Source organism: Podarcis liolepis, assembly GCF_965112155.1.
Source record: "Podarcis liolepis genome assembly, chromosome: 13".
Taxonomy (NCBI): domain Eukaryota; kingdom Metazoa; phylum Chordata; class Lepidosauria; order Squamata; family Lacertidae; genus Podarcis; species Podarcis liolepis.
The window spans coordinates 46,807,466-46,950,133 of NC_139573.1; the positions used below are offsets into that span (position 1 = coordinate 46,807,466).

The 142,668-nt window shown below is 46.7% G+C and overlaps 4 protein-coding genes and 1 long non-coding RNA gene across 13 annotated transcripts; 4 read left to right on the forward strand and 1 right to left on the reverse strand.

Annotated features, from left to right (window-relative positions):
• Positions 1-1,754: 1,754 nt before the first annotated feature.
• On the reverse strand, positions 1,755-27,940 carry EZH1 (enhancer of zeste 1 polycomb repressive complex 2 subunit). 8 transcript variants are annotated; one of them, XR_014518721.1, is made up of 20 exons: positions 27,817-27,932; positions 23,558-23,678; positions 23,023-23,151; positions 21,599-21,718; positions 19,642-19,762; positions 18,947-19,120; positions 18,247-18,349; positions 16,948-17,111; positions 15,910-16,001; positions 14,398-14,575; positions 13,131-13,327; positions 12,922-13,013; positions 10,606-10,646; positions 10,059-10,184; positions 9,737-9,915; positions 8,527-8,622; positions 7,426-7,578; positions 7,138-7,218; positions 5,354-5,438; positions 1,755-5,253 (listed from the first exon to the last, which is right to left on the reverse strand). XR_014518721.1 is itself a non-coding variant. In XM_083473070.1 (20 exons), the coding sequence occupies exons 1-20, from the start codon at positions 27,825-27,827 to the stop codon at positions 5,193-5,195; spliced, it is 2,253 nt and encodes a 750-aa protein (XP_083329196.1). In that variant the 5' UTR covers positions 27,828-27,939; the 3' UTR covers positions 1,755-5,192. The 8 variants fall into 8 exon arrangements, 6 of the variants coding, with proteins under 6 accessions (XP_083329196.1, XP_083329195.1, XP_083329198.1 ...); XR_014518722.1 differs by having other exon boundaries at positions 27,846-27,919; XM_083473070.1 differs by having other exon boundaries at positions 7,426-7,507; positions 27,817-27,939.
• Positions 27,941-33,822: 5,882 nt separating this feature from the next.
• Positions 33,823-41,557, forward strand: LOC310690960. The gene is made up of 3 exons (XR_014518300.1): positions 33,823-33,935; positions 37,086-37,124; positions 41,530-41,557. It is a non-coding gene; the product is annotated as an uncharacterized lncRNA (long non-coding RNA).
• Positions 41,558-42,486: 929 nt separating this feature from the next.
• Positions 42,487-56,882, forward strand: LOC310691707 (uncharacterized protein; the record flags this gene model as incomplete). The annotated part of the gene is made up of 3 exons (XM_083471570.1): positions 42,487-42,697; positions 55,328-55,493; positions 56,444-56,882. The coding sequence occupies 3 exons, from the start codon at positions 42,487-42,489 to the stop codon at positions 56,787-56,789; spliced, it is 723 nt and encodes a 240-aa protein (XP_083327696.1). The 3' UTR covers positions 56,790-56,882.
• Positions 56,883-71,513: 14,631 nt separating this feature from the next.
• Positions 71,514-82,615, forward strand: RAMP2 (receptor activity modifying protein 2). 2 transcript variants are annotated; one of them, XM_083470496.1, is made up of 5 exons: positions 71,514-71,956; positions 77,118-77,240; positions 78,562-78,658; positions 80,657-81,803; positions 82,320-82,615. In XM_083470496.1, the coding sequence occupies exons 1-4, from the start codon at positions 71,908-71,910 to the stop codon at positions 80,907-80,909; spliced, it is 522 nt and encodes a 173-aa protein (XP_083326622.1). In that variant the 5' UTR covers positions 71,514-71,907; the 3' UTR covers positions 80,910-81,803; positions 82,320-82,615. The 2 variants fall into 2 exon arrangements, with proteins under 2 accessions (XP_083326622.1, XP_083326623.1); XM_083470497.1 differs by having other exon boundaries at positions 80,657-81,796.
• Positions 82,616-93,284: 10,669 nt separating this feature from the next.
• Positions 93,285-126,969, forward strand: LOC310691708 (uncharacterized protein). The gene is made up of 12 exons (XM_083471571.1): positions 93,285-93,434; positions 96,643-100,200; positions 102,897-103,010; positions 111,454-111,572; positions 111,717-111,775; positions 112,916-113,070; positions 113,998-114,054; positions 115,611-115,773; positions 116,792-116,953; positions 119,899-119,999; positions 122,909-122,970; positions 124,939-126,969. Exons 1-12 carry the CDS (start codon positions 93,368-93,370, stop codon positions 124,975-124,977), a joined length of 4,656 nt encoding a protein of 1,551 aa, XP_083327697.1. The 5' UTR covers positions 93,285-93,367; the 3' UTR covers positions 124,978-126,969.
• The last annotated feature ends 15,699 nt before the right edge of the window (positions 126,970-142,668 follow it).

A 142,668-nucleotide genomic window follows, 5' to 3' on the forward strand; every position in this document is an offset into this window, starting at 1 on the left:
GGTCCAGCTCTCACTTCCATACATCACTACTGGGAAAACCATAGCTTTAACTATACGGACCTTTGTCGGCAAGGTGATGTCTCTGCTTTTTAAGATGCTGTCTAGGTTTGTCATTGCTTTTCATTGCCATCTAGCCTAGGGAAATCAAAAGCTTGCACACCAGTTCATGACATTTCAGTCAGCTTAATAAAGGCACCGTCTTAATATGGGCTCCCCACCCCCTCTTATGAGCCTTTATTTGTAGGGTGACTGAGATGAAACATTCCTTTGGGTACCTCTGACTTCGTGAGGCAAACATTTTCAGAGACACAAACCACACGCGGGATACAAAACAAAGTAGAAAGCACACCACCACCCCCCCACACTTTTTTGTCTTTCCCCCTCTGCTGTGAGACTCTATATACCAGTGTTTCCCATACTTCGGTCTCCAGCTGTTTTTGGACTACAATTCCCATCATCCCTAGCTAGCAAGATGATTGGGGTGGTGGGAAGCGTAGTCTAAAAAACTGCTGAGACCCAAGTTTGGGGAACGCTGCCCTACGCAAATGTCACAGGGATGATTCTCAGGGTCCCTTCCAACTCAACAATTCTATGTGTGTGTATCTCAAGTTGTACAGTGGTGCCTCGCAAGACGAACGCCTCGCAAAATGAAAAACTCGCAAGACGAAAGAGTTTTCCATTTTTGAGTCGTTCCGCAAGACGAATTTCCCCATGGGCTTGCTTCTCAAGAAGAAAGCCCATAGGGAAATCTCTGGGGACCTCTTTTAAAATGCTGGCGGTCGGGAGCAAAGACTTTCGCCCACCGCCGGCCTTCAGAAGAGGTCCTGGACCTCTTCTGAAGGCCGGCGGGGGGCAAAAGTCTTTGCTCCCCCCCGCCTGCCTTCCTGGGACAGCGGAGACTTCTCCACTGTCCCGTGCGATCTTAAAATACTGGCGGGCGGCAGCGAAGCGTTCGCTGCCGCCCCCCAGCATTTTAAAATCGCCCCGGGACAGTGGAGGCTTCGCTGCCGCCCGCCAGCATTTTAAAATCGCCACGGGACAGTGGGGGCTTTTAAAATGCTGGCGGTCGGCAGCAAAGCCCTCCTGTCCCCGGAGCTTGCGGGGCGGGAGGTGGGGAGAAGGGCTTTTCTTCCCACCGCCAGCCTTCAGAACAGCCTTCTGAAGGCTGGCGGTGGGAAGAAAAGCCCTTGTTTTCCCCCCCCCCAGCCTTCAGAAGAGGTTGGGGGACAGACTGTCCCCGGACCTGGTCTGAAGGCGGTTTCCATAGGAACGCATTGATTGATTTTCAATGCATTCCTATGGGAAACCGTGCTTCACAAGATGAAAAACTCGCAAGAAGAAAAAACTTGTGGAACGAATTAATTTCGTCTTGCGAGGCACCGCTGTATATGCGTTACTCAGTTACAGTGCTGTCATCTTGAAACACGCATGTACGGTCCTGTCCCTCGGTCTCCTGAAGGTGTGGGAAGTGCCGGGGTGTGTGCACTTAGACCAGATCTCTCTTATTTGGGCCCCAAACATGCCTGCTCTTCGCCCTCCTCAAGTGTTTTTGCCTGCCCTTGGCCTGTGCTAACACTGCCTGCTTGCTTGGATGGGTGGAAAGGACACCATGTTGTGCAGAGAGGTAAGTATCCCAACAACTGCTCTATCAACTTCTGCCTGCAGGCTGAACAAAGGCCCCGACCCCCCGGGTCAGACAAACGGTCACTCCAGCTTACTGTCCCCAGGCAAGCTGGAAAAGAGGCAGACTTAACTCAGCAGTCACTACAACTTTATTAAGACAAAACTCTTACAAGCCATAATATATAAAGTGCACATAAGTTGCCAGCAGCAAAGCACAGAGACACAAGCAGCCAGAGGAGTTGGGAGGAAGAGGCCAAGACAAGAGTGGCTTTGAGAGATACTGCTCTGCCCCCCACCATTTCTCCAACACAAGAGCAGTTCCATTGAACTTCCTTTTGGTGTGTGTTGTGGGGCGGGGGGTGGAAGTAAGCATACAAGTCCACAATGCTAAACCTGCTCTTGTTACCACTCTATAAATGTTCTGGGAGGGGACTGGAGGCCTCTGCCCCGGCCAACCTCTGCGCCGTGCCTCGAAAGTGTCAAGCGATACGGGCTTGCATTATAAGAGGGAACAGAATGCACTATGGATGTGAGGTCCAAACAGCTGCACAAACAATGCCTTTTTATGGGTTAAGGTACTTTTGCAACGGAGATGAGCAGATGAAGCGCCTATTACTATAGGCCCAGCCAGCCCCTAGCAAAGTATTAAAACTTGCATCACCTTAAGACAGTGGCTGGTTCAGCACTGGATAGCTCCTTTCAGAAAGGCAGCAGCTCACTTTGGCACTTTAAGCCATTGGTCAAATCAGAGAGTTGCAGATCTTCCCACTGCAGTCTGCCCCAGGAACCATATTCTCCTTAATCTAAAGTTGGGTGCAGAGGTAGCTGAGGTGGGAAAGGGCATTTGCATCTATTTCATTTAGCTACAACCCCATGGCTAATCTCACACTCCAGTTCCACCTTCCCTGCTACCAAAAATGACTTGCTGCTATGCCGATAGCAATCTGAACGCTAGCCTCCTTCATGGCTTTAGGCAGCATTTAACACAGTGTTTCCCAAACCTGGCCCTCCAGCTGTTTTGGGACTACAATTCCCATCATCCCTGACCGCTGGTCCTGATAGCTAGGGATGATGGGAGTTGTAGTCCAAAAACAGCTGGAGACCCACGCTTGGGAAATCCTGATTTAATGCATCGAGGAGTTCTTTTATTAACTTCGGCATCCAGCGCGCACGCATGTAATCTTGGAAGCAGGCTGCTGCCCCAGAATGCTCCCATCACAATTAGTCAGTTTCTTCACATTTTTACAGATAAGGGCTGCTGTGGAGGGTCCTGTATGAGCAGCAGCCAGGGAGAAGAGGAGGACTGCAAGCTGGCAGCTACTGGATCTCCTTTTCTCACAACAGAATCAATATCCGTGTTGGGAAGCAGACTAAAATGGAGTGTATGAGCGACTATGTGTGTGATAGATGTCCTTGTTTCCCCACCACCATGAGTATTCAGGTGCTGGGGAAAGATGAGCAACAGGGAAAGGGGCGCAATCACTGCTGCTTAGTTCTTTCTGTGATTAATTTCCGAGAAAGATTTGGGAAGTCTAGGCTGTCCAGCAATCGCAGCCCCCCTGCCTGGAAAGCCCTGATCCCAGATGACAGAGGGAAGGTTATAGCTATACAGGAGAAAACGCACTCTACGCATGTTTAGACACTATCCATGGTATTACTCTACATGTCAAATGTAGGCCAAGGGACAGGCAGGGAAAGGGATTTGGCCAATGAACCCTTTCAAAGAGTGTTCTACTTGGGATAAATGCGGGAGCTTCTACAATTAGGCAGCTATCTTGATCTGAAATGGCTGAAAATCCTTCAGACTAGGCCAAAATGTTGCTCTCTGCCGGTAGTAAGAAACCGCTCCCTGATGACGCAGGAGATAATTCTGCAGAATTCAAAAGCTTTGCATACTACTAATACGAAACCCAGCCGCATAGTGTAAAACGTCTTTCGCCACCTCTAAATGGACAAGGCTGTCACACGCAGCAGCTGCTATGCCAAACTTTGAGAAGAACGTCTCTCGTCTTCTGCTGGTGCCTGCAAATAACCTCAACAGCAGGAAAAGCTGGCTATTATTACTGCCGGAGCTGATGAGGATCCAGCCCTTACAGTAATTCACGCCATCGACTCAGCTTTCCACCCTCGACAGCTCACGGAGAGCCCAGCTCTCCGCGGCCTACCCTTGGTGGAGCAAATTATTCTAAAGTGCATGCTAACTTGTTTGTTTTGTACATCGATAGGCGGGGGAAAATCCTGATTTCTGAGGGAGAGGAATTTGGTCAGGAACAGACTACACATCCCATCATCCCTGGTCACGCTGGAAGGGGCAGATGGGAGTTGTAGTCCCCACACCATCCCTGAAACAGCATTTCGTAAGGTTTCATTCTAGCTGGGACATGTACCCTCAAACATCCCTTGCATGAAACCTCCTGCAGCTTCAAAGGTGCTGATTTATTTATTCATTCACTTATTTATTTTAAAAAGCTTAAAGGGGTAGAGTCTGACCAAAAACGTGAACTCGGCAAATGTGGAGTGTTGCCAGCGCTGCAGGGCCTGAGATTCTGCTGGAGGGCTTGGGAGAGGACAGATGATGAATAAGCAACTTCCTTGCTTCAGAGGAGACGGGAGAATTGCTCACGAGACTCTGGGGGAATTAATCCTGCAGGATTGCAGCCACAGAGTCATTTCTCAAAAACAGCGGGTCTTGGGCAGCGCAGCTGCAGCACCATTCTGTGCAGTCGCTTTGCCACTACCAGCAGGGACTCTTGGTTCAGCCTCGCAGGACTGAAAACAACCGGGGCTGCCTCTGGACTCTGAGAACGCTTTGTACTTCCCGTCTCCCAATATCTAACACATACTGACGGGATGGAAGAGACCCAATTATAGCCAGGGAGGAGAAGCCCCATTACGCCCTAATGCAACCAACAGAAGGGGTCAAATCACCACCATGGGAGACCGAAACCAGAGCCGATGGCGTCTGCGCCCCGTCTCCCGTGCCATGACGCCTCCTACAACCCTCTGCCCCATCTTACTGAGCCACTTTACCTGCCCCAAACACTCCTCCTCACCTTTCTGCCCATATCTCTATGTGCCCATGCTCCTTGCTTCTATCTACAGCTCCTTAGCCTATACCAATTCCTTGCTCCAATGACCTCCTGTGCTTAGCACTTCACAGCCCATCCTTCCCTGCAGGTGGGGTTCTCGCTTGTGTTGCTCTTGCCTGCAGAGAAGGGAGGAGGCAGCCAGAGGAAAATAATACTTCCTTCAGCTCAAACCAGGCTTCCCCGCAAAAGACCAACAGAGCCCACAAAGCCCGGCGTCCCAACCCCAGGCTCATTCTGCACGGGGCAGGGCTCAAACGCCATTTCAGCACCTCTGAATTTTCCTCCGGCGGCAATTGAGAAGTGCTCCCCAGCTCAGGCCTTGGAAGTCAGCATCTCACTTCTGTAGGAAGTTTGTGGGCCTCTCCTTCTCCTCCTTTCCTTCTCTGAAGAGGGACCTGGATGGAATGAAGCGCTCACAACACACACAGCAACAAGGGAAGCAGCATGGATAGGGGGCGGCGATGCTTGCTGGGAGCACGGCTAGATTATTTCGCCTTCTCTTTCTATGCCAACGTATTTGAGCGCGTCTGCCTGGCTGTACCTGCGGAGAAGAGAGAGCAACGTGGACTTTCCTCCGCAACTTCTCAGAACCTCCCAGAGCTAAAAAGCTTGCGCGCCTTCCCTGTCGCACGCACTCTCACCTGTAATCGAAAAAGAGTTCTTCACCGGCCTGGATGGCTCTCTTGGCAAAGATCCCAATGCGGTGGTCTCCGTTCACCATGACCACTGAGTCAGAGCAAGAGAGGGAGCGTGTCAGTTGCAAGGCCACATCAATGTAGGACAATCGCTCCTCCCTCCCTCCCCCACCAGCTCCTCAGGGTCCCAGCCACCCACCAACCATCCACGTACGTGGTCCCGAGTTCAAGGTACTTGCTAAGACACAGCAAAACTTGGGATGAAGGTTCCAGATGGTATCTTCACAGCCAGAATCTACTTTTGCACATAAGCATCAAACTGGCATAGAGAAGTAACTGGTTAATCCACCCCCACCCCCATTTTATTTACGAAGAGTAGAAACCCAAAAGCTTTTACTGAATGCTAGGATCTATTTCTTAAATTCATTAGACAGCCAACAGCTATCATTATCTTTCTGCCATTCTGGATTTTGCAAGAGGCACTCAGTGAAGTGAGTCTGGCTTCCAGCAGTATCTGAATTAGGGCTTTCAGACACTGAGCCTTCATCCCATCTAAGCTTCTTGTTTCTCCCCCACAGCTGCAGGATGTTACTCCCTTTTTCCCCAGAATCCCTGATAAGGCCCTTGTATCTACAGGACCGCCTCTCCTGGTATGCCCCGCGGAGGACCTTAAGGTCCATGAACAACCATAGTTTAGAGGTCCCGGGCCCTAAGGAAGTCAGACTATCCTCCACCGGGGCCTTTTCAGTGATGGCTCTGACCTGATGGAATGCTATGTCCCATGAGACTAGGGCCCTTCAGGATTTAACCTCCTTCCGTCAGGTCTGTAAGACAGAGCTATTCCGCCTGGCCTTTAATTTGAATTCAGCCTGATCTTTTATTTCCCTTCCCTCCCCCTCCCCCTCCCCTTTTATGAAGATCACCCGCTCTGAGACCCCACAGCTAATTCTCCCCTGGCCTCCTCGCTGGCTCAAGTAGGACCAATTCAGCCAGCTAGCCCTGGGGATTATCTAATACTTATTTCCCCTAAATTGATTTTTGAATGTTATTGTTATTCATGTTTTTATACTGTATTTTATGTTGCTTTTATAATTAAGTGTTTTAAATTTGTTGTTAGCCGCCCTGAGCCCGGTTTTCAAACCGGAAAGGGCGGGGTATAAATAAAAATTTATTATTATTATTATCTGTGCTCAAAACCTCCCCTTTCAGGAAAACCGATTCTACTGAAGATTTCTACTTTCAAAAACCCGCAGCCACATTTCCGGGAGTTTTGACTACAGAACTGCTTCGCTGTGGTCATCTTTATCTGACCTGATTACAGTGGTGCCTCGCAAGACGAAAAGAATCCGTTCCGCGAGTCTCTTCGTCTTGCGGTTTTTTCATCTTGCGAAGCAAGCCCATTAGCGGCTTAGCGGCTTAGTGCTATTAGCGGCTTAGCGGATCAGCTGATAAGCGGTTTCGCGGCTTAGCGGATCAGCTGATAAGCGGCTTAGCGGCTTAGGAAAAAGGGGGGGGAGGAAAAAACCCCCGCAGGAACTCGCAAGACATTTTCGTCTTGCGAAGCAAGCCCATAGGAAATTCGTTTTGCGAAGCACCTCCAAAATGGAAAACCCTTTCGTCTAGCGGGTTTTCCGTCTTGCGAGGTATTCGTCTTGCGGGGCACCACTGTATTTAAAAATGCATTCCCTACCATGTCTGCTTTATTTATTTATGGGGGTGGGGGGGGATGAGAAAGACACCAAGGGGCTATTCTGCTCCCACAGAACAGTCGCTGAGCCCACCCATCTTACCTTTGGCGTAACAGTTGGGGTTGACAGAGTGGTTTGCAAACCGGATTTTGTTGCCTTTCCGGGTGGCGTCAACAACGAAATCTGTCCGGGGAAGAAAAGCAGAGCTAAAGAGACCGCAGACACTACTGGGCCCTATTGAAAAAGCTGAACTGCCTCCCTCCAAACCAAGCAGAGGGGCTGGATATTTTGGGGGGAGGGGTTCCCCCATCGCCACCACCATGCAAATTGCTTCCCCCCATCCCCTTCCTTTACTCAGGATTGTGTCACTGATCCGACGCGGTCAGTTACCGTTATTGAGGTTGAAGAGGAAGCTGGACATGTACTTGTCATAGACCTTCCCACGTCGGTCAGCCTCATCTTGAGAGATGAGCTGAAGCAAGCAAGGAAGGAAGGACAATAGATAAAAGCCAGTGAGTGGGCAAAAGGAGACCAAGTCAGATCCTGTCAAGCAAGCAGATAGGGTTGTTACAGGGATCAACCTCCCTCAAAGAACCCCTAGATCGGGCAGACAAGAGCCCCCCCAAAGCGGAAAAAGACCAGCATACATTCCCTGCAAGAAACAGCACAGCGGGGGAGCTAATACAGTCGTACCTTGGATCCCAAACGCCTTGCGAGTCAAACGTTTTGGCTCCCAAAAGCCGCAAACCTGGAAGTGAGTGTTCCGGTTTGCGAATGTTTTTCGGAAGTCGAGCGTCTGACTTGGCTGCAGGAGCTTCCTGCGGCCAATCGGAAGCTGCGCCTTGGTTCCCAAACGTTTTGGAAGTCAAAAGGATTCCGTTTGACTTCCAAGGTACCTTTGACTGTATAGTCATGAAGGAGAAGAGAGCACCTAAGCCTAGCTCAGCCTCACTTTCCCGTAGAACGGCAAAGACCACTACCTATGCGTTACAATGTCCCCCCTCCCCTAAGAGTTTGAGAGATTAGCATCATGACTGCCTGGAAAGTTTTCCCCAACCACAGCCCACGTCAGCTGGCCACAAATGATCACAAACACAGAGGCTGTCTGCCTGGATCTTCAAGCCCCAGGTGCCATTACTTAGAAGGACTGCTGACCCAGGAAGCGCCCCCAAAATCCAATGGTAGGCAATTTCCAGCTGCCTCATCTTAGCCTTTGGGCTATGGGGGGACGGCAAAACCAAAGCTAGCCACAAAACGCTCTTTGGCGAAGGATTTGACAATTGCACAGGTTTCCCATCCAACGCCAGACCTGATCAAAGAAAGCTGCGCTTCCTCCACCAAGTCCCTTTCCCGCCTTATGAGATCATGGAGGTAGGATGCCAAGAAATCTTTGATTTGCTGCCCCACCCCCTCCACCACCAACAGAGCAAAGGAAGGCCGCGCCAGAGAGGAATTTGGAGCTCCCATGCCACATCCTGCCTCCCAACTCACCTCCCCGCAGTACTCAGAGATAAATTCATTCTTCTGCACCGCCTCCTTGATGAAGGTTCCCCACCCGGCAACATCCGATGGGGCGAGCAGCAGGTGCTAAGAGGAGGAGAGATGGAAGGTGCCTCAGCCTGCCCTGCCGGGTCCCTGGGAAAGTGGCGGCAGACCACACTGACCCAGGGACTCAGAGGGCTGGGAGGGACCAAATAGGTGCTCCAGGCCCCCTTCAACACATCCGTTATCCACTACCCACATCCGTACTGGAAGACGCCTGTCCTTCAAAGACCCCCAATCTGTTGATGCTCTAACTCAGGCTTCCTCAGGCCCTCCAGATGTTTTGGACTACGATTCCCATCATCCCTAGCTAGCAGGGACGATGGGAACTGTAGTCTCAAAACTACAGTTGAGGAAGCCTGCTCTAACACAAAGCTCCCAATCCGTTGGTGCTCTGAGCCCGGAGCAGCAATGCTCAGAGGATCCCTTTCGGAAAAGCAAGCTGCTTAGCCCTTACGGCTGTGGAAATAAGCCCAGTGATGCTTGTCGAAGCTGTGCAACTTATTTAGCATTCCCATTAAAGAATGGCATTGGGGTTGAGCATTTCTCTTCTTTGTTTTTAAGTGGTTTTACAAATTCGTTCACGCTCAAAACCGCAAATAATAAGAATTACACAAGATTCCTCCGAATCTCAACACTTCCCTCCTCCCTTCTGTGGGTTCTGTAGTTAACTTTTTCAACTGCATTATTATAAATCCTCCTGTTTTTCCATTCCTCCATCGTATCCGAAGTCTATGTAACATTACAAGAGCTATTTAAGACCTGCCAAAGAGTTGAAGTGTTTACAGTGGTCTGTTTGCTTCCGCTTGCTCCTCCCCATGGCTAGCGGAAGCAAACGAGTTACGCAAAACACATCAGTCTGTGCAATTGATGTATTTTGCATAGCTCAGTTTGCTTCCGCTAGCCATGGGGAGGAGCGAGAAATAATGAGAAATGCTTGGGGTTGAGCATTGGTCATTACTTCCCGATGGCTAGCAGAAGCAAAAGGAGTTATGCAAAATACATCAGTTGCACAGAACTCCTATGCAGGCTTTCCCCGTTCCGCCCCCACCCCTTCCACAGCAAATTCAAATATCCACATCAAATGTCCACACCAACCCACAGCATGCAATCTCGACTAACCTTCTCTCTCCTCCCCACTCTCTGAACAGAGATATACCTTCTTAAGACCCCGCTGGATGCTGCAGTTCTTGCAAGAGACCACCTTGGATTCCCAGTGCTCCGAGGCGCCGCAGGTCAGGCAGAGGTCCGGGTCACACTCTCGGACCGCCAGGTAGCACGGGCACTGCTTGGTGTTGCACTGCGTTTTGCACCGGCAGCCTGGGAAACGGTTCTGGCCTTGCGGGAGGAAAGAACAGAGACACATTTCAAAGGGACTCGCGCGCCACGAGAAAGACAGAAAACAAACCCACGTGAGGCCGAGTGCCTGCCCACTCTTCCTGGAACGCCACGCGCCAGGATTTTCAAGCCTCGCCCCTTACAGTCGGGATTGCACTGGCAAAACTTCTCGCAGAAATTCTGGGTCACGATGCACGGGCAGGAGCTGTCGCAAGGGTGGTCCGGGTGGTCGCAGGGCTGGTAGTTGTACACCTGAGTGGAGGAACTGTCTGCACAGAGAGAAAGAGGGGGAAGCTGTGAGCTGAGCCCCGTGGAAGTTTGAGGGTCTGACAGACAGGAGACCCCCAACGGACAGTGTGCCCCACATGCAGAGGGCCACGCTCAGCTTCACCTAGCGCTAGAATAGGGCTTGAACGACAAGAGGCTACGCTTTTGAGACCTTGGCAACCATAACTTCCCCGTTAAGGGCTTTTCTTTAAAGAACACGAAGGGCAATGAGGGAATACCTGCTCTGACTTGAATGGCACTGCCTTAGGAGAAGCGACAAGGGGATTCTGTTCAAGATTCAAACAGGAAAGACGACAGGCATGGCAAAACTGGGTGCCTGTTGACATTCTGGACACCCCCCCCCAAATTTCCAGTTGGGCAGAAAATTGAACCGGGGCATTGTTGGGGAAGAATGCACAGTACCTTTTTTAAGTTGGATCTTCCGACAGTGAGCAGCCCAGAGCCTTTGTTGGAGACAGGGGCAGGGGGAGAGAGGAGAGAGAAAAGAATGCCCCAGTGTGACGTTACCATATGAAAGTGCTGGAGGTGAAATAGTTAAACAGGTTACCCTATCAGAACCCAGGGGGTGGAGCCAGAGGGACTATAAAACCAGCTCTGGGAGGGGCAAAGGGTGGTGTTCGTTGGGAGTTGGGTGGTTGGTTGGAGAGGGAGTGAATTGGGCTAGAGTTGTGGGTAGGCTGAGTTAGTGTAACAAAATAGGCTGAGTCAGGAACAGTTAGGGGCTAGGCAGACAAGTACCGTATTTTTCGCCCTATAAGACGCACTTTTCCCCCTGCAAAAATGAAGGGGAAATGTGGGTGCGTCTTATGGGGCGAATGCAGGCTTTCGCTGAAGCCTGGAGAGCGAGAGCGGTAGGTGCGCACCGACCCCTCTCGCTCTCCAGGCTTCGCGGACCTCTCCTGAAGCAGCGGGAACGCTCCCGCTGCTTGGGGAGAGTTGCCATCATCCCGAAGCCTGCGCGCGCTGATCTCAGCGCGTGCAGGCTTCGCGGATCTCTCCTCAAGCAGCGGGAACGGTCCCGCTGCTTGGGGAGAGTTGCAGGCATCCCGAAGCCTGCGCGCACTGATCCCAGCGCGTGCAGGCTTAGCGGATCTCTCCTCAAGCAGCGGGAACGGTCCCGCTGCTTGGGGAGAGTTGCAGGCATCCCGAAGCCTGCGCGCGCTGATCTCAGCGCCTGCAGGCTTCGCGGATCTCTCCTCAAGCAGCGGGAACGTTCCCGCTGCTTGGGGAGAGCTGCAGGCATCCCGAAGCCTGCGCGCGCTGATCTCAGCGCGTGCAGGCTTCGCGGATCTCTCCTCAAGCAGCGGGAACGTTCCCGCTGCTTGGGGAGAGTTGCAGGCATCCCGAAGCCTGCGCGCACTGATCCCAGCGTGTGCAGGCTTAGCGGATCTCTCCTCAAGCAGCGGGAACGGTCCCGCTGCTTGGGGAGAGTTGCAGGCATCCCGAAGCCTGCGCGCGCTGATCTCAGCGCCTGCAGGCTTCGCGGATCTCTCCTCAAGCAGCGGGAACGTTCCCACTGCTTGGGGAGAGTTGCAGGCATCCCGAAGCCTGCGCGCGCTGATCTCAGCGCGTGCAGGCTTCGCGGATCTCTCCTCAAGCAGCGGGAACGTTCCCGCTGCTTGGGGAGAGATACAGGCATCCCGAAGCCTGCGCGCGCTGATCTCAGCGCCTGCAGGCTTCGCGGATCTCTCCTCAAGCAGCGGGAACGGTCCCGCTGCTTGGGGAGAGTTGCAGGCACCCCGAAGCCTGTGCGCGCTGATCTCAGCGCCTGCAGGCTTCGCGGATCTCTCCTCAAGCAGCGGGAATGTTCCTGCTGCTTGGGGAGAGTTGCCTCCATGCCGAAGCCTGCGCGTGCTGATCTCAGCGCGTGTAGGCTTCGCGGACCTCTCTGCAAGCCGTGGGAGCCAGCGCTGGGCTCCCATGGCTTGCAGAGAGCTGCCTGTTTGGGGGCTGGGGTCGGGGGAAGCTCGGGCTGCCCCAGCCCCGCGCCTGGGGGAAAATAATTTCCCCCCCTTTATTTCCCCCCCAAAAAAACTAGGTGCGTCTTATGGGACGGTGCGTCCTATAGGGCGAAAAATACGGTAAATATAGGAAAGTTGGTTTAGTGAGTGACAGCAGGTAGTGGAAGTTATAGGTCTGGATAGGCACCCAATGAATGTAATTGACTGCTACCGTTTATGAAACCACACGCTTGTTAAACTGCAATAAATAAACAAAAGTTTATGTTCCAATTTAACCCCGACTGGACTCAGTATTGTACCAGGTAGGGCCTGGGTGGTGGCAGCAGGAAATAAAAGTGGTGGCACAGGGATCAATAGACAGTGAAACGTCCAGGGACCCTGTGTGATCGCCACACCCAGTTTTAATCCTGATGACACACAAGGCTCACTAGCTTCTATCCTGATCTTCCCTGACACATCCTTCCCCGAGGAACTGGCAGCTGGGGGAACAGCAATATGGGCGGGAGGGGGCTTTCCAGCCAAACAACACTCAGAGAGGGGTGTGGGCATGAAGCAGCCACATCTTAGATCTTTGACCCCTTTCCTCAATATGTGTGGAAAAGCAGAAACAACAGCTAGGGATTCATTTGTCCCGGGCAATCCCTGCCCCGCCATAGGCTTCATCAAGGGGCAACTATATTCTGTAGCCCAATGGAACTATTTTTATGTGGGACTTCCTCATGAGCCTCCTACTGGACAGGCTGTCCTGGCCACACACCTGTGCTTCCTCTTCTTCTTCTGGGAAGGATTCAAGAGCTCATTCATGGGCAGCTTCATGATCAAGGACTCCTTTACTGCAAACTGAAAGACCTGCCAGGAGAGAAATGCAGCTCGTTCAAAGGACTCTCAACGTCAGGAACTTTGCACATGCGATGCCTGGTGGTGCTGCCGGACTGCTCTTCCCAGCCACCCAGAGGTCCACCATACCTGCTTGCAGGTCTTGGTTCCCAGGAGCCGAGAGATTGAGCAGAAGTTGTTGAAGTAAGTCCCGTGGAAGACGCGGAAGAGGGACTCCTCGGCTCCGGTCCACTCGACAGGCTCCAGCGGCATGTCAGCCACGAAGGGCTGCGAAGAGGCAGGGCTCAGCTTCGGCTTGGTTGGGGTCTGGCAACGTGAGTTTGCCTCTAGGGCAACATGAGAACAAACACAAAAGGTTGGAAGAGAACTCGCCTAAAAAAGCAAGCTGCAAAGGAGCTACTGGTCCCTTTTGCCGCGGGACAATCCTCAAAAAAAAGTAGGCTTTTATCTGATGCTTTTATCTCTAACCCCACTCCAGGCTTGGACCTGGATGCAGAAAGCAGGTTCTGGGATTAATCTCTGTTTGGAAGTACTGTATTTTTCACTCTATAAGATGCACTTTCCCCCTCCTAAAAAGAAAGGGGAAGTGTGTGTGCATCTTATGGAGCGAATGCAGGCGGGAGGCTCTGCTCAGCACTCCCTTTAAAGAGCCGCGTGGAGGGTGTGTGCGGCTCTTGGGGGCTTTTCCCCGAGGAGGAAGAAGGGCAGCCCGGCAGTCCCTTCTCCCTCCTCGGGGAAAAGCCCCGAAGAGCCGCATACACGCTCCACGCAGTTCTTTAAAGGGAGAGCGGCTCTTGGGGGAGCCTTCATCCCGCTGCCCGGGGCTATCCCATAAGCCAGGACAGCTAGCTGCACAGCGATCCCGCTAGCTGTCCTGGCTTCTGGCTTAACACGCGGCTCTTGAGGGAGGTGGGGGAAGGGACAGAGTGCATGGCTCTGTCCCTTTCCCTACCTCCCAGAAAAGCCCCCAAGAGCTCCTTTTCACGAGCTGACGGGCTGCCCTTCTCCCTCCTCGGGGAAAAGCCCCCAAGAACCGCACACACGCTCCAGGCGACTCATGAAAGGGAGCACTGAGCAGAGCCTGGGATGCATATAGGCTCTGCTCTCCCTTTAAAGAATCTTTTCCCCCTTGCATTCCCCCTCTAAAAACTAGGTGCATCTTATGGTCAGGTGCATCTTATGGAGCGAAAAATACAGTGAATTCTGGAGGAACTCTGCCTTGAAAACAGCAGGCTACGCGTCTCCTTATATCTGTTTAACCAGAAACCCCAAGAAGCACAGGAAAATCTTGCTCAGCAGGAACTGTTGGGGGCCACGATTTCTGCAACTCCTGCACACACACACACACACACACACACACCCTTCCCACAGGGCAATGAGAAGATCTGTCAAGTACCAGAGGAACTGGAGGCCCAGTCATTGCCCGTGTCTCGGTCGCTATCGCCTTCTTTCGCTTCGTTGCTCGTGGAGGCGGAAGCGCTGGAAGTGTTACTGAGTGTGAGATGCCTGCGGCGACGTCGTCCAGAGCACTTGGAACGCGGATTGTGCAGCACCGCAAACTCCTTGGCTCCCTCCTATAAGCAAATCTTCATTAGAAGAGTCCACACAGAGACATGGGGATTCCCTAGTGCTGCGTATCTCAAATGTGGTCCCCCAGCTGTTGTTGGACTACAACTCCCATCATCCCTTGCTAGAAGGACCAGGCTAGCACCTGTCTTTGAAGTTTCTGTTGTTGAAGGAGAATGGTGGGTTTCAGGTCAGTATCAGAGTGCTGGGGGTGGGGAATTTGAAATGTTCTTCCATTAGCAATTATTTGCCAGTAATGCTTCTATATTCTACACACAGAACAGACAGGTCATTCTCAAAGTAAAATAATAAAAGGATGCCAATCTGAAATAAAAAGGGCTTGCTTACTGTGATTTTTGTAAGCCACATTGTGAGCCTTTTGTAGCTAAAGAACAGAGCTTTTAAATAAAAGTAAATAAAACAAACATTCGGAAACCACCTGGAGAACTTAACACTCTCCCAAGACATTCTAGTGCTGGCCTTACAAGTTGCCATTCTTCAACAAAAGAATAAGGGAGACTCTGGCATTACTTGGAACTGATCAGGAAATTTGATCCTATTCATTCAGGTCAGAATGGAGGCAACAGTTTCATTTCCCACTTACAGGTGTTAACCAGCACAACAAACCAAGGATGACTGTGTTATCATCACTTGTTAATGCTGTGAATGGCTGCTACACTTATCTTGTATACATTCAAGGTTTACACAAAAATTCTCACAGACTATCATTTGTCTCTCTCTGTCAATGTGTGTGTGCATAAGACAGAGAGAACGAATAGTGCTAACTCTAATGAGTGGATTGCGGTCCAATAAATGTGCTAGCCTTAAAAGGTGCTAAAGAATTCCCCTCTCTTTTTTTCCCCTCCAACATAAAGGTAAGGATAAAGGGACCCCTGACCATTAGGTCCAGTCGTGGCTGACTCTGGGGTTGCAGCGCTCATCTCACTTTATTGGCCGAGGGAGCCGGCATACAGCTTCCGGGTCATGTGGCCAGCATGACTAAGCCGTTTCTGGTGAACCAGAGCAGCGCACGGAAACGCTGTTTACCTTCCTGCCGGAGTGGTACCTAGTTATCTACTTGCACTATGACGTGCTTTCGAACTGCTAGGTTGGCAGGAGCAGGGACCGAGCAATGGGAGCTCACCCCGTCACAGGGATTCAAACCGCTGACCTTCTGATCAGCAAGTCCTAGGCTCTGTGGTTTAACCCACAGCGCCACCCGCGTCCCTTTGCTCCAACATATACCACCCTAGATTCTTCACTTCTAAGTGTTCTGAACAGAATATCTTCTTCCTAAGTGTACATCTCTCTCCCACCCTAACGTAACCTCTACCCAACATACCAACCACAGGAAGCACTCTGGCCCGCAAGGCTCCATTTCAATTTTGGTTTCTCTGTTCTTCCGCTTGTAAACGTTGGGAGTAGCGTGAAAAGCTAGAAGACAGAAGTCATTTTGTCTGGGTTACAATGAGAAGCTGACGAGATCACCTGTTGCTCTGATCCTCATCAGAAGTCCACCCTCCCCCTTCCTGTGAGAGCACCCCAAATCCAGCACTAAATAATAAAAGTTACTATTACAAGTTTGAGAGAACTTGGTAATAACCCCACCCATATCCAGCACACCAGTGTTAAGTATGCAAGAGTGGGGTGGATTAGGGGGCATTTAAGAAAGAAAATCTATCCTCCCAAAGAACTTGAGGAATTGCTCGTGTCTTTCACATGCTGCTAATTAATCTTGCAATGTTTCATTATGGATGAATAATCCCAATTGAGCCTGGCTGGCTGAGGTTACCACTAGTATTGCAAGAGCTAACCCAGGGTTTCCCAAACTTGTGTCTCCAGCTGTTTTTTTGGACTACAACTCCCATCATCCCTAGCTAGTGGGACCAGTGGTCAGGGACGATGGGAACTGTAGTCCAAAAAAACCCACAAAAACAAAAAACAGATGGAGACCCAAGTTTGGGAAACGCAGAGCTAACCAATAGGAATTTTAACTGAAATGTTCACCTGCAAATGAATTATGGTTTGTAATCACGACATGTGTTTTACAGATTTTGTTAAACCACTCTGGGGTAGACCGGTGGTTGAATGGATAAGCAGGGAAGTGGGGAATTTCTCTAGGGCAACTTTTTGCAGAGGCACATTCCAAATGGTGGGTATGGATACATTTACAGAGGAGAAGTTGGATCCTGCTAGGAACCAGGCAAGACAAGATTGGCTAAGATCTTTAGGGAACGTTTCCCATGTCATAGGGAGCATCGGGGCCAGCTCAAATACTTGGATGTAACCGCTTTGGAATAGCCAATGCTTCCCCCTGAATTTGAAAGCCGGAACAGAAAAGGTTGGGGTGAGAGAGGTGGGGATTGTGTCGGAAACTTACGATGGAGGAAGCAGTCATACTTGAAGCAGCGCCTGCAGAAGAGTGTGTGGAAAGAGTGCAAGGCCTGCTCACGCTGAACAGATTTGGCACACGGTCCATCGATGTTTGGCGTGCATTGGGGAGGGAGCACATTCGGGTCAGACTCTTTTGTCAGTTCTCTGTATCTGTGGAGGGAGTGGGGTGGATAGAAGAGTCACTCGAAGGCACTCAATAAGGTGCTCCAAATGATAGGATTGCTCAGAGCCAGCTGGGTGGACGGAGAGTTTGCATCGGTGACGGACTTAAAAACACCTGCCGTTTTCTAAAATTCTTCTTCTGCCATTTCAACCCTGCCATTTCAGGGTTGCCTTGTTAAGAGGCAGATGCCGCTTTTGGTGTTACTCAAGCACAAAGCACTATGCCCAGGAATACAACCGGACACCTTCAAGAGAGCTCCAGACATCTGGGCAATCTTCATTATGCTGCAGATTCTGGGATCACAGAGTCAGAGCAGGGCAGAGCCAAGAAGACGTCTAATCCAGCTCCTTTTATGAACCACATTCATCCGCTGCCCAGTGCCCAAAGATCAGCCCACCTGGTCCAGACCTTAGCACGCAGGAAGCCAAGTCCATGGCAGGGCATAGGCCTACAGAGCATATTGCTCAAAGGTTCATTGGACAAGCAAGTGGAGTCTCACACTGCAGTGGCGGGAGGCCAGAATAAGGCAGCACACACACCAGGATCATTTCCATGTAGTAATTAAGGGGAAAACCTTGGTTTAAATTGAGCATCTCTACCTACACTGCAAAGGGACGCGGGTGGCGCTGTGGGTAAAACCTCAGTGCCTAGGACTTGCCAATCGTATGGTCGGCGGTTCGAATCCTCGCGGCGGGGTGAGCTCCCGTCTTTCGGTCCCAGCTCCTGCCCACCTAGCAGTTCGAAAGCACCCTTAAGTGCAAGTAGATAAATAGGTACCGCTTTATAGCGGGAAGGTAAACGGCGTTTCCGTGTGCTGCGCTGGTGCTGGCTCGCCAGAGCAGCTTCGTCACGCTGGCCACGTGACCCGGAAGTTTCTCCGGACGGCGCTGGCCCCCGGCCTATTAAGTGAGATGGGCGCACAACCCTAGAGTTGGACACGACTGGCCCATACGGGCAGGGGTACCTTTTACCTACACTGCAAAGCAATGGGTGACACTCACAAGTTAAGCAGTGCAAACCATGTATTCCAGTTACTGATCCTGGGAATTTATAACTCCGCCTACTCTTATAACCCATGACTAGAAATGCCAAAAGACTGTGTCAAGAATAAAAAACGGCTACCTTTCCTTCATATCCTCAGGAAAGCCGTTCTCTGGGAACATTGACGAAAGAGCAGTGAAGATCATGTCATTTGGAAAGTGCTTCTTCAGACATTTCTTGTTGCCTGCATCACAGGGAAGGAGGGAAGGGGGGTGATTTCTGAATTAAAGCACTTTATTCCCCTCCTGGAAAGAGTCTTCCAAGATAGGAGTGGCCCAGAGCAGAGTTAGAAAAAACCCTGCTCATACAATGCTCATACAAGCATTAGATAATACGCCAAGTGTAAGATAGAGGAATCCCACAATTTTATTCTACAAAGCAAACAGGTTACATGGAATTATTGTACATAGTGTGCAGGTAGCCATTCAATGCTTCCCATGCAGCAAAATACACACCTTACGGCCTTGATCTGCATGTAAGTTGAAATTTAGTTCTTACAAGAAAAGGAACTTCCGCATACGAATTGTGGAGTGTTTGCAGCAGCCCTTAACCTGCTCCTTCTCAGATCAATAGCAGCAGCCTTGCTAGTGACAAAAAATGCTAGCAAATTTAGCGAAACTTCCATAAGGTGACATCATTTCTGGGGTGATACAAGAGCTGTGAATTTTAGCAGAAATGGACTCCGATCTGTATAACAAGCAAGGCTTGTATGGTTCTGACAGCATCATGGTGTGCCGTAATAGGAGGGGGGAGGGTGATGCTGGGAGGGTAACTGGTTTACCTTCCACGGAAAGCCACTTCCTCTTCCGGGTGACAGGCAGCTCGTCCTTCGCCGCTTCCTGTTTGCCTTCCACAGCATCGTGGCCTTCCTCTTCCTCCTCAGAGTACTGATTGAGCGCATCCACCAGCTCCAGGAACACAGCATCGCTGATCAGGACGGAGGTCGAGAGCATTTCTGGATGGGAGAATTGGGCGAAAGGTGGGATGGCATATACTCAAGCGTGGAAAAGATGCAGCTTCTCTGTCATCACAACGATGATGATAATGTCGACGATGGCACACAAATTCAGTACAGTGGTACCTCTGGTTACGTCCGTTTCATGTTACGTTCTTTCAGGTTACGTCCTGCGGAGACCCAGAAGTACTGGAAAGGGTTACTTCCGGGTTTCGCCACTTGCGCATGCGCAGATGTGCAAAATGGTGCCACGCGCATGCGCAGAAGTGGCGAATCGCGACCCGCGCATGCGCAGACGCACCGCTGCGGGTTGTGCTCTTTTCATGTTGCTTACGGGCCTCTGGAACGGGTCCCGTTCGCAACCAGAGGTACCACTGTACGTGCAAGCAGAGTAGTGTCCGTAAGGGTGATAGACTCTTCCAAAAATGAAATGCTAAGAACTCAAGGAATCTCCCCTCCTGTCCACCAGCCACCACCACATGGCCTCTTACATCCCTGTTGAAAACTATTGCCCTCGTTACCTTCCTCTCCGTGGACTTTGCCGTCATAGTTGTTAATGAGCTCCTCAATGAAGGTTTCATCCTCCTCTTTCACCTCGTCCCCCATGTAGGGGATGTTGCACAAAACGGTTTCATCCTCCACCTGCAAACGGAGTAGACACAGCAGGTGGTTGTCCCTTGTCCACTCACCAGGAGAGCCTGCAAATGGCAGATTGCACGGCTACCTTAACGAGATCCCAGAGGGGTATTTGGTGGTCTCGCTGCATAGCCCCTTTCTTAGCACCAGAGAGCAGATCTTCCTTCCTCAGTGGGAGAGGGGATCCTGAATGCATTATTCCCCTCTCCCACCCTCTGATGGCAAGGCCATGCACACCTGCTAGAGATTTATCCCTTCCTGTAGAACGTGGTTTCCCAAACTCGGGTCCTCAGCTGTTTTTGGACTACAACTCCCATCATCCCTCGCTAACTGGACCAGCGGTCAGGGATGATGGGAACTGTAGTCCAGAAACAGCTGGAGACCCAAGTTTGGGAAGCACTGATGTAGGATGTGGCGCACATGGTTCTGATCCTACCCACTTGGAAGCAGCAGGGCATTTTCAGAATTTCTGCTCCCTAATTATTTGTTGGTCTCCTGGATTAAATAGTTTTGAGGTGGGGAGACAGCTAGACAAAGTACTTCCCCATACACCAGCACACACTCGACCATTGCAAGGTGCACAACTCACTCTTCTGGCTATCAGGCAAAGAGAAGAGACAGCCTTGAGAGGTGCAGCGAGATGACGAGTGGGGGGCATTTTATAACCTTACCATCTCAACCCAGATGCAAGAAGGCAACAGGGGGAAAGAATGGAGGGGGCTCAACAGCTGGAATGGAACAGCTGGAATGGATTGTTTCCTGCTGCCTCTGCACCTGGGTTTTTTGCGAAAAGTTCCTTATAATGCGGGAATCTGAAGACAGGCACCTCTGCTAGCATGCCTTATCTATCTCTTCTCGCTCGGATCCTCTCTGTAGGTGGGCAGGGAAACAGCCTCACATTGGAGGAATAATAATAATAATAATAATTTTATTATTTATATCCCGCCCTCCCCAGCCGAAGCCGGGCTCAGAGCGGCTAACAACATTAAAATGATACAACATTCTAAAATCATTTCATTATAAAATCAGTTCAAATCAAATTAATGGCAACCATTGGGCTAGAGTTCTGTGAGGATTGCCAAAGGAGGGGGTCAGACTGTGCCTTGGCCAAAGGCCTGGTGGAACAGCTCTGTCTTGCAGGCCCTGCGGAAAGATGTCACGTCCTGCAGGGCCCTAGTCTCTTGTGACAGAGCGTTCCACCAGGCCGGGGCCACAGCTGAAAAAGCCCTGGCTTTGGTTGAGGCCAGCCTAACCTCTCTGTGGCCCAGGACCTCCAATATGTTTTTATTTGAAGACCGTAAGGTCCTCCGTGGAACATACCAGGAGAGGTGGTCCCATAGGTATGAGGGTCCTAGGCTGTACAGGGCTTTAAATGTTAAAACCAGCACCTTAAACCTGATCCTGTACTCCACCGGGAGCCAGTGCAGAAGGTATAGCACCGGGTTAATGTGATCTCGCAGCGAGGACCTTGTAAGGAATCTCGCCACAGCATTCTGCACCCGCTGGAGTTTCTGGGTCAGTCTCAGTGGCAGCCCCACATAGAGCGAGTTACAATAATACAGTGGAACTCAAGCTTCTACTGGCAGACCATTAATGGGACATTATTTTTATTCTGCAAATCACGCTGGACCTCCTCAGTCCCACATGGGGCAGAGTGTGAGAGATATACCACCCCTTGCAGCACCCCCACAATATAGCCGGGCAATATGCAAAGCAGTTCCATTTCCCCAACCAGACACTAAAGCCTGAATCAGGAACATTTGCTCAAAGTAAGAAGTCCTAACGCAAAACTGTTATTTGCAGCAAGAGATTCTGTATATATGGTGGTAGCTTGTCACCTACCATGAAATTCTGCTGAAGCGGGGACCAGGAATACATGATAGGCACCAAAGCCACAGTGTTCAGAGTCCGCATGAACAAGGTCTGGGTGGTCAGACTGGGGAAAATGCTCTCGACTGTGCACTGGAGTGGTGAGAAAAGATGTTACACAGCTGACAGGTAGCAATTTATTCAGTCATCCAATGCCCAGGTAACCTTAGCTCCACTGACTCTCAATGGTTGCTCAACCCAATTGAAGGTGCAGGTTCTTAAATGCCAAGGCCCATCTCCCAGAACATTGAAAAACACCAACATACTGTACTGTAGTCATTGTGTGTGGCTCCGCTGGTGCTTCTCTTTTGACCTATAAGACCCTGCTGATGATTCCTCTGCATTCAATCAGGCAACAAATTAAGATAATTCCATTCAGATGGGAATCTAGGATGGGCTGTGATCTGGAATTGTGCTGCTGTGTTAAAATGGGCTTGATCTTGTTTGCTGTCAAGCCATAACACTGGTACAAGAGTTGGTTGTGACTACGCAGAGAACCAAACCAGGCCCCTTAAATATGGTCAGGTGCACCTATTTGTATTCCTTGGAAGGGCATCAAGACATGATTCTGGGGAGAAGCCCTCACTCAGATTAAACCTGCTCAACCCACAAGCACAGTCTCACTACCTCTGTCCTAGAAAGGCAAGTCTCTAGCAAGAAGGGACAAGAGAACAACGCAGGCTGAACAGAAATTCTTGACATCTGTTGTTTTGTTCAACCTCCTCTATTCTCTAACAGAAATCTGTACACAAAATGGAACAATGGCAAGGAATGAGGGGCACATGGCAGGAGGTAACAGCATTCTAAAAACAATATTCCTCTTTTCATCCTCTAGGTCTCAAAGAGACTGTGGTAACTTCCTTTTGCATCATCACTGGGTACAGCTGAGCAGAAGGGACTGCAACTAGCCAGCAGGAGGAACTGGAGTACAACTAAGCAGGAAAGCCTTTATACTATTGAAAGCAAACCATTCTATCCAAACCCATTTCTGCATGTTTCCCTGGTTTTGTAAAGGTTAGCATTTTTTATTGAAAGTTCAGACTGGGATTCTCCATGGGACAATACTTTGCATGAGCTGGTCTATGCCACGCTACTTAAGCTTTTCAAAAGCGCTTCTCCAATTCATTATGAATAAATTGTGAACCTGAGATGTGGAACCTGTGGCCCTCCAGATGTTGGTCAGCTCCTGTCAGCACTGCCAATGGTCAGGGTTGATGAGGATTGGAAGCCAACATCTGGAAGGTCACAAACCCTGCTTTATAATATGGCATTGCAGAACACAAAAAAGCAGAGATACCTTGGTGTGTGGATACAAATCCTAGGGGAGGAGGCACAGAGGGTCACAACATGGCAGACTGGCACATCCACAAAACCCAACAGCTGCCTCCTCAGCATACCTGTTTGAGAAAAGGATTCCCTCCAACCAGCTTCATTGATTGAATAGGTTGAACTCTAAGCTTCTTCCAGTCTTCATTCAGAATGTTTATCTTCTCCTGAACCTTTGCGTAGTTAGACACAAACAGCGCCTAGAGAAAAAGAAGATGAATGATTGCCAACCTCGCCCTTAAGAAGTTTCCAAATCCTTTTGCCACTGGGGAAGAAGGTGCTCCATGGAGACTGCTTGAACTTAGCTAGCAGGAAGTTGCTGTTAAGCCTGCATCCCTGATAAAGGAACAAATAACGATCTTATGCAGGTTGGCAGAATTTCAAATCCACACAATTTTTATGCTGGTTCAGCGGAGAGCAATCTCTCCCACATAACAGCCTGTAATGACACCTGCTTGCCTTCAGTCTCAAATATGTCACCATATCTTTTCTATCAACCGGGAGACCTCCTTGCTCTCTCACACATTAATAAGTGAGTTCTGGTTTTCCTTAGTTAATAATTTTAAGATTTTAAAAAAGGCAGTCATTCCCCTCATGGCTCTTTACCTTGGCTCCCATGTTTGCTTGCAGTCTCTTGAGCTGCCTAAGGCGCATATATTCTGACTTCACCTTCCTTTTCCAGTAATGGATGCATTTGGACGTTGGTACGTCTGGAATCTCCATTTTCCTGGGGGGAAGACAAGAAGGAGCATATGAGCTACGTGAACAGTAAATGGAACCAGAGTTGTTGTTGTTGCTAATATTATCGGCAACAAATCTCTTTCTCAAGAAAAGCTGCATCCCTCTGTTCTGTATCATTCATGCAAATTGATATATTTACTTGTTCTACATAGCTATTAGTCCCGGCAAAGTAGGAAACCTATGGCAAAGGAAGCGGGAAATTCCGATCTGCTGATATTCCACTCGGAATTACCTCTGGTTCTTGTTATTTCACTAGGCATTGCTCCTACTTTGTGGCTTCTCTTCACACCTCTCCCTTTATAATAAAAGCTTGCATTCTCAAGTTGCTGAACTGCACCCATTAACAGCTTTTGTTTGGTGCAGATGCAAAGCTCTAATCACAAGGTGGATGGGCCCTTAGAAATTCAATTAATACAGCACCATCACTACCAACACTTCTGCAATAACTTAAGAACTGCAATGGCTGAAGTATGTGGGGATTTCAGGATGCAATCAAAAGGATATAATTAGAGTTTTGAAGGCAACGAGTGCTTGTGATTAACAACTAGTTGAAGAGGGTGGCATGACTCCTTCTCATACAGCTGAACTATGAATTGGGGAGGCAAGGACTCCAGACCCTCAAAGAATGCAGAAGCCACAGCAGAGAGCAAGCAGAAACTGCTATAGATCTAGACATAGTTCTCTACTACAGTGAAGAGCCAACCACGATCTCTTTTTCTTTTTTTCTTTCACTAGGAAGAACAGGGAAAATGCAAAAGACCCTTTCATCTCTCCTCATTCAACAGAACGGAGGAAACCTTGTAGAGCAGCTTTCTCCAACAGTGCTGGCTGGGGCTGGTCCAAAACACCTAGAGGGCACCACATTTGGGAAGGCTGTTGTACGCATACCTGGGCGTTTTCAGGTGCTTCCATCAGCACCATTTACGTCAGAAAGCACAGAAGCCTGCCTAGATCAAAACTTGAACAAGAGTCGAAAATAAAGGGGTGGAGGAAGAAGCAAAGAAGCTTCGCCTATTGCCCACAAATTCCTCACACAGCAGCCAGGAAACACACCACAGAAAAACAAAAAAATCTGAGCTTTCCACGCCCATTTCTTTTTCCACACATGCCTCTGCCGAAGAAGGCCAGGAAGCGGGGGAGAGAAGGCTGAAAAGCGCAAAGCTTTGGAAGCATTCACAGGCATGGGAGATGGAAAGGGCCCTCTCTCCCCACAACGGCCAGCCCCAATGAAACCCTGTCACCTTATGGAAAGATGTCCTGAAAACCCCCCACCTCATTTTTGACCCCCTTATGGGAAGATGTACCTGACACCCCCAGCCCAACCCCCACCCCTTCTTGCACCCCCTTATGGGAAGATGTCCCTGACACCCCTTCCTCCTTTTTGCACCCCCTTATGGGAAAATGTCCCTGACACCCCCAGCCCAACACCCACCCCTTCTTGCACCCCCTTATGGGAAGATGTCCCTGACACCCCTCAACCCTTTTTGCACCCCCTTATGGGAAAATGTCCCTGACACCCCTTCCTCCTTTTTGCACCCCCTTATAGGAAAATGTCCCTGACACCCCCACCCCTTCTTGCACCCCCTTATGGGAAGATGTCCCTGACACCCCTTCCTCCTTTTTGCACCCCCTTATGGGAAGATGTCCCTGACACCCCTTCCTCCTTTTTGCACCCCCTAATGGGAAAATGTCCCTGACACCCCTTCCTCCTTTTTGCACCCCCTAATGGGAAAATGACCCTGACACCCCTTCCTCCTTTTTGCACCCCCTAATGGTAAGATGACCCTGACACCCCTTCCTCCTTTTTGCACCCCCTAATGGGAAAATGTCCCTGACACCCCTTCCTTCTTTTTGCACCCCCTTATGGGAAAATGTCCCTGACACCCCTTCCTCCTTTTTGCACCCCCTTATGGGAAAATGTCCCTGACACCCCTTCCTCCTTTTTGCACCCCCTTATGGGAAGATGTCCCTGACACCCCGTCCTCCTTTTTGCACCCCCTTATGGGAAGATGTCCCTGACACCCCTTCCTCCATTTTGCACCCCCTAATGGGAAAATTTCCCTGACACCCCTTCCTCCATTTTGCACCCCCAATGGGAAAATTTCCCTGACACCCCTTCCTCCATTTTGCACCCCCTAATGGGAAAATGTCCCTGACACCCCTTCCTCCTTTTTGCACCCCCTTATGGGAAAATGTCCCTGACACCCCTTCCTCCTTTTTGCACCCCCTTATGGGAAAATGTCCCTGACACCCCTTTCTCCTTTTTGCACCCCCTTATGGGAAGATGTCTCTGACACCCCGTCCTCCTTTTTGCACCCCCTTATGGGAAGATGTCCCTGACACCCCTTCCTCCATTTTGCACCCCCTAATGGGAAAATTTCCCTGACACCCCTTCCTCCATTTTGCACCCCCAATGGGAAAATTTCCCTGACACCCCTTCCTCCATTTTGCACCCCCTAATGGGAAAATGTCCCTGACACCCCTTCCTCCTTTTTGCACCCCCTTATGGGAAAATGTCCCTGACACCCCTTTCTCCTTTTTGCACCCCCTTATGGGAAAATGTCCCTGACACCCCTTCCTCCTTTTTGCACCCCCTTATGGGAAGATGTCCCTGACACCCCGTCCTCCTTTTTGCACCCCCTTATGGGAAGATGTCCCTGACACCCCTTCCTCCATTTTGCACCCCCTAATGGGAAAATTTCCCTGACACCCCTTCCTCCATTTTGCACCCCCAATGGGAAAATTTCCCTGACACCCCTTCCTCCATTTTGCACCCCCTAATGGGAAAATGTCCCTGACACCCCTTCCTCCTTTTTGCACCCCCTTATGGGAAAATGTCCCTGACACCCCTTTCTCCTTTTTGCACCCCCTTATGGGAAAATGTCCCTGACACCCCCACCCCTTTTTGCACCCCCTAATGGGAAAATGTCCCTGACACCCCTTCCTCCTTTTTGCACCCCCAATGGGAAAATGTCCCTGACACCCCTTCCTCCTTTTTGCACCCCCTTATGGGAAAATGTCCCTGACACCCCTTCCTCCTTTTTGCACCCCCTAATGGGAAAATGTCCCTGACACCCCTCAACCCTTTTTGCACCCCCTTATGGGAAGATGTCCCTGACACCCCTTCCTCCTTTTTGCACCCCCTAATGGGAAAATGTCCCTGACACCCCTTCCTCCATTTTGCACCCCCTAATGGGAAAATGTCCCTGACACCCCTTCCTCCTTTTTGCACCCCCAATGGGAAAATGTCCCTGACACCCCTTCCTCCTTTTTGCACCCCCTTATGGGAAAATGTCCCTGACACCCCTTCCTCCATTTTGCACCCCCTAATGGGAAGATGTCCCTGACACCCCTTCCTCCTTTTTGCACCCCTTAATGGGAAAACGTCCCTGACACCCCTCAACCCTTTTTGCACCTCCTTATGGGAAGAATTCCCTGACACCCCCACCCCTTTTTGACCCCCTTATGGGAAGATGTCCCTGACACCCCTTCCTCCATTCTGCACCCCCTAATGGGAAAATGTCCCTGACACCCCTTCCTCCTTTTTGCACCCCCTAATGGGAAAATTTCCCTGACACCCCTTCCTCCTTTTTGCACCCCCTAATGTGAAAATGTCCCTGACACCCCTCAACCCTTTTTGCACCCCCTTATGGGAAAATGTCCCTGACACCCCTTCCTCCATTCTGCACCCCCTAATGGGAAAATGTCCCTGACACCCCTACCTCCTTTTTGCACCCCCTAATGGGAAAATTTCCCTGACACCCCTTCCTCCTTTTTGCACCCCCTAATGTGAAAATGTCCCTGACACCCCCACCCCTTTTTGACCCCCTTATGGGAAAATGTCCCTGACACCCCCAGCCCAACCCCCACCCCTTCATGAACCCCCTCCCCGCCACAAACACATATTTTCAGGGGGGTCCCTCTCCCCTCCGCCTCCTCCTACCCCGGAAAACCGTTTCCCCACACCCTTCCCCGCCATTTCTGAGGAAGGGGCTCCCCATGGCACCCCAAATTGCCAATGCTTCCCCCCTCCCTCAAAGGTCCTTACTGCATAGGCGTGGCGGACCCCCCTTTTATTCCTCAACCCACCCCAGAGCCCCCCCCGAGGCCCCCCCGTCACTCACTCCACAGACATCGCACTCAGGTGACCTACAGAGACCACAGAAGCAAACACCCCCCTCCTCCTCCGCCTTCCGATGCGCGCATGCGCGGGGAATCGCGTCACCGCTTCCTCCTCTCCGGCTCCCCGACGCGGCCCTCTTCCCGCAAAGCCACGCCCCCTTTGCCGCAGAGACCCATAGACTCTCAAGGGTAGAGGTGGCGCGTCGGGGGCGGATTCCGGGATCCGTAGTCGTTTCCTCTCCTGCGGTGAATTAAGTGGACATTGGCAATGGGGGGGGGGGCGATACGTCTGTCTGTCTGTCTGTTTTCAAAAGTTTTTAGCGGGGCTGAGTCTGGGTAGCAGGTATGCCCCCTCCCCCCCCAGTAAAAAAAACAGAGCAGCGAAGTAAGACATTTTTTAATGTGTGTATAATTTTTATTAATTATATTTATTAAATATTTATTAAATATTAAATATTATTCCGTTTTACGATTTAAAACATTCATTTACACAGCCTTAAAATGTCAATGACTTCCCTTCTTCCCTTTCCACGGTTCAATTTGCATATCATAAATCCTTGCATATTTTACATAAACTGTACCATTCAGTATTCCATTATTACACCCATCAAAACTTGTTTACGCTGTTGAATTTATCTGAATCCTGCCCATGTTTTCAAATATACACCCCCCATATATTCATTAAACGTTTTCCAATCTTCTCTAAACGCGTGTTCTTGTTCTCTTATTCTATATGTTAGGTATTATGTACTGAAGTTCTCACTCTGGGCCAGCAGGGGGATGCTATAGATAGTTTTCACTCAGGTCCACATATGCAAATAAGGGATCGAAAGTGACGTTCAGTGATTGCAGTTACAGATAGGTAGCCGTGTTGGTCTGCCATAGTCAAAATAAAAAAATTCCTTCCAGTAGCACCTTAAAGACCAACTAAATTAGTTCTTGGTATGAGCTTTCGTGTGCATGTGTATCTGAAGAAGTGTGCATGCACACGAAAGCTCATACCAAGAACTAAATTAGTTGGTCTTTAAGGTTCAGTGATTGGATAGTTACAGAAAATGGTTACTGTTGCGTTCTAGTGGAGCTCTATATAAGCAGGCTGGCTGAACCCTTCAGTTCAGTTCTGTTCTGGCCTGGCCTGTGAATAAACAAGAGCTGTTTGAAGAATCGCTGTGTCGTCTGATATGTTCACCCACAATTTAACATTAGGTGCGCAAGCTGCGCATATTGCATCAGTTTACAGTAGTTGGGAAGAAGTCAGACATTCTCATCTCCTCCTCTAATTTAAGGCATTATTTAGAGAGAGGATGGTTTTGAAAGAATTAAGGGTTTAAAAGGGCAACACCTCCGCATGCCACTCAATGTTTCTGTGTGCGACACGGTTTTTGAGCTGAATTGGTCTTAATATTTGCACCTCCACTTTTCCAACAGCGATTGAGCAGGAACAGTAATAATAAAAAAATGCAATCGCTATAATATCAAACGCAACAGCCTATGTAGCAAACAACATGAAGAAATCCATCAATACAATTCAACAAAGTCATAGTTAACTCATAGCATGGCCAGAATACTGTCTAATTTCAGCCAGAAGGAGGGGAATTCACAAGATGAGGAGTGTTTTACAGGAGGGATTTTCGACTGGAAAAAGCAAACCAGTCCACACTCCCAGCACTCTGCAATATTAGCAACAGAATGTATAGTGCAAGGTTGTTTTGCACAGCTCTGTAAACGATACCTAAGAGCGGTGGACTCGTAATCTGGTGAACTGGGTTCGATTCCCTGCTCCTCCACATGCAGCTGCTGGGTGACCTTGGGCCAGTCACACTTCTCTGAAGTCTCTCAGCCTCACTCACCTCACAGAGTGTTTGTTGTGGGGGAGGAAGGGAAAGGAGATAGCCACTTTGAGACTTCTTTGGGTAGTGATAAAGCGGGATATCAAATCCAAACTCTTCTTCTTCTTCTATTTTATTGTTTTTTAAGGCACACTACTCCATAAACAACAAATCACAAGAAATAAAATCCAAATTGGAAAGAGTATAAACAACCCTGCTGTTTTGTGTTTGGACGTGGAGACGCCGGTGATATGATAAAAGCCTGGATTTCTCCACCGATACCTATTGGCAGCTGCCAGTTCTTTCCTCCTTTTTCGACAGTTCTCAGTTATGCCTTAACATTTCTCTGATGAAAATAGGGACGTCCTATTCCATAATAGGGATATCCTATTCTACCACCACCACCACCATTTTATCATTTATACCCCACCCATCTAACCGGGTTGCCTCAGCCACTCTGAGCAGCTTCCAACATCTATAAAAACATAATAAAACATTGAACACTTAAAAAAACAAACAACCATTCCCTATACAGGGCTACCTTCAGGCCAGGTCTTCCTGTCATATACCTGCTGGGATTGACAAGGCATCTGACCCTCACCTGAATCTCATAGCTCTCCTGACGAGTGCTTTGGTCTGCCCACCAGATACCAGGCACTCTACTATTCAAATTAGGCCCCAGTGTTTTTGTTACAATCCCCTTCTCAATTAAGTAATCAATTTTAATCTAGAATTTAAATTCTCAAAGCTTTCTTATCAGATTATCAGATGTCTTCTAAAGGTTGTAGAGTTACTTATCTCCTTGGTTCGTGGGTTGCATAACTCCATACCCTCCAACATTTCTCTGATGAAGATATGGATAGCCTAAGGAAGAGTGATAGGAATATTTGCTTCTACACATTTGCCTCTGCACACGACTGTGGCATGATGGGAAGCTTGCTTCTAAGCTTTGCTTCTGTACATGATGTTGCATAAACCTTCTTAAGACATTCCCTTACCATCCCAGAATGTTCTGTTCAGTTCATATTGAGTTCATGACAATATTACACTTTGATCTGTTCTTAATGCATAGTTGACCACATCTATGGAACGCGATTATTATATCCTTTCATGTTATGATCAATCATTAGTAATTGTTTTAGTCATGCTATATCAATCATTAGTTATAATTTAATTAGGAGGTTTCATCCCTGTCTAGTTCTGTGCTCCCTTTCCCAGCCTTTAATCTATTGGTGATTAATGCTTATATGTAACCTTTGCTTAGTATTTGTGTTAACCAATCAGCAACAAGTTGCTTTGTGTTTGTGTAACCAATCAGCAACAAGCGCACCTGTGGCAATGTTGTAATATTCAATAAAAGAGTTTCCTCGGGGTTTGCTCGAGAGATGCCTCTCACATGACACCTGCTACTCGTCTGTCATTACTTCAACCCAACAGAAGAGCGGGACATTTTGGTATCAAATCAGAAACTGGTACAGCTTCTGTAAATCTGGGACTGTCCCTGGAAATTGGGGACACTTGGAGGGTCTGCCTTAGGGTTTAGCAGCTTCTGTGTCGGACTAGAATTGAGTAACTAACATCTGATAGGCAGCACAATTCCTCAGGTTGGAACTGGGAGTGGTGACAGTGGCATGGGCCTTGTGTTAATTGTGGGGGGGGGGGGGGGCTACCCCAGACTTTTCCGAGTGAGACATGTTCACAGTGCAGCAAGCTTTTGGGTTCCACAGAATCTTTCAGGCAGGAGTAGAGAGGGTGAAAAGAAGCAAGTCTAAAATATAAATACAGTGGTACCTCGGGTTAAGTACTTAATTTGTTCCGGAGGTCCGTACTTAACCTGAAACTGTTCTTAACCTGAAGCACCACTTTAGCTAATGGGGCCTCCTGATGCCGCGGCGCCGCCGGAGCCCGGTTTCTGTTCTTATCCTGAAGCAAAGTTCTTAACCTGAAGCACTATTTCTAGGTTAGTGGAATGTGTAACCTGAAGCGTATGTAACCTGAAGCGTATGTAACCCGAGGTACCACTGTACTGTGGGAAATGACTATATATAACCACTTTGCCTTATTCCCAGGAAATGGCTGTACTTGCAGACCTTACCTCTACACTGCCTCCAGAACTGATCTTTTGTGGTTGGACTCACCCTTGGAACATGAGGTGATCATAACATGAGGTCACCTTAGAACTTATACACAATATAGAACGGAATTTTCTATCCTAACGAAGGGGGGAGCGGTAAGGTGAATCATTCCCTTCTTATGAAGACCACCATGATTGGTTTTTGTTTTCCAAAAAAAATAAATTATTCAAAAGTTATAATACAGTTGAAATGCAATGCATTGAAAGACCACTATTGTTCTTTACCAAACTCGCATGGTTTCAAAATGTGCCTCTGGTGAGAGCAACGATATCACACATTGCTGCATACACATCCCAACAGGGAAAACTCTCACATAGTCTCTGACGCTTCAGAAACTTGAACCACCATTTGTTTTGGCACTGGGACTTGGCTATTTTGAGTTTTTGCTGGAAAACAGCCAAGCAACTCCCCTCTTGAAGTCTGTATATCTCGCATAGGGCTGAAGGGAAATCATTTGCCAATACCTCTCTCCCCTGTTTTGAGGAATGTTTATAGAATTGGTCTTATCTTACTGGCTTCAAAACTATGTTTTCCTTCTCATTGGTTCCATATACCTGAGCATAGGGGTAACTGATACATTTTCAGCATGCTGCTGGCTTCGTAGCTAGAGAGCAGGGCCATCTTAACTCGAGGTACCACTGTATTTGTTATGTATTGAAGTTCTCACCCTGGCCACCAGGAGTATTGTGTATGTAGTTTTCACTCAGGTCCACGTCAGTTATTTTAGGCAAGAAACCCTGGGTTGTTGTTGCTACAATGTTGACAGCCGGCTGCCTATAAAAGCAGGCCGGCTGAGCTGTTTGCTGTTCAGTTCTGTTCCAGCTTACAAAATAAAGAGCTGCTTTGGAGGAATCGCTGTGTCGTCAACTATGTCAACCCACAATTTAACACTGGCGACGAAGGTGGGATTGATGGACAACAGAGCACAGCCAGATGCGACCACCCCACTATTCAACAGTGTTGATTAATACGATCCTTCGTAACTTGCGCTAGCAAGTTTCTTCATATAGCAGAGTGCATCCCCCTATTAGACAGCAGGAAGTTGGTTGCAGACTCGTTAGAATCTCTTAAAACAATGAGCAATTCAATCTGGATTGCCCAGATTGGGATATGCTCCTGGGTAACACCCCTTGAATCCCTCTTAAAAGAATAAAGATACAACAGTCTTATTCATAAATAACAAAAACAAGTTGACTCATGATCAGGCAGAGCACGGTGTGATCCCTGAAGGCAGGCTTTAGGCTTAAAGTTACAAATACAGTGGTACCTCGGGTTACATACGCTTCAGGTTACATACGCTTCAGGTTACACACTCCGCTAACCCAAAAATAGTGCTTCAGGTTAAGAACTTTGCTTCAGGATGAGAACAGAAATCATGCTCCAGCGGCGCAGCAGCAGCAGAAAGCCCCATTAGCTAAAGTGGTGCTTCAGGTTAAGAACAGTTTCAGGTTAAGAACGGACCTCCAGAACGAATTACCGTATTTTTCGCTCTATAACACGCACCTGACCATAACACGCACATAGTTTTTAGAGGAGGAAAATCCGTAGGCATGCCACCCGTAGGCATTCCCTCCATAACACGCACAGACATTTCCCCTTACTTTTTAGGAGGAAAAAAGTGAGTGTTATGGTGCAAAAAATACGGTACTTAACCCGAGGTACCACTGTATGCTTAAGTATGCCTTACCTTGTGTTGGGATTAGATCCCTGCGTGTACCGGTAATTTTCCATTGTTCAGAAAACAAGTGTGCTGCCTACCTGTTCATTTTCTCAGCACAGCAGCATTAAGAATCAAGGATCTCCCTGGAATCTGTGAACAATGAGATTATCTTGGAGCATGTTTAGGATTCTCCAAAGCCAGCTCACCCATGGAACTATCACCTCCCGTTCATCAAACCTCAGGATATTCATGCCCCTTGCTTGATAGTTATCTATGATGAATGACTCTTTCTTTCAACAACTGACCCAGTTGCAAGAGGCCCACATGGGAGGGTTTCACAGCCAAACTCCCCAGTCGATGTGGGCCATAGGGGTCTCAGACAGCCATTTGATAAGAGAGGAGAAAGGCTGAGTTTCTCCCCAAGATGGTGATGAGAATGCCCCAACCTCTCTGGCGTTGTCTCCTGTATTCTATCCTGCTTCTGATTTTTTGCAGAGGTAAGTGTCCCCTTTCCCGTCCCATTAGAAAAAATATATAGTTGTCTTTCAGTGCTACATGGCGTGAAAAATACCACGATACTGGCAGTAGATTGGGCTTATGCGAGTATAATGCTATTGAGAGAAAAAACCAACCCTAAGTTTTGTCTGAATTGTATGGGGAAAAGACCAACCTGTATATGTAATTGAGCACAAAACTCCCATGGAAGTTAGAATTGCATCCAGTCTTTTATTGAGTATTTGTTCTGATTTGCTTGGAAACTCTACGAGTTTTAGCTACAGTGCAAGCCTAAGCACGCCTACTCAGAAGTAAATCCTATTCAATTCAGTGGGGCTAAGCTGTAGTTTCCAGTTTTGGAATACTGCAATACTGCATATTGATTTCCACAACCTGGCCAAATTTCTGGCTAGGACTCTGCAATAATTACGATGAATGAGGACTTTGACATTTGCAATCCCTTGGAGCTGCTCTCCTTCTCTTGGAAGAACGTACATTTCAAAAAAAACACAGTGGAAATTGTGTGATTTGGAAACCCACAAAACGACTTGCTTTGATTCCAGTTTAACAAACATTTGGAACAAATTACAACAAATTTGCCTTCCTTGGTGAGCCCCCCCCCCCTCTCCTGAATGTATGAGGCCAGCTTCTCCATAGAAGCTCTACCTCACGGTTTATAAAGCTATTGTATTTAACTTTGGGGGGTGGGCTGACATCTGTTGGTGTTTAGCTTGGATTATTTTAGTTGGCGGCAGCAAAGTTGCTTTTGATTTCCTATTCTTGGGCTCAGTTGCATTGTTCAAAAAAGGAACTAAGTCATCCTGGCTTTAGCATAATAACGCTGTGTTGGTGCACACCTGGAGGTGACTCCTTTGCAGGTGAACCTGAGGGACCTTGTTGTGGACCTGGGGTCACTTGTGGGGCAGAGAGAAGGGCAAGGAAGCTGCCTGCTGTGCTTAGAACTGGCTTCAAAGCAACCCAACCGAAGAGAAACAAGGGAGCCCCTCTCCATTTCCAGCAGCTGCACAAACATACAATATGCAGAAAAAGAGCAGCCAAAGCAGTTATTCTGAACTGACAAGGGTAGTCCAGGGAAGCCCCAGTTAGATTTCTCTTTTCCTACTGCCAGATTCTTTCCTCCTTCACCTCTTCCATCTGTTGCCCCGTGAGGTGCAGCTGTGGCCTCGACAACGAGAGCTTTACATACCCTCCAACATTTCGCCAGTGAAATGTTTTCAGAAGTCCTGAGTAACTGAGAGGGAGGGGCGCGGGTGGCGCTGTGGTCTAAACCACTGAGCCTAGGGCTTGCCGATCAGAAGGTCGGCGGTTCGAATCCCCGCAACAGGGTGAGCTCCCGTTGCTCGGTCCCTGCTCCTGCCAACCTAGCAGTTTGAAAGCACGTCAAAGTGCAAGTAGATAAATAGGTACCGCTCCGGCGGGAAGGTAAACGGCGTTTCCGTATGCTGCTCTGTTTCGCCAGAAGCAGCTTAGTCATGCTGGCCACATGACTCGGAAGCTGTACGCCGGCTCCCTCGGCCAGTAAAGTGAGATGAGCGCCGCAAACCCAGAGTCCGTCACGACTGGACCTAATGGTTAGGGGTCCCTTTACCTTTACCGAACTGAGAGGGAGGCAGCTTTTAGCGTTCTGCAAACTGAACAGAAACATCCTTGGGGTTATTTGCTTAAAAAACAGGTCTCTGTGTAAGGCCTTAAGGCTTAATCCCATCTACGTGGAAATGGACTGTGTCAGGCTGCTGTGCACATTGCGTTTTCTTCTGGGAGCAAGTACAGCACTTAGAATCATAGAATCATAGAATGATAGAGTTGGAAGAGACCACAAGGGCCATCGAGTCCAACCCCCTGCCAAGCAGGAAACACCATCAGAGCACTCCTGACATATGGTTGTCAAGCCTCTGCTTAAAGACCTCCAAAGAAGGAGACTCCACCACACTCCTAGGCAGCAAATTCCACCGTCGAACAGCTCTTACTGTTAGGAAGTTCTTCCTAATGTTTACTTTGCCCCCTCCTCTTCATGGTGGACACACAACCTAGATCTTGCCCTGAAAAGCACTCCTTGAGAAACTGGGGGGGGGGGTATGTGGAAACATATAATATCATTTATAATATAATTTGTTAATTGTGTTGTATTTACATATAGCAAAGGGAAGCCTAGAGCAATTAGATATATTTTAATTTAGGTAATCTAGGTAATAGGCTTATGTTAGAAAATGAATATGGATTTTGAATTTGATGTTTGTAAATTTTATTTATTTTTTGTTTTGAAAGAAAGAAAGAAAGAAAAAGAGAAACTGGTTTCATTTTGGGGAAAAAAAATTGTTGCAGAGTGATTTGGCATCCCCCCCCCCCCGTGTGTCCATTAGCCGGAAGGAAAAAATGTGAATCGCCTAATCAGAGGGAGGGTTTTCTAATGCGTATCAAGTAAACCCACATTCCCTTGTGGCAAACCAGGATCCCGGACCAATGTAGACCAAGCAGCAATGGCGCCCACTGGAGCCCACCAGAGGTGCTGGAACTGAGTTCCGGCTGAAAAAAAGCCATGGGGACGTCCTATTTCATGCCCTCCAACATTTCTCCAATGAAAATAGTGTGGGTGGCACTGTGGTATAAACTACTTAGCTTAGGGCTTGCCGATTGGAAGGTTGGCGGTTCGAATCCCCACGATGGGGTGAGCTCCCGTTGCTCAATCCCAGCTCCTGCCAACCTATCAGTTCGAAAGCACTGTCAAAGTGCAAGTAGATAAATAGGTTCCGCTCTGGCGGGAAGGTAAACGGCGTTTCTGTGCGCTGCTCTAGTTTCACCAGAAGCGGCTTAGTCATGCTGACCACGTGACCCAGAAAAACTGTCTGCAGACAAACATCAGCTCCCTTGGCCAGTAAAGTGAGATGAGCGCCGCAACCCCAGAGTTGTTCACGACTGGACTTAACTGTCAGGGGTCCTTTACCTTTACCTTTAAGGAAAAGTGGAACATTCCGGGATCAAATCAGAAACCAGGACAGCTTCTGTAAATCTGGGACTGTCCCTGGAAAATAGGGGCACTTGGAGGGTCTGGCTTTAAGGTGGGGCCGAGACAGAAGGGACTCCTGCAATTCTCCCTCTCTGACCTTTCTTTCTCTCTCTCTTTCCTCCTTCAGGATGCACAGCACTGACCTATGATGACTTTGAAGATGAAAGTAAGAGAGAAACAAGTATTTGTTCTCTGGGAACAAGGAGAGCAAACCAGTCCTTAGCACTGCCCTTTCCCATTTATCTTTCCGTTGCCATTTCCACACTTCTCATACAGAGGGTACTGGGCCGTTAAGAAATGGGGACACGGGAGGGCCTTTCCAGAGGCTGCACCCTAGATTTAGAAGACCCTCCCTAGGGACATCCACATAGCCCAGTGGTCCTCAAAGGGTGTGGTGTGCCACACTGGTGTGGCAGGAGAGGGTGGTGAGTGTGGTGGGAACATTCAAGGACAATCAATATTATATTCTGGGAAGGATTTGTGTTGTTACAGAGCCACAGTCTTTTATATAGTGGTTCCTTGGGTTACAGACACTTTAGGTTACAGACGCTTCAGGTTACAGACTCTGCTAACCCAGAAATACTACCTCGGGTTAAGAACTTTGCTTCAGGATGAGAACAGAAATCGCGTGGCAGCAGTGGGAGGCCCCATTAGCTAAAGTGGTACCCCAGGTTAAGAACAGTTTCAAGTTAAGAAACTGGACCTCCAGAACAAATTAAGATCTTAACCTGAGGTACCACTGTACTTTCTGGATATCTCACGATCATATGACAAAGTAGTTGTGTTCTGTGCTATAAATCAAGCACTGCTAGAAGTTGTTTTGCTTTCCAATGTACCATATTTTTTGCTCTGTAAGACTCACTTTTTCCTTCCTAAAAAGTAAGGGGAAATGTGTGTGCGTCTTATGGAGTGAATGCAGGCTGCGCAGCTATCCCAGAAGCCAGAACAGCAAGAGGGATTGCTGCTTTTGCTGCGCAGCGATCCCTCTTGCTGTTCTGGCTTCTGAGATTCAGAATATTTTTTTTCTTGTTTTCCTCCTCCAAAAACTAGGTGCGTCTTGCGGTCTGGTGCGTCTTATAGAGTGAAAAATACGGTATTTCTTATCGATAAAAAAATTGTTGTGGCGCGAGCAAATTTTTATTTTGGAAGTGTGGCCCAGAATCCAACATTTCTCCAATCAAAATAGGGTCGTCCCATTCCGTAATGATAATTTTACTATTTCTATCCCACACATCTGACTGGGTTGCCCCAGCCACTCTGGGCAGCTTCCAACATATATAAAAACATAATAAAACATTAAACATTTAAAAAAAAACTTCCCTATGCTGGATTGCCTTCAGATGGCTCGGGGATCAGATAACTCCATACCCTCCAACATTTCTCCAATGAAAATAGGGGTGTCCTAAGGAAAAGCGCGACATTCCGGGATCAAATCAGAAAATGGGACAGTTTCTCTAATTTAGGGACATCTCTGGGAAATAGGGACACTTGGAGGGTCTGGCGACCCAGAAAAAATGTTTGAGAACCACCGACTTAGCCCCTTTTCTTTCCACTGTCAGGAAAACACATTTTAAATGCATCTAAAATTGTTTTAATGTGACCACTGTTTGGTCCTAGTTTCTCTCTTTTTATATTTTTTTAAAGTGTTTTGATGTATTTTTAATGGTTGCTGTAAATCATCACCATCATAATTTTATTATTTGTACCTCGGCCATCTGACCAGGTTGCCCCAGTCACTCTGTGTGGCTTCCCACATATATAACCCACATATATAAAGACATCGTCATCATCATCATCATTTATTATTTATACCCCGCCCATCTGGCTGGGTTTCCTCAGCCACTCTGGGCAGCTCCCAACAAAATATTAAAATACAATAGTCTATTAAACATTAAAAGCTTCCCTAAACATAATGAAACATTACAAACTGATCGCCTTGGGTAATATATTGTAGAAAGGTTGGCCAATAAATTGAAAGAACGGCCAAACAAATTGTACGACAAGCCGTAGTTTGGCAGGTGAAGCGTTTCTGGTGTCTCTGCACATTGAGGAGGAAAGATTTCAGCTGCTGAATTTCTGCCTGCAATGACTGTGCTAAAGGCACACGAATTCTGCCAGAAAAAAATGTGGTAATCTCTTCCCAAGACAGTAACAGATTCCCTCCCTCTTTAATGGGGACATCAGGTTAGGGCAAGGGGGAACTTTTCATTTGTGCTTTCCTCCCCACTCCTCCCCAAACTGGAAGAGATCCCAGAACTACCTAATATTTTTGGATCGGGAATAGGGAGCCGCTGCCTTGGGAAGGAAGGCGTTCGGTGCTTTTTCACTTCTGAACAAGGAGGTTCTTGAGAGGAAACCATGGATGTTTATAAAAATTACTCGGAACAATGTGGAAGGAGCCGATAAGGCAGGGATTCCTTTTCTCTTTTTTTAATAGTAGCACTTAGGGTCAACCAGTGAATTTTTACAACACCAGCGCAGATAGACGTTAATATTGCATTGTGCAACATGTAATGTATCTATGGAACTCATTGTCCCTGGGTGTTCTGGTGGCATAGATGGCTTTCAAAAGAATTGTTTTTTCTCTCTTTTGCCTTCTTGGGGAATGTTCATTCATGTCCATTGACCATTGCAGCCAAGAATAAAAGATTTACTTTCGAAAGCAGGATGATGCCCAGTTGCCAGATATACTGGTTTGGATTGCAATGTTAATGTTATGTACTGAGTTGGATAGGATCCAAAATGCAGCAGTCTGATTGGTCCTAGAACAATATGATTTAGAATGCAGCAGTCTGATTGGTCCTAGAACAATAGGTTCCAGAATGCAGCAGTCTGATTGGTCCACAGGAGCCACCCAATCCAGCTCCAGGTGGAAGTGAATCCGCGACCTGATTGGCTAATTCCGGGATTCTCCTGTAGGCCAATCATGTGGGGCCCATTGTGTAAATAATGTATATAAAGCAGACATTCTGGGGGAACTTCCTTTCCTCCTCATCACTATGAGCTGAATAAAGAGCATGAAATCCACTCTCAACTCCAAGTATATTTCAGTTAAACAATAGTTTAAAACAGGGGTCAGCAAACCTTTTCAGCAGGGGGCTGGTCCACTGTCCCTCAGTCCTTGTGGGGGACCAGACTATATTTTTTGGGGGAGGGGAATGAACAAATTCCTATGCCCCGCAAATAACCCAGAGATGCATTTTAAATAAAAGGGCACATACTACTCATGTAAAAAGACACTGATTCCTGGACCGTCCGTGGGCTGGATTTAGAAGGCGATTGGGCTGGATCCAGCCCCACGGGCCTTAGTTTGCCTACCACGGTTTAAAATAAACTATAGCTTAATGTGCACAAGCACATCTCCTGCACAGCTGCTGCTCTTAACCTCGCCATGCAGAGGAGAAAACAAGCCCCAAGCAAGCTAGAGTGTGGCTTGTTGTGATGTGTGAAGCTGTGCTCATGGTTTGTTACCTTCAAATAAACCAAACGAGGTAAACTAAGGACATGGTTTGGTTGTAGGAAACAAACCATGGGTCTGGGTTCACACATCACAACATTGAGACTCTGGCTAGTTTCCTCCGTTGAATGGCACAGACGGGACTAACTTCAACTCCATCAGTTTCAGTGGGTCTACTCTGACTGTGATCAACTCAGATACAACGGATAGTTTGTCTTTTAACTACGGTTTAACGCGGCATTTGAACGCAGACATTGGGGCTTAAGGTTGCCTGGATGCCTTGCTTGCTGGTCACTTCAAAGTTCCTCATTCCTGATCTTTGTAGTTGTGACAGGAGGGAAAACCAACATGCACATCTTCAGAGGGGCACTCGTGAACTTAAGCAAGGTTCTGGGCTGAGCCTTTGTCCTCCTCCAGATGTTTGTCCCCCCAGCAGACATTTAATAATCTCCATTATCCCTCGCTTGGGAACCTCTGGGGTGGGGGAGGTCTCTGCTGGAGAGAAAAGTGCTCTGCCAAGATATATCTTTGATCTGATCTACAGAGCCCAGGACTTGCCGATCAGAAGGTCGGCGGTTCGAATCCCCGCAAGGGGGGGGGAAGCTCCCGTTGCTCAATCCCAGCTCCTGCCAACCTAGCAGTTTGAAAGCACATCAAAGTGCAAGTAGATAAATAGGTACCGCTCTGGCGGGAAGGTAAACAGTGTTTCCGTGCGCTGCTCTGGTTCGCCAGAAGCGGCTTAGTAGTCATGCTGGCCACATGATCCGGAAGCTGTACGCCGGCTCCCTCGGCCAGTAAAGCGAGATGAGTGCCGCAACCCCAGTCGGCCACAACTGGACCTAATGGTCAGGGGTCTCTTTACCTTTATGGATCAGTACTTGGGCTGATTCCATCTGTCTTCCTCTTAAGTTTGTGTCAGTTCTGGAGCCTAAAGCTGAAGGTGAAATTGTGTATACAGTACAGGGGAGATGAAACAAGCTTCGCAGGTTCCCCTTCTTTAGATAGATCTTTCTTGAGGAAGGTAATAGTTGAGCTAGCGAGTTCCCAGGCCTGCCCTATCACTGTTACTCATCCTACTGCTGATCCTAGACTAACATCTACCTTCTCCTTCCAGTCTCCTACCTGTATCCAGATGAAGAAGGTGAGCAATGATCTCTTCCTCCCATCTCCTCTGTTGCGAAACAGAAGTCCTCACTCTTCTTTTAGCCACAGGCTTCTGTTTTAATGAGATCTGTGTCCCAAAATGGTCTGTTTACCCAGTATCTCACCTTTTATTTTGTGACCTATGTTGGAAGTTTTCACATGTGACACACACTGCATAACAACAACAACAACAACAACAACAACAACAACAACTACAACAACTTATTATTTATACCCTGACCATATGGCAGGGTTATAGCGAACCAGGCAGAGGGTCTTCTTGGTAGTGGCACCCGCCCTGTGCAACACCCTCCCACCAGATGTCAAAGAGAAAAACAACTACCAGACTTTTAGGAGACATTTGAAGGCAGCCCTGTTTAGGAAAGCTTTTAATGTTTAACGGACTATTGTATTTTGTTGGAAGCCACCCAGAGTGGGCGGGGTATAAAATTATTATTATTGTTGTTGTTGTTGTTGTTATTTGCACAACTCTAGTTACATGCACCATTTGCCTGTTGGGTTGAATGTAAAAAGCTGGCTGGAATGTGATTTGATTCCTCTCCCAAATCAACACCATTTGCACACAGTGTAGATGGTACAACAGAATCAGGCATCCTTTCTGTTGCCTGCAATGTTTGATATGCTCTCTTCCCAGCGCCAAACGAGAAGTGATGTTTGTCAGGTAGTTTGCATTTGCATAGCTGATGTTTAATAAATGAATGGCTGGCAAGATGCCATGAACTGATTTTATAATGAAATGATTTTAGAATGTTGTATTATTTTACTGTTGTTAGCCGCTCTGAGTCCGGCTTTGGCTGAGGAGGGCGGTATAAATAAATTATTATTATTATTATTATTATTATTATTATTATTATTATTATTATTATTATTAGAGCATGGGGTGGAGGCACACACTGAGCTGGATGGGATGGGGCAGGGGATTTTTGCCTGCCACAGTCCCAGTCATAATTCTCTTCCAATCTCTCATTCTCGGCTAGGGCCTTTTGAAGAAGAGGACGACCAAGCCAGTGACTGTGGAGATACCTACTATGACTGGGTAGCGCTGTTTTGCTGGCCCAAGTTTCATGCCTCCGTCATGGCTGCAGCAGAGAGCAGGAGGTGCATCTGGGAAACAACTGGCAGGTATAGATTTCTGAGCTGCAGACCTGGTTCCTGGTACCTCAGGGGGGTTGGCTTCTTGATTTATTTTATATATAGGCCTCCCCCCCATTTATGTGGGGGTTACATTCTGGTGTGTTGTTCCTTCTATGGCAGAGACAATGCCTTCCAAGATTTCTCCAATGGAAACAGGGACTCCTACCACACTCTGCATCTTAAAAAGCAGAGACATCACCTTGCCAACAAAGGTCCGTATAGTTCAAGCTATGTTTTCCCCAGTAGTGATGTATGGAAGTGAGAGCTGGACCATAAAGAAGGCTGATCGCTGAAGAATTGATGCTTTTGAATTCTGGTGTTGAAGGAGACTCTTGAGAGTCCCATGGACTGCAAGAAGATCAAACCTCTCCATTCTTAAGGAAATCAGCCCTGAGTGCTCACTGGAAGGCCAGATCGTGAAGCTGAGGCTCCAATACTTTGGCCACCTCATGAGAAGAGCAGACTCCCTGGAAAAGACCCTGATGTTGGGAAAGATGGAGGGCACAAGGAGAAGGGGATGACAGAGGATGAGATGGTTGGACAGTGTTCTTGAAGCTACCAGCATGAGTCTGACCAAACTGCGGGAAGCAGTGGAAGACAGGAGTGCCTGGCGTGCTCTGGTCCATGGGGTCACAAAGAGTCGGACACGACTAAATGACTAAACAACAACAACAACAACCATACTCTCCAACACCTATACAGTGAAAATAGGGACGTTCTAAGGGAAAGCGGGACATTCCAGGATCAAGCCAGAAACCGGAACGGCTTCTGTAAATCTAGGACCGTCCCTAGAAAATAGGGACACTTGGAGGGTCTGAGAGATAATTGATCCTGAGTCTGAGCTCCTTGACAAATTGGTTGCCATGTTCTTGTTGATGGTGCAGTGAATACACTAGGCAGGGAGTAAAAGCAAGCTACCGCAGTGCTATAGGGACAAGGTTGCCTCTTTAAGGATTTTCACTCGTGGAGGTGGAGCTTGGGAAGGGGAGTCCATGCCTGGAAGGTTCCCCCCTCCAATGTATTTTTTATTTGCCCAGGAACCTCACCAAAATGCTAGAGATGATGCACCTCCACAGGCACATACCTCCACATTAGGGCGGTTCACAAAAAACTTTATTTTGAAAATGCCTGCTTCCATAAAGGGGAATTTGAAAACTTTGAAAACTTGGGAATTGAAAGGATATTTTGGTTAAATTAATCCAATTTAGTTTTGGTTGGTGAGTAAAATGTGTGTAAAATTGCACAGCAATCATTAAAAACGATTGCCAAGTACTTGCTGTTATATAATATTAATTTATTTATTAAACATTTATTAAACATTGCCAGATATTTTCAGACAGCAGAATTAAAACTCTTTGGCTTTCCAAAAGCACTTCATGCGCTTCTTCAACAAATGTTATTATTATTATTTATTAAATTTCTATACCACATCTCATCTGAAGATCAAGGGGCGGTTTACAATATGAAGTTGTCCAATCACAAAAATAAAAGCAGTTTTGATTCCCTCACACCAAAAAACTTATTTTTAAGACCCCCTCACGAAAGACATTTGCAAAAAGAGAGAGAGAGAGCATACACTTGTACCTTGGAAGTCGAACGGAATCCATTCTGGAAGTCCGTTTGACTTCCAAAACATTCGGAAACCAAAGCGCGGCTTCTGATTGGCTGCCGGAAGCTGCTGCTGTAGCACCCTGCTTGTGGTTAACGCTTAGCTGGAATGAAATATTCAACGCAGCAATAGAGAATTTAAAATAATTATTTATTTGTCAGACAAATAAATGAGAGGCACAGTGGTATATGGTTACCAAGCTCTGGCCTGGCCTCCTGCCATTATGGCCAGCACTTATATTCCCTTAATCCAGCCCCCTTTGCTCCTCCTTGGGCTGCCTCTGTCCAATCAGCCTGGTTGGATTTCCTATTGGCTGATTGCTATAACCAATCACAATAGATACACCCATTTCCTTCTGTCCTTATAAGGAACACAAACAGCTATATATTGTTACATCTATAAATGACAAATAAGTAGTAATATATCTTACATGTGTCTCAACAAGGAATCTTAATTACCAGCTCACCTCTTGCCCTCCCTGCCCTATTGCCTTCTAAAACAAATGGTTAATCTTAAATTTTTATCTTAAACATATGTCAAGGATCTTGAGTTTCACATCAACATTGAAAGATATCCTTCATTTGAAGGTTTCTAAACAAATCTCTGACAGCTAATATATCAGGGCAGCATTTGATGGCGTCTTCTTGTCTGGCAAGAGGCTGGACTGGTGGCTGACTTAATTTCAAGATAAATACAACTCTTCTAGCATTTGTTAAATCCTTTGCATAATTACATTTAAGCCAATATATTTAAGCTAATATATTTCATACATTATCATAGGTAACCTTTTAAAAGAATAAAGCTTCTTAAAGTAGAAAGGAAGGAACTCAGTAAAAAAACAGTTTTTAAAGAAGGCTCTTTAGTTTACATCTTCCCCCCCTTCTCCAGCCAGTTGCTTTGTTTCCATTAGCTCTTCCCAAACTCTCTCAGTTTAAGAAAGAAACAGTTTTAAAAAGACTTCCCCAAAAAGCCTCTCTTTCTCTGTCAGCTAGATGTTTTTTCTCCCATTTACCTCTGGCCTTAGAAAATACAGCTCAAGGTTTTAAGAGAGGCCCATGGTATCATTTTACTGGGAGGCACATTGGCATTTTACTATTTACTCATTCCTAATCATGTTTATCTCTGCCTTTGTTATCTTCTATAACATGTAGGGTCAATGTCATTACTCAGTCTGTAATTTCAGCTTTTACGACTTTGAGAATTGTTTTCTGCTATCAATCAAGTGGGGGCCCCTTGTCTTAGGAGAATGGCCAAGGTTTTCTCTGCCTGGCATGAAACGATTGAAAATCTACTTTTGAAAATCTAAGCCCTCTTTAATATACAAGTCCTAATCAAACATTAATAAAATGCAGGCTTATGCCTGATGCCTCATTCCCCCCTTTCAAGCTCAAGGACCTTCATCCCAAGTGTCCTTGATAGCTTGACCTTCATCATATTCCTGAGGTAAAGCTCTGTATAGGGCCATGATATGAGGTAGAGTTTCATTTGAAACCATCTTGCTAATTGTACTTCTAAAACATGAAATGATACATGGCATCATACATAAAACCATTACCACTACTGTCAAGAAAAACAAGCAAGACAATAGTATCCCTTTGAGTCCTGTGACATTAGGTAACCAATTGGTGAGCCATCCCATATCCCATCCTTCCCATGTTTGTACTGGGACATGTGCTATATTCTCCATCTTTGTGGCCAACACACGGATTGCCTCACCATTATCTGAAATGTTAAAGCAACAGGCATTCCCTGTCAAGTTCAAGACTCCACATAGGCCTCCCTGCTTGGCAAGTACATAATCCATTCCCATTTTCAGCTGCAAAATGGCGGCTCTACTTTCATCCAACTGTTGTGCAATAAGTCTCAAACTCCGGGCCGTTGCATTGGTTACAAGTTCCACTACTGCTTGCAATCGAATTATTCTGTTTAGATTATAAATAGGATCCCGTGCCCCTTGTATGAGCTCACCAGGATTCCAGGAGGCAGGATCATAATAGGCTATAATGCGCTCTGGTGGCCAATCATCAGTACCGCTCCAACTTTGGGTACTTCCTCCTGCTATATGAGAAATATCAGCGTTTCTTCGTGTACGCTTGGGCAAATTAGTAGGCATAATCCACATTGGTGGTAATACCCATCCCAGGAAACAAGTCCCACTCCATTTGGAGGGGAGTTTCTTGTATGCCCATTCTCCACATATCCACCACAACCATCGTGTCTGAGGTCTTTGGTACGTGGAGTACAGAAGGCGAAATAGCAAAAGAGGTAGAGAGTTCACAGTGCAGTATGTTAGATTGCCTTTTTCTGTCACAGTTATGTTCCATACCACTTTCCATGCATGAATAAAAGGAGGTGCACAGGGCAAGGCATCCCGAGTTCGATAGGTAGTATCGTGTGCCCAGGTATTCTTAATATTATCCCAAGTATAGTGACAATGAGAAGAGCCTATCATGGTGGAATCAGCTGCATCTGATGATTTATGTACACAGAATTCCCCTTGTACAGGTATAACTCGTAATGGTTTAGTTGAGTTCCATCCGGGAAAATTCTGTACTTCTGTCTGGTTTGGTATTTCGCTTACCATACCAATGGCATCTAATGGTATCGGTAATAAGGGCATACCTCCCTCTGAATCATCTGGCCCAAGAGAGCAAACAAGGCAATTGGTCCTATTTGCAACATTGGCTACCATTTCAGCTAAACCTACCCACATATTGTGGTCATGGTGGAATCCATATTTAGTCAATTTGGCCAGATTCAAGGACCCTTCCCCTTCCCAAGGGATCAGGATTAATAATAGAATCATGTTGATGTCTAGCATATGCATTCCTTCCACAAAAGATTACCTTATAGTGATAGCAAATAAATATTAGTCCCAATATAATTCCCCCAGTGACAGAAATGGGGAACCACCAAGACCAAAACATATATCCCGAGGATCCCCAATGAGTAATATCTCTGATAATTGTTCCACAAGGGGGTGGGCAGTCAATTAATTGTATAAGAGAATCTGTCCTTTCACAATCGCTGGTTCAGATGCTCCTCAAGCTTCAGGCGTGCGCAGGTCAGCCAGCTTCCAGGTTGTGGCTGCAGCAGGCCGGTCGTCTAATGTTGCCCGTGACCTAGCCCGTTCCCGGTAGGGCTAGATGCAGGGGTTTTTGGAGAGAGTCAGTTTTAAAGGATTAGAGGGGTCACCTTTGCACGTCCAACTGCCTTCGGACTTCTTCAAACGGGAGTGATGAATCCAGGGGGTCACCTCAGCTACCTTCACCGCTGTTGGAGTAGAGAGCAAGACGGTGTAAGGTCCACGCCACTTAGGTGCAAGTGGATCACGTTTCCACTCTTTCACCCATACGCTATCGCCAGCCTGGAACTGATGAATCGGCTCGGCAATGCTGCACGGCGTGCGCTCGAGGACCCACCTGTTAAGAGAAACAAAAACACGGGAGAGAGATTGCACTTGTCCCTGTGTCACATGGTCTCCTATTTGTTTAAGATCAGCTGGAATATCCTGAACAAAGGAGGGCGGTCTCCCATACAGGAGCTCAAAAGGTGACAACTTAAGTCTTTTTGTGGGTGCACACCGAACACGAAACAGTGTTATGGGTAACACATCTACCCATCCCAATCCCGTTTCCTGGGTTAATTTTGCCAATTGGGTTTTCAGAGTCCGATTCATTCTTTCAGTTTTCCCTGAACTCTGAGGCCTATAGGCTGCATGCAGTCTCCATTTCACTTGTAAGACTCGACATACTTCTTGTACTACTTGATCAATGAACGCTGGCCCATTGTCACTTCCAATGCATCTAGGTAATCCAAACCTCGGGATCAATTCAGTGAGGAGTCTCTTAGTTACCTCTCGTGCCTTTTCAGTTCGGGTGGGAAAAGCTTCAACCCATCCGGTAAGAGTATCTACAAACACAAGGAGATACTTGAATCCCTTAGAAGGGACCAGCTCTGTGAAGTCCACAATTAGGCTTTCCATGGGGACATATCCCACATGTTGGATTCCAGGAGGTTGTACCGGTCCCTGCCTGGGATTGTTTTTAGCACAAAGAACACATTTCTGTGAAATGCAAGTTGCTAATTGTGATAGGTTAATAATATACAACTTCCGACTGAGACTCTCTCTGGTTGCAGTACCGCCAAGGTGAGTAGACTCATGATAATTTCTTACAATTGTGCCTGCTAGATGATGAGGTACATAAATCCTATTATCTGGCAGGATCATCCAACCGTCCTTCACGACTGCTCCTTCCTGTTCAGCCCACTTCCTCTCTTCTGGGGTATAGTGAGGTTTAACTTCTTCTGGAGCTACCTCTGGTATGAGGGCTGCTATAAATCCTCCCACAGGCTTTTGGGCTGCCTCTCGAGCTGCTTTGTCAGCAGCATGATTTCCTCTGGTTATTGGATCCCTTCCTCGTCCATGACCTTTGCAGTGCATTACAGCAATCTGTTCTGGAGCCCATACTGCTTCTAACAGGATTTCTACTTCAGGTCCATATTTCAAGGCCTTCCCGTGGGCTCCTATTAGACCTCTTTCTTTCCATAGAGCACCATGTGCATGCAGGGTTAAGAAGGCATATTTAGAATCAGTATAGATGTTTGCCTTACATCCGGCTGCCAATTGCAGAGCTCTAGTTAAACCTATAAGTTCAGCTTTTTGTGCCGAGGTGCCAGCAGGCAAAGCTTCAGCTTCCACAACTTCCTCATTGGTGACCACAGCATATCCTGCTCGTCTGGCACCTTCATGCAGGTAACTGCTACCATCAGTATAATATACAACATCTGGATTTTTCAATGGTTCATCTTTCAGATCGGGTCTACTGGAATAAACTTCATCCATTATTTGGAGACAATCATGTGATTCTTCATCATCTACCTCTGGTAGGGGCAGCAAAGTCGCTGGATTGAGCATATTCACTACTCGTAGATGAATCCTGGGATTTTCACACAATAGGCCTTGGTACCTAGCCATCCTTGGGTTCGTTAGCCAATAACTACCCTTATATTCCATGAGTGTCAGAACAGCATGAGGTACATTCACATACATCGTCTGGCCGAAGGTAAATTTATCAGCTTCTTTGACAAGGCTTGCAGTGGCCGCTACTGCCCTTAGGCATGGAGGCCATCCTTTTGCTACTGAGTCCAATTGTTTTGACAAATAAGCTACTGGACGATTCCAACTTCCTAATCTCTGGGTCAGGACTGCCGCTGCAATCCCATTCTGTTCATGTACATACAGCTGAAAGGGTTTTTCCGAATTAGGCAGTCCAAGGGCTGGGGCCTCCATAAGTCGTTGTTTGATAACTAAAAAGGCTTGTTGCTGCTCAGGTCCCCATACAAATGGGTCCTTTTCTGCACCTCGAGTGCTTTCATGTAAGGGCTTGGCCAGACTGCTGAAATCAGGTATCCATAGTCTACAAAACCCTGCTGTTCCCAGGAATCCTCTGAGTTGTTTCCTTGTGGTAGGTTCCTTGATAAGGCAAATAGCTTCTTTCCTCTCTGGCCTCAATGCTCGTTGTTGGTGTGAGATGTCAAAGCCCAAATATTTGACCTTTTCTAAACATAACTGTGCCTTTTTCTGGGAAACTCGGTAGCCAGCTTGCCAGAGCAAGTGGAGCAGTTCCTCTGTACCTTCTTTACAGGTATCAAAATCCTTTGCTGCTAGTATAAGGTCATCTACATATTGCAGAACCACCTTTTCTCCAGGTATTGAGGGGTAACTTGTTAGATCCTTCGCCAAGGCAGTGCCAAATAAAGTTGGGGAATTTTTGAATCCCTGGGGCAATCTCGTCCAAGTTAGCTGGCCTTTTGTTCCTGTTAAAGGGTCTTCCCACTGGAAGGCAAATATAGGTTGGCTCTGTGGTGCCAGCCGGCAACAGAAGAATGCATCTTTCAAGTCCAATACAGTAAAAAATGTTGCTTCTGGTGGGATCAAACTCAGCAGGGTGTATGGGTTTGGTACATTTGGGTGCAAGGTCTCGATAGCCTGGTTTACGAGCCTCAAGTCCTGCACTGGCCTGTATTCATCTGTCCCAGGTTTTCGAACAGGCAAAAGGGGTGTGTTCCACTCTGATTGGCAGGGCTTAAGCAGACCATATTTTAATAGGCGGTCCAAATGTTTCTGGATGCCCTCTGCTGCTCGCCGGGGTAAAGGATATTGCTTTACAGATACAGGGGTAACCATAGGTTTTAAGGTTACCACAATTGGAGCTATATTCTTGGCCATTCCTGGTGGGCTATTTTCGGCCCATACTCCTGGTGGCACCTGTAGAGTTCGGAGGAGCTTGTTTAACTCTGTATCCAATGTGGGTTGGACTTGCAGGGCTGACATTAGGCGCCATGATTGTTCCTTAGGTACTGAGAGGGAAATTATTCCTGCTGCCTTTGATGGCAATTTCATTTCTGGACCTCGAGGAGTGAAGGTGATTTGGGCCTGCAATTTGGACAGCATATCTCTACCTAAGAGAGGTATTGGACACTCAGGTATATACAAAAACTGATGGGTTAAACGATGTCCCCCAATCTGGCATTCCAAAGGTTGGAGGAAAGACCTCTTAGCTGACTGACCAGTGGCACTTTTAATGACTACACTTTTGGATGCCTTTTTCTGCAATAGTTCTGGGAGTACTGAGTATTCAGCCCCAGTATCAATCATAAAGTCTATTAAATGGCTTCCTAATTGAATCGTGACCGTGGGCTCCTGGAAGCCTAACTTTATGGAGTCCGGTCTTTCCTAGTCTTGGGTAAAATCCTCCTCTGCCAGTCCAATGACATTGTCCCTACTCCGTCCTTGTCCAGGTCTCTGATATCTTCCATCTCGGATCATTCCCCGTCCCCGTCCCTGGTTTCTTGGGCCGGAGCCTGGGCCTGGGCCTGGGCCTGGGCGTACTTCTTCCAACCTCAGGGGTTCAGGACACTCCCGCTTCCAATGACCCTCCTTCTTGCAATTTGCACATTGATTCCTTCCCAGTGGTGGATTCCTTCCCCGCCCTCTTCCTCCATTTAAGGGGCGGTAGTCTTGCTTCACTGCTGTGGCTAGCATTACCATCTTTTCCTTCTGCCACTTCTTCTTCTCTTGTTTCTCAGCCTCATCCCTATTCCGATAAACTCGGCGTGCAATGGCCATAATTTGGCTCATCAGCATCCCTTCCCATCCTTCTGATTTCTGAATTTTCTTACGAATGTCAGAAGCGCACTGGGCCACAAATGTAGCAGTAATCATTCTGCTGTTTTCAGGGGCTTCAGGGTCAAAAGGAGTCCATATACGATAGGCTTCTTGCAGCCTCTCTAAAAAGTCTCCTGGACTCTCATTTGGTTTCTGTTCTACTTCTGAGACTTTAGACATATTAGTGGGCTTCTGGCATGCCCTGCGGATACCTTGCACAAGCGTCTGGCGGTAGGTGGTAAGCCTGGCCAGGTGAATTACATTGTTTGGATCCCAATTAGGATCTTCCAAGGGAAAGTTGTCTTGGAGATGACGGTCAATATTAAAAATATTTCCCACTCTGGCCTGCTCACGCAAATATATCTGTGCCTTTTCAATTATGTCTCTCCTTTCCTCAGTGGTGAACAGAGTATTCAGGAGCTGGCGGCAATCTGTCCAAGTAGGACTATGAGTATTTATTATTGAAGTCACCAAGTCCATCATAGCCTGAGGTTTTTCTGCGAAAGATGGGGTGTGTGTTTTCCAATTCATCAGATCCGTAGTTGTGAATGGAATGTACTGGAGGGTCGACGTTCGAGGTGGCCTTGGTCCAGGTAGCCCGTTAACCAGCACAGGCTCCTCAAGTGCATCAAATACTCTTCTGAGAGGGGCTACTACGTGATCTTTCTCTTCGCTTTGCTCTAGGGGCCTCAAATCATAGGGGATGGTATTTGTCCCAAGGCGTTCTTTTAGCAGCTTTATACGCCTGGCTGTATTGCTTGCTGACCGATTAAGGTCTCCCTGTAACTTCTGTAATAATTCTCTAGGACTTGGATGTACAGGAGTTTGGGGTAGGCAATCAGTTGTTTCACTAAAAGAGACTGTAGATGGAGTTCTACTGGGACTCACAGATGGAATAACCACTTCTGCTTGGGCTTTATTATAGGCCTCCAATGCCTCCTGAAGATATTTATCATAATCTATCAAGGAATCAAGTTCTGTGACTCCAGCCCCATTATTCATTCCACTTTCTTGCCTTGGGGTTACAACTGGTGGAGTGTTTGGATTAGGCTCCCTTCGATGTGGAGCATAGGGTGGAGGTGGAAGCAGCTCTTCCTCTGGTCCCTCAAAAATGGGTTTGAGTTTATTTGGCAAGATTCCTTTTCTAGCTTCGGCTTTTACAGCCAATAATTTGCATCGTTGGACTTTGCATTCCCTTATCCATGGAGGATTTTTATTTAATGTGCTCAGCCAGGAATCTATATATGAAAATTGTTCTGGGCACCCTCCAATTTCTTTGGCGATGTTAGACCAAAGTTTGCTTACTAAATTTATATCAAAAGTTCCTTGAGATGGCCATTCAGTATTTTGCTTCGGCCACTCTAATTCACATAACGTTCTCAGGCGCTCTGGCGTCATTTTGACTCCATATGCCCCTGAGAAGGCTTTCTTAAAATTATTTAACATACATTCAAGAGGTGTATTTTCCCCTTTTGAACCCCCAACTCCCATTGTATGGCCCTGTGAAGTATCCACTCAGTCACTCACACACACGCTTCGTGGGGTTTCTTGCCCAGATGGAGTCGCCTCACTGGGAACCGAAGTACTACCCACTCCACACTCAGGTCAGCTACAGATTGCTCTGTACTTTCTCACACATACAATGCGCTGGATACTTCACCACACACTACCTCCCAACTTCCCCTTTTCCCCCACCAGACCACCATCTGATATACCCAACCACCTAGCGTACTCAGTTCCCACTTACTGAGACGCAGAAGTTTGATCAAGACTTCTCTTCCTCCCAATTAATTGGAGGGCCAAAACCCCTTAGTGCACTTACCCCTGGTTGGTTCCGTTTCCCCCCGGTCCGTCGCCGCCAGTGAGCAGGGTATCAGACAGACGAGACTTCTGCGTTCCCCCTGGAAAAATTTACCAGTGCGCGCTTGGGTAAGCAGTTTAGAGATCCTCTCTCTTGTACCCTGCTCAGTAGAGCGAAGGGGCTGCGTTCCAGCAGACCACTTATCCGAGTCACAGGGCACCATAAAATGTAGCACCCTGCTTGTGGTTAACGCTTAGCTGGAATGAAATATTCAACGCAGCAATAGAGAATTTAAAATAATTATTTATTTGTCAGACAAATAAATGAGAGGCACAGTGGTATATGGTTACCAAGCTCTGGCCTGGCCTCCTGCCATTATGGCCAGCACTTATATTCCCTTAATCCAGCCCCCTTTGCTCCTCCTTGGGCTGCCTCTGTCCAATCAGCCTGGTTGGATTTCCTATTGGCTGATTGCTATAACCAATCACAATAGATACACCCATTTCCTTCTGTCCTTATAAGGAACACAAACAGCTATATATTGTTACATCTATAAATGACAAATAAGTAGTAATATATCTTACATGTGTCTCAACAAGGAATCTTAATTACCAGCTCACCTCTTGCCCTCCCTGCCCTATTGCCTTCTAAAACAAATGGTTAATCTTAAATTTTTATCTTAAACATATGTCAAGGATCTTGAGTTTCACATCAACATTGAAAGATATCCTTCATTTGAAGGTTTCTAAACAAATCTCTGACAGCTAATATATCAGGGCAGCATTTGATGGCGTCTTCTTGTCTGGCAAGAGGCTGGACTGGTGGCTGACTTAATTTCAAGATAAATACAACTCTTCTAGCATTTGTTAAATCCTTTGCATAATTACATTTAAGCCAATATATTTAAGCTAATATATTTCATACATTATCATAGGTAACCTTTTAAAAGAATAAAGCTTCTTAAAGTAGAAAGGAAGGAACTCAGTAAAAAAACAGTTTTTAAAGAAGGCTCTTTAGTTTACATCTTCCCCCCCTTCTCCAGCCAGTTGCTTTGTTTCCATTAGCTCTTCCCAAACTCTCTCAGTTTAAGAAAGAAACAGTTTTAAAAAGACTTCCCCAAAAAGCCTCTCTTTCTCTGTCAGCTAGATGTTTTTTCTCCCATTTACCTCTGGCCTTAGAAAATACAGCTCAAGGTTTTAAGAGAGGCCCATGGTATCATTTTACTGGGAGGCACATTGGCATTTTACTATTTACTCATTCCTAATCATGTTTATCTCTGCCTTTGTTATCTTCTATAACATGTAGGGTCAATGTCATTACTCAGTCTGTAATTTCAGCTTTTACGACTTTGAGAATTGTTTTCTGCTATCAATCAAGTGGGGGCCCCTTGTCTTAGGAGAATGGCCAAGGTTTTCTCTGCCTGGCATGAAACGATTGAAAATCTACTTTTGAAAATCTAAGCCCTCTTTAATATACAAGTCCTAATCAAACATTAATAAAATGCAGGCTTATGCCTGATGCCTCACTGCAGCCAATCGGAAGCCCCGTCGGACGTCCGGCTTCCAAAAACAGTTTGCCAACCGGAACAGTAATTTTCGGGTTTGCAGCGTTCAGGAGCCAAAATGTTTGAGAACTAAGGTGTTCGAAAACTAAGGTCCGACTGTATTTGAATTCCTCACATCCAAACGCATATTTTTAAGACCTCTTAGTGAATAAATTTGCAAAAGTCAAGTTTTCCTCCCTAAAGTGACATGCCCTAGAATCATAGAATCGTAGTTCACACACCTGCAATGCAGGAATCTCATCTGAAGCATCCATGACAAAGCGTGTTCTCCCCAAATGAGAGCACGGGTTGCGGGGGGGGGGGGGTCTGCCAGGCCAAACCTCTGTTGCCAGGCAGGTTAAATGGTTATTGCCTGAAGCAACGATAGGATGACTGGGTTGCTGGGGCAAATTGCATGCTGCAATTTGGGTGGGTGGGACCAAAGGTTTTAAATATTGGGGCACTCTGCCTTTTCCTTTCTCTTTTGCAGAGTGCATCGGATCACACGCCCGCTCGCCCTGTGTTCCGGTTGACCTTGCTATGCCTGTCATGGGGTCGTCTGCCTTGGGGCAGGGGCCTAGTAGAAATTTTGCCATTTGGCTGATTGGCTGGTGCCATCTGGTTTTTGCCTACTACTTAGCCATTCATCACAACTTGTAAGGTTGCAGTTAGGCATTGGTTATAAAAATTGGTGGAGGAGGGGTCAGGATAGGCTGTGCCTGCCCCTCCAATGGTGGTGGAAGGGAATTCCGTTAAAGGAATCCTGGGGCTTGCCATGATTTCGTCCAATCCCTGAAATGGGACTAGGGCCAGCAAGCCTTGGGGAGCAGATTGGGTGAGCGATGAGGGACTGACGCTCAGCTCAACTGATCCCCAATATTGTTATCCTTTCACTGGCTTCCGAGGGAGTTCGGATAGTCAGTTCTGTCCCAGGTTGGGGGGGGGGACAGATAGTCATAACCAATGCCTAAACAACCACTCACAGATTATGTATTTTAATAAAGTTTTGGCCCAAAATTTTATGCCAAAAACCTTAAACTAAAATTATGTGTGATTTGTGAATTATTTTGAGGGGTGGCTTGGGGGCCTCCACATACAAATAGCCTATACAGTGGTGCCCCGCAAGACGAATGCCTCGCAAGACGGAAAACTCGCTAGACGAAAGAGTTTTCCGTTTTGGAGGTGCTTAGCAAAACGAATCTCCTATGGGCTTGCTTCGCAAGACGACAATGTCTTGCGAGTTCCTGCTGGTTTCCCCCCTCCCCCCTTTTTCTAAGCCGCTAATCAGCTGATCCGATCAGCAGATAAGCAGCTAAAAGCTGCTAATAGCGCTAAGCCGCTTATCAGCTGATCCGATCAGCAGATAAGCCGCTAATAGCGCTAATAGCGCTAAGCCGCTTATCAGCTGATCCGATCAGCAGATAAGCCGCTAAAAGCCTATAAAAGCTGCTAATAGCGCTAATCCGCTAATCCTTCAATGGGCTTGCTTCGCAAGACGAAAAAAAAACGCTAGACGAAGAGAATCACAGAACGGATTCTTTTCGTCTTGCGAGGCACCACTGTAATGTTCCATCCGCCACAACCTTTTCATTTTGTCCCTCTGCAGTATATATAGCAAGCTGGTCCTCTGCACTGGGCTGCTGGCTGAAGGGATGGGCTGCCCGGTGGCCAGCCCCACATTGGACGCCTTCTTCATGAGAATCCACGCGGAGTACTTCGCCAACTGCTCCCTCCCCCGTGACCCCACAGAGCATCGGCCACCCACCGGAGTGGTCATCATCCTGACCTCCTTGCCGGTCTGTTTGGTGCCCCTCTGCATCGCCCTCGTCCTCCGCAAGGCACGGGGTCCCGAAACCGCACTGCAAACTCCCCCACGGTGGGCAACAGTTCGAAAGGGAGTGGTACTGCTAAATGCTGAGAGGTGTGAGGCATCTAGTCTGGAAGACAACTGAGAGCAACTAGGCTGAAGTGTGAAAGGAGAGGTGGATTTTATTCCGTTGTTTTGTTTTGACATCACATTTTTATTCAACTTCAAAATCTTTAAATTCCAGCTTTCAAGTTTTACATTTCTCTTTAAACTTCGCTTAAAGTTTTAAGTGTCTGTACGCTTTTCGCGTTTATAAATTTCAAATTTATTGTTGCACATTGTTTTAAATGTTTGTTTTCCTTCTGGGATTGTACCCCCAAGTGTGTTTTAGAAGCTGGTCTCCGACTGTAATAAATTATCTATCTATCTTTAAACTTTGACTTTCTGCCTTTTCTTCCCTGCTGTTCTGAATCCCATCTCATCTACATACTGCCTTCTAATGAACATTCCACCGAAAATATATTCTTTCATTTCAAATATTATCATCTTTCTTCCGCTTCTCATGTTTCAAATCCTGCTTGCGATTTCATCTGATTATGGTGTTTTTCAGAGATTCCAAAAAAGGCTTCTATTCTTCCACAAATAGACCGTCGTTCTGGTTTTTTATTTTTGCTGTTTGCTTCGCCAGTTCTGCATAGTCCATTAGTAGCTACTCCCCATCCCTTGAATTTTATTTCTGAAATTACATATTTTTAGTGCTTTTTTCTAAAAAATAAAATAAAAAATTGCTTAGGGTTACTCTCATTTTCCTGCTCATAATGAAATACTGCCCCTCAATGAGGCCAAACTTAGATTCACAAAATGTTTAGGGGTATGCGTACCCCTGCGTGTCCCCCCAGAAAAAAACAATGCATATTCTACTTGTATGAAGTTACACATTAGCCCAGACGGAGATATTTCTACAATTGTGGCATCTGATCAAGACCTGCATTTTTAAAATGAGCTTAAAAAATATATATTTGTAAATGTTTTGTATCTCTCATGACAGGCAGAAACCAGCTGGGTGCTTTGGCAGATGTTTATCTCCCTAAACAGGGCCCCACTGATCTATAAGCAGGAGACGAGCACCTCAGGGTTGTAAAAGGAAATTACAGGCAGGGAGCAGAAGGTCACACTGACCATACAAATTACAGAATACAACCAAGCTGCAAAAACCCAAATTAAGAGTTGGTAAATAGTAAGTTTTATTGTTTAACAGAAGACTCGAGTCATATTTTCATAAGGTTAAAAAGGGCAAGAGCTAATAGAAACAGCAGCTGGCTAGGGAAAGAAGGGTTGTAAACCGAAAGTGTTTTTATTAAGTTCCTTTCCTTTTAAAAATCTATATATGTTATGTATGAAATATATTGGCTTAAATGTAATTATGCAAAGGATTTAGAAAGTAAGAAATGTTAGATTCTTATTTCATAGATGGTGTGAGAGAAGGTGAACCCAAGATCTCTTTAAGATAAAAATTAAAAACCATGCACCATCTGCTTTAGCCATCTGTTTTGCAGTGAATAGGGCAACAGGGGCCAAAGGTTATCTGGTAATTAAGGTGCCTGGTCGAGGCAAATGTAAGATATATGGCTACTTGTCTGCCATTTATGGATAGAAGGAAATATAGCTCTTTGTCTCCCATAAAAGGTAATAGGAAATGGGTGTATCTTTTATGATTGGTTCTAGCAAACAGCCAATAGGAATTTCAACCAGGCTGATTGGACAGAGGCAGCCAAAGGAGGAGCAAGGGGGCTGGGCTGAGGAAATATAAGTGCTGGCCATCAGGGCTGGAGTGGGCAGAGCTTTGGTATCCATATACCACTGTGTCTCTCATTTATTTGTCTGACAAATAAATTATTATTTTAATTTCTCTATTGCTGCGTTGAATATTTCATTCCAGCTAAGCATTAACCACAAGCAGGGTGCTACACAATAGCAATGTTAACCCAAAGCCCCAGAAGAATGGAAGACAATTTTTGGACTACTTAAGGAAATATTGCAGTTTGATGGCCTCACAAGCAGGATTTAAAAAAGAGCAACAGAAGGTATTAGAGAATACAGTATTGATGTTATGGTAAAAGATAGAAGGTATTGCACAGCAGGGGGGGGGGAGAAATGAAAACATCATGGAAAATGAGGTGGGAAGTCAGAAAATGATAACTTTGTTTATTTATTTTCCAAAATTCCCCCCCCCCCAAATTTTTACAACAAACGCACAAAAAAGAAAAACATTGCAATATTAAAAAGAAAAAACAAACATATACCGGTAAACACCTAACTGTTTGAAGCCCAATTTGATTTTCATTGTTAAGTGGCTTCCTCAAATCCCCCCTGACTGAGTTTCCATAAATCTCATTGTAGCAGATTTCCTATATCCACTTTCTAATAAAATTAACTTAATCCAGTTGCTATCTTTCTTTCTCTTCATGGTAATTTCAATCCATAATGTTATACAATTCAAAATATTTTACTCCTAGGCCAATTTGGTACTTACAAATAGTTCTACTTACGTTATATTAGAATATCTAGCTAAATAATCCTTAAATTTCTTCCAAGAAATTGGAAGGAAATGATAAATTTATTATGTATTGAAGTGTATATGTTAAATCTTTGAAACCTTAATAAAAAAAAAATTATGGGGAAAAATAAGCCCCGCACAAACCCCACATTGCAGGGCATAACAGCTGGACTGCTTTCTTTAAAGTTGCCAATCGTGCCTGCCTGTCTTTGTAAAGTGTTTCTCATTAGGCCCAAGTGCCAATCTGCATTTCATTAAAAGCTGCAGTTTCTCTGCTGACCAATCTTTGTATTCCTTCTTCGGTTGTTAACCGAAGCGTCTCCCTTCTCCAGCCCATCAGAAGGAAACGCCACTTTATCCAAAAGCACTTACTTCTATGTGTGCGCCAAGACTTGCAGTCTTTCCAGGCAAATCGCCCCCCCCCCCAAAAAAAAAACAGCCACAGCTTTCCGCCGCAAACAACAGACTCCCTTCTTTATTCTCAGAGAGTTCTCACAATCCATTTCACAATCTTTATTTTGTACCAGTTACCTAATTAGTTTGATCACCACAGCCAGATGACAATTTGCAGATCCTCCCATCCCGGCTTCTATTGAGGGCTTTGGAAATAATTTCCTTTTTTAAAAAGGCAAAACAAATCCCAGGGCTTGTCTTTCCACATTTTGCTTTAAAAAATAAAATAAAAAATCTCCCACTTCAAAGGAGAAGTGAGTTTTTTAAGCCTTCAAATTCATCTGTGATTGATTAAAATCCAAGCCATGGAAGAACTGCCAGCCCCTTCACTACTCCCACCAGCCTTTGCCCTTAATAAAACACACACCCCTCTCATATTCCTTGCAGGAGGGAGCAGTATTCTTTCCCTATGGTATGTGGAATATCATGCAAGATGTAAGGTGGAATGACCTGTGGGATTCATAGTCTACACAAGAGCTCTGTTGTGTTGCGTTTTGTGTTGCTTACAATTTTCAGGTTACACCAAGGGCTATGTTATGTACTGAAGTTCTCACCCTGGGCCAGCAGGGGGATACTGTAGATAGTTTTCACTCAGGTCCACATATGCAAATAAGGAATTGAAAGTGACGTTCAGTGATTGGATAGTTACAGAAAGTTGTTACTGTTGCGTTGTAATGGAGCTCTATATAAGCAGGCTGGCTGAACCCTTCAGTTCAGTTCCGTTCTGGGTCTGTGAACAAACAAGAGCTGTCTGAAGAATCTCTGTGTTGTCTGATATGTTCACCCACAACTTAACAGGCTACTTGGGCCAATCTATTCTGGCCTCCATTGCTCCTTCCACAGTTACTCCATTGTCTTCAGGTGTCCCTTAAAAGTTATATATTTGATTGATAGCATGTAATCTCAAGCATGTACTGTAGTATGCTACACAATAACTGCATGTATTAGCAATCTCAGGCTGAGAGTGCCAACCAAAATTGACCACTAAGAAAGAAGAGGAAACTATCAGTTTGACTGAGGGAATCCCAAGGATTTCAGTAGAGATATTGATACGGATATGGATATGGATATCGATTACATATACATATACATATACATATACATATACATATACAGGTAAAGGGACCCCTGACCATTTGGTCCAGTCGTGACCGACTCTGGGGTTGTGGTGCTCATCTCGCTTTACTGGCCGAGGGAGCTGGTGTACAGCTTCCGGGTCATGTGGCCAGCATGACTAAGCCACTTCTGGTGAACCAGAGCAGCGCACGGAAATGCCATTTACCTTCCCGCCGGAGTGGTGCCTATTTATCTACTTGCACTTTGATGTGCTTTTGAACTGCTAGGTGGGCAGGAGCAGGGACCGAGCAACTGGAGCTCACCCTGTTGCGGGGATTCGAACCGCCAACCTTCTGATCGGCAAGTCCTAGGCTCTGTGGTTTAACCCACAGTGCCACTCGCGTCCCTTGATGATGGAATAGGAAGTTTCTATTTTCATTGGAGAAATGTTGGAGGGTATACACATAACAATCCATCTTATAATGAAGTTCCACTTATTTTTTTTGTCAATTAGCGTACCCCCTACAGTGGTACCTTGGGTTAAGTACTTAATTCGTTCCGGAGGTCCGTTCTTAACCTGAAACTGTTCTTAACCTGTAGCACCACTTTAGCTAATGGGGCCTCCTGCTGCTGCCGTGCTGCTGGAGCCCAATTTCTGTTCTTATCCTGAAGCAAAGTTCTTAACCTGAAGCACTATTTCTGGGTTAACGGAGTGTGTAACCTGAAGCGTATGTAACCCAAGGTACCACTGTATTTCCGATCTGCAGCTTACAGTTCCCTGGTCAGAGATGTGATGATGATGATCCCAATCTGAAGTTAGGAAGGCTTTGTGGACCCCTTGTGAGGTGCTCTCTGGGCTCAGGTTGATCTGCTAAGTTTTATTTTAAGCAAAATATCCTCAGCAAAAGCTCCAGGACGTCTGTGCCAAGTCTGTTCGTTAAATATACTCAGAGTCTAGAGTGGATTTCATACTCTTTATTCAGCTCATACTGGTGAGGAGGAATGAATGAAAGTCCCCTCAAAGTATCTGCTTTATATACATTATTTACACAATGGGCTGCACATGATTGGCTAATTCCGGAATTCTCCTGTAGGCCAATAAGGTTGTGGATTCATTTCTATCTGGAGCATGATTGGGTGGTTCCTGCCAACCAATCATACTGCTGCATTGTTCTAGGACCAATCAGACTGCTGCATTCTGAATCCTATTGTTCTAGGACCAATCAGACTGCTGCATTTTGGATCCTATTGTTCTAGAACCAATCCGACTGCTGCATTTTGGATCCTATTCAACTCAATACATAACAGTTCGCAATTTATTTCCTCCGAATCTCCGAATGGCACATGGCAAACAGGCAGAGTTATGTCACGGGGAGCTTGGCTTCTGCCTGTTGAGCTGCCAAGGGATGACCAGCTCGGGGTACTAATTGGCCTCCTCAAACTCTAAAGATGTTCTGACTTCAGTGGGTGTGTTTGCGGCAAGTAAGTAATACGCACAAGCTGTTTTCACCGAGGGCTTGGATCCAGCTGCCATGACCTCAGCAAACAGCATCAAAGGTGCTGACAGGCCTGGACTCCGTCCAGGATACGATCTGTTCCAGATGTGGGGAGGGAGACTCCTGCTTGCCCACAGTCCAAGGAAAATGGGTCTCTTTCTGTGAAAGCACAGCGCTCTGGGTGATGAGGGTGGGAGCCATCTTGCTGGGTGGTTTCTGTCTCATAAATCGCACACGGACGGGAGGGGAGGGAGGGAGAGGGAATTGGCAGCAAAGCTTGGAGGGAGCTGTCTCTGGGCAGGAAGAACTCTGGGCAGAGCTCGGTTCTGCCTGCTTCTCTTCCTGAGTTTATCCAGAAAACCACTTCATCCTAAACGGCTGCATTTTCTTCTAACTCAGAAAGGTTCGAGATGGGCCCAGCTGGGGGCTACAGGCCAAGGGGACGGAGTTGTACCTGGGTCTGTGAAACTGAGGTTCAAGTCTTGCCTCAGCAACAGATTTGCCGTGCCGCACCAGAGCACGTCCTACTATTGGCCTCAGTTCCTCATCTGTGAAATGGGTGTATGTGTGTGGTGGGGGGTGTTGCTCAGAGGTAGAAGGTGGCGCAATGGCTCGGTGCATCTGGCTGTTAAGCAGAAGGTTGGCGGTTCGAGCCCACCCAGGGGCACCCTACCTGCCCGCAGACTGTCTCGCCAGAGTGGTGCATGCTCTGGTTATCTCCTGCTTGGACTACTGCAATGTGCTCTACATTGCGCCTACCTTTGAAGGTGACCCGGAAACTACAACTAATCCAGAATGCAGCAGCTAGACTGGTGACTGGGAGCGGCCGTCGAGGACACATAACACCAGTCTTGATCTACACTGGCTCCCAGTACGTTTCCGAGCACAATTCAAAGTGTTGGTGCTGACCTTTAAAGCCCTAAACGGCCTCTGTCCAGTATACCTGAAGGAGCATCTCCACCCCCATCATTCAGCCCAGACACTGAAGTCCTCCTCTGAGGGCCTTCTGGCGGTTCCCTCATTGCGAGAAGTGAGGTTGCAGGGAACCAGGCAGAGGGCCTTCTCGGTGGTGGCGCCCGCCCTGTGGAACGCCCTCCCATCAGATGTCAAGGAAAATAAAGAACACTGAGGTCCAGCACCGGGGGCCTTCTGGCAGTTCCCTCGCTACGAGAAGCCAAGTTACAGGGAACCAGACAGAGGGCCTTCTCGGTAGTGGCACCTGCCCTGTGGAACGCCCTCCCACCAGATGTCAAAGAGAAAAATAACTACCAGACTTTTAGACGACATCTGAAGGCAGCCCTGTTTAGGGAAGCTTTTAATGTTTAATAGGTTATTGTATTTTAGTGTTTTGTTGGAAGCTGCCCAGAGTGGCTGGGGAAACCCAGCCAGATGGGCGGGGTGTAAATAAATTATTATTATTATTATTATTATTATTATTATTATTATTATTGTTGTTGTTGTTGTTGTTGTTGTTGTTGTTGTTGTTGTTGTTCCTGCATTGCACTAGATGGGTTGGGCTAGATGACCCTGGGGTGCCTCTATGATTCTTTGAAAAGAGTTAACACCATAACACACTTTGCAGTTTTAAAAAGTGATGGCCAGAAGGCTGCATCTGGTGGGGGTGGGGCAAATAAACATGGAGTTCGGGCCTGAGTCACAGCATTATTCACCGATTTGTGCCCACCCTATTCCCAATGGTTTAGATCCAGTAGCAACGTTGGAAACAAGTAAGCAAAACTCTCCGAACACTTAAAACATAAGCAAGCAACACCAGTAACAGGATTCAAATTTTCTCATCCACTGGGTGTTCGCTGGATGTTTTTCCGGGTTGAAACCCTTTCAGTGGTGGTCCTTTCCTCACTGTGCAATTTTGAGATGAGGAGAGCTATCGACACGACCGTCAAAAGGTACCTGGTCTGACACGGCAGAGTTCTTTGTTTTCCCTGGTTCTTCTCCAAGCTAATAGCAAAAGAGCCCTCCACAGACCCTGGGGAGTTGGACAACTACTGCTCAGCTTCTGATACTCGCTGTAGGCACCACTGGGGGGAAAACAGAGTATCTGGACCCATTCCAGCCCAGGTTCAGGAAATCAGCCCTGAGTGCTCACTAGAAGGACAGATCCTGAAGCTGAGGCTCCAATACTTTGGCTACCTCAGGAGAAGAGAAGACTCCCTGGAAAAGACCCTGATGTTAGGAAAGATGGAGGGCACAAGGAGAAGGGGACGACAGAGGACTAGATGGTTGGACAGTGTTCTCGAAGCTACCAAAATGACTTTGACTAAACTGCGGGAGGCAGTGGAAGACAGGAGGGCCTGGCGTGCTCTGGTCCATGGGGTCACGAAGAGTCGGACACGACTAAACGACTAAACAACAACAACCCCTGACAGATGACTTCCTTTAGAGATGGGAGGAGTCAGTGAAACTGCATTCAGGGCCAGCCCGCCCATGAGGCAAGGGGACGTGACTGCCTCAGGCGGCAGGATCCACAGGGTCAGCAGACCCTGATGTAGATGTTTATCTACATTATCTATTTATGATCCTTAAGATCCTTATTTATACCTTCACTCATTTCATCTTCCCCGATAGCGAGAAGGGAGAGGCACCATTTTGTGGTTTGCCTCAGGTACCAAAAAGTCCTGGGCTGGTCCTGACCATAATTCTGTCTCTTCACCGCCCAGCAATCAGCTAAAGGGACACAGTTACTTTTACCACGACCTGATTATTATGGGCTTGTGGGAACAAGAGGCAGGCTTTTTCACTAGTGGCACCAGTGTTGTGGAATGCCCTCCCTGCCGAAATAAGAGAGTCCCCACCAGACTCCTGAAGGGAAACCTGGTTTTTTAAAAAATGTTTTAATTATTCTGCTTTTTAGTTGTTTGTATTATTGTATATTTTAATTAAGGCTGTTTTAATGCCCCAGTGGAACTGTTAGTGCACATTTCAGTTATGTCTTGATTTTATAGCTGTAAACGACTTAGGAACATACCGTATTTTTGCTCCATAAGACACACTTTTTTCTTCCTAAAAAGTAAAGGGGAATGTCTGTGCGTCTTATGGAGTGAATGCGTGGTCCCTGGAGCTGAATTGCCCAGGGGCGAAAAGCAGATCATGCTTTAAAAAAAAAAAGGGGACGTGGGTGTTGAAACAAAGCCACTGATCAGCAAGCGATCGGGAGCGAGATAAGGGACGCTAGCAATAAAGGAGGCTGCCTGGGAGGGGGGAGGTAAAGACAGCAAACTTCCAAGGAGAGGAGACAGGAAGACTAAAGCAATCAGGAGAGAAATTAGTAGAAAAGGAGGAGCAAAAAACCTAAGACACTAAGGCAAACAAGAGGGAAGGGGTGTTGAAAGGAAGCAGCTGATCGGCGAGCGATTGGGGAGAGAGATAAGGGACGCCACAATGGCACAAAAACGTGGTTACAAAGCACGGATCCACATGGATCCTCAGGATTTTTGCATTGGGCTACCCCAAACTCACCGTCAAATCACATGTCTGTGGCCACAGCATGAACCACAAAAATCATACATACACTGTTTCATTCAGAATTTTTTTTCTTGTTTTCCTCCTCTGAAAACTAGGTGCGTCTTATGGTCAGGTGCGTCTTATGGAGCAAAAAATACGGTATTTAGGCATATTAGGTAAAGGGAACCCCTTACAGTCAAATCCAGTCACAAACGACTCTGGGGTTGTGGCGCTCATCTTGCTTTACAGGCCGAGGGAGCCGGCGTTTGTCCGCTCTGCAGACAGTTTTTCTGGGTCATGTGACCAGCATGACTAAGCCGCTTCTGGCGCAACGGAACACCAACACCAGAGCAGCGCATGGAGACGCCATTTACCTTCCCGTCAGAGCAGTACCTATTATCTACTTGCACTATTGGGCATGCTTTCGGCCTGCTAGGTTGGCAGGAGCTGGGACCGAGAAACAGGAGCTCACTCTGTCACGGGTATTCGAACCACCGACCTTTTGATCGGCAAGCCCAAGAGGCTCAGTGGTTTAGACCATCCTTGGGCATATTAGCGGGATATAAATTAATATATAATAACAACAGCTCCCATCAGCTCCAACCAGCATGCTAGCTATGGCTGCTGGAAGTTGCAGTCCAAAAACATCTGGAAGACTCCAGTTTGATACGGAAAGTTGACAAAGTTTTGCTGGATAACTTCTTTGTGCTGCTGTTTGCAGATGGGGAAGCGTCCAGAAGCTTTCATAGCTGGGCATCAAAGAGGGGATTTTAGCAGGTGTGGCAAAGTGCCATGCAGCAGGTATCTGCTGGGAAACCCAGGATGAAAAGCGCAGAAGCTCTGTCCTGTTTGGCAGCTGGTTGCCCTGCGCCCAAGGCCAGGGCTAGGGTTTCTGGTCAAGGTCAGCCCAAGTCATTTTGTTGCCTGAGGCAAAGGACAAGAGCCAAGCCCCCAATCTTACCTACAGAGGCTGGCAGGATTGGCAGCTGAATCTTGCTTCTTCAGCTCTGGTAAGGAAAACAGGGGGCTAAGCTTAGTGGGGAGGGTGCTCTTTGTTCCAAATAATCCTAGAAATTTTAGTTTGCTTGTTTGTTTTGGATCATGCTTCATGCGTGTGGGGCCTATTCCACAAAACCTGATGCAGCAATAAATTTACTAATCTTTAAAGTGCCACCAGATTGCTGCTTCTGGTGATAACAGTGACCTATTATAGGGTGGCGCTGAGAGCCAGGGCAAAGGCAAGGGTCGTGGGCATATGAAGCACACTCCGAGCAGTCACTTTCCCTTGGAGCAAGTGCTTTGTAGTTGTACACACCCTCGTGCCATAGCATTTAAGTAAATTGGCAGCTACAATCTGCACTGTTGTTAAACACAGATTGGCATCTTTACAAAATAGTGTGCATTGGTGCGATCTACTCCCCTTCCCCTCAGTTAGCATTTCCCAAGCGCTGGTATAATGATAATGATGATGATGATGATAATAATAATAATAATAATAATAATAATAATAATAATAATACTTATTGTTATACCTTACCCATCTGGCTGGGTTTCCCCAGCCACTCCGGGATGCTCCCAAAAGAATATTAAAAACACGATAAAACATCAAACATTAAAAATCTCTCTAAACTGGGCTGCCTTCAGATGTCTTCTAAAAATCAGATAGTTGTTTATTTCCTTGACATCTGATGGGAGGGCGTTCCACAGGGCGGGTGCCACCACCGAGAAGGCCCTCTGCCCGATTCCCTGCAACCTCACATCTGCAGTGAGGGAACTGCCAGAAGGCCCTTGGCATTGGACCTCAGCATCCGGGCAGAACGATGGGGGTAGAGACGCTCCTTCAGGTATACTGGGCCGAGGCCCTTTAGGGCTTTAAAGGTCAGCACCAACACTTTGAATTGTGCTCAGAAACGTACTGAGAGCCAATGTAGGTCTTTCAAGACTGGTGTTATGTGGTCTCAGCGGCCACTCCCAGTCACCAGTCTGGCTGCTGCATTCTGGATTAGTTGTAGTTTCCGGGTCACCTTCAAAGGTAGCCCCACATAGAGCGCATTGCAGTAGTCCAAGCAAGATATAGTCCAAGTGGTAGAAGTGATGTCTCTCCCCAGTGAGGTTCCCTGGGCGCTTTTACCGGCATCTGTTATGCAGTAGGCCATGGGTAGGCAAACTAAGGCCTAGGGGCCGGATCCAGCCCAATCACCTTCTAAATCCGGCCCACGGACGGTCTGGGAATCAGTGTGTTTTTACATGAGTAGAATTTGTGCTTTTATTTAAAATGCATCTCTGGGTTATTTGTGGGGCATAGAAATTCGTTCTTTTTTTCCTTTCCAAAATATAGCCCGGCCCCCCACAAGGTCTGAGGGACAGTGGACCGGCCCCCTGCTAAAAAAGTTTGCTGACCCCTGCAATAGGCTAAAAAACTTACCTGCTACTTCAGAGGGAGCTGCCCACTAACAGTATCTTAGTCTTGTACAGTGTGCACACGATCCATGCGCAATGAGATTGCGATTGTGCATGTAGGACCGCTAGTGATTTCTGCAACTGACATCGTTTTACGCTTGTAAAAATATCATGTCCGTTATGTCCAAATGTGGCATCCAGCGGGCTGCCCTAGCAAGGATGTGGTGAAGAGTAAAAAGCTGAGAGTGTGCAAACCACACTCTGTGCGCTTTCAGAACACAGGCAACCTCTGCGGACAACCTCTTCCCCTGTGTGGTGATCCAAGAGGGACGAGAGCACAGAGTGTGTAAGTGCTTTGAGTCACATAAGGTCACACAGTGACAGCATTTGCTTTCTGCTTGATGCTTGCACGAGGCAAGTTTAGATGGAGTGAGAGAGACGCCTAATTTTAATCTTCTTCTTTGGCGATCACTCGTAGCCGAGTAAGAATGTCTTCCATAAACATGGTTTTAACAGCGAGTTCGTAAGTGACTGTGGAGGCCAATTCTGGATCCATACATTCTTCCACAGTGGGGACATAGGTTTCTGGCCAGGAGTCGATCACAGTGAGGGTTTGCCAAATGTGCCTTCCTCTTAGCTCGTTTCTCCCTTTCGCCCTGAGTTTGAGCGTCTTTAAAACCTGTTATGTACTGAGTTGAATAGGATCCAAAAGGCAGCAATCTGATTGGTCCTAGAAAAATAGGATTCAGAATGCAGCAGTCTGATTGGTCCTAGAACAATAGGATTCAGAATGCAGCAGTCTGATTGGTCCTAGAACAATAGGGTCCAGAATGCAGCAGTCTGATCGGTCCACAGGAGCCACCCAATCCAGCTCCAGGTGGAAGTGAATCCGCAACCTGATTGGCCTACAGGTGAATCCCAGAATTAGCCAATCACGTGGGGCCCATTGTGTAAATAATGTATATAAAGCAGACATTCTGGGGGAACTTTCATTCCTCCTCACCACTATGAGCTGAATAAAGAGCATGAAATCCACTCTCGACTTCAAGTATATTTCAAAGCCCATGACACCTTTGGTAAAGGCTGTTATCCCACTGGGGCGCTCACAGGCCAGCGTTTCCCAGTTGTTGGTGTTTATACTACATTTTTTTAGATTTGCCTTGAGAGAGTCTTTAAACGTCTTTGGTGACCACCAGCATTACGCTTTCCATTTTTAAGTTCGGAATAAAGTAGTTGTTTTGGAAGACGATAATCGGGTATCCGAACAACATGACCAGTCCCACAAAGTTGTCATAAGGGCAATATTAGCAACAAAGAAAGCAGAGACACAGAGTGAGCGGCAAAGGACTTTCTTTAATGCAGCCTGTATTTTTCTTTCCACAGCGGATGACCACTCCCTGCACATCCGTGAGTTGTCCCTTAACCTTCCACCTCTGGGCTGAGTGAACAAAGAGAGGGAAATCAGTTGGCCAAGAGAGGCCACTGCCACTTGCCATCTGCAGTTTGTTAAGGGTGGCACCGCAGCACCCATAAAATACCACATTTTTCGCCCCATAGGATGCTCCGTCCCATAGGATGCACCTAGTTTTTTTGGGGGGAAATAAAGGAAATTTTTTCCCTTTATTTCCCCTCCAAAACCAGGTCGGGGAAGCCGAACCAGGTCGAGGAACAGCGGGATGGCGGCACTGCGCCTCCCTGCTGTCCCCCGAGCTTGTGGGGCTGGCCGATGTATGCCCGGCGCGCGGGGCGCTCTGCTTCAGGGTGCCCCTTGCGCCGGGTGGCAGGCTGCATCCACAGTGTGGGGAGCCCTGCGGGGAACTCCTGCAGGGCTCCCCACGCTGCGGATGTCTGCCCGGCGCGAGGGGCACTCTGCTTCAGGGCGCCCCTCGCGCCGGGCGGCAGGCTGCTATCCGCAGCGTGGGGAACCCTGCGGGGAACTCCTGCAGGGCTCTCCACGCTGCGGATGTCTGCCCGGCACGAGGGGCGCTCTGCTTCAGGGCGCCCCTCGCGCCGGGCGGCAGGCTGCTATCTGCAGCGTGGGGAGCCCTGCGGGGACCTCCCGCAGGGCTGCCTAGGCTGTGGATGTGTTCCTGAAGCCTGGAGAGCAAGAGGGGTCGGTGCGCACCGACCCCTCTCGCTTTCCAAGCTTCAGCGAAAGCCTGCATTCGCCCCATAGGACGCACCCAGATTTCCCCTTCATTTTGGGAGGGGGAAAAGTGCGTCCTATAGGGCAAAAAATACGGTAGTTCAGACCCTATGATGAGTGTCACAAACACCTCCCTGAATGTAAGTTATGAATGTGAAGTCTATGAGCATTAACATCCACACCGCACAGACTAGTTACTCTGTTGTGTACACGGAACACCGTGAAAGCCACCAGGGCCCAAGCGTTGCTCTAATTGAGCATCAACCTCCCCCCATCTCTCTTTCTGACTTCCAAACATAATTACTTTACCACATGGTATTCAACACCTATAAAACTGGCCAAAATGTATACATCTATAAAACATCTGTTGGAGACGGCACTATGAGCCACGTGTGGCGGAACTTCCCAAAAATCAGGGATTTTTGGGAAACAATATATAGTGAACTTAAAAAAATGTTTAAAAGTTCTTTCCCTAAGAAGCCTTGAGCCTTCCTGCTAGGCATAATGAGCAATGGAATTCCAGAAAGGGTAAGGAAAATTTTAATGTACGCAATAGCAGCAGCAAGTATTTTAATTGCTAAGGTATGGAAATGAGATTCTACTCCCTCAAAATTAGACTGGAAGAATAAAATGTTAGAATATGCAGAGCTAGCAAGATTGACAGCAAGATTCCGAGACCACACAGATCAAATATTTAATAGAGTGTGGAATATTTACAGAGAATATTTAAAAGAACATTGTAAAAATCTCAATTCTTTGGCAGGCCTGGATTGATTTCTGCATGAAATAAGATAACTTTACAAAATTAACGCAATCGAACAACCTAGGAGGGATAAAGTTTAGAGTGCAGTTGTAGTGTAATTTAGGAATCACAGTGGGGGGATTGGAAGTTATGTTAGAATTCGTGACGTGTGAACTCAATCGTTTCTCCTTTTTGTAACGAGTGTTGATCTTGGATTGCCTTTTGTTGATTGTTGCGTATTGTTTTGCATTTGTTTTGTTTTTAAAACCAAAAAAGCATTTAATCAAATAATAATAATAAAAAACTTGCAGTTTTCCTTTTCTGCAATCTTCCCTGTCGCTATACTTTGAAGCAACTTTGTGCATTGCGTTGGTTCCTGTCATCTTGCAAACCCTCGTCCAAGCGTGAGTCAGATGAGTTGCACAGATGTGCAGAGCTGCCCCCGGGGCTGCTTGTCCCCTGTCTGATTTTGCACGCGGGAGACACACACAGAGAGAGATCCAGTGTCTCGCTTCCAGAGGCGTTCCCCTCTCTTCCCTCTGCCCTGGCTACCCATTTCAAGCTGCCTCTTTGATTTCACAACCCAGCAGACAGAAACGACTCGGAAATTGCCAATCCAAAGGCCGGCTGGGCCTTGTAAAAGTTGGAAGGGCTGCGGAGGAGAACGTTCCTCTGCTGCCAGGCAGGGTGACCCGAGGTGGCTTCCCCGAGGTTACAGGGGTCCCGGTGCCTCCGAATGGGTGTGGGAGCAAGGGAGGAGAACTGAGCCTCACTGAAGCAAAGCCCCTGGGAGCCAGGCTTGCTCCTGGATCTCATTTTTCACATGTCGGCTGCACTCTCAACCACCAGCCCTGTCAGAGGAATGGAGGCGCTTCCTGTTATTCCGATTCAAATCTCAAGCTGGTCAGGAGGAAACAGGCAGCTGTGCTGAGAGTGGCAGGCTGTACCAAGATGGATGGACGGTGCCTGCCCTTGCTGCTGCTCCTGGTGGTCTTTACAGGTGAGTAGCACTTCAGGGTGGCCGTCGGGTGGGAAGCAGAAAGCTTCTGCTCAGCAGCCGAGAGGGGCTTGGGTTCTCAGAGCTGTGGAGAACAGAGATAATCTCCACCCTCAACAGGTTGTCCACCGCAGGGAGATGGGTATCCCTTCTGAGAGTCTCCGCAGGTCAGCTAGAGTTCTCAGAGTCTTTGTCTCAAATCCTGCTTTTTATCAGAATTGGATTTCTTAGCTCTTCTCCCAGCTCTGAGGTAGCTTCTAGACTCTCTGCGTAGACACAGACTCACCCTTGTTTCTTACTCAGGCATGATTTGTCCTGCTTCCACGCTGTCTTCCAGTGCTTTTTCTGGCCAGGTTCATCGCAGTCTCAGTAGGGCTAGTCAAAAGTAATATTATGTCCCAGAGATCTAGGCAGTGCTTTTTTCTGGGGGGGACGCAGGGGTACACATATCCCTAAACATTTTGTAAATTGCCTCATTGAGGGGCAGTATTTCGATATGAGTAGGAAAATGAGAGTACCCCTAAACATTTTTTTAAGAAGGAAAAAAAAAAACACTGGATCTAGATAAACCCCCACTGTCATTTTCTTCCTCTCTCACTCCAGCTTTGCTGGCATTTCTGACTCCCCAAATACTCAGCCCAGCCACACTTTGAGGTACAGGAGCTTTGGGAGAATTTGCCTTTCTCTGAGGCCGGAGGCAATTTTTTTCTGTGTTATTAGATATTTGGGTGACTTCCTCCGTTTTCCAAGTTGAGGCTTACAGCAACTTCTCCAGGGAAACAGCACTCCTGTGGTGAACTGTTTTCGCAGGGCTATCTCACCTCTACGGATTTATTATTTCTTACATTTATATCTAGCCTTTCCTCCAAGAAGCTGAAGGCAATGTGCATGATTGTCCTCTCTCCCTGCATCTCAGCTTCATAACTAGGACTGGGGGATAAATTGATATACGGTGGTACCTTGGGTTACATACGCTTCAGGTTACATATGCATCAGGATGAGGACAGAAATCAGGCTCCGGTGGCATGACAGCAGCTGGAGGCCCCATTAGCTAAAGTGGTGCTTCAGGTTAAGAACAGTTTCAGGTTAAGAACGGACCTCCGGAACGAATTAAGTACTTAACCGAGGTACCACTGTATTGTCCCAAATCGGTTTCAAGTCCATATCATGATATTGCCTTCATAATTTTTGACCTGGCAATATGTTGCAAATCATGGTGTGTGTGTGTGTGTGTGCCATGCAAATGTCACAATGTGGGGGAAACCGCGAAGCCAGCCAATGCCTCTACATAGCTCCACCCTTATTTTAGACATTGTAATATATCAGTACAGTGGTACCTCTGGTTGTGAACAGGATCCGTTCTAGAGGCCCATTCGCAACCTGAAAAGAATGCAACCCACGTCTGCGCGTGCACAGGTTGCGATTTGCCACTTCTGCACAATGCGCATGATGTCATTTTGCGCGCATGCGCGAGCGATGAAACCCGGAAGTAACCCTTTCCGGTACTTCCGAGTCGCCACGGACGCAACCTGAAAACGCGCAACCTGAAGCAAACATAACATGAGGTATGACTGTATACAGTGGTACCTCAGGTTACAAACCCCTCAGGTTACAAACACTTTGGGTTAGAGAGTCAAAGTTAGAGACTTAACCCGGAAGTAGTACCTCGGGTTAAGAACTTTACCTCAGGACGAGAACAAAAATCACGTGGCGGTGGTGCGGCGGTGGCGGGAGGCCCCATTAGCCAAAGTGGTGCCTCAGGCTAAGAACGGTTTCGGGTTCAGAACGGACCTCCGGAACGAACTAAGAACTTAGCCAGAGGTACCACTGTATCATGAAGTTTAGCTGGTGATATATCGTGATGTTGAAAACCAGATTATCGCCCAGCCCAACTCATAACAACCCTGTGAGGTAGATTAGACTGAAACATTGTGAGCGGCCCAGTATCACCCAGTGCGTATTATGATTGAGTGGAGACCTGAATCTTCCCAGTCCTTAATCAACAGCTCTAACCACTACACCATGCAGGCTTCCTTCAAGTGCCTTCATGGGGGCATTCCTGATGGGGGTTTCGCCTGCCTGCTGCAAGCCAGTTCAGATTCAGGTGGGCACCGAACATTCCTAGAATTACAGCGCTGAAGGGGCCAGATCCCTTCTGTTGCCAGGTATGGCCGCCCACCCGATTTCTCTCAGAGATCAGCTCATATGATCCAAACTACAGTGTGGCACAAGAGCAGGCGGAATACAGAAAGAGGTGCTTTGCAGAAAAAGTGACTATCAAGCAAATCTGCCCAGAATGGCACAAGAAAGTGATTCCAGCTATACATCGCAAGGAAACGCAAGTACGTTCACAGCTCAAACAGAACCCGGTCGAGAAAATGTCATCCCAGGCTGCAAACGTACTATGCCTTTAAAGGGCATTCAAACCACAGTCTTTCCCTCAAAGAATTCTGGGTACTGTAATCCCTGAGCTGCAATTCCCAGAAATCCCTGAACAAACTACAGGGCCCAGAATTCCTCAAAGGGCAAAAAAAATGTGCTCAAGGGGCAAAAAAATGTGCAGTAAAGATATTGTGTGTACACAGCTACAGTCTCAAATGTGGCAGCTAGAAATTTGTTTATTTAGAAGCATTTGTATTGTTGCATACCAACCCAATAGGTGCAAAACCCCAGGGGTTCCAGGCACTTACCCAGGGCTCGGATTCCTTGGAATGAGGGACAGCGGAGACTGCAGTGTCTTTCTGATATATGGTTTATTTGCACATCTATACAACCTGAGCCTATGATGGAGAGGCTCACAGCATTAATACCCCAGAGGGTCTTACTTCCCCCTTAGCCACAGCCTTGGATTCAAGCAGAAATCAGGCCTGGCTCTCACTCTCTGGCTTCTGCCAGAAGCCTGCTTCCATCCCTGCTCTGGCCTTTATTCTTCTCACTACCAGCCGGGTGAAAGAGGGGGCCCACCCATTTGCCCTCTGGCACAGAGTAGCTTCCTTTTTTATACCAATGCCTTTGGGACATTAACAATGGAATCAAAAATAATTATAGAATTGTAGAGTTGGAAGGGGCCACGAGGATCATCTATGTCAGGGGTGACCAACTCCCAGAAATCTCCATGAGACATTATCAAAAGCCTTTTTGGCATCAATTAAGACGAAGGCCGCCGCTTTCCCGGGTTCATGTCTAGATATTCTGTAGCATCTATCACCAATCTCGTATTATCCCGCATCCTCCTCCCAGGAGGCTGCAATCTACCTTCAGAATTAAAAACTGGCAGTGATCTACCCCTGTTTTGGGTTAGCTCAGTTGTTGAGCTTTTTTTGGGAGGGGGTGTTAAATGCAAGGGACAAAGGGGTAAAGTCACTCACAAAAAGATTGCTGTGGATGAAAACAACAGCACAGAGAAAGCTTTATCTTCCCTTTCAGCGATCAAACAACAATGGAGAGCAGGGCGAGGGGACAGGGTAGGAGTCAGTTTTAGCAAAGCGAAGGAAGGGGAGCCAGAGATCAGCTGCGATCTACCAAAACCTTGCGGGGATCTACCAGTAGATCGCGATCGACCTGTTGGACATCCCTGATCTATGTCCAACTGCCTGCAATGCAGGAATCTTTTGCCCAACGTGGGATTTGAACCAATGACTGTGAGAAGAGCTTCTCTTGTCCAGAGGTTGCATTATTAACAATTTACGATGGGGTGGAAGGTTCGCAGGCTATGACGGACTTGCTCACCAATTTATCCACAGCTGCACGAATTATGATAGCCAGGAAGTGGAAAGGGTAAGGCAGAATATAAAATGGAAGAATGGTATAAAGAGCTGTGGGAGCTAGCTATTAATGACAAATTAACACGTGCCATTAAGGTAAGACAGGGAATATGCAGGACAAATGATTTCGAGGAGATATGGAAGGTGTTTGTAGAATCTGTACTGTTAAAATGGAAAGGGGTCAAACCATCGCAAAAGGTGTTGAAATTTTGGGAGTTTGGATAGTTATAATGGAATGGCCTCGGTGGTGGGGTGCACATTTTTATTCTTATTTATTTTATTTATGATTATTACTTTGTAATATATATATATATATATATATATATATATATATATATATATATATAGTCTCTCTTGCCAGATCCAGGAATTTTGAGGGACCCAGAAATATAGCCTAACATCCACCTCCTGCAAAAAACAAACAAACTCACAACTATATATTGATATTTCAAAAATCTCAGACCAGTAGACATGGCTCAGTGTAAACACAACTCATTTACAGAGTCGCCACAGTTCACATTGATTTTTGTACACAATGCCCTGTCCCTGGCTGTAGCAGCTTCGTAAACTCCAGAGGAAGTAAGTGAAGGAGGAAACCTTCCTGTTCTAGCAGGCTACAAAGCATTGGCTAAGTACATGTTTATTGGGGTGGGGGGGGGGAGAGCTTCAGGAAAGGGACATTTAGAAGGCAGGAAGGAGTGCTTAACTCTTTCCCACCTTGCCAATGCTGTGCTCCAAATGTCTAGCCTGCTTGCTGGAATACCAGACATGTTTGTCCTGAACCCAATTCCATTCCCTCAACGGTTCCAGAGCATAGCTGTCAGCTTACAGATTTGAAAATAAGGGACCAGCACCCTCAAAAATAAGGGATCAGCAGCCAAAATAAGGGATTTTCAGAGCACAGGTATGTTCAACGTCTGGGCCCCTCCGAGCCAAAGGCAGAAAGCCCAGCCAGCAGCCAAACAAAGCCTCATGCAGTGGTTCCCACAGCGCAGCAACCCAGCAAAGGGGATGCAGCAAGGAAAACCACCGTCACCTCTCTGCTGGGAAGTGCTGAGCAAAGGCGAGTCCCCAGGCAAGGGGATGCAAGGCATGCAAGCTCCACCCCCCAGTCGTTCTTAGACTCCTTATTGGGTGAGCAACGCAGCCAAGCAACACAGTTGGAGCCTCCCTCCTCCCTGGCCGGCAGGGAGGGAGGGAGAGGAGCTGCTTCCTTTGAAACCCGGGAAATTTAAGGGACATCATCAATAAGGGACAGCAGCGGGACACGGCGCTGGGATAAGGGACTTTCCCGCCAAATAAGGGACGGTTGACAGCTATGTTCCAGAGGGACTGTTCCAAAATATCCACTTGTCCCCACTCTTCTTGCATTCCTTCTGCTCTCTCTTTCTCACCTTCAGTGGCCACCAGGCTCGATGCTCATAATGGGACCACAGAAGCTCCTGGCAACGCCAGCGTCTCTCTCGAAGGAAGACCAAACGCTACATTTCTGGGCCCCGAAATGAAGCTGAGCCTGGACGATGGTGAGATGATAGCAAAGCCCAGAAATTCTGATGCCTCTGAGTATGTACAGACCGCCTTTTCTTCCCTCTAGACACATCGTGACATGCCCTTTGTTATGAGGACGCTTTGGCTCAGAACATGGCTCCATGAGCCCTCTTGTCTTAGAAAGGCCTTTCCTGAGGTGGGTGACCATCTCCACCCCTCCAGTTGGAGGGGCTTGTGGGAAACTGGGGCTTGTAGGAACTGGCGTCCAACAACATCTGGAAGGCCACAGGTTCCCCACTTCTGGCCTAAGTTTGAAAATGAGCTGCTGAGGTCACCTCTGCTTTCAGCGCCAATCCAAGAGTATCCCCAGGGTACAAACCTGACTGTTTACATCTCAGAGCAGAAAACATTGTTTGGTGCACCAAAACAGGGCCGGCCCACACATGAGGCAAGATGAGGCAACCGCCTCAGGCGGCAGGATTCACAGGGTCAGCACACCCCAATGTAGATCTTTATTCCCCCTTTGCTCCTAAAGCATATGTTCACTCACATCTGATTCCATGGCAGGGAGGGAGATGGCATTTTGCGTTCACCTCAGGCGCCAAAATGTCTTGGGCTGGCCCTGATCCACTCTTTCTCAGGGCCCCTGCATTCCCCAGAACTACTCCAACCTGAAACAACTGTCCCAGGCTGCAGTAAAAAATTTGGAACCTCACCTTTTTTCCCAGTGGTTCCCATTGAACGAACCTGTGCATAGCAGCCAAATCCTAGAGACTGAGGTCCCTTTGCCCCCATAAAATATTTGAGGGGGCTGGGGGCCCCCAAGTCAGTGGGCATTACCATTCAATTGGTGTGTGCGTGCCGCATCTTGTGACTGATTATGCGGGGTGTGGCTTACCTGTCCCCCAAATATTTTATTCAAGTTGGCACCCCAGAACCTGCGATTCGCTTTGGGAAACCCTGCAGCCATAACTGTTTCCATACACCTGCCACTGCGAGCCACTTTGAGAAGAGACAAGTGAAAATGTTGACTCAGTGCTGTCCTGAAAAATTGCTGTGCTATTTGATTTGATAGATAAACAGATGACTGCCTGGTTTTTCTGTGGTCAGATCTGAGATGGGGGCGTCCTCCTTGCCTGTGCAATAGGCATGTACATCAGAAGGCAGAATGTTGGTTATATTCTCACTCGTTGGCCCATGTGCAGATTTCTTCACAATTCCTCCTTTCCACTGTTGGATTTCAGTATCACACGACACAGCCAGACCCCTGCTTCCTCCACCGCTACCTACCCTTACCATGCTGCGTCACACACACAAAGGGTATTACTCATTATGCTTTGCTCCCCCCCCCCCCAGTTTACAGTATCCTCGTGGCAGATTGCTGGAGAGAATTTGAGAAGCAGATGGCCAACATCACAGAGGAGCACTGGTGTGAGTGGATGGTCATTAGAAGGTAATGAAGAATGGAGCTTTTCCACTGGGTAAGGGGTGGTTGAGAGTGGTAAACAAAAGTTGTGCCAGTTTCTTTCGGGGGTCAAATAAGGAATATGAAATTCTGGAGTTACGACGTTCAGATGTTGACTCCGCCACAATTCATAAAGAAATTTTGAGATGTATCGATAACAGTCTTAAGGCCAAAATCAAATGTTACATGCTGTTTATCTGAACAGCAATAATGATGATGATGATGATGATGATGCTGTTTAGACTGTAAACCACTGAGCCTCTTGGGCTTGCTGATCAGCAGGTTGGGGGTTCAAATCCCTGCAATGGGGTGAGCTCCCATTGCTCTGCCCCAGCTCCTGCCAACCTAGCAGTTTGAAAGCATGCCAGTGCAAGTAGATAAATAGGTACCGCTTTGGCGGGTAGGTAAATGGCTTTTCCGTGCACTCTGGTTTCCGTCACGGTGTCCCGTTGCGCCAAAAGCGGTTTAGTCATGCTGGCCACATGACAGCTCTTCAGCAAGAGAACTCATTCAAACAGAGGGCAGCCCTTCTAATAGATGACTGACCACTGTAAAGTCAGACATATGACCACCCCAAATGCAGAATGTGGCTCAAAATCCTTCTGCAATGCGCAAGGTTTCTACAACAGGGAAGCTGGTGAGAAATGTGGGCAGGCATTTTACTATGAAGTTTTTAACAACTATTATTATTATTATTATTATTATTATTATTATTATTATTATTAATGCCCCGTCCATCTGGCTGTATTTCCCCAGTCACTCTGGGTGGCTCCCAACAGAACACCAATAACAGTAATAAAAAAGCAACAACAACAAACATTAAAAGCTTGCCTAAACAGGGCTGCCTTCAGATATCTTCTAAAAGTCTGGTAGTTGTTTTTCTCTTTGACATCTGGTGGGAGAGCGCAGTGGCGTAGCATGGGTTGTCAGCACCCGGGGCAAGGCAAGTAATTTGTGCCCCCTAACCCTGAGTGAGCCAGGTAGGGGCAGAGAGCTGCGAGTGTGAGTGCTCCCCCCCCGATGTTGCGCCCGGTGCGGCCGGCCCCCCCTGCACCCCCCACGCTACGCCACTGGGAGAGCGTTCCACATGGCAGGTGCCACTACCGAGAAGGCCCTGTGCCTGGTTCCCTGTAACTTGACTTCTCGCAATGAGGGAACCTCCAGAAGGCCCTTGGAGCTGGACCTCAGTGTCCAGGCTGAATGATGGGGATGGAGACGCTCCTTTGGGTATACTTTTATTGAGATTTTCATGACACATAACAGAAAAACAAACTAATCTACAATAAATAATAGAAAGGGAACTAAATGAAGAAGAAAAGAGAAAGAAAACTGCACCAGTCCTCTCTCACTGCGGCATCGTAACTTTTATCCCATGCAGAAACAGGTGAGCTCTCCTAGCTCTCACCTGGGATCGTTCTTCTCCTCACAGCCTCTCACCTGTGAGGTCTCCCCTTCCCTGCCTTTCACACAGGATTCTTCCACCTGTGAAGACAGACATTTTAACAGCCACTTAGAAAGGCTGTAAAGGTAAAGGGACCCCTGACCATTAGGTCCAGTCATGGCCAACTCTGGGGTTGCGGCGCTCATCTCACTTTATTGGCTGAGGAAGCCGCCGTACAGTTTCCAGGTCATGTGGCCAGCATGACTAAGCCGCTTCTGGAGAACCAGAGCAGCACACGGAAACGCCGTTTACCTTCCCACCGGAACGGTACCTATTTATCTACCTGCACTTTGACGTGCTTTTGAACTGCTAGGTTGGCAGGAGCAGGGACCGAGCAACGGGAGCTCACTCTGTCGCGGGGATTCAAAACACTGACCTTCTGATTGGCAAGCCCTAGGCTCTGTGGTTTAACCCACAGCACCACCCTTTAGAAAGGTTATAGTGCAAGGTTTCTTTCTGAGGGTTAAGAGCACAGCTTCCCCCAGTTTCTACTGTATCTAATGCTCCAAATCCTGAATTCCTCCCTCTGTTGATCAACTCCACAGGCCATACAATGAATTGCGGGAGTGCCTGGAAAAATGGGCAGAACGGCTGAAGTACGGTTACCCCAACACCTTGGCTCACAACTACATCACGTATGGCCACAGGGTGTACTTCCTCAACTGCAGCGTGCGTAACGCCCTGCAGGACCCCCCGGATGACATTTTGCTGCCTCTGATCATCACCCCGATCTGCCTCATCCCTTTCCTGGTAACCCTGGTTGTTCTGAAGAGCAAGGATGGTGAAATGAAATTCTGAGTCCCCGGCCTTCGAGTAGCCGGGGTCCCCGTGGTCCAGCGGCTTGCAACGCCGTCACAATCCTCCTCCCTTGCTTCCCATGGGATCGGGCCCTTCTACTCTGACACCACATCCTGGGATGAGCCAGGCTGAATCTGGAGACTTTGAACAGGGAAAGTATTGGGGCATTTTACGAGTTGTTACTAAAGGGAAAACCCCTGAACCTTTCGTCATTGAAGCAAACATCTGCAGCTGACTTAAGCAACTCTTCCCCCCTTTTTTCTTTAGATCTTTATTGAAACTTAACATATATACATAATAACCAAAATCCCCATTGATTCTCTCACATAAAATATAATATCTAAATTACAACAGCTGCATAATTATACACCACCCACCCACCCTCTTCCTCCGTCCACAGCAATTTGACTTCTTTACATTTCTTTCTGCCTTTTCCCCTTGCATTCTGTAATAAATTATTTTTGTTAAATTCTGATTTCCCCTCCTTTCTTTCTTTGTTTTGTTATTGCTTACATTTTTTATTCTAAGCCTATTAACACGTCATTTTTAGAACACTATTTTGACATATAATCTTCGAAATACTTCCACTCCATTCTTAACTTCTGATTTGATTGATATCTTATAATTGATGTTAATTTTGCCCATTCTATATACTCACTTAATTTACAAATCCACTCTTCCTTTGTTGGTATGTCCTGAGATTCTCATTTAGTAGCAATCACTACCCTGCCAGCTGTTGTTGCATATAAAAAGATTTATTTTTTTTCATATGTGGTATATCTTTGCCCACCAACCCTAACAGATAAGCTTCGGGATTTTTAATGGGGCCTAACTGTCTTAGCTTCTGGGAATTGTAGTGCCTACTGCTGAAAATCTTCAGTGAGAATGTCCTAGGTCAGGGGTCTGCAACCTTTAAGACAAAAAGAGCCACTTGGACCCGTTTCCGAAGGAAAAAAAAACTGGGAGCCGCAAAACTCGTCATTATAAAAATAACTTTTTTGTCACTTTTTTATTATTTCTTTGTTTGACCCCTCAGAATTACTCCTCCTCATAGAAATAAACGTTAAATTAACAAGTTACCTTTTTGTGTGTGTGTGTGTGTGTTCTTCACTCCCCTTCAAAACAGTGACCAACGTACATACCCCCTTTCAATGCAGTGACCAGCGTACATGCCCCTTACAATGTAGCGGGTGGGTGGGCGGGCGGGAAGGTCACGTCGGGATGGTGCGTGACTAACGCACGCACCACCCCCATGTGACGTCACAGCCAGTACAGCGCCCGCCACAGTGGGGAGTGTTGGGGCGCACAATGCGCCTCCTCCCCTCGCTAGTATCCGCCCCGGAGCCGCAGCAAAGGTGTAAAAGAGCCACATGCGGCTCCGGAGCCGCGGGTTGCAGACCCCTGTCCTAGGTGCTTGACAGAATTGGTTTCCAGATGGTTTTCTCTGGTCATGGGCTGGGAAGTCTTTAGTTGTGATTCTGCATTTCAGGGGGTTGGACTAGATGACCCTTGGGGTCCCAACTCTACAATTCTGTGATAAACCATGACAATTAAAAGATTATACAAGAGATGCGAGCAGACCAAGTTAGGCCTCCTCCTTTTACGTAGCAAAGCTCCATACAGCCTCCTCCCCTCTCTGCTGCTCTCGAAGTGCTTGAAGTTTCTATTGACCCCATAAACCAATAAAGCTGTGTATTTACATACAAGATATGGGTTCAGGGTCCTTCTTCTCCCTCCCTTATTTATTAGATCGACACCGTTATAGCACTCCTACGGCAGCCGCAAGGCTCTATGCTCAGTGCAACCAAACCAGTCACGCTCCCATAAATTTGCCTCTGCACGCCTAAAGCCAAAATCACATATAGTCTTTTTTATGCTTTATTGATTTTAAAAACAAAACAAAACAACAAAACAAAACAAAACAAAACAAAAACAATCCAAAATCGATCCATATTACAAAAAAAGAAGATTTAGATTCATACATAACTAATTCCAACATGACTTCCAATCACCCCATTGTGGTTCCTAAATTCCATTTTCGACTGCGCACTTTCCTTTATCTCTCCTCAGTTATTTCTGTTGTACAGTGGTACCTCAGGTTACATACGCTTCAGGTTACATACGCTTCAGGTTACATACGCTTCAGGTTACAGACTCCACTAACCCAGAAATAGTACCTCGGGTTAGGAACTTTGCTTCAGGATAAGAACAGAAATTGTGCTCCGGCGGCGCAGCAGCAGCGGGAGGCCCCATTAGCTAAATTGGTGCTTCAGGTTAAGAACAGTTTCAGGTTAAGAATGGACCTCCAGAACGAATTAAGTACTTAACCCGAGGTACCACTGTATTGGTTTTGTGAAATACTCTTATTTCATGCAGAAGTCAATCCACAAAACCGCATATCGTCACAACACATTGGATTCAACGGCAGGTGGGATGGCTGAAGTCTTTTCCCCCCATGATGCCCACCCTCTTTTTTATTTTATTTTTTGTCAAGTGTGTACAACTGAATGTACACATTAAATATGTGTATGTTGTGGACTCTATTTATCATCTGTCTGTCTGTCTGTCTGTCTGTCTGTCTGTCTGTCTCTCTTTGTGTCCATCTGTCTATCTACACACACACACACACACACACACACACACACACACACAGTTGACAAAGTAAACCAGGAAGCTTTCTCCCTTCATCACCACTAGCTATATTGCAAATGTTTCCACTCAGGGCCTCCATGTTCATATGCGCCTCTCAGTGTGTACATAATAGGAGGGAGGAACGCACACATTGAAGCTGCCTTTCCAGACTCTCTGCTCCCTTTGTCTTCCAGCGGACGGGTGGTGTTTTCCTTCCTTCCTTCCTTCCTCACCGGGGCATGGAATCATATCGGCTTGTTTCACTGCCCGCCCCGACAGTATGGATGCTGAGGGAAATTGCACAATCAGCCGTGCGAGAAAAAGAAAACAAACCACCACCGTGGAGAGAGGAGAGGAGACGGGTCGTGATTCATCTCCCTCCCAATAGCACCCTGAAAGTATAAACAGAAACACCATACATTTAAAGCATCCTTCCTGGGAACTGTAGCTTGTTAAAGGTGATGGGAATTGTAGTTCTGTGAGGGCTTGTCACAGGAAACTCCCCCGAATTATTCAGTTTGTACAAACTTCACACACTCACTCACTCACTCACTCACACTCACACACTACATATGCTACGCTTCTGTTATAAATTCATAAAAAATCAACCATACATCGGATCTGCACCGTTCCACATTTATTTTACTCCATGAAGGAAGGACAACAAAATGGGGAAGGTTTGATACAGGGGAACCATAATCCCTTGAGCATACCAGCACCTACACAGGAGGCCCTGCCCAGTTGCTATGCCAACCCTGATGGTCCTAGACAGAAGACCATTAAGGTCACAAAGAACTTGCATATGGGAGTGGATTCAGCACGGACTGGAACAAAGGACAATGATCAGCTCTTCCCTCTGGGGGCAGGAAACTGCAAGCTCCCCTTTGTCACCTGGAAAGTAATCATGGGGAGGGGGAAAGGAGGAACCAGCCAGGTGACAAGATATTTGGGTTACCTCCACAACTCCTCCCTAAAGCCCTCCTTTTTGTGATGTAGTCTTAGGGGTGTAGTTTGGGGGATTAGTAACTAATAAAAGTTGGGGTCTTCTTTTGTTCTGGGCTTCCATTTTGCTTCATCTTATTGCGGGTGGGAGTCCTGTCACGACAGTATCCAATAAAGGCCAAGCCTACAAGGCTACTGTTTTGCTCCAAGTTATCCTGGTTGGTGTCTTTGTTTTTGTCCAAGGGAGCCCTCGGATTTCTCCATTAACAGGCTAAACTACAGACCACACAATTATTTTTCCCCTCTCTTTTTTTTTGGCAGAGGAGAGGGGAAGATGTATGATGTGCACTGAGCCTTGGAGGGAATTGAGTAAGCGCTGACAGAATGTGACAATGAAAGGTGGAGCACCATAGGAACTGAAAGGAGGGGCGACATTTCTCTAAAATTACACGCGGTCATTTGGTAGGGATGACTGTCCTTTGTTAGGAGCGTCGTGGGAGCTTTGCAATAGGCGACTGTGAAAGTTGGAAGAGACACACCGACTGTCGGGAAAGGGGAATCTCCCCACCCATGAAATATCGTGCTCATACAAGTCGACAAGCCCGCATCAGTTTAAGGAAATATATATCAATTTCTGACCATATGGGTGCAGAATCCTTCTCAGTCTGAAGGTCACATTCTATTCTGGGTAGTGTTTTGAGGGCCACAGCCCAGTGGGGAGCAGGGCCGGGTACAAAAGTGAGTGGAGTAATAATTTTTAAATTTATAATAATAATGTAATAATAATTATTTATCATTTATACCCCGCCCATCTGGCTGGGTTTCCCCAACCACTCTGAGCCATGATGTAATAAAAAAGCAATAAAATATCAAACATTAAAAACTTCCTTAAATTTATCTTTATACGTAGACTTCTTTCTTTCTTTCTTTCTTTCTTTCTTTCTTTCTTTCTTTCTTTCTTTCTTTCTAACGTTTATTTAGTTTCCCAAAATTTACATACTTTACCATCAACATTACGTTTAATTTATCCATTGACTTCCTATTCCACCCCCACTGTTCTATGTTTATCCTTTAATGCTGAATATTTTAACTTACAACACTCCATGTATACATCATGAGTTATTAGCCTGAATGTCTTTCTACTGTTCCTCACATCTCATTTTGAGCACCTGTGCATGTGCGAGCGGCAAAACCAAGAAGTAATGCGTTCCATTACTTCCGGGTCGCCGCGGAGCGCAACCCAAAAACGCTCAGCCCAAAGCTACTTCAACCGGAGGTATGACTGTACAGTTGTACCTCAGAAGTCAGATGGAATTCGTTCCAGAAATCCATTTGACTTCCAAAACATTCAGAAACCAAAGCACAGCCAATTGGAAGCCACGGAAGCCCAGTCAGATGTTCGGCTTCCAAAAATACGTTCGAAAACCAGAACACTCACTTCCAGTTTTTTATCGTTCAGGAGCCGGAACGTTTGACTCCCAAGGCATTCGGGAGCCAAGGTACGACTGTAGAGAGTTAACTCCAACTTTGAACTGCTGGCTGGCTCTTTGACACAAGGACTGTCACTCTGTCGCTCTAGCAGATGACACTGTTTAGTATGTTCATTGTGTTTATTACATGGGCAGAAATACACTAGAAAGTGCCCTTGATCTAATACTTTTCCTGCCTCTATGGGTAACAAACAACATGGAAATAGATGGAATTGGTGAAAGCAACAGCACCCTCTGGTGCCCCCAAAATACATTTATAGGTTGTTTTTCCCTGCTCAATCTGGTTCAGAGTTCTCAAAGGTTGTGGTTTTGTCGTCAAGACTTTCAAACAGGGCAGCCCACAGCTACCCGCTTTCTGTAGGGGTCTCCTGTGTCATTCTCATAGCGCTGACGCATACGATGCCCCGGCTTTTAACAGGCTCAAAAGTGATAGAGAAGGTGGGGTGGTTGTTTAATGGTCATGTAACCTTGCATCAAGCCAGAGCTTTGCATTTGTTTGCAAATAAGTATGTGAGGCTGGAATATTATTCTTCCACTTAAATGATCCTGCAATCAAGCAAGATGCATTGTTACTAGAAAAAAGGTTATTTATGTATGCTACTATGCGGCCCACCAAACTGCGGAAGGCAGTGGAAGACAGGAGTGCCTGGCGTGCTCTGGTCCATGGGGTCACGAAGAGCTGGACATGACTAAATGACTAAACAACAACAACTATGTGGCCCGTGTTTTGTTAGTGCAAAAATGGAAAACGAGCAAGGTCCCAACTAAAGAAGAATTGGCAACTCAAGTTGACAGAATATGCGCAGATTGCAGACTTAACATATAGAATAAGAGAACAAGGAAAACATATGTTTAGAGAAGATTGGAAAACGTTTATTGAATATATGGGAAATAATTGTGTGCAGCTGACAACGCTGGCAGCATTAAGACAAATTCAACAGTGTAAACAAGTTTTGATGGATGCAATAATGGAACACTGAATGGTATAGTTTTTGTAAAATATGCAGGGATTTCTGATATGTAAAATGAACCATGGAAAGAGAAGAATGGAAGTCACTAATATTTCAGGGATGTAAAATGAGTATTTTAAATTGTAAAATAGAAATGAATGAATGAATGAATGAATGAATAAGAGAGAGAGAGAGAGAGAGAGAGAGAGAGAGAGAGAGAGAGAGAGAGAATATAGCCTTTCCTGTTGGTTATTTAAGGCATACCCTTTTCCAGGCATTAGAATAGAGCTTTCCAAAAGTTTCATGTTGGCGACACACTTTTTAGACATGCATCATTTTGCGACACAGTAATTCAGCCTTGCTAGCAAACCGGAGGTTAAACTAACCCCTTTCCAGCCCCGGGAGGAGTACAAGGAGTGTTTGTGTGACACACCTACACACTGCAGCTGCCACACTAATGTGTCACGTGACACACAGTTTGGAAAGTTCTGCAGTAGGAGTACTGGCGTGTGGTTCAGCAAAGGGATGGGTTCTAAAGGAGGACAGGAGACAAAAACAATTGGAAAATGATGGGACTGCTGTGAAACTCACACCCAAGGCTAAGGAATGGGAATAAACTTGGTTCCAAAGTCTCACTCTCCATGACAGCTATTATTTACTCAACTGGAAGCTGAATTACTTGGAGACATTAATTGGCTGCAGCCCAGGCATTTTGCCACAACACAGAGGACACCGCTCTTGACACACTGAGGAATGGGCCTCACCCTGTTCCTCTTTCGTTGGGCAATTATCATCAAGCAGTGTATCATTTATGACGCAGCTTGAGACACAGTCCTGGGCTATGAATAGCATATGAGCAATATCAAGGACACTGCCCATTGCAACCAGGAGATAAGCATGGAATCCGCTTCCCGGATCTCTACCCATAGGCCCATCCTATGTGGCATGATCCAAACAACCTGCCGTCTCTCTAGGCCAGCCCAACCTTGAGCGCGCAAGCACATGGCCACATCCAGGCATGTCACTCCACAATTCTGCTTTGATGGCAAATGTTGGGGCATCAAATCAACAGTCCATCCAGGATGCCCTAGGAAATTCACCCATAGGCTAGCCTTTGCTGTTTTGTCCCCAGCTGCTACTTAAGGGACGTGTCATAGCTCAGTGACAGAGCATGCGCCTTGCCAGCAGAAGGTCCTGGGTTCAGTTTCCTGCATCTCCAGGTAGAGTTAGGAGAAATCCCTGCCTGAAAACCTGGAGAGCTTCTGCAAGTCACTGCAGACAATGCTGGGCAAAATGGACTAATGGTCTGACTTAGTATAAGGCAGCTTTCTATGTTCCTATATGGTTGTTGTTGTGGTTGTTTAGTCGTGTCTGACTCTTCGTGACCCCATAGACCAGAGCACACCAGGCCCTCCTGTCTTCCACTGCCTCCCGCAGCTTGGTCAAACTCATGTTCGTACCTTCGAGAACACTGTCCAACCATCTCGTCCTCTGTCGTCCCCTTCTCCTTGTGCCCTCCATCTTTCCCAGCATCAGAGTCTTTTCCAGGGAGTCTTCTCTTCTCATGAGGTGGCCAAAGTATTGGAGCCTCAGCTTCAGGATCTTCAGAATGGATAGGTTTGATCTTTGGGCAGGCCAATGGCCTGGGCAGGCCGGGTCTTCCTGTTTTATACCTGCTGGGATTGACAAGGCATCTGACCCTCACCTGAATCTCAAAGCTCTCCTGAGGAGTGCTTTTGGTCTGCCCACCAGATACCAGGCACTCTACTATTCAAATTAGGTCCCAGTGTTTTTGTTACAATCCCCCTTTCAATTAAGTAATCAATTTTAATCTAGAATTTAAATTTTCAAAACTTTCTTATTCGTTAATTCGAGCAAGTAAATGAAGCTCTCACTTCATTACAAACAGTATTTCTACCTGCAACACACTTGAGCAAACCTGTTCCTCTTCCTTTTACAGATATTTTATTGCCATTTGCAACTGTAGCTGCCTCTGATTAGTTATCATTTAACACTTGGGGGAAATAATTAGCATCACACGTCTTGTGCATGGAAGTTGCCGAACCAATTAACCAACTAGAAGGATTACTGTTAATAGCACCAGTTTTCCTATAACTTGATATTGCTGGATAGTTTTGATGAACTGCAAAAGCATTTTTAGTTTGCTTTCTGTTGCCACCCTGGAACTGTTCTTTATTAGTGGCACTTTGTTTTGTACGATTCCTTGCAAATGAAGGAAAACAACTTTTCTGCTTGTATATGTTGATAATATAATTTTGGTTACTGAGGACAAACAAGATTGTACAAAAACAAGATTGGGTGCAGGTCTGGCCAGGACATAGGTGTCCTGACTGTGACAAAGGTGACCTGTATTCTTGCTTGCTTGCCTGCTTGATTACTTACTTAATTTTATTTACGGCTATTAGCCCATAAAATATGTACAAACGTAAAAGGGCAGAGGCATAAAGACCGATATATTCGGCACCAGAAAGAGAACACCACAATGCAAGGGTGGGACATTGAGCCGAGCCAAGTAACAGCTTGGGGCCCGGAGAGCTCCAAGGGACGGATCGCAGAAAAAGGAAAACTGAAAACGAGATCCGACATGCACTCTCATCATAACTGTCCGATTAGTTTTGATGTTGTTGTTGTTTTTTTAGTGGTTTTTGTGTGTGAGATAACCGCGTTCAGGAATCTCGCCACCTGCAGAGTTACAGAAGAATCTGTATCCTGCAAAAGTAGTGCGGCGTGTGACTCAACAGGCCTGCCAACCAAGCGCAATAAAACAGGACCCAGGAATTTAGTCCTGGCTATGCTATGTAGGGGACAGTTGAACATTATATGTGGAAGAGATTCAACAGTTTTCCCGTCACACACGCATAGCAGAGACACCAAACCCTTGGAAAATCTGTGGCTCAGCAGGTTCGATGGAAGAACATTGAACCTTGCACGAATAAATGCAAGTCGGTGTGGTACAGATGAAAGAGATGACATGTATGATGGAAGGCCAAGTGGTGGGGTTATTCCATGATACCTGGGGGAGCAGACACCCCCACCCTGGGCGAGGTTGTGTTGATGCTTGATTAACATTTGTTGGGAACTTCAAGGTCCCTGCTCTCCCTTCTTATAGTCTTTGTACTGGACCTGGAGACTCCAATAGAGAGCATGCCATGTCAAGAAGGAGGGCAAGTGGGCACCCTACCAAATGACAGGGCAGGAGCTACACGGAGCAGGGCCTTTTCACTGGTGGTGCCCATTGTATGCCTCGCTCTTCCCAGACCTACTCTCTTTTAGCCTGTATTTTGGAGCTTGTCTCAGGGTTTGCGGGGGGGGGGGGGAAAGGTGTCAAAACGAATTTCCAATAAGTGCCCCCTTTATTTCCCTAACAAGTCCTTGAGTCTGTACTCTGAATGGTGACACCAGGGCAACCTAGAAGGTGCAGGGCTTGTCAGTCCAATCCCTGCACAGTCTCATGAGGGCAACTGGAGCAACTGGGCCAAAATTGGGCCCCGCAGGCCACTCCTAAGGGACCCCCCACACCAGGGCAATCTAGACAGATTTTATTTATATCTATAAGATTTTGCAGACTTGGGCTGTGAACTAGGGCCCTACAAAATAATAATAATAATCAAGTTGCACCCCACTGCTTCAAATTGGGCCCCACTGGCTGGACCTGAGTCTCATAGTTGCTGGGCCAGAGTTGCCCTGCCCTCGCATGAAGTCTTGGGTTTGCAATTTTGGGAGAGGGGAGACTCCCTGCTGGGGAGCGGGCAGGCTGGCGAGGCCCCCTAGATTTAGAGGCCCTAGGCTTCAGCGTACTTAGCCTATACATAAATCCGGCACTGTTCAAGGCGGTGGCCGCCCCTCCATCACCGCCATCTCTGCAGCATCAACGTCCCGAGCGTGTACTGTAGTATTTATTTATTTGGGCATGCCCCCCGGCCGACCAGATTGGTCGACCCAAGTTGTGACACAGCCGGGGACTCCCTAATGGCATGGGGCTAGCCACGCCCCCCTGCGCAGAGGGGAGAGCTTGTGACAAATCCATGAAAACGGAATGGCTTTGGTGGGCAGGCGCTTGGGGGCCTCAAGTGATTGCTTTTTCAAAATGGCCTGGGGGGCACTTTGAAACCAGCCTGGGGGCCGCAAGTGGCCTCCAGGCTGGACTTTGGACATGCCTGGTCTATTCCAACCAATCAATTTCCCCTCCTTTTCATATCACCTCAAACATAGTTATACTGCTGAGTTTACATTAATCCTGCGAGCGTTTTCACTTGCTTACAATTATTTTCCAGGTACTCCACAAATATTTTCCATTCCTCTTTATAAACTCGATCTTGTTGTTCTGTCACCCTACTGGTTAGACTTGCTAACGCTGCATTCTCCATCATTTTTAGCTGCCGTTCCTCTCCCACCCTCCATTTTTGGGCTAACAAAATCCAAGCTGCTGTAGTTGTATACATAAATATACTTTTCTGGCCCCTGGGAGCTTAAAAAGAATGACTCTGTTTTTTGCCTCTGTATTTTTAAATAGGTTTTTTTTCTTTTTCATTTCATTATAGATCATTTCCCCACTGATTATTTTCTACTGTTGGGTCTATTGAACTGGCATAATCGGTATGATTTAATACTGGATAGCACCTCTCAGAGTGCCACAGTGGTGAACTTCCTTCATCCTGGTTGAACTTTTGAGCCCTTTCCCCACATTATAATTCTTTATCGCTACTTATAGATTATGAGTTCTTACTGGAATTATTATTTTTAATGCAAATTAGGCAATTAGGTGCTCTTTGCTCAATGAGAAATCATGCCAAAGTCCCAACTGCATTGGCAAGAAACTTCCCTTTGATATCTGACTGGAGATGTTGAACCATGCCGCCGGAGCACAATTTATGTTCTCATCCTGAAGCAAAGTTCTTAACCTGAGGTACTATTTCTGGGTTAGCAGAGTCTGTAACCTGAAGCATCTGTAACTTGAAGCGTCTGTAACCCGAGGTACCACTGTAGTATTATTATTATTATTATTATTATTATTATTATTATTATTATTACAGTCATACCTCGGGTTGAATATGCTTCATGTTGAGCGCGTTCGAGTTGCGCTCCGTGGCAACCCGGAAGTAACGGAGTGCGTTACTTCCTGGTTTCGCCGTTCGCGCATGCGCAGACGCTCAAAATGACGTCACGTGCATGCACAGAAGCTGCAAAAAGTGACGCGTGTGTGCGCAGATGTGCCATTGCTAGTTACGTTTGCTTCTGGATGTGAACGGCAGTGGCGTAGCGTGGGGGGTGCAGGGGGGGGGCCGGCCGCACCGGGCGCAACATCTGGAGGTTAGGGTTAGGGGGCGCAAATCCACGGGTTAGGAGGCGCAAATTACTTGCCTTGCCCCGGGTGCTGACAACCCACGCTACGCCACTGGCGAACGGGACTCCGGAATGGATCCCGTTTGCATCCCACGGTACCACTGTATTATTATACCTGGGCTTACCTGAAAAAAAGTTTCACCTTGTATATGGAAGTGGGACAGTATGGATTGACAGGATGATGCACTCACCTAAATGACTGAGTTCTGTGCAAAAGTTAGGGCTCTTATTCCTTCACACTCGGTTCCTTAAAGGCCCTGATATTCAGCTGATCGTTGCTGTTGGACACAGGGCTTCGTAGGTGCAGCTGATCATATATGGTGTCCGCTGTAGGAAGGTGAGAGGGACAGTTTCATGGGCCAACTGGGGAGTCCTAGTGGATCCAAATAACCCTGAGGGCCTGGGGTTCTTCACCCTTGCTAATGCGTTGGCTGACTTTTGGGATTCATGGCTCACATAGGGTGTTTCCTTCAGACATAGGGTGTTTCCTTCACTCAGGAGTCCAGCTGAGAACAGAGAATAATAATAATAATATCTTTATTGTCATTGCCCCCTTCGGGGACAACGAAATTACTTGACTGCTCCATAAAAACACTAATTAAACAATACAGTATAATACAGCAAGGGAGATTAGATGACTTTCAAAGTCCGGGCTTCCCATTCAGGGCCGAGATCGCTCTGGAGAAGAAGCTGTTCTTAAGACGGCTCGTTCTTGTCTTCATCGTCCTGTATCTCCGTCCCGACGGCAAGAGCTCGAAGAGACAGTGACCAGGATGCGATGGATCTTTTACTATGTCCAGTGCCTTCCTATGGCACCTTGTGGCCTTGTGCCAAAAGGTATCCCAGGTACCAACCTGGACTTGTTTTTTTCTCTTCTGCATTGGCAAGCAAAGTTTTCATTTCCCACCTCACCCACACGTGACTCGCACCTGAGCTAAATTGCCAGCTAATATCACCCTCCAGGAAGTCCAAGGTCCTCACACCACTCTGCCTCCCCTTCAGAATCCAGACCGCAGCCCTTGCTAGCGCTTGAATCCGAACCAGACTTCTGAATTATCACAGAGACTTTTGAAGCTCACCAATGGGGAAAGTTCTGCCCCTTCTCCTCTTCTTCATCTTCCACCGCTCCACTTTCAGCTCTGAAGCAGGTGAGTGATGCTAAGGCCCCCAGGAAGCCTTCAAACAGATGGCGGGGGCCGGAGTGGCAGATATGCCTGCTTCTGTCTCTCTTTCAGAAAACAGATTGCTGGGATGGTGCAGGGGGCTTCCAAGATGGATGTCCACTGAGGCCTCATCCAGGCTTCCTTTTGTACCATGTTTGTAGGCACTGGTCTGGGCTTTAAAGCTCCATGTCTGAGCAGTGTGTGTGTGTTTTTCTTTTTTGGGGGGGAGGTCCTGGTGCTTTCCCTGGGAAAACCCACAATTTACTGCTGGATCAGAGCAAACAGCAATTGGGCTTTCTGTGGATTCTTGTCTGCTCTGATTCAGTGGTAAAAAACATCAGTTTGCTAGGGGAAAGTGCCAGGACAAAAACCCCCCAAATGTTCAAACCATAGCTGTCAACATTTCCCTTTTTTAAAGGGAAATTCCCTTATTACGAATAGGTTTCCTCGCAAGAAAAGGGAAAAGTTGACAGTTATGGTTCAAACACAGAGCTTTAAAGTGCAAAAAGTGCAGTGCAAAAGGAAGTTTGCATGAGCCCATAGTTGTTCAGAAAGCCAGACTATCATCTTCAACTCCAGCCCTGTCAGAATGTTTGGGCTCTGCCCATTTTAGCCTGTCCCAGCAGTGGTGTAGCGTGGGGGGTGCAGGGGGGGGCCCCGGCCGCACCGGGTGCAACATCTGGGGGTTGGGGTTAGGGGGCGCAAATCTACGAGTTAGGGGGCGCAAATCCACGGGTTAGGGGGCGCAAATTACTTGCCTTGCCCCGGGTACTGACAACCCACGCTACGCCACTGTGTCCCAGAATATGTGAGGCACATACCCTCCAACATTTCTATGATGAAATTAAAGGTAAAGGTAAAGGGACCCCTGACCGTTAAGTCCAGTCATGGATGACTCTGGGGTTGCGGTGCTCATCTTGCTTTACTGGCCGAGGGAGCCGACTTTTATCCGCAAACAGTTTTTCTGGGTCATGTGGCCAGCATTACTAAGCCGCTTCTGGTGAATCAGAGCAGCACGGAAATGCCATTTACCTTCCCGCCAGAGCGGTACCTATTTATCTACTTGCACTTTGACGTGCTTTCGAACTGCTAGGTGGGCAGGAGCAGGGACCGAGCAACGGGAGCTCACCCCGTCGCGGGGATTCGAACCGTTGACCTTCTGATCGGCAAGCCCTAGGCTCTGTGGTTCAGACCACAGCACCACCTGCCTCCTATTAGGGATGTCCTATTCCTTTAATTGTTTGTTTGTTTGTTTATACATACCCCACCCATCTGACTGGGTTGCCCCAGCCATTCTGGGTGGCTTACAACATATATAAAAACTTAATAAAACATTAGACTTAAAAAAATAATAATCCCTATAGGGCTGTCTTCAGATGTCTTCTAAAGGTTGGTTAGTTACTTATCTCCTTGGCTTGGGGGGTTGCATGACTCCATAACCTCCAACATTTCTCCGACGAAAACAGGGACATCCTATGGAAAAGTGGGACATTCCAGGATCAAATCAGAAACCAGGAAGGCTTCTGTAAATCTGGGACTGTCCCAGGAAAATAGGGATATTTGGAGGGTCTGGAGGCAATCAGAAAGAAATATGTGCCTTGGGCCATGTGTGCAGATCGTCTTTATTTCACCACTGAGTCAACAATCTGCCAAAAATCTGGGAGGGGGGGAAGATGTTATTCCTGAGGCAGGATGGCTGGTTCTTGGAGCCTTTTTTGCTAGTGGTACCTCATCCATGGAAATCGCTCCTCCTATCATCTTGCCTGTTGCCTGATGGTCTTTAAAGGTAAAGGGACCCCTGACCGTTAGGTCCAGTCATGGATGACTCTGGGGTTGCGGTGCTCATCTCGCTTTATTGGCTGAGGGAGCCGGCGTACAGCTTCCGGGTCGCGTGGCCAGCATGGCTAAGCCGCTTCTGGCGAAGCAGAGCAGCGCACGGAAACGCCGTTTACCTTCCCACCAGAGTGGTACCTATTTATCTACTTGCACTTTGACATGCTTCCAAACTGCTAGGTTGGCAGAAGCCTGATGGTCTTTAGACCCTAGTCAAAAACAGTTTGGTCTCCCATGGACTTCCAGCAGTTTCTGAAATCACCTCTGGGTTATTCTTGAGCTGTTTTTCCTGTTGCTGGCAAATGCTCCCATTTTTTCCCTGGTTCACTGTTATTATTGCTGCACTGTTGGCTGTTTTAAAATATATGTTGTAAGCCACCATTAAAATGTTTTATTGGAAGGCAGGGTGCAGATATTTTAAATAGTCAAAACAAAACAAAACAAAACAAAACAAAACAAAAAGGTGGATTTTAAGACTGAGCAGCCCCACTGATTTTCAGACTAAAGAGGATAGAGTTGGATGATAGTTGACTGAAGTCAACACTGTTTTGAAAATGTTTCTCAGAAGGAGGGAGCCCTTTGTGACCCTTCCTTCCTCTTTAGGTGATACAGAAGGTGAATCTTGAGGAGCTGACATTTTTTAAATACATAAATTTGTATGCAAGCCTATACCCATAGATTTCAGGGTAACATAAAATTTCTCTAGGTCTCCTTTGCGGGCGAAGGTGTTTTGCAACACAGTGAAGAGGGGGCAGGCTAATAATAATAATAATAATAAATAAAATTTTATTTATATCCCACCCTCCCCAGCCGAAGCTGGGCTCAGGGCGGCTAACAACAGACTACCACCAGTTTTGCTTTTATGTAGTGGATATTTTGTGGTACTCAGGACACTTTTTAAAATCTCCAAATCTGCAGTGGGCCCCACAAAGGTTGTGGACCGCCAATCTGAGTATTTTGGTTCAGTCTGGATTGGAGAGGTCAGAGGGGATTCTCTGATGGTCAGTCTCATAGGATGGTCTCACTGGACTTCACATCCTCTAGAAAACGAACAATGTTCACACCCTTCAGGGAATCTTGCAGATTTTCGATACAATCTGTTGGGTCCCTGATGGTCTTCTGTCATTCTTATAGAACTCTCTGGTTTCACTGTTGAATACTCTATAGTTCAAAATGTATTGGGATTAAAGGGACCTGTTATTCCATTTACAACATATAAACCTGCTCCCTCAAATACTTCAGAAATAGAAACAGATTTCAGGCCTCAAAAAGAACCATTGAATTTAAGAAATCCAGACTAGCTCATAAAAGATAAGGAGCAAAAGTGACATTGCTAGTATTGACTTTGCTGTTTTGACAGGTGGATTCAGAGATGAAGTCAGAGACAATATTCAGACTCAGGATCTTGAAAAATGGGAAATGCGGTTGATGGGAAAAGAGGAAGATAGAAAAGGCCAGAAAGCAGCACTTGATTCCAGGCATACAAGAGATCTCAAGATGGATGTGTCTCCTGCCATCAGTGACACACAAAGACAGAATCCCAGCACAGACACAATGAACACAAGCACAGAAGAAAGGACTGAATATGTTTTTTCAACTTCCATACCAGAAAAAACGATGTCCCCCTCACCCGACATCAGCAGTGCAACTGAGTACACCATCTCAGAGACCACTGATGCCAGCAATGTCCCAGGGTTTACAAGCACACCACCAGAAGAAATAACTTTCTCCTCAGCTGTCACCAGCAGCACAACCGAAGACATCACCTCAGAGTCTACTGATGTCAACACCATATCAACTTTTACAAGCGTGGCACCAGAGGATACCACTTTTTCCTCACCAGTCACCAGCAGCGCAACTGAGAACGTCACCCCAGAGTCCACTGATGCCAGCACCATCTCAGCTTTCACAAGCGTGGCACCAGAGGATACCACTTTTTCCTCACCAGTCACCAGCAGCGCAACTGAGAACGTCACCCCAGAGTCCACGGATGCCAGCACCATCTCAGCTTTCACAAGCGTGGCACCAGAGGACACAACTTTATCCTCACCAGTCACCAGCAGCGCAACTGAGAACGTCACCCCAGAGTCCACTGATGCCAGCACCATCTCAGCTTTCACAAGCGTGGCACCAGAGGACACAACTTTTTCCTCACCAGTCACCAGCAGCACAACTGAGAACATCACCTCAGAGTCCACGGATGCCAGCACCATCTCAGCTTTCACAAGTGTGGCACCAGAGGACACTACTTTCTCCTCACCTGACACACAAAGCACAACTGAATTCATCACCCCAGAGTCCATGGATGCCAGCTCCATCTCAGCTTTCACAAGCATGGCACCAGAGGACACAACTTTCTCCTCACCTGACACACAAAGCACAACTGAATTCATCACCCCAGAGTCCACGGATGCCAGCTCCATCTCAGCTTTCACAAGCATGGCACCAGAGGACACAACTTTTTCCTCACCAGTCACCAGCAGCGTAACAGAGAACGTCACCCCAGAGTCCACGGATGCCAGCACCATCTCAGCTTTCACAAGTGTGGCACCAGAGGACACAACTTTCTCCTCACCTGACACACAAAGCACAACTGAATTCATCACCCCAGAGTCCACGGATGCCAGCACCATCTCAGCTTTCACTAGCGTGGCACCAGAGGACACAACCTTTTCCTCACCAGTCACCAGCAGCGCAACTGAGAACGTCACCCCAGAGTCCACTGATGCCAGCACCATCTCAGCTGTCACAAGCGTGGCACCAGAGGACACAACTTTTTCCTCACCAGTAACCAGCAGCGCAACTGAGAACATCACCCCAGAGTCCACTGATGCCAGCACCATCTCAGCTTTCACAAGTGTGGCACCAGAGGACACAACTTTCTCCTCACCTGACACACAAAGCACAACTGAGAACGTCACCCCAGAGTCCACGGATGCCAGCACCATCTCAGCTTTCACAAGCGTGGCACCAGAGGACACAACTTTTTCCTCACCAGTCACCAGCAGCGCAACTGAGACCGTCACCCCAGAGTCCACGGATGCCAGCACCATCTCAGCTTTCACAAGCGTGGCACCAGAGGACACAACTTTATCCTCACCAGTCACCAGCAGCGCAACTGAGAACGTCACCCCAGAGTCCACTGATGCCAGCACCATCTCAGCTTTCACAAGCGTGGCACCAGAGGACACAACTTTTTCCTCACCAGTCACCAGCAGCACAACTGAGAATGTCACCCCAGAGTCCACGGATGCCAGCACCATCTCAGCTTTCACAAGTGTGGCACCAGAGGACACAACTTTCTCCTCACCTGACACACAAAGCACAACTGAATTCATCACCCCAGAGTCCACGGATGCCAGCTCCATCTCAGCTTTCACTAGCGTGGCACCAGAGGACACAACTTTCTCCTCACCTGACACACAAAGCACAACTGAATTCATCACCCCAGAGTCCACGGATGCCAGCTCCATCTCAGCTTTCACTAGCGTGGCACCAGAGGACACAACCTTTTCCTCACCAGTCACCAGCAGCGCAACTGAGAACGTCACCCCAGAGTCCATGGATGCCAGCACCATCTCAGCTTTCACAAGCATGGCACCAGAGGAAACAACTTTTTCCTCACCAGTCACCAGCAGCGCAACTGAGAACGTCACCCCAGAGTCCATGGATGCCAGCACCACCTCAGCTTTCACAAGCGTGGCACCAGAGGACACAACTTTCTCCTCACCTGACACACAAAGCACAACTGAGAACATCACCCCAGAGTCCACGGATGCCAGCACCATCTCAGCTTTCACAAGCGTGGCACCAGAGGACACAACTTTTTCCTCACCAGTCACCAGCAGCGCAACTGAGAACGTCACCCCAGAGTCCACTGATGCCAGCACCATCTCCGCTTTCACAAGCGTGGCACCAGAGGACACAACTTTCTCCTCACCTGACACACAAAGCACAACTGAATTCATTACCTCAGAGTCCACGGATGCCAGCAGCATCTCAGCTTTCACAAGCGTGGCACCAGAGGACACAACCTTTTCCTCACCAGTCACCAGCAGCGCAAGTGAGAACGTCACCCCAGAGTCCACGGATGCCAGCACCATCTCAGCTTTCACAAGCGTGGCACCAGAGGACACAACTTTCTCCTCACCTGACACACAAAGCACAACTGAATTCATCACCCCAGAGTCCACGGATGCCACCTCCATCTCAGCTTTCACAAGCATGGCCCCAGAGGACCCAACTTTTTCCTCACCAGTCACCAGCAGCGTAACAGAGAACGTCACCCCAGAGTCCACGGATGCCAGCACCACCTCAGCTTTCACAAGTGTGGCACCAGAGGACACAACTTTCTCCTCACCTGACACACAAAGCACAACTGAATTCATCACCCCAGAGTCCACGGATGCCACCTCCATCTCAGCTTTCACAAGCGTGGCACCAGAGGACACAACTTTTTCCTCACCAGTCACCAGCAGTGTGACTGAGAACGTCACCTCAGGGTCCACTGATACCAGCACCATCTCACCTTTCACAAGCGTGGCACCAGAGGACACAACCTTTTCCTCACCAGTCACCAGCAGTGTGACTGAGAACGTCACCTCAGGGTCCACTGATACCAGCACCATCTCACCTTTCACAAGCGTGGCACCAGAGGACACAACTTTTTCCTCAGCTATTACAAGCATGGCACCAGAGGATACAACTTTTTCCTCACCAGTCACCAGCAGCGCAACTGAGAACGTCACCTCAGAGTCCTCAACATATATTACCACCACCACAACAATTGTCACCAGTAATTCAACAGTAGTTACTGACAAGACAACATCAGAAGTTAGTACTATTATTTCTACCACACCTCCTCCTGCAACACCCACGATCCCAGATACCCAGAGCAGCCACACAACTACTCCTCAAGGTAAGAATCACTTCTTCTTTGTGAATACTGTATTTTTAAGAGGGTTGTTTTTGCTCCGTCTCCAAAACTGGAACATCAAGATAGCTTCTGAATTGGGTTGCATGGACCCAATCATGAGGGTCCCTCTTTGGATTCCACTTATCAGGCCCCTAGAGGCATTCAGGCATCTTCCTTTAATACGATTTCTACCCAAAGAATGAGTGTGTCCTGAATTTTCTTCCTTTCTTCAAGGACACATGCACCTCCTCCGTATCTCCCTCTGTGCAGATCCAATTGGGATTTCTTTCATAATGGGGCAGCCTCATGTAGACATGCCTTTCGCCCACCTTCCTCCACAGAATACCGTATTTTTCGCCCTATAGGACGCACTTTCCCCCCTCCAAAAATGAAGGGGAAATGTGTGTGTGTCCTATGGGGCGAATGCAGGCTTTCGCTGAAGCCTGGAGAGCGAGAGGGGTCGGTGCGCACCGACCCCTTTCACTCTCCAGGCTTCAGGAGAGCCCCACTGCCAGCCCCACAAGCTCGGGGGACAGCGGGGAGGCGCAGCGCGCCTTTCCCACTGTCCCCCAACTTGGTTAGAAGGCTGGCGGAGGGCTTCCCCCTCCTCCAGCCCCGCAAGCTCCCAGAGCGATGTCAAAGCTGCATGCAGCTTCGGCATCGCTCTGGGTCCCGTTCTGGGGGCTGGGGGAGGGGGAAGCCCGAGCCCCGCGCCTGGGGGGTGAAATAATTTTTTTCCCTTTATCCCCCCCCCCAAATCTAGGTGCGTCCTATGGGTCGGTGCGTCCTATAGGGCGAAAAATACGGTAATTTTCTTCTTCTTCCTTGTATCCCCCATCGCCAATCTTCAATACGATTTCCTGTCTCGGTGGAGCCAAGTCTGGCCTCAATCTCCGCCTCTGTTATCCCAGGGGCTTGAGTGGAGATGCCATAGATGGGGCTCTTCCATCCATCTGCCGGCTTTGGAGATCAAAGTTTATGTGCCCATGAGCTTTGCCCCTAGCTCTACCCCAAAGCCAATGTGGGACTTGTGTCATGCTCAGGCAATAAGCACGCTCAACTCAGACATCCCTGAAAGGGGGTTGGGAAAATCCATGGAGGAGAAAAGACTATCAGTGGCAGCTAGTCTTGCAAGCTAAACAATTGGATGCAACTTGCCTCTTAGCACCAGTTGCAGAACAAAAGATTGCCAGACTAATAATAATAATAATAATAATAATAATAATAATAATAATAATTTATTTATACCCTGCTTCCAGCTGAATGCCTGGATTCAAAAAATGTGGTGATTTGCACACTCTCCAGTGGGAGAGAGCCCCCAGGAGGGTTTAAAAGAGGCAAAGTTAAACAGCAGTATGGAAACAAACTTGAAAGAGAAGTTGCTGAAGTACAACTTATTACAAAACTGAAAACTATGGAGAGACCTGGTCTGAATAGAAATACAGTGGTACCTCGGGTTAAGTACTTAATTCGTTCCGGAGGTCCGTTCTTAACCTGAAACTGTTCTTAACCTGAAGCACCACGTTAGCTAATGGGTTCTCCCGCTGCCTCCGCGCTGCTGGAGCACGATTTCTGTTCTCATCCTGAAGCAAAGTTCTTAACCTGAAGCACTATTTCTGGGTTAGCGGAGTCTGTAACCTGAAGCGTATGTAACCCGAGGTACCACTGTATTGGATTCTTGTCTCATTACATATGCTAAAGTGATTTTTGGTCATCTGCATACTATCCCTTGCTTCTTCCTGTAGAACTAATTGCAGTCGTTAACAGTCGTCAACAGGTTTACCATACCCATTGAGTCAATCACCCATCTCCTACTACCCTTCTGAGTAATGCCCCTCCCAACCCTCTCACTATATATAAGGGTCTGGTGACTTCTGTTTCAGTGTATCTGAAGATGTGTGCATGCACATTAAACCTTATACCCAGAACAAACTTAGTTTGTCTCTAAGGTGCTACTGGACATTAAAAATAAAATAAAAAATTATTTATTTATTTCAGTAGCAGTATGGTGTGGGCTTGTAGGTTGTTAGATCCTTTTCGATATCCTGTTTAGTTTGCTTACAGTGTTTGCGCCCCCCCCCGCCCCGATCTCCCCTTCTGGCAATGAACAGACCACACACTGTTAAGTACGTTTAAAATGCTTTACTTACAAAATCAAAATGGCTTGATTCATGCCTGCATGGGTGCAAAACACACACTCTCGTTTCAAACATGTGGTCTGAGCAAGTTCAGACACCCCTGTCCTGATTGGTTACATGGCTGGAACACAGTGAGAGAAAGGAAGAGAAGCAACTTCGCTTCCTCCCTCACGGAGGTAAAGGGGTGTGACCTAGATGAGTCTAGGAGCAGACCTCTCTGGTCTTAACCCCTTCATGCACTAACTAGCCCTCCTGCGTAGTTTGACTGCAATCCCCCACACATTCTACTCCCCCATCCTTTAAGCTTGCTTTCCGTGACACGGTGCCCCTCCTGATGTTTTACACTGCAGCTCCTATCATCCCTGCCCATTGGACTTGGCAAAGCTGGCTAGGGTTGATGGGAGTTGGAGTCCACCACATATGGAGGGCGCCAGGTTGGGGTATACTGATTTAAGCTGTGAGGGGCAGTTCCCCCTGTCATTTTAAGGGATTCTGTTGCGGTGGGTGGGGTTTACTTCCCAACATTTCTTCTTTACAGAGATTGCTGCTTCTCTCTTCCAGCGAATGAATGTGAGAATGGAGGAACATATGATGGTGTTAAGTGTCTGTGCCTTGACAATTTATTCTATGGGCCGCGGTGTGAATTTGCTGCTGATGAGATCGATTCGGCTACATGTAAGTAGAAGCGAGAGCTGCCTGACCCTATTCTTCCAGTCTAGCAGAAACTCCCGCACTGCGCAGTGGCTTTTGTATTGAGAAAAACCAGGGCATCAGCACACTCTCCAACATCCCTCAGATGAAAACAGGGACATTTCTCACTCCCTGCCAACTAATCCTCCTCGGCCCCCCATATTTTTTTTGCCCCCTCCCCAGAGCATATTCTATCAGAAGAAGGGCGAGTGCCACAACCACATAGCTAAAGGTAGAGGACCCCTGGATGGTTAAGTCCTGTCAAAGGCAGCTGTGGGGTTGTGGCGCTCATCTTGCTTTCAGGTCGAGGGAGCTGGCGTTTGTCCACAGACAGCTTTCTGGCTCATGTGGCCAGCATGACTGAACCACTTCTGGCACAACGGGACACCGTGACGGAAACCAGAGCGCACAGAAATGCCGTTTACCTTCCCGCCAGAGCGGTATCTATTTATCTCCTTGCACTGGCGTGCTTTCGAACTGCTAGGTTGGCAGGAGCTGGGACAGAGGAATGGGAGCTCACCCCGTCGTGGGGATTTGAACCGCTGACCTTCTGATCAGCAAGCGCAAGAGGCTCAGTGGTTTAGACCACGACAGCAATGGGAAACAGCACATATGCCCTCCTCCATCCTGAAAAAACCCTTAATCCCTAATGCCTATGCCTCAGAGCTGGTGCATCACATGGGGCTGGACCTTGGATGGAGCAGCAAGGAGATACCCCCTTGCCGCTGCCACTTGGGACAAGTGCCAGCTCATCTTCCTCCCCAAGCTCAGCAGGGGAAATAGGGACATTCTGGGATCAAATCAGAAGCTGATACGGTTTTCTTTTCTTTTTTTAAAAAAGATATTTATTAAAAGTTTAATAATTACAGAAAAAAGAAGAAAACAATAAACAATTCACAATACATCAAAAAAAGGAGAAAAACAAAAAAAGGAAGAACAATACAACAAAACAACAAAAAAGCAAAGACATTAAAAAAAAATCACATCCAATATCTCTATATCTCTACCTTTCACTTACTTGTATCATCGACCTCCTCACACCTCCCTTTTTTGTTCAATTAGCTATTTCAGCAAATCCTTTCCATCTTTCTCAATTTTTGTTCTATAATTTATCTTAACACAATCTGACCTTAAATTTTGCACTTTGTCCCATTAACAATCTATTTTTACTTAGTTCTTTATAACATCTCTGCTAAAACCATGTAACTTCATTCTAGCATCCTTCTAACATTTATTAATTTTACAGTATTTCTGTAAATATACTTTAAATTTTTTCCAATCTTTTCCCACCAACTCTTCTCCCTGGTCTCGGATTCTGCCAGTCATTTCCGCCAATTCCACAGAAGCTGATACGGTTTTCGTAACTCCGGGACCATTCCTGGAAAATGGGGACATTTGGAGGGTATGGATCAAGTGCTCCTCCTTTCCCATGGACCCGAGCTGACCAATTCTAGAGCAGACATGTTTTTAATCACATGGCTAGAGGCCCCCAAGATGGGACTCTAAGATGCTGGCAAAAGCTTCTTCACTTTAGGAGGACCAATTTGCACAATGTTAAAGGTCAGGCTTTGGAAGCTTCTCAGAACGTGTGAAGACATGCCCAGCTTTGACCAATAAACTGGAAGCGAGCTTGCAGGTTATGTGGGAACGTTGTGGGTAACAGGAGAGGATATATTGATTCATATTATCCTTCCTAACTCACGCTAGCAAGTTTCTTTATACAGCAGAGTGTGTTTCCCTTTTGCGCAGCAAGAAGCTGGTTGCAGACTCCTGTGAGTCTCTCAAGATCAGGCATGTCCAAAGTCGGTTTTGGGGGCCTAATCTGGCCCGCCGGTCAGTTTAATCCAGCCTCTGTGGCAGCCCTCACAGCCCTTCACTTCATCAAATCTGTCCCTCTTTGAAAAAAGTTTGGACACCACTGCTTAAGATAATAAGCAATTCAATCTGGCTTGCCCAGATTGAAATATGTTCTGTTGTTCCTGGTAAGACTCTTTTGATCTCTCCTAAAAGAATAAAGACACAATAGTCTTATTCATAAGTAACAAAAAGTAGTTTTACTCATGATCAGGGAGAGCACAGTGTGATCCCTGAAGGTAGGTTTTAGGCTTAAAGTTACAAATATGTACAAACAGGTCTACCCCATACAGTGGTAACCTCGGGTTACATACGCTTCAGGTTACAGACTCCACTAACCCAGAAATATTACCTTGGGTTAAGAACTTTGCTTCAGGATGAGAACAGAAATCGTGCTCCAGTGGCGCAGCAGCAGCAGGAGGCCCCGTTAGCTAAAGTGGTGCTTCAGGTTAAGGACAGTTTAAGGTTAAGAACGGACCTCCGGAACGAATTAAGTACGTAACCAGAAGTACCACTGTATGGAAGATAACCCAGGGACTGTTAAGTCGTGGTTGACATAGCAGCCGGCACAGCGATTTCTTCAAATAGCTCTTTATTATGGTAAGCTGGAAAAGAACTAACTGCGAACAGCTCAGCCGGCCTGTATTTATAGGCAGCCGGCTGTCAACATTGTAACCACAACAGCCCAGAGTTCCCGCCTAAAATAACTGCCGCGGACCTGAGTGAAAACTATCTACAGACCTGAGTGAAAACTATATACAGTATCCCCCTGTTGGCCCAGGGTGAAACTACACTACATAACACCCCTCCCCACCGAGATAAGGCGTTAGTTACAATCGTAATGGTTTCCTTATATACAGCACTACGCGTAATGGTTCAATTAAGCACAAAAGCATATCGGTTACATTTCCCATACTTAGACCAACAGTGATACCTGTCCAACAACATAGTCCTTTAAATAAGTTGGGCGCTTGGAAACTCTGCCAGACCGCCGGGGACTGGTAGCCAAGTCCGGAGGGCCACACAGTTCTCGCTGAGGCTGTGGTGCGACCCTAGGTGGCGTTGGAACCAACTCCCCTGGATCCGCTGCTGTGGGTGGAGCCTCCGCAAGTGGAGTGGTCTGAGTCTGTTCTGAAACGGCTTGGTTCGGCTCCACGCTGGCAGTTTGCGAGGGAGGTGTAGGTGGGGCCTCGCCATCTGTACGTGTCTCTTCGGGAGCCGCAAGCGCAGTTGGGGGCACCTCGGTAGTGTCCAAGTCCCCAACCCTGCGCCTAAGCTGGTCTATGTGCCGTCGCCACAAGCGTCCGTCTTCGAGTGCCACCTGGTACGAGCGAGGTCCAGTGACTCCCACTACTGTGGCTGGCACCCAAGGGATGTCCCCCACATAGTTCCGGGCAAAGACCTGGTTTCCTGGGACAAATGACCGTGGTGCGTTGGCACAGCCTGGGGGTTCAGCCACGGCAAAGTCTGGGTGTAGCCGGTCGAGCGGTGACCTGAGGCGGCGGCCCATAAGCAGTTCAGCAGGACTCCTCCCTGTGGCCGCATGAGGGGTGATGTGTTGCACGAACAAGTATTCGGCGACCCGCTCATGCCAGTCTCCCCGGTCCAGGCGCGCCAGTGCCTCTTTTGTCGAGCGCACCATTCTTTCCGCTTGCCCGTTGCTGGATGGATGAAAGGGTGCCGTTAGGGCATGGCGAATGCCCAGTCCCAAAAGATACCGCTCAAACGTGCCTGACGTGAACTGCGGTCCGTTGTCAGAGACAAGGACATCAGGACACCCATGCGTTGCAAACAGGCCTCGCAGCACCCGGATGACAGCTTCGGTAGTGGTGGAGGGCATCAGGGCGACCTCCAGCCATTTGGAATAGGCGTCCACCACTACCATAAAGGTCCGGCCGTGAAAGGGGCCAGCCAGATCGATGTGCACCCTCGACCAGGGTGTCTTTGGCGTCTCCCAGGTGTGTCCCTTAGCTGCCGGTGGTGCAGGCCTCGACTCCTGGCACGCTTGACAGGCGGACACCCAGGCAGTGATGGCATCGTCCATATTAGGCCACCAGACGTAACACCGAGCCAACGCCTTCATTTTGACAATTCCCGGGTGGCCAACGTGCAGAGCCTCCAGGACGCGCTGACGGAGTCCCTGGGGAATCACGACGCGGTCTCCCCACAGCAGGCAGCCACGATGAGCTGAGAGTTCATGTTGTCTGGTTGCGAAGGGCTGGAACTCCGATGCAAAAGGCCCTTGTGGCCACCCCCTCCACACCCAGTTGAGCACCCGGCTGATGGTGCGATCCTGGGCAGACGCGGAGGCCACAGTGGCAGCCGATACAGGCGCTGCCGGAAGATCCTCAATCAGAAGGAGCGATGAAGCTGGAGCCGGGTCTTCCACAAATGCTGGAAGAGGGCAACGGCTGAGGGCGTCGGCATGGCCCATCGATTTCCCCGGGCGATGGATGAGCCGGTAGTGGTAGGCAGCCAGGAAAACAGTCCATCGCAGCATGCGTGGTGAGAGGACCGGTGGAGTTGGACGATCACCGGCGAGGAGGCCCAGGAGTGGCTTGTGGTCAGTGATGAGGTCAAAAGTCCTGCCATAGAGGTATTCATGGAACCTCTTCACTCCAGCCACAAGTGCCAATGCCTCCTTGTCGAGCTGGCTGTAATTCCGTTCCGTCGGAGATAGTGTCCTGGAAAAGTAGGCGAGCGGTGCTTCTCTTCCATCTGGAAAATGGTGACTAAGGACAGCACCGATGCCAAAAGGTGAGGCGTCGCAGGCAAGGACCAGCGGCCTGGATTCACTGTACTGTACCAGCACACTGTCTGAAGAAAGGAGAGCCTTGACCGCGTTGAAGGCCGCCGTCTCCCGATGACCCCAGGCCCAAGGCGTCTTAGTGCTAAGGAGTCGGTGAAGAGGCTCAGCCACTGTGGCTTTGTGGGGCAGGAACATGTTATAAAAGTTCAGCAGCCCCAGGAATGCCTGCAACTCCGTTTTGTTCTTTGGGGTGGGGGCCTGCTGGATAGCGCGGATCTTGGATGTGGTTGGATGAAGACCGGAGGCATCGATAAGATAGCCCAGGAACTCTACCTGTGGAACGGCGATCTGGCACTTCTCCCTCTTTACCTTGAGCCCGGCCTCCTGGAACCTGGTCAGCACGGCACGGAGGCGCTCGAACAGCTGCTGGTGTGAGTCTGCAGACACCAAGACGTCATCAAAATATGGTACCACGCCCGGAAGCCCTTGCAGGAGACGCTCCATAAGGCTTTGGAAGATGCCAGGAGCCACACTCACCCCGAACTGCAACCGGCGGCAACGGAATGCCCCCCGGTGGGTGACGATCGTCTGGGCTTCAGCAGTGGCATCATCGACTGGCAGTTGTTGATAGGCTTGGGCAAGGTCCAGCTTAGCGAAGACCTTACCCTCACCCAGGGAATGCAGCAGGTGTTGGACAACAGGAACCGGATAAGCGTGCTGCTGAAGTGCCTTGTTGATCGTGCACTTGTAGTCAGCGCAGATTCTCACCGACCCATCTGGCTTGACAGGCGTGACGATGGGGGTTTCCCACTTTGCGTGGTCAACCGGCTCCAAAACTCCTTGGGCGATCAGTTTGTCCAGTTGTTCGTCCACCTTAGCCTTGAGAGCAAAGGGAACCCGGCGTGGCTTTAGCTTGATGGGGGCGACTTGTGGATCAAGGCTAAAGGAGATGGGCGTACCTGTATATTGGCCCAAGGTGCCGTCAAAAACCTCGGCAAAGTCTTTGACCAGACCCTCAGTCTCTGCGTTAGAGATGCAGTTGATGCCGGTGACTTCCAGACCGAGGGCATCAAACCAGTCTAGCCCTAGGAGGCTTGGCCGCTGACCTTCGACCACCACCAACCGGAGCAGGCCCGAAAAATCCTTGAAGGCGATCCGGAACCGGCCAACGCCTACCACGGGAATGTCGTTTCCCTGGTAGTCTCTCAGGTGTACGCGGTGAGAGCCGAGTTGCCTTTTGGACACTCTGGGTACCAGTCTTTTGATGGTGCTCCATGACACGATGGACAGGGCAGACCCGGTGTCGATCTCCATGTCACATGGAGCTCCTTCAATGAGCACCGTGACGTTCAGCTTGCGTCGCGTAGGCGAGTCGGTTTGGCCAATCGTGGTTCCAGACGGGCAGCGGCAGTTGGTGAGAGCGAAACAACTTTCCTTGGCAGACTGGAGTGAAGACTTGGACTTGCGAATCGATGAAGGGGGGGTGTCAGACGGAGCCGATCGGCAGACCTTAGCGATGTGGCCCCTTCTGGAACACTTCCTACAGATGGCGTCTCTGAATCGACACTTGGCACGGGAATGGTTGCCTCCGCAGCCAGCACATTCCGGTTGGCCCTTGGACTTCTGTTGGAACTTTCTGCGCTCCCGCTTTGTCTGGTGCACGTCATCGTCTTCACTGGAGGGTGCCTCCTCACTGCTGGCCTCTTCATGATGCACCGGAACTGGCTCCCTAGCAAGACGCGGGCTGCTGGACTTGCGGATCTCCTGGGCGTTCAGCAGCTTCTGAGGCCACAGCCTCCTCAATGGCTTTCTGTAGCGTGAGGTCTGGCTTGGCTAGGAGGCGCCGTTGCAGATGGATGTCCCGGACCCCGCAGACGATTCGATCCATCAGGGCATCGTCTAAGTCTCGGAACTCACAGTGCATTGCAGCCTGTCGCAGGGCGGTGGTGTAGTTGTTGATTGACTCCCCCTCTGCCTCGTTCCGGTGGTAGAACGCATGGCGGGCAGCAATCTTGGACGGCTTTGGTGCGTAGTGGTTGCGGAGCTTCTCTTGGATCGTGTCCCATGGTGTTGCCTGGACTGCTTCAGGCGCAACCAACGCTCGGGCCGTCTCAAACACCTCAGGCCCACAGAGGCTGAGGAATAGGCCCCGCTTCCGATCCTTTGATACTGCTGTCAGCTCGTTGGCTTGGAGGTAGCAGTCAAACCGAGCGAGGTAGGAGTCCCATGATTCAGAGGCTGGCGCAAACGGCGGTAGAGGCACAAGTGAAGCCATGATTCCGATGCCGGCGTGAAGGGCGATGGATGGAACACAGTGCTCTAGCCAGAACAGTCAGCTCTGAATTGGTTCTGCCCAGTGATTTCGCTCAGTGATTTCGCTCTGTGATTCAGCTCAGTGATTCAGCTCAGTTCAGAGGCTGGCCGCATCTGGCTGTGCTCTGATGTCCATCCATCCCACCTTCGTCGCCAGAGTTAAGTCGTGGTTGACATAGCAGCCGGCACAGCGATTTCTTCAAATAGCTCTTTATTATGGTAAGCTGGAAAAGAACTAACTGCGAACAGCTCAGCCGGCCTGTATTTATAGGCAGCCGGCTGTCAACATTGTAACCACAACAGCCCAGAGTTCCCGCCTAAAATAACTGCCGCGGACCTGAGTGAAAACTATCTACAGACCTGAGTGAAAACTATATACAGTATCCCCCTGTTGGCCCAGGGTGAAACTACACTACATAACAGGGACGTGCAGTCCAGGTGAAGCAGGGAGCAGACAGGACGAAAAAGGAGAGAGGTGGCTACGTGACTTGGCCTTTTGCCAGGTCTGGAAAGGTCACGCTCACCTAACTAGTCACATGCAAAAGGAAGGATGCTCCAACCAGATGTAACAGGACGTTCAACTGGCTGGACCAACATTCCCCACGCATGTTCACTCTAGGCAAACAGGAAATGTTGTACTTGACTGCTCCAGAGGATTACATCCCACAAGTTACACAGACCTTGTCTTCAGCAGTTTAAGTAGAAATACAGTGGTGCCCCGCAAGACGAATGCCTCTCAAGACAGAAAACTCGCTAGACGAAAGGGTTTTCCGTTTTTGAGCTGCTTCGCAAGGCGAATTTCCCTATGGGCTTGCTTCGCAAAACGAAAATGTCTTGCAAGTTTGTTTCCTTTTTCTTAACACCGTTAATACAGTTGCGACTTGACTTCGAGGAGCAACTCATAGAACACAGTGTACATAGTAGCCTTTTTTGAGGTTTTTTAAGACTTTGGTGATTTTTGAAGCTTTTCCAAAACTTTTTTTGCAGCCATTTGGTAAGCTAAGCTTTTAAAACTTTTTTGGGGGGTTTTGGATTCTGGGTTGGGGTGTTTGGAATTCAAGGACTTGGTGTTGGGAAGGGGTTTGCAAGAATCTGAAAGCTTGTGTGTTTTTTTCTGCATTTTTATGATTTTCTGTGACCATTGGGCCACTCTGCTGTTTTTTTAAAAAAATCTGGGTTTGAATTTTGAAATGCTCTTTACAGTATGTGTGACTTTTTTTGACCATAGGAACGCATTAATTGATTTTCAGTGCATTCCTATGGGAAACCGTGCTTCACAAGACGAAAAATTCGCTAGGCGAAAAAATTCGCGGAACAAATTAATTTCGTCTTGCGAGGCACCACTGTAATATATTTTTTTTAAAAAAAAAATCAAAGCTGTTGGCTGGTGTGAAGAACCTGCTGCTCTTGCTACCGGCACAGGGACTGCCTTCTGAGGTTTGACAGCTACTTTGCTGGAAAGCTCCTTGTCCCTGCTGCTAATATGGGTCTCTCTCTTTCTCTCGGCTTTAGTAAACGTGCCTGTGGAATTTGCTGCCAAGGTGAAGATCACCAACAGGGAGTACGAAAAGGAATACGACGACATCAACTCAGTGCAGTTTAAAAATCTGGAGGCAGAATTTAAGAAGGAGGTAACCATGAGTCGTTAGCTCACCCTCAAACATCTTCTCTTGCCACTCCCACCTGAAAAGGTCTTTCTCTTTGTTTATGAATATATTTCTGTTTCATGCCTTTGTTTATGAAGATATTCTGTGTCCCCCCCCCCGACATTATAGATGGGACAAATCTACAAGAATGTGGACGGATACCGTGATGTGATGATACTGAGCGTGAAGTGAGTACTTGAGGCAGAGACCAGCTTGCGAGAGAGATATACAGTGGTACCTCAGGTTACATACGCTTCAGGTTACATACGCTTCAGGTTACAGACTCCGCTAACCCAGAAATAGTACCTCGGGTTAAGAACTTTGCTTCAGGATGAGAACAGAAATCGCGCAGCAGCGGCGTGGCGGCAGTGGGAGGCCCCATTAGCTAAAGTGGTGCTTCAGGTTAAGAACAGTTTCAGGTTAAGAGCCAATCTGGACATATAATTCAGTTATGCATACTTTTAAAAAATCTACCGATTTTATCTATATAGTATTGATAATCCTAGAGTAGAGTTGTAGAGTTGGAAGGGACCTCGCGAGTCATCTGGTCCAACCCCCTGCAATGCAGAAGTCTTCACCACAACCCTCAGATTAAGAGTCTCATACTCTTAAACCACAGAGCCTAGGACTTACCGATCAGAAGGTCGGTGGTTCGAATCCCCATGACGGTGTGAGCTCCCGTTGCTCCTGCCAACCTAGCAGTTCGAAAGCACATCAAAAGTGCAAGTAGATAAATAGGTACCACTCCGGCGGGAAGGTAAATGGCGTTTCTGTGCGCTGCTCTGGTTCGCCAGAAGTGGCATAGTCATGTTGGCCACATGACCTGGAAGCTGGACGCCGGCTCCCTCGGCCAATAAAGCGAGATGAGCGCCTCAACCCCAGAGTTGGTCACAACTGGACCTAATGGTCAGGGGTCCCTTTACCTTTACTCTGCCAACTGAGCTATTATTGTACAGTGGTACCTTGGGTTAAGAACTTAATTCGTTCCGAAGGTCTGTTCTTAACCTGAAACTGTTCTTAACCTGAAGCACCACTTTAGCTAATGGGGCCTCCTGCTGCCGCCGCGCTGCCAGAGCACGATTTCTGTTCTCATCCTGAAGCAAAGTTCTTAACCTGAAGCACTATTTCTGGGTTAGCAGAGTCTGTAACCTGAAGCGTATGTAACCTGAAGCGTATGTAACCCGAGGTACCACTGTTCTATTTTATTTACACTGGATACACAGTTTGTTTGAACAAAAAGAAGCAGCCCCCCCTACATTCTTTATTATCAAACCACAAAATGGTGGCTTAGCATCTGAGATGTTGTGCTCCCTCCACTGTTGTTTTAGCAACGGCAGCATCGATGTGAACTTCACGATCATCATGGAAATCAGTATGCCGAACAACGTCAGTGCTATTGATAGAGAGATCGTCAACCGGACACAGGAGCTTGTGAAGCAATTGGAACACGCCAACGCCAGGAACTGTAGCCAGCAGGACCAAGGTAAGTTCTGAAGAACAGAGTTCCAGTTTTAATATTGCTTCCCTCCTCTGAGCAAAGTTCCAGGGACTTAGCTATAAAGTTTGGTTTCCTTAGCATCAAATAACACCAGAGACTTGTGGTCCCTTTATGAACAAATATTCAGATATGTATATATTTTTGGCCTCTGGGAACTGATACACAGTGACGTATCTCTTGGTTACATCCAGAAAGGACTATTCACTGTTGGAGAGAGAAGGTTTGGGAAGAGATTCTTGACCTTTCTTAGCAGAGTTAGCACTATGGTTGATTGCTATGTGAAAACTTGGTTGGATTTTACATCTGCCCTCATCTACCTTTAAACAAACGTTTCCATTGAAAGTACTTAGGCTAGAATAAATCACAGACACCTAGCCGATCAGTGAAGTTTTTACTTACAGAGTCCCAGTAGTTCCAGTAAACAAGTCTCATCCATCGGCAGTAAAAGTAATGAATAAGAAAGGTTCCAAACGATTTAAAAAAGCAAAGAACTTGGCCTCATTACAAAAAATATAATGCAGTCTTTGTGTTAGCAAAGACACGCAGGCTGTGTAAATCTCCAAGCTAGGGAGATTTACCCATGTGTGTGTTTTGTTGAGCTGGTTTGAGGTTTGCTCTGATTTAGCACTAGAAAGCAGGCGGGCTTTTCCCTGGGAAAGGACCGGAGCAATAGGAAAACTGCTAAAACCCGTGTATTTGATGTAGAAAGTGTTGATTAAATGGAAAACTGTTTTCTAGGCAAGCGACAAGCAGAGGTGTGGATGAGTCACACATTAGATAGTTTAGGGTGTGCAGGGTAATAATAATAATAATAATAATAATAATAATAATAATAATAATAAAAATAATAAAAATAATAAAAATAATAATATTCTGGAACTGAACAATACAATCTTCTCCTTCTTGTTCCAGACTACTGTTTCCGTGTTTTAGAGTCCCCCGCTCTGGTTAGAAATTTTTCGGCAGAAGGTGAGTACTAGATATGGGAATGGGAGGGTGAAGGGAGAGTCTCTTCAAGTCCCCTTATGTTGCATTCGCAGTATTGTCCCCATAGCTGAGGGAGTGGGGAACCTTGGGCTGCAGGGTCAAATGCCTCAGGCCTCTCTTTCTGGACTCTCGCCCAAGCCACAGCCACTCCCCTCAAGAAATAGCCCTCACAAACCCAGATTCAAGTGTTCCTTCAGTGCTTTCGTCTGGCTAGGATGTGATAATACCATTTGCTTTCCTGGACAGAGAGGTACAGGCCATGCACAAATTCTGTCCTCGGAATGTCCCCAGATTTACAAATCTGTCCCTGGGAAACGTGGTAGCTGCAGCCTCAGCAGCCCAGAGCCAGCCTGTTAGCGCAGTTGGCTCCGGCTGGCTTCAGGAGCTGCTTGCTGCCGTGGTGCCCGCCATTTTTCTTGCGCCATGGCAGCGAGCAGCTCCCTGAAGCCAGCCAGAGCCAACTCCACTACCAGGCTGGCACCTCCTGGGCAACGGCTGCCCACCCATGGCTTCTGAGCCTCCCCTGATCTGCCAAAACAAAGGGGGAAGGGGATCAGGGAAGGCTCCAGAGTCACGGGCAGGTAGCGCGCCATTGCCCAGTTTTTTAAAAAACAACTCTCCACATTTACAATTCATTCTTACTCTAATCCTAAGCCTATTTGATACTTTCAAGTAACTTCTAATTATCTTATGTTACAATATTTACCGTATTTTTCGCTCTATAAGACACACCAGACCACAAGACGCACCTAGTTTTTGGAGGAGGAAAACAAGAAAAAAAAATTTCTGAATCTCAGAAGCCAGAACAGCAAGAGGGATCACTGCGCAGTGAAAGCAGCAATCCCTCTTGCTGTTCTGGCTTCTGGGATAGCTGCGCAGCCTGCATTCGCTCCATAAGACGCACACACATTTCCCCTTACTTTTTAGGAGGGAAAAAGTGAGTCTTATAGAGCAAAAAATACGGTAGCTAGCTAGTAGCAGTCTTGCCGCTGTAGTGGCATACGAAAACTAACATCTTTTTTGGGGCAGTTCCAATCCTATTATTCCAAGTAGGAAGGCTTCTGGTTTTTTAATAAATGTATTTTTCAACATTTTTTTCAGCTCATTATAAATCTTTTCCCAGAAGTCTTTCACATTAGGACACGTCCACCACATGTGATAAAAAGTACCTTCTTTTTCTTTACACTTCCAGCATAAATTATCATTTGTGTGGCAGATCTTTGCTAATTTTAATTTTTTCCCTCCCCCCCTCCAATTTTAACGGCGCGGCTTATATTTGGGTGCGGCTTATATTCGGGCCAATACGGTATCCCACCCCTGAGACTGGATGTCATTGACAAACCCATGCTCCATGTATCTCTCTGCTTTTTAAGATTTCCATGAGTGCTCCCAGTGATTGGTCTGGGTTATTCCACCAGGAAATCTCTCGTTTAGGCACTGAAAGTAGACTTTCTAAGTTTCAGCAAACTGACTCGTTATGCCCCTTTGCTTTGACTTGCGCCAAACGACCAGATTTCTTCCTTTTTTTTCTTTCCCAGATTATTGCAAAAGTATCGTCAAGCCTCAATATGCAGCCTACTATTACGCCAATATGTCCACGGGAACATTGCGCTGTATTACCAACTGCACCAAGGGAACAAAGACCTCCTGGAACTGCCACTATGGAGAGTGTCGCATTCGTGAAACAGGCCCCGAGTGCTTGTAAGTGGACAGGCGGCGGGGGCGTAGCAGAAACCCACCCCCAAGCTCCAGGCTCTTCAGACCACCCACTACTTAAAGCTTGAAATAAGGACCCCTATACCTGTCTGCACTCTCTCTCTCACACACACCCCATTCCCCCCCCCACATGTCCTGCAAAAGTTCTCGTTAGCACATTGTTAACTAAATGTAGGGACACAGGTGGCGCTGTGGGTTAAACCACAGAGCCTAGGACTTGCCGATCAGAAGGTCGGTGGTTCGAATCTCTGTGACGGGATGAGCTCCCGTTGCTCGGTCCCTGCTCCTGCCAACCTACCAGTTCGAAAGCATGTCAAAGTGCAAGTAGATAAATAGGTACCGCTCTGGCGGGAAGGTAAACGGCGTTTCCGTGCGCTGCTCTGCTTTGCCAGAAGCGGCTTAGTCATGCTGGCCACATGACCCGGAAGCTGTACGCCTGCTCCCTTGGCCAATAAAGCGAGATGAGCGCCAGAACTCCAGAGTCGGTCACGACTGGACCTAATGGTCGGGTCCCTTTACCTTTACCTAACAAAATGTAAACACAGCAAAATTTGCACACACCAACTGGCAGAGAAAGCGGGGGGTGGGGGGTGGGGGGCGTGGGGCGTGGTCCACCATGGGTGTCATCCCTGAGGAGGGGTGACATCGCCACGCCGCCCCCAGGACGCTTGCTGCGGGCAACGCCCTCGCGGGATGATTATCGCTGGCTGCAGACAGCGCCCCCAGGACGCTAGCCGCGCCTTTTGTCCTTGCTCAGGACACCATATTGCCAAAGTCCACCCCTGTATTCTGCCTTCAGTTATCTTTCTCGTTCTCGTGAGCATCAGTCCTGCTGTGACTTCCATCTTCCTCAGTTATTTTCATCCCGATATAATGTGGGTAAGAGAATGCATGTGTATTGGGACATTTCTAGACGAAGCGTGAAGGGAAGATGTCAGTGGCCTCAAGCAGGTTGCATGCTAAGGTTTGGGGTATAGCAACCTCTCTATCTTTTCCCTCACAGGTGCAGTGATATGGACAAGTTTTGGTACACAGGAGATTTTTGCGAGACACGCTTCCAGAAGAGTGAGGTGGGCCTTGGTATTGGGCTCGCCATCTTGTTTGTGACCAGTGCTGTCCTGGCTTTCTTCCTCTTCAGAGCCATGAGGAAGAAATCTAAAGAGAGGTAAGAAACACAAGAGTTCCAATGGAGAACTTGGTTCACTGAGAGAGAGAAAGAATGATGGATGAATCTATCATTCTCGGTTTCTCTCAGTTTATCCCCCACCCTGCCAACTTTTTCAGTTCTTGCCTCATTAGTTTGCATTATATACAGTGGTACCTCGGGTTACATACGCTTCAGGTTACAGACTCCGCTAACCCAGAAATAGTGCTTCAGGTTAAGAACTTTGCTTCAGGATGAGAACAGAAATCGTGCAGCATCAGCGGGAAGTCCCATTAGCTAAAGTGGTGCTTCACGTTAAGAACAGTTTCAGGTTAAGTACGGACCTCCGGAACGAATTAAGTACTTAACCCGAGGTAGCACTGTGTGTGTGTATGTGTGTATGTATATATATATATATATATATATATGCAGGTTTTTGTGTCTTCGGGTGTCTTCCCGTGTAAGAGTTGGGGTGTCTAGGCGACGTTTCGACGAGGTCTCACTCGTCATCTTCAGGCTGGTGCTTTCGGCTTCTTGTTACTGGAACAGAGCAGGATCTCAGTGTTTGAGTTCCTATAAATACTGTTGAGGGGGTGTGGTGTATAGCCTCTAACGTTCTGGGCAGCCTAATGACCACACCTAATGACCCTCCTAAGTGGTACTCAGAATATCACTCAAGAAATCACTCAAGATATCCCTCAAGTAATTAAGGAACAAAAGAAGAAAAGGCACACCCTGGGAACTCCCTCTCTGCCCAGAACGTTGGAGGCTATACACCACACCCCCTCAACAGTATTTATAGGAACTCAAACACTGAGATCCTGCTCTGTTCCAGTAACAAGAAGCCGAAAGCACCAGCCTGAAGATGACGAGTGAGACCTCGTCGAAACGTCGCCTAGACACCCCAACTCTTACACGGGAAGACACCCGAAGACACCAAAACCTGCATTCCTGTACCCGTGAAAATCTACGAAAGCATATATATATATATATATATATATATATATATATATATATATATATATATATATATCTCCATATATATCCCCATGTCCATTTTTTCAAGCAAATTCCCCGTATATAATGGTTTTTAATATACAGTATTTTCACCGGGGGGGGGGGGGGATACAGTATTTTCAAGAATCTAAGCATTTTCGTGCACAATTTTTCACAACACACTTTTTTACGTGCTTGTTTCAGTTCAAGAACTGCATGGAAAATTCAGAAAACAGTGGGGGGTTTTCTGAAGGGCTGCTGTGTTTTAGTTCACACATTGCCCTGCGTAAATGTGAATTGTTAGGCGACTTCACATTAATACAGTGGTACCTTGGTTTTCAAACGTAATCCATTCCAGAAGACCTTTCGGCTTTCGAAACGTTTGAAAACCGAGGTGCAAAGGACCGTCTGCAATTTCCATTGAGAAAATGGGGGGGGGGGACACACCCACACAGGCTAAGCCGTTTGACTTCTGAGGCGCATTCGAAAACGGAAGCAATTACTTCCAGCTTTTCGGCTTCTAAGACGCTAGAAAACCGAGATACCATTGTATGTTGTTATGTACTGAGTTGAATAGGATCCAAACTGCAGCAGTCTGATTGGTCCTAGAACAATAGGATCCAAATTGCAGCAGTCTGATTGGTCCAAGAACAATGCAGCAGTATGATTGGTTGGCAGGAACCACCCAATCATGCTCCAGATATAAGTGAATCCACAAGCTGATTGGCTTACAGTAGAATTCCAGAATTAAGCAATCATGTGCAGCCCATTGTGTAAATAATGTATATAAAGCAGATACTTTGAGGGGACTTTTATTCATTCCTCCTCACCACTATGAGCTGAATAAAGAGCATGAAATCACTTTGCGACTCTGAATATATTTCATATGTGAACTGAACGAAGTTTTCTCTTGAGTTAGAAAAGGCCCAGGTTGTCCTCGGATCTCTGAGAGGGACATGCAGGAACATTAACAGGGCTATATTTCTGGGTTGTGTAAATGGAGGTGCAGATAGAAAGAATTGAAAAATTGGACTTCTGAGGCTGTTGCAGGAATTTATGTCTAGGTTGGGGGGGGGGTTGCCCCTCCAGCAGATATCATGCACATGCAGCCCACTACTAAAACCAGCACAATCACTTTTGTGACTTTTGTGATTTGTCCCCACAAAACACTTCATCACAGTTTCTTCCTATCTATTCAAAGGGCCTCTGCTGCACCATACCAAATGTACGAATTCACTGATAAATGTATCTATGTACTGGCTCACTTCATATAGACATGTGAGCTCAGCTACTCAGCAGCCCCTCTGCCTGAGTGATAATCGCTGGCATCCTGATACCTGAGTGCCAGACAGGTATTGTTCTTCCAGAAATAAGAAACCCAGATGAAGACAAAAGGGTGTGATTAACTTGGCTGGGAAACAGGGAAATGTAAAGATCTTTTTTGTTACATTTGATGGGTGTTTGGTGGAGGTCAAGGAGAACCATGGGGCAGGGTCCAGGATGCTCAGATTACTGCCACCAGACCTCCCCTTTCATGTAACCGTGATGTATGAGTGATGTAGTTTGGAGGGGGGGTAACATGGGGATTATAATAAAAGTTTGGGGGCTATTTTATTTGGGGCTTCCATCTTGTTCCACCTTGTGGCAAGTGGGAGTCCTGTCGCGACAGTCTTCAATAAAGACCAAGCCTACTGGCTGCTGTTTTGCTCTGGTATTCCTGGCTGGTGTCCTTGTTTTTTGTCCGAGGGAGCCCTCAGATTTCTCTGTTAACAAGGCAGAACATGGAGGGTGTGGTGATGAGGAAGACAGAGGGACAAGGACAGCCCACCGGTTAGGTAGAGTGAGGCTGCTGGCTCAGGCCGCAAAAGCCCTTGAGCTGGCACCCCTATGAGAGAGAGAGAGAGAGAGAATGTGCAACCTTTTCCAGGAGGCGTCATCCTAGGAGTGACCTGTGTATATTGTTCTTGCAGCTTCCTTGACGGAGAGGAGCTCTGGTATGTGGAGGATGAAGAGGAAGAGTGGAAGCCTTCCACAGGTCTGAGCATCGTGAATAAAGCAGCCTGCGAGGGTGGTAAGGATTCGTTATGTTATAATAAAAACTGCTCCTTTTCCCTTATGGGGTATTCCAGAGCCCCCATAGAGTCCTTAAGTGGGTTCCTTATTGGTAGGAGAAGTACTGTAACAGAGGGCAACCAGAGTACAGTCATACCTCATGTTATGTTTGCTTCAGGTTGCGCGTTTTCAGGTTGCGTCCTGGAAGTACCGGAAAGGGTTACTTCTGGGTTTCGCTGCTCGCGCATGCGCAGACGCACAAAATGACGTCACGCGCATGTGCAGACGTGGCGAATTGTGACCCACGCATGCACAGACGCGCAGTCACAGGTTGCGTTCTTTTCAGGTTGCAAACAGGCCTCCGGAACGGATCCCGTTTGCAACCAGAGGTACCACTGTATATTGAGAAGCAAAGCAGCTAGTAAGCCTGATCTTTATTCAAGGAACTGTTGCAACAGGGTCCCCACTCGCCACACGCAGGAGAGAGGAGAACCTGGAACAGTGCTGCGCAAGCCCTTATATAGTCTCTTGAAACTGCCCAACCTGTAGCTCAAGACCACCCCATATATATATACACACACACACACACACATCACAGAAGGAGGCGGGTCTACAGCAGAAATCCTGTTTGCCAGGATACCTGATAATGGTTACTGATTGCATTACCTGGGCAGCCTGGGCATTCTTTGGTGATGGTTAATACTTTAGTTCTTGAATCCAGGTCACAGGCTCACCCTAAGGTAAAAATAAAGGGACCCCTGACTATTAGGTCCAGTTGTGACTGACTCTGGGGTTGCGGCGCTCATCTCACTTTATTGGCCGAGGGAGCCGGCGTACAGCGTACATGTAGCCAGCATGACTAAGCCGCTTCTGGCGAACCAGAGCAGCGCACGGAAATGCCGTTTACCTTCCCGCCGGAGCGGTACCTATTTATCTACTTGCATTTTGACATGCTTTCGAACTGGTAGGTTGGCAGGAGCAGGGACCGAGCAACGGGAGCTCACCCAATCGTGGGGATTCGAACCACTGACCTTCTGATTGGCGAGCCCTAGGCTCACCCTATTAATACACAAATACGCCCTTAAGACAGGATTTGCAAGCAAAAAGACAATGGGAAGGCTTTCCTCATTTGCCTCCCTTACCTCAGAGTTATATTTGAGGTCATTGGGAGAGTCCAAATGGCTTCAGGATTGCTCTCCCATACTATTTCAGACACATGGTTCATATATTTAGATACGTGTGCATTTACGAATATTGATTCTGTATTTGAGACCTTAAAATTCTTATAACAATTATGCCCTCAGCAAGGCGGTATTTGCAGCGTGATATCTTGCTGGCCACAGGCCATGAGCAGAGGCATAGCATGAGGGCAGGAAGGAGGGGGATGCGAACACCAAGGGCCTCGCCGGCCAGCCGGACTCTCTCCTGGGCAGGTGGGCAGGAAGCGCAACATGACCCCATGAACTCTCCATGCCCTGTGCCTGCCCAGCGGCATTGGCGGTGATGGCTGGGTTGGCCTGGCAGGTTTTGTTCACCCTCCACGCCTCGCCTGCATTCCCAGCTGGCACGCACACCCCGGGTGCCAGCAAAGGACGCAACACCACCGGCCAGGACTGTCTTCTCAGAGCTTTGGCTCAAAACTCTGGTGCAATGCAGCCCCAAAATTTAGAATCGTAGGGTTCGAAGGGACCACGAGGATGATGATAATAATAATAATAATAATAATAATAATAATAATAATAATAATAATAAATTTTTATTTATATCCCGCCCTCCCCAGCCGAAGCCGGGCTCAGGACGGCTAACAACAATAAAACAGTATAAAAGTATAGCATAAACAACACTCTAAAATCATTCATTATAAAATTAATTAATTCAAGCCACTGGCAACCATTGGGCCAGAGCTCCGCGGAGATTGCCAAGGGAGGGAGTCAGGCTGTGCCCTGGCCAAAGGCCTGGTGGAACAGCTCTGTCTTGCAGGCCCTGCGGAAAGATGTCAAGTCCCGCAGGGCCCTGGTCTCTTGTGACAGAGTGTTCCACCAGATCGGAGCCACAGCCGAAAAAGCCCTGGCTCTAGTTGAGGCCAGCCTAACTTCTCTGTGGCCTGGGACCTTCAAGATGTTTTTATTTGAAGACCGTACGTTTCTCTGTGGGGCATACCAGGAGAGACCTATGTGGGGCATACCAGGAGAGATCTAGTCCAACCCCCTGCAATGTGGGAATCTTTCCCCCAATGTGGCGCTCGAACCCTGTGATTAAGAGTCTCCGTCTCTACCGACTGAGCTATTCCCTTAGGGAGGAAGAAGTGAGAAGCCTCACTGTGTGCACCCAGGAAAGGCTGTGTAAGAGGCGGAAAGGGGCTTTCTGGGTTACGGCCAGTAAACCATTCCAATACTCTTGCTGCTCTTAAATTAAGAAATACAGTGGTGCCTCGCAAGACGAAATTAATCCGTTCCGCGAGTCTCTTCATCTTGCGGTTTTTTCGTCTTGCGAAGCACGGCTATTAGCAGCTTAGCGGCTTAGCGGCTATTAGCGGCTTAGCGGCTATTAATGGCTATTAGCGGCTTAGCGGCTATTAACGGCTTAGCGGCTTTAAGAAAAAGGAAACAAACTCGCAAGAACTCACAAGACGTTTCAAGCCCATAGGGAAATTCGTCTTGCGAAGCGACTCAAAAAACGCAAAACCCTTTCGTCTAGCGAGTTTTTCGTCTTGCGAGGCATTCGTCTTGCGAGGTACCACTGTACTAATACTATGTGGAAGGAGTGTTCTTGTTTTTGTTTGTTACTATGACATGTATTTTTGTGTTTCTGTATTGTAAACAGCCCTGTGATCCTTGGAAGAAGGGTGGTATACAAATAATAATAATAATAATAATAATAATAATAATAATAATAATAATAATAATAATAATACTCTTTGTTTCTTAGGACTTGAAGACAGAAAACAGGTGTTCAGACCAACTCTTGATGCAGTAGATACTGAAATGCAGGTACGTACAGCTATAGTTTCATCTTGGGCAGATTTTTCCCGGTTATCATCTCCTGAGATCAATCGACAGATGATGATTGTGTAGACAGCGAAAGCAAGCATGGAGATCTGCGCCATTATGAAACATGAGAGATGTAGTACAGTGGTGCCCCGCAAGACGAATGCCTCGCAAGACGAAAAACTCGCTAGACGAAAGGGTTTTTTTGTTTTTCGAGCTGCTTTGCAAGACGATTTTCCCTATGGGCTTGCTTCGCAAGACGGAAACGTCTTGCAAGTTTGTTTCCTTTTTCTTAACACCGTTAATACAGTTGCGACTTGACTTCGAGGAGCAACTCATCGAACGCGGTGTGGTAGCCTTTTTTGAGGTTTGGTGATTTTTGAAGCTTTTCCAAAACTTTCCCGACACCGTGCTTCGCAAGACGAAAAAAATCGCAAGACGACAAAACTCGTGGAACAAATTAATTTCGTCTTGCGAGGCACCACTGTAATAGCCATCGGTCAACATATGAATCATTGCCAGCACCAGTTACTATTTATTAAATTTCTATTCCGCCCTTCATCCGAGGATCACCGGGGTGTGTGTGTGTGTTAAAATGTAGAAACACAAAAATACATAACATAGTAACAAACAACACACACACCACACAGTTCGAAAGGCCTGAGCCATTTGAGTCTTTATAGGTCAAAACCAGCACTTTGAATTGGGCTGAGAAACTGATTGGCAGCTGGTTATATGATTGGCAGTCGGTTATATGCTCAAACCATCTTGCCCCGGTGAGCAACAAGGCCACTGAAGCTTCCGAACCGTCTTCAGAGACAGCCCTACATATAACACTTTGCAGTAATCCAGCCTAAGGGTTACCAGAGCATAGACAACAGAAGTTAAGCTATCCCGGTCCTAATAGGGCACAACTGGACCACCAGCTGAAGCTGATGGAAGGCTATTGAGGCCACCTGAACCTCAAGCAACAGCAAAGTTTCCAGGAGGACCACCCAAGCTATCTTATCTGCTCCTTCAGAGGGAGAAGGCAACCTCCCGCCCATCTGGTCAAGGGAACCGCCCACTGACAGTGCCTCAGTCCTATCTGGATTGAGCTTCAGTTTGTTGGCTCTCATCCAGTCCATTACTGAAGCAAGACAACGGTCTTGTCACCCCTCCCTTAAAATTGCTGAGCCCCTTCTCCATATTAATTAGCAAATGTGGCAGTAAAAAGGGAGGATATTTCAGTTCAGACTTAGCTGTGTGATGCAAATACCCAAGTGATTAGGTTTCGTTTTTTCTATAAAAATAAATAAATTTAAAACGACAATTCCAAACACCAATTTGTTTTTTTCACATCTCCTTTGTTAACAAGCTCTGTTGATTCCACAGATCCAAAATCATAATTTATAAAATTTCATAAACTGTATGCATGCCAAAAATTGATAAAAGTATCCTAAATGTGTGTAGCTTTGTCATGCATATCCTGTACCCCTTACATAAGCAATAAGCTTGCCGTCGTTGCAAACTCATACAACTTTGATTCTCATTCAGCAGTTGTGGCAATTTTATTCTGCCTCTGATATTTTGCAACGATCACAGGCACTATTCACTCTGTTAAATATGCAGCTACTTTCAAAGTCAGGAAGAAGCAGAGTTTCGCGTTTCTTCTGGTTTCAAATGAGCCCTGCTTTTTCATGGACCTCACAACACACATTATGTTAAGTTGTGGGTGAACATATCAGACGACACAGCGATTCTTCAAACAGCTCTTGTTTATTCACAGGCCGGGACAGAACTGAACTGAAGGGTTCAGTCAGCCTGCTTATATAGAGCTCCAGTACAACGTTACTGTAAGAACTTTCTAAAACTATCCAATCACTGAACGTCACTTTCGATCCCTTATTTGCATAACTATCTACAGTATCCCCCTGCTGGCCCAGGGTGAGAACTTCAGTACATAACACTTTATACTTCTTCTCTTTGCAGCTGCAGTTCCAGAAGCCAGAGGTAACAACCCAGTGTTGATTCCCACCCTGGGACTCGTTTCGGATAGTTCCCTTCAGGAGTTGAGGTGAATGAAGAAACCTAACACCCAACGGATCGCAACTGGAAGCCCACTAACAGAAAGGCGTGGCAGTGGAGTTCAGCATGCCAGCTTTAAAAAATTCTTCTGAAACTGTTTCCTGGATGAGACTCTCAGCCTATTATGAAGAAGACCACTCTGTTGAAAACAGATCCGTAGAGGAACCAACAAAGAGTACACATGACTGTTTGCACAAAAAAGAATCCATAAACTGTGCTACAATCCATGGAGGGAAGGAAACATCATGGAGTGGTTCATTCGATATCCCTAAGCAATATATGTTGGAGTCCTCATCTTTAAATTACATCCAGGTGTGGTCAACGCATTTTTGTGTGTGCCCCCAATACACCCCTCCTGATTTGCCATTTTTTAAAAAATACAGGGTGATTCATAATGATACAGTTTCAACGTGCTATAAAAAAAGAAGAACATATCTTACGTCACCTGTAACAGAATTGTAGGGGAATGTTGAAAGTTTTTTTAGAAACAGTCACAGATGTTCTTTGTGTACACCCTTTGTCACATGACACACATCGAACCAGTAATCCATTTCTGCCCAAACGCGACTCACCCTACGTGTTGATTTTCCCAGGCTTCGTTGAATGGCGGTGCAAACACTATCGACGACTTCTTCCAATACGGTTGTCCAGGACTTCTAAGTTTGCACAGACAACCCACAGATTCAAATCTAATATATCACCATCAATACCTTACTCTGGAACTGATTTTAATTTATAATATTAATCTTTTTGGGGGGTTTTTGATTTCCTGTTTTTAACTCTGCCTTTTATTGTTACCTTTAATATTTGGTTTATTTTTTCGTAAAACAAGAGATTCTATTTGCAATTAAGCAGCACATGCATTTTACAAAAGAAAAGAATTTAAAAGCATGGCAAATCGTGTGTGCGTGACATTCAAATTCCTTTTGTTGGGGAGTTAACTGTGTACCAGGGGTGTGGGGGTGAAAAGGCGGCTTTTCAGAAAGCCACATGGATCAATACACCATGTGGGGCATTTTGGAAAGATTAAATAGCTGCCACTAAAATCAGATTTTTCTTTGGCAAATAAAAGGAGAGGAAAAAAGACAAGGAATGTGACAGATTGAGGGTGTTCTATCCTTGTGTGTGCCAAGCATTATAGCACTTTAGCCATAGTTTTGGTCTGCCAAGTAACAGCTTTTAGGTAAAGGTAAAGGGACCCCTGACCATTAGATCCAGTCATGGCCGACTCCGGGGTTGCAGTGCTCATCTTGCTTTATTGGCCAAGGGAGCTGGCATACAGCTTCCGGGTCATGTGGCCAGCATAACTAAGCCGCTTCTGGTGAACCAGAGCAGTGCACAGAAATGCCGTTTACCTTCCTGCCAGAGCGGTACCTATTTATCTACTTGCACTTTGACATGCTTTCGAACTGCTAGGTTGGCAGGAGCAGGGACCCAGCAACGGGAGCTCACCCCGTCGCAGGGATTCGAACCACTGACCTTCTGATCAGGAAGTCCTAGGCTCTGTGGTTTAACCCACAGCGCCACCTGCGTCCACACCGCCACAGCTTTTACCTCGCTATTATTTTGTTATAAATGTTTTTTAAATAGAATGCTACACAGGGTGGTTGTATGGAAATGCTTGTATTTATGATAAAGTGTCGTTTCTTGGACGAAGCGTGCAATAGGGCTAATAGGATACTTTGGGGGGACGGACTTTTCCTCCTTTCTGCCTCCAAGCTGCGGCCCCTAAAACGGGCATTCCTTTCCCATGCACATCAAATTTCAGGGGATTTTCCAGACATGGCAGAAAATGATTTAATTGCTGCTGGTGGTTTTTGTATGTGCATGTGTGTGTTTTAAGTTCTGAATAGAGATTATGTTTCTCAAGGTGTTTTGTTATCAGATTCTGTAAGCAATTAAAGTATTTATATTGCACCGTAAACTTTGCTCTCTTTGCTTTTTCTTCTTCTGTCCAAAAGCAAAAACATACCTGCTTGCCATTATAACCTCTAGAATCAGTTGTTGTTGCCATACATCGTATATGCCGTTGCTCCTGACGACGGCGCATAAATTGCACCCGGTGCGCTTCATATCACATATCACTCCACTTGCGATGAAATGTACTGGTTGCCAATCAACCTCTGAGCCCAATTCAAGATGTCTAGATAAAGAAGTCTCGATAAATTTGGCCACCAGTTACTTAGAAGACCACACCCTCCTGGGCAGATCTCCCTGCCTGTTGAAATCAGCTGAGGAGGCACTGGTGTTTTTTTTTTAATTAACAATTTCAACATAACAACGTATCAAAACTGTTAAGTTGTGGGTGAACATATCAGACGGCACAGCGATTCTTCAAACAGCTCTTGTTTATTCACAGACCCAGAACAGAACTGAACTGAAGGGTTCAGCCAGCCTGCTTATATAGAGCACCACTACAACGCAACTGTAACCAATTTCTGTAACTATCCAATCACTGAACGTCACTTTCAATCCCTTATTTGCATATGTGGACCTGAGTGAAAACTATCTACAGTATCTCCCTGCTGGCCCAGGGTGAGAACTTCAGTACATAACAAAAACATCTCATATTCATCATTTCCCCCCTATTTTCCCCCATCAAACCCTCCCTCCCTCCCCCCACAAGACTTCCCTCAGCTCCTCTCTCTGATCTCTCAACTAAATATTGTTCTCTGCATACTGTAAAATTGTATAAATCCTTATATTACCTATCTACTACATTAACAATCAATAGATTTGTGGATGTTTATTCAAAACCTGCCAAGGAGTCCGATTCATTTTGTTGTCTTTTTAAGTAATACAGTCATACCTCGGGTTAAATTCACTTCAGGTTGAGCATTTTCAGGTTGCGTCCCGCGGCGACCCGGAAGTAACGGAATTGGTTACTTCCGGGTTTCGCAGCTCGCACATGCGCAGACGCTCAAAATGACGTCACACGCATGCGCAGAAGCAGCAAATCGCGGCATGTGCACAGCAGACACAGGTTGCGTTCTGCTCAGGATGCAAACGGGGCTCCGGAATGGATCCTGTTCGCATCCAGAGGTACCACTGTACGTAAAATGTTTTCATTCTTCTTTAAAGTCTGTTTGTCAATTTAGCCATTTCTGCATAGTTCATCAATTTCTCTTGCCATTGTTCTTTCGTTGGGATTTCCTCATTCTCCCATCCTTGTGCTATCAAGACTCTTGCCACTGTTGTTGCATACATAAATAAATTCTTCATTTCCCTTGGCAGGTCTTGTCCTACCATCCCTAACAAAATTGCTTCTAAAATCAGCTGGGGAGGCACTTTTGGCAGTGCCATCCTCTGTGGTCCTTCGAGGTGGCGCTGTGACCTGGCCCTTCTTGGCAGCAGCCTCCATATTATGGATCTTCCTAGGAATCATACCCTCTAAGCATCCCTATTTTCCAGGGACAGACCTGGATTTACAGAAGCCATCCCAGTTTCAGATTTGATCCCAGAATGCCCACTTTTCCTTAGGATGTCCCTATTTTCATTGGGGAGATGTTGTAGGGTATGGAGTAGGAACTCAGTTCCAGCCCCTCCAAGTGGCCACCATTGCCATTACAGTCGTACCTTGGATCTCGAACGCCTTGGCTCCCAAACAAATCGGCTCCTGAACGATCGAAACCTGAAAGTGAGTGTTACGGTTTTCAAACGTTCTTTTGGAAGCCGAACATCCGACAGGACTTCCGCGGCTTCCAACTGGCTACAGGAATTTCCTGCAGCCAATCAGAAGCCGCACTTTGGTTTCCAAATGTTTTGGCAGTCAAATGGACTTCCAGAATGGATTCCGTTCGACTTCCAAGGTACGACCGAGGAGAACAAGTGAGGTGTTCATGGTGAGTTCTGGCACCTCTTTTCTAGAAAAAGAGCATTGTTTGTACCCCACCCATCTGGCTGGGTTGCCCAAGCCACTCTGGGCAGCTTCCAACGTATATAAAAACATAATAAAACATTAAACTTTTTTTTTAATCCCCTTACGAGGCTGCTTCCAGAAGTCTTCTAAAGGTTGTATAGTTACTTCTCTCCTTGGCTCAGAGAGGGTGGGTTGGATAACTCCATACCCTCCAACGTTTCTCCAACAAAAACAGGGATGTCCTAAGGAAAAGCAGGACTTTCGAGGATCAAATCAGAAACTGGGATGGCTTCTATAAATCTGGGACTGTCCCTGGAAAATAGGGACCCTTGTTGGGTCTGCAAATAGAGTCCTGGAAGGCTGCATTAAAATCCAGAGCTCCCCACCTCCACCTTAGTCATCCTGGGGCCACCCTTCAATTAAGTTCTCTTTCTCTTTCTCTAAATCGTCCTTGATGGTGTACAACAGGCATGTCCAACAGGTAGATCGTGATCTACTGGTAGATCACTGGATGTCTGTGGTAGATCACTGGCTCCACCCAAAGAAGCTCAACAACTTTGTCTCCCCTTAAAAAAGCTCAACATTGTTGCCTTGCATCCCCCCCCAAACAGGGCTTTCCTCCTCCCTAAAAAAAACTTTGACCTGAACCCCTAAAAAAGGGCCATCCCATCCTCCCCCCAAATAGGGCTTTCATTCCTAAAAAAAGCACTCAACTTTGACCTGAACCCCCCAAAAGGGGGTAGATCACTGCCAGTTTTTAACTCTGTGCGTAGACCGCAGTGTCTTGGGAGTTGGCCACCCCAGTGTACAGCCAAAAGCTGCTACTATTTTCTGCTGTAAATCAGGAAACCCAGCGTCCTTCCAATTGTAATAATAAAATTTAAGGTCTTATATATAATAATAAATGTTCATAAATGTACCAACCAAGCACGTACATAGATCAGCACAGGAAGCCCGACCTGAAACCATTTTGACTCCCCAACTGACCAAATGTTTTCTCTGGGAGGAGGGAGGGGGGGGTCAGGGAACCTTCCCATTGCCTCAGGAATTGGGAAATCACCATCTCAAAGGATGACAAATTACCAGGAAAGGCAATCAGATAAGGCATTATCAGATAACCTGACAGACAGGAAAAGCAACAACATTCAAATTTCTGTTGTAGACCACCTTTTCTGTGATGTAGGTGTAATGTTTGTGGGGGGTGGTCTTGGGTTACACTCCTTCTGTGATGTATGTATGATGTATGGAGGGGTGGTCTTGAGCTCCAGGGCAGGGAATTTAAAATGTTTATATAAGGGCAGGCACACCTTGGTTCTGGGTCCTCCTCCTTTCTGCGTGTGAGGGGAGCACCCTGTTGCAACAGATCCATAAAGATCAGGCTTACTAGCTGCTTTGCTTCTCAATATTCTCTGGTTGGCCTCTGTTATTTTCTCCTACCAATAGGGAACCCACGTAAGGACTCTATATGGGCTCTTGGATAAACCATAAGGGGAAAAGGGCAGATTTCGTTTACAACACAAGATTATGGCGTTTTATCTCCTCTCCTGCTAATAAGTAGTTGATAGATTGAGTCGAGCTGTAGCTAATTAAGGCTTTCTCCGAGACGTTCCAGGGCGTTCTCTAAAACTTTTAGCTTAAACTTATAGTAATTAAGAAAAAGATACCGAGCAATAAAATACTAGAACTGAAAAAAGCTAATAAAAACTAATAAAAGCCGCACAACTGATGGGGCGCTCAAATCGATGCTTCCTCTAACGACGCCATCTTGAAAATAAGGCTGCTTTCCTCTTCAAGATTTTTACTGTCCCCCACTGCGTACCCTATGAAGCCTTGTGTCTGAAGGGAGGTCAACACAAGGTAGAGACTGTTGCCCGGGCGAGATTTCTCCTATGCTGGTTAAACATCTGCCTTACATCAGATAAAGATCCTCTGCCAAAAGTCAGATTTTTGCTGAAATTGTGACCCCGGGGCTTAGGGATTTTTTCAAAAAAATCTTTTCCGCCGGTTAAGTTGTTGAGGGCTGATTTCTTGTCCGGTGATAAAAATCCGTCTGTTTCCATCGCCAAACCTTTCAGGTTTTGCAACCGGTTGGCACCATTTTTGAGTGAATTTCCAAAAGTCTGTTTTTTACTAAAATTGTGACTTATGAATTTATGATGTGACTTATGAATTTATTATGTGACATAATGTGAATTATGAATTTATTCAAAAAAATCTTTTTATTCTGGTTAAGTTGCTGGGGGCTGATTTCTTGTCTTGTGATAAAAAGCCTTCTGTTTCCATTGCCAAACCTTTCAGGAGAGCATTTTCAAGCGTTTGTAACCATTTTTGAGTGAATTGCCAAATGTCAGATTTTTCCTGAAATTGTGACCCCCAGGGCTTAGGGATTTTTCAAAAGAAATATCTTTTTCCACCGGTTAAGTTTTTGAGGGCTGATTTCTTGTCCTGTGATAAAAAGCCTTCTGTTTCCATCGCCAAAGCTTTCAGGTGAGCATTTGCAACCGGTTGCCACCATTTTTGAGTGAATTGCGAAAAGTCAGATTTTTGCTGAAATTGTGACCCCGGGGCTTAGGGATTTTTTCAAAAAACAAATTTCCGCCGGTTAGTTTTTGAGGGCTGATTTCGTGTCCTTTGACAAAAAGCCTTCTGCTTCCATTGCCAAACCTTTCAGGGGAGCATTTGCCAGCGTTTGGCACCAATTTTGAGTGAATTGCCAAAAGTGAGATTTCCTGAAATTGTGACACCGGGGCTTAGGGATTTTTTCAAAACACAAATTTCCACCGGTTAGTTTAGAGGGCTGATTTTTTGTCCTGTGATAAAAAGCCTTCTGTTTCCATCGCCAAAGCTTTCAGGGGAGCACTTGCAAGCGTTTGGCACCATTTTTGAGTGAATTGCCAAAACTCAGATTTTTCCTGAAATTGTGACCCCAGGGCTTAGGGATTTTTCAAAAAAAAAATATCTTTTTCCACCGGTTAAGTTGTTGAGGGCTGATGTCTTGTCCTGTGATAAAAAGCCTTCTGTTTCCATCGCCAAAGCTTTCAGGTGAGCATTTGCAACCGGTTGCCACCATTTTTGAGTGAATTGCGAAAAGTCAGATTTTTGCTGAAATTGTGACCCCGGGGCTTAGGGATTTTTTCAAAAAAACAAATTTCCGCCGGTTAGTTTTTGAGGGCTGATTTCGTGTCCTTTGACAAAAAGCCTTCTGCTTCCATTGCCAAACCTTTCAGGGGAGCATTTGCCAGCGTTTGGCACCAATTTTGAGTGAATTGCCAAAAGTCAGATTTCCTGAAATTGTGACACCGGGGCTTAGGGATTTTTTCAAAACAGAAATTTCCACCGGTTAGTTTTCGAGGGCTGATTTTTTGTCCTGTGATAAAAAGCCTTCTGTTTCCATCGCCAAAGCTTTCAGGGGAGCACTTGCAAGCGTTTGGCACCATTTTTGAGTGAATTGCCAAAACTCAGATTTTTCCTGAAATTGTGACCCCAGGGCTTAGGGATTTTTTTTTAAAAAATATCTTTTTCCACCGGTTAAGTTGTTGAGGGCTGATTTCTTGTCCTGTGATAAAAAGCCTTCTGTTTCCATCGCCAAAGCTTTCAGGTGAGCATTTGCAACCGGTTGCCACCATTTTTGAGTGAATTGCGAAAAGTCAGATTTTTGCTGAAATTGTGACCCCGGGGCTTAGGGATTTTTTCAAAAAACAAATTTCCGCCGGTTAGTTTTTGAGGGCTGATTTTGTGTCCTTTGACAAAAAGCCTTCTGCTTCCATTGCCAAACCTTTCAGGGGAGCATTTGCCAGTGTTTGGCACCAATTTTGAGTGAATTGCCAAAAGTGAGATTTCCTGAAATTGTGACACCGGGGCTTAGGGAGGACTTTCATTTTAAAGAGACGTAAGGCAACATTGACAGTTTGTGCCTGTTTCTTGGAGTACAGGGTTCTAATCATCAGGGCTGCTTTGGATGCGTTTGAGGCTATGTATTCTCTGTGCGCCAGGAAGGACGTATTTGATCTTACATCCTGACCCAGGTACTTGAAGCAACTGACCTGCTCTAAGGGAATACCATTAATTGACCATAAATTAGGTTTCGGTCGAGCAGCAAAGAACATTATTTTGGTCTTGGCATAATTTAATTGGAGCTCGTGTTGGGTCTCATATTCATGAAGAGCTCGAAGCATCCTCCTTAATCCGATGGGGGAGGTAGCTAATAGGGCGGCATCGTCTGCATACAGTAGGACATTTAAGGCTCGTCCTGCCAGTTTTGGTGGATGGAAATCAGCATTTGCCATGTGCACCACTAGTGAATTAATATAGAAGTTAAACAGAGCAGGGGCAAGCAAACAGCCCTGTCTTACCCCCCTAGTGGTGGCAACCGGATTGGAGACTAGCCCCTTACTATCTATCCTAATCCTCAGGAGGGTATTTGTATGCAAATTAATAATCAACAAGAGAAGGCGGCGGTCGATAGATGTCGCTGCCAATTTTGTCCATAGCTGGTTCCTGGGAATTAGATCAAAGGCCTGCTTAAAGTCTATAAAGGCGACGTGGAGGGCTTTTAGGCCATTGCCAGCGTACTTGGTGGCCAAGTGATTTAGGATTAAGATTTGGTCTGTTGTTGATCTTCCGGGGCGGAAACCCGCCTGTTCCTCTGCGATGATATTGTTGCTTTCCATCCAGGTCGTTAATTTGTTAAGTAGAAATCTTGAATAGATCTTCCCGATAACATTTAGCAGGCTAATTGGTCTAAAATTGGCCGGGTCTGTGCGCAGCCCTTTCTTGTGAATTAACACAATCAGTGCAGAGTTCCAGCTTGGAGGAAATTGTGCTGTTTTGTTTATATAAGTAAAAAGAACTGCTAGGGGTGGACACCACCAATCCTTATTGGCTTTAATAACATCTATGGAAATAAGATCGTCTCCGGGTGCCTTGCCCGCCTCAAATTGGCCTATAAGTGTTTCCACTTCAGAGCAGGTAACAGGATCCCACTCTGGCAAGGGGGCCAAATCTAACCTTCCTCCGCTGGCTGCGTGAGCTGCATATAAAACGGAGAAGAAGCTTTCCCAGGTGTCAGCTGAAATTTGGGGTTCTATCCTTGACAACGGTCTACCCAGGTATCTGGAAATTTGGTGCCAAAAGGAGGAGGGATTTCTATTTTCTGCAGCTTTTAGAAGGTTCTTCCAATCATTTCTTTCTGCCGCACGCTTCTTTTCCTTTAATAGTGCTTTATACCTTCTCTTGAGGTTCATAAGGTGACTGCTAGGTGCGGAGTCATTTGATGCCCTATATGCCAATAATTCATTATATAGGTTGTTCTTGAATTGCCTACATTCCTCGTCAAACCACTTTTTATGAGAGAAATGGTTACTATTCATTACCGGGGTCTTAGCCAACGAAGGTTTTAGCAGTTCTACTAAATTGTCATATATTGGCAGTGGCTCAACTGCCTGGATAAGGGAGTCCCTTGTCTCCTGCAGTTGGTCAGACCAAAGGAGTTCATTTATCCGTTGAGCCATATTGTCGGTCCATTTTAAGGCAGTGGGCCTCATCTGAAGCTGGTTATTTGTAATAGGCACACAGGAATAGGTAGCCAATTCTCCATCCAGGGTCAGAGAAAGTTGTAATGGAAAATGGTCACTTTCCAGCCTCGTTACCACCCTAAAGTTGGAAATTTTGGGAATTAGGTCTACTGATGTCCAGATAAAGTCTATGGTAGAGGCTCGGGAGCCTGACCAGAAAGTAAATTCGGCAGGGTAATCAGAACTGAGAGCTCCGTTTAAAAGATGAAAATTAAGAGCCATCAAAGTTTGTCTACATTTAAAACCTGCATATGTAGCAACACTGTCTTTAAAATTCCTGGGTAAAAGGTCTGAGGTTAAAATGGGTAGTGAGGGATATTTATTATATTTAGCAAATAATGATTTATCAGAGTGAGACAATCGGCCATTGAAATCTCCTGCAACTAGGAAGGTGGCTTCAGGATATTTCTCTAGGAGAGTTTCAAGAGTCTGTTGAATTTCCCTCCATCTTTGGTCCACCAGGTTTTTCTTATAGATTGGGTGCAAATAAACATTAATCACCACGAACACTTCCTCCGCTGTTTGTAGCTTTACACCCAGCATGGATGACGACTGGATGTCGATTTGTTCCACCTGCAGGTTTAAGGCCAAAGAAACTAGGGTAGCCAACCCACCTTGTGGTCTGCCAGGTGATAGTAAATTCTGTTGTGCATTCAGGTAGAAGCCCTTATACCCTGATAGGGAGAAGCCCTCACAAGCCCAGGTCTCTTGCAGCAAAAGAATATGACTGCCTTTTATGTAGGCGACAAAGGATGGATCCATCAGCTTAGGTTTAATGCCAGCTACATTCCAGGATAAGAAAGTAAGTAATCTCCTGGTCACCCCTTTGAGTCATGCTGGGCCTTGCGGAACCAGCACGGCAGAATCCACCTGGGAATGCATGCGGCAAGGGGGGACAATAGGCTGGAAGAAGGAGTAATTGTAGCTTGCTTACCAGGCAATTTCCGAGCACCACTTACCGCAGCAGCAGCCATGGATTGAGGCTTAATTATTGGTAGCTGCAGGGATGGATTCTGGTGCACAGGAGTATCACTTAACGACAGGTCCATAGACTCTACATTTAAAGTGTGCTCTAAGATTGAGGGGGGTGGGCCTTTTGGATCTGCAGATGCTGTAGGGAACATGCAGTGTAAGGCAGGTGGAAGGCATCCTTTTCGGTTTGCCTCCAAAAGAGCATCCAGTCTTGCCACAGCTTCCGAGTTTGACCAGAGGGTTGTCGAATCTTCCACTGTATCCTGCCCGGACTTGACATCCCGAGGCCGTGCACAGCCAGGTTGCAGATCAAAGGTCGTTAAAGCAGGTACCACTTGGGCTTGTGTAGACTGATCTACAATTGGTGAGGAATTCATCTTATTTACATGAGCATGATCTTCTGAGTTACGGAGACAGAGTAGCAACTCGTCCAATCTGTCCGTTATCTCTGTTCGCTCCAGTTTTGGCAATTGGGAGAAGGATAGAAGTAACTCACGCTCCGTAGAATTCTCCAAATGTATAGCCTTTGTCAGTGGAGGCAGGGGGGGCGTCAATCCAGCTGATTAGATCTGCGGCCAGGGGAGTTGGGGTCGTGGCAATTGGCGGACCCTCAGACTTATCTGCTTTCTTTTTGAACAAGCAGTTTGGTAAGAGGGGGCAGATCTTGGTATTGGCAAAGACTCTTGTAGCAAGGATTCCATAGTTAATTAGAAGGCTTCTTGAGGACATAATAAGTGCAGGGAGCTTTTTGGTTTTAAAGGAGAGCAGCACTCTCTGCCTCTGAGGTCTGCTGCTAATATGATCAATATGCTTCAGGTCAATAGAGCTAGGGGTTACCCTCAGAAGCTCCGCTAGGTGTCTCCTTATATCACTCTTATAATGCCAGTTTATCACCTTGCCTCTAAAGGGGCAAACCGTTAGGCAGATTTTGGTAGCTTGCAGCAGCAGTTTGTGAGGAGGTGCAGAGTGTTGTTCCTTCTTATTTTGCTCACCTTGCTCACTTTTCTGATTGCCAGCAGCTTGAGGAATTATACAGGAGGTATGAGGTAAAACGGGTGCTCTGGGCATTTGTAAGGGCTTCATCTCAGGTGGTACATCAGGGGAACTGTCTTTACCTGTTAGGGATACAAGCGAGATAATCTTCTCCAAGGATCCTCGGATGTCTTTTATGTATTTAAAGATGTAGTCCACTGTTCTAGCAACCAGGTCTAAAGTAGTCGAGTGTTCAAATAGTATCTCGTCAATGCAGCTTTCACGGGCTCTAGTGCAAACATTCGAGTGGATGCCAGTATTATTATTGCTTGAAGGTTTAGTAGGCAGGTTATCAAAAGGTTCTTTCACACTGGATTCCTCGTCATTCATCTCTGCTAGCAGTGTGAAAGAGTTTGAAACCGGGATATTAAAAATATCCTTTGTACTTTCAGATTCACTAATTTTCGTTTGTTTAGCAAGAGGCAGGCATCTCAGTTCCTCTGTGTCGTCTATATCTCTGGAATCTCTGGTACGTTTCCCAGTTCCTCTCCCACAAGCAGGGCTGTATAGTTGCTTAGTCATTTCTCTCTTCATGCAACCGCCCCAGTTTCAAGGTCAATGGTTGTCTCCCCGATAGAAAAAGGCGTCCTCCTACTTACTAATTTAAAACTAAGACTAAAAACTAAAAACTAAAGTTAAAAGTTAAAAGGTTTCTATACTCATTAAAACAATGTTAAAAGATAAATCAGGGAGCTCACACTCACGCTGACTAAGTGCCGTTCGCCATCTTGGAAAAACGACTAACTCTGTCCTGTGATAAAAAGCCTTCTGTTTCGACTGCCGAACCTTTCCAAAAGTCTGTTTTTTTCCCCCAGGGCTTAGGGATTTTTCAAAAAAAATATCTTTTTCCACCGGTTAAGTTTTCGAGGGCTGATTTCTTGTCCTGTGATAAAAAGCCTTCTGTTTCCATCGCCAAAGCTTTGAGGGGAGCATTTGCAAGCGTTTGGCACCATTTTTTGAGTGAATTGCCAAATGTCAGATTTTTGCTGAAATTGTGACCCCGGGGTTTTGGGATTTTTTCAAAAAAATTGTTATCCGCCGGTTAAGTTGTCGAAGGCTGATTTCTAGTCCTGTGGTAAAAAGTCTTTTGTTTCCACTGCCAAAGCTTTCAGGGGAGTATTTGCAAGCATTTTGCACCATTTTTGAGTTAAATGCCAAAAGTCAGATTTGAAAGTCAGATTTTTGCTTAGGGATTTTTTCAAAAAAATCTTTTCCGCCAGTTAAGTTGTTGAGGGCTGATTTCTTGTCCGGTGATAAAAAGCCTTCTGTTTCGAGTGCCAAACCTTTCAGAAGAGCATTTGCAACCGGTTGGCTCCATTTTTGAGTGAATTGCCAAATGTCAGATTTTTGCTGAAATTGTGACCCCGGGGCTTAGGGATTTTTTCAAAAAAAATATTTTCTGCCGGTTAAGTTGTTGAGGGCTGATTTCTTGTCCTGTGATAAAAAGCCTTCTTTTTCCATCGACAAAGCTTTCAGGGGAGCATTTGCAACCGGTTGGCACCATTTTTGAGTGAACTGCCAAAAGTCAGATTTTTGCTGAAATTGTGACCCCGGGGCTTAGGGATTTTTTCAAAAAAATATTTTCTGCCGGTTAAGTTGTTGAGGGCTGATTTCTTGTCCTGTGATAAAAAGCCTCCTGTTTCCATCGCCAAAGCTTTCAGGGGAGCATTTGCAACCGGTTGGCACCATTTTTGAGTGAAGTGCCAAAAGTCAGATTTTTGCTGAAATTGTGACCCCGGGGCTTAGGGATTTTTTCAAAAAAATATTTTCTGCCGGTTAAGTTTTTGAGGGCTGATTTCTTGTCCTGTGATAAAAAGCCTTCTGTTTCGAGTGCCAAACCTTTCAGGAGAGCATTTTCAAGCTTTGGGCACCATTTCTGAGTGAATTGCCAAAAGTCAGATTTTTGCTGAAATTGTGACCCCGGGGCTAAGGGTTTTTTTTGAAAAAAATATTTTCCGCCGGTTAAGTTGTTGAGGGCTGATTTCTTGTTCTGTGATAAAAAGCCTTCTGTTTCTATCGTCAAAGCTTTCAGGGGAGCATTTGCAACCGGTTGGCACCATTTTGGAGTGAATTGCCAAAAGTCAGGTTTTTGCTGAAATTGTGACCCCGGGGCTTAGGGATTTTTTCAAAAAAATATTTTCCGCCGGTTAAGTTGTTGAGGGCTGATTTCTTGTCCTGTGATAAAAAGCCTTCTCTTTCGACTGCCAAACCTTTCAGGGGAGCATTTGCAACCGGTTGGCACCATTTTTGAGTGAATTGCCAAAAGTCAGATTTTTGCTGAAATTGTGACCCTGGGGCTTAGGGATTTTTTCAAAAAAATATTTTCCGCCGGTTAGGTTTTCGAGGGCTGATTTCTTGTCCTGTGATAAAAAGCCTTCTGTTTCCATCGCCAAAGCTTTCAGGGGAGCCAATGCAACCTGCTACCACCATTTTTGAGTGAATTGCCAAAAGTCAGATTTTTGCTGAAATTGTGACCCTGGGGCTTAGGGATTTTTTCAAAAAAATATTTTCTGCAGGTTAGGTTTTCGAGGGCGGATTTCTTGTCCTGTGATAAAAAGCCTTCTGTTTCCATCGCCAAAGCTTTCAGGGGAGCCTTTGCAACCTGCTACCACCATTTTAGAGTGAATTGCCAAAAGTCAGATTTTTGCTGAAATTGTGACCCTGGGGCTTAGGGATTTTTTCAAAAAAATATTTTCCGCCGGTTAAGTTGTTGAGCGCTGATTTCTTGTCCAGTGATAAAAAGCCTTCTTTTTCCATCGACAAAGCTTTCAGGGGAGCATTTGCAACCGGTTGGCACCATTTTTGAGTGAACTGCCAAAAGTCAGATTTTTGCTGAAATTGTGACCCCGGGGCTTAGGGATTTTTTCAAAAAAATATTTTCTGCTGGTTAAGTTTTTGAGGGCTGATTTTTTGTCCTGTGATAAAAAGCCTTCTGTTTCGAGTGCCAAACCTTTCAAGAGAGCATTTGCAACCGGTTGGCACCATTTTTGAGTGAATTGCCAAAAGTCAGATTTTTGCTGAAATTGTGACCCCGGGGCTTAGGGATTTTTTCAAAAAAATATTTTCTGCCGGTTAAGTTTCTGAGGGCTGATTTCTTGTCCTGTGATAAAAAGCCTTCTGTTTCGAGTGCCAAACCTTTCAGGAGAGCATTTTCAAGCTTTGGGCACCATTTCTGAGTGAATTGCCAAAAGTCATATTTTTGCTGAAATTGTGACCCCGGGGCTTAGGGATTTTTTCAAAAAAATATTTTCTGCTGGTTAAGTTGTTGAGGGCTGATTTCTTGTCCAGTGATAAAAAGCCTTCTTTTTCCATCGACAAAGCTTTCAGGGGAGCATTTGCAACGGGTTAGCACCATTTTTGAGTGAACTGCCAAAAGTCAGATTTTTGCTGAAATTGTGACCCCGGGGCTTAAGGATTTTTTCAAAAAAATATTTTCTGCCGGTTAAGTTGTTGAGGGCTGATTTTTTGTCCTGTGATAAAAAGCCTTCTGTTTTGAGTGCCAAACCTTTCAAGAGAGCATTTGCAACCGGTTGGCACCATTTTTGAGTGAATTGCCAAAAGTCAGATTTTTGCTGAAATTGTGACCCCGGGGCTTAGGGATTTTTTCAAAAAAATATTTTCTGCCGGTTAAGTTTTTGAGGGCTGATTTCTTGTCCTGTGATAAAAAGCCTTCTTTTTCCATCGACAAAGCTTTCAGGGGAGCATTTGCAACCGGTTGGCACCATTTTTGAGTGAACTGCCAAAAGTCAGATTTTTGCTGAAATTGTGACCCCGGGGCTTAGGGATTTTTTCAAAAAAATATTTTCTGCCGGTTAAGTTGTTGAGGGCTGATTTCTTGTCCTGTGATAAAAAGCCTTCTTTTTCCATCGACAAAGCTTTCAGGGGAGCATTTGCAACCGGTTGGCACCATTTTTGAGTGAACTGCCAAAAGTCAGATTTTTGCTGAAATTGTGACCCCGGGGCTTAGGGATTTTTTCAAAAAAATATTTTCTGCCGGTTAAGTTGTTGAGGGCTGATTTCTTGTCCTGTGATAAAAAGCCTTCTGTTTCGAGTGCCAAACCTTTCAGGAGAGCATTTTCACGCTTTGGGCACCATTTCTGAGTGAATTGCCAAAAGTCATATTTTTGCTGAAATTGTGACCCCGGGGCTTAGGGATTTTTTCAAAAAAATATTTTCTGCCGGTTAAGTTTTTGAGGGCTGATTTCTTGTCCTGTGATAAAAAGCCTTCTGTTTCGAGTGCCAAACCTTTCAGGAGAGCATTTTCAAGCGTTTGTAACCATTTTTGAGTGAATTGCCAAAAGTCAGATTTTTGCTGAAATTGTGACCCCGGGGCTTAGGGATTTTTTCAAAAAAATATTTTCTGCCGGTTAAGTTGTTGAGGGCTGATTTCTTGTCCTGTGATAAAAAGCCTTCTTTTTCCATCGACAAAGCTTTCAGGGGAGCATTTGCAACCAGTTGGCACCATTTTTGAGTGAACTGCCAAAAGTCAGATTTTTGCTGAAATTGTGACCCCGGGGCTTAGGGATTTTTTCAAAAAAATTTTTTCTGCCGGTTAAGTTGTTGAGGGCTGATTTCTTGTCCTGTGATAAAAAGCCTTCTGTTTCGAGTGCCAAACCTTTCAGGAGAGCATTTTCAAGCTTTGGGCACCATTTCTGAGTGAATTGCCAAAAGTCATATTTTTGCTGAAATTGTGACCCCGGGGCTTAGGGATTTTTTCAAAAAAATATTTTCTGCTGGTTAAGTTGTTGAGGGCTGATTTCTTGTCCAGTGATAAAAAGCCTTCTTTTTCCATCGACAAAGCTTTCAGGGGAGCATTTGCAACCGGTTAGCACCATTTTTGAGTGAATTGCCAAAAGTCAGATTTTTGCTGAAATTGTGACCCCAGGGCTTAGGGATTTTTTCAAAAAAATATTTTCTGCCGGTTAAGTTGTTGAGGGCTGATTTCTTGTCCAGTGATAAAAAGCCTTCTTTTTCCATCGACAAAGCTTTCAGGGGAGCATTTGCAACCGGTTGGCACCATTTTTGAGTGAACTGACAAAAGTTAGATTTTTGCTGAAATTGTGACCCCGGGGCTTAGGGATTTTTTCAAAAAAATATTTTCTGCCGGTTAAGTTTTTGAGGGCTGATTTCTTGTCCTGTGATAAAAAGCCTTCTGTTTCGAGTGCCAAACCTTTCAGGAGAGCATTTTCAAGCTTTGGGCACCATTTCTGAGTGAATTGCCAAAAGTCAGATTTTTGCTGAAATTGTGACCCCGGGGCTTAGGGATTTTTTCAAAAAAATATTTTCTGCTGGTTAAGTTGTTGAGGGCTGATTTCTTGTCCAGTGATAAAAAGCCTTCTGTTTCGAGTGCCAAACCTTTAAGGAGAGCATTTTCAAGCGTTTGTAACCATTTTTGAGTGAATTGCCAAATGTCAGATTTTTGCTGAAATTGTGACCTCGGGGCTTAGGGATTTTTTCAAAAAAATATTTTCTGCCGGTTAAGTTGTTGAGGGCTGATTTCTTGTCCTGTGATAAAAAGCCTTCTTTTTCCATCGACAAAGCTTTCAGGGGAGCATTTGCAACCGGTTGGCACCATTTTTGAGTGAACTGCCAAAAGTCAGATTTTTGCTGAAATTGTGACCCCGGGGCTTAGGGATTTTTTCAAAAAAATATTGTCTGCCGGTTAAGTTTTTGAGGGCTGATTTCTTGTCCTGTGATAAAAAGCCTTCTGTTTCGAGTGCCAAACCTTTCAGGAGAGCATTTTCAAGCTTTGGGCACCATTTCTGAGTGAATTGCCAAAAGTCATATTTTTGCTGAAATTGTGACCCCGGGGCTTAGGGATTTTTTCAAAAAAATATTTTCTGCCGGTTAAGTTGTTGAGGGCTGATTTCTTGTCCTGTGATAAAAAGCCTCCTGTTTCCATCGCCAAAGCTTTCAGGGGAGCATTTGCAACCGGTTGGCACCATTTTTGAGTGAATTGCCAAAAGTCAGATTTTTGCTGAAATTGTGACCCCCGGGGCTTAGGGATTTTTTCAAAAAAATATTTTCTGCCGGTTAAGTTTTTGAGGGCTGATTTCTTGTCCTGTGATAAAAAGCCTTCTGTTTCGAGTGCCAAACCTTTCAGGAGAGCATTTTCACGCTTTGGGCACCATTTCTGAGTGAATTGCCAAAAGTCAGATTTTTGCTGAAATTGTGACCCCGGGGCTTAGGGATTTTTTC

Excerpts from the sequence above, each read along its gene's own strand:
- LOC310691708 (XM_083471571.1), top strand. The coding sequence starts at position 93,368 with ATGGGGAAAGTTCTGCCCCTTCTCCTCTTCTTCATCTTCCACCGCTCC. Across the intron at positions 111,573-111,716 it reads AGGCAGAATTTAAGAAGGAG|ATGGGACAAATCTACAAGAA; the intron begins GTAACCATGAGT and ends CCGACATTATAG. Across the intron at positions 111,776-112,915 it reads GTGATGATACTGAGCGTGAA|CAACGGCAGCATCGATGTGA; the intron begins GTGAGTACTTGA and ends CTGTTGTTTTAG.
- EZH1 (XM_083473068.1), bottom strand. The coding sequence starts at position 27,898 with ATGCGCGCATCGGAAGGCGGAGGAGGAGGGGGGTGTTTGCTTCTGTGG. Across the intron at positions 23,152-23,557 it reads AAGCAAACATGGGAGCCAAG|GCGCTGTTTGTGTCTAACTA; the intron begins GTAAAGAGCCAT and ends CTTTTTCTCTAG. Across the intron at positions 9,916-10,058 it reads TTGCCAGTGCAATCCCGACT|GCCAGAACCGTTTCCCAGGC; the intron begins GTAAGGGGCGAG and ends TCCTCCCGCAAG.
- RAMP2 (XM_083470496.1), top strand. The coding sequence starts at position 71,908 with ATGGATGGACGGTGCCTGCCCTTGCTGCTGCTCCTGGTGGTCTTTACA. Across the intron at positions 71,957-77,117 it reads GCTCCTGGTGGTCTTTACAG|TGGCCACCAGGCTCGATGCT; the intron begins GTGAGTAGCACT and ends TCTCACCTTCAG. Across the intron at positions 77,241-78,561 it reads GAAGCTGAGCCTGGACGATG|TTTACAGTATCCTCGTGGCA; the intron begins GTGAGATGATAG and ends CCCCCCCCCCAG.